This window comes from Henckelia pumila, chromosome 2 (genome assembly GCF_033568475.1).
Source record: "Henckelia pumila isolate YLH828 chromosome 2, ASM3356847v2, whole genome shotgun sequence".
Taxonomy (NCBI): Eukaryota; Viridiplantae; Streptophyta; class Magnoliopsida; order Lamiales; family Gesneriaceae; genus Henckelia; species Henckelia pumila.
This window is the reverse complement of record NC_133121.1, coordinates 136,593,105-136,729,711: the sequence shown is the minus strand read 5'-3', so window position 1 is coordinate 136,729,711 and position 136,607 is coordinate 136,593,105. Positions and strand designations below refer to the sequence as shown.

Sequence of the window (136,607 nt, the reverse complement as noted above, 5' to 3'; positions counted from 1 at the left end):
GTTCATTAATCAGATTTAGAGCTAAAAAATAATTTGAGAATGTCGAACTTCTTAATTTATTCAGATGTTGAAGCATGATTTATTTTTCTCTTTTTGAGATTAGGCACATAACCTTCAAGATAACCAATCAAAGTAGAAATGTAGGTAGTAAGATTTATTTTTTCTGCTAATTATTTAGGTAGTAGCAAAAAGCTCACAATTGTACTCGATCCATACGTTTATCATTTCTTAAGTGATGACAATTTAATTTATGATAATTTTTTGTTCTCGTTTACTTCTCATCCATAAAGGCAAAGCATTATCACTTAATTGACAGTCTGATTCGTCTTGTTTTAATGTTTTTTGTTTCTACTGCAACAACTGAACGATCATTCTCAGCTATGAAACTATTTAAAACTTCTCTTCGGAATAAGATGAAAGAAGAATTTTTGGCATATTCTACGATCATCTACGTTGAGAGAGAATTTACTACAAAGATCGACACTGATTCAATAATTGATGAATTCTATTCTATGAAAAATTGCAGGGCACAACTACAATAATTTTATCTTGTTCGGTGTTACTATGTAATATTTTGTAGTTACCATTCAATATGTAAGTATTCATTGATTATAAATTAGTATTTTATTATATATTGATTTTTAAGTATTTAGGTCAGCCTAGTGTCACATAAATTTTCTGGCTACAGTCATCTTAGTAACCAAAAACTCATCTTAGTAACCAAAAACTGGAGGTGTCCCTACCTAGTATATATGTATATATGCAAAACAGTCATCTTATTAACCAAAAACTAAATTTTGTTTAATCATAAAAAATATTATTTTAATTTTTGTTTAAATTCAACCTATTTTTATCTATATTTTAATTAAATACAATTTTTTTTTCATTACGAAAAAACTATTTTAATTTTTTTAAAAAATATAATCGTATTTTTATCTGTATTTTAAAATATTTACATATCATTTTTTTTAAAAAAAATCAATATTATCTTTATCTATATATTTAAATTCAATCTTATTTTTATTTATTTATGTGATGTATTGAAAAGAAACTTAAGCAAGGAAATTCAATTTCGTATAATATATATGCAATAGAGAATTGTTGATGCAGATCTAAAAGCTTAGAGAAACCGCAACAGCAAGCAAGAATCAAGAATATTGTTGAGAATCTTGAGAAAATATCGCTCGGTTCTTTCGATCCTTTTCCTTCCAAAAAAAAAGGAAGAACCGCGCTATATCTCGCATCTGGCCGAATAACGTGATTACTGCAGTCGTTTGTTTTCCTGTTGAAGGCGTGCTGGGTCTCTATGTATCATATATGGAGACCCAGCACCCCTTCAACAGTAAAACCAGTCTCCATGCAGAGGATTAGGAAGATGGGGAAGCGATTAGGAAGATACGAAGAGTTTGTATGGAAAGCTGGAGCTTTGTGTGAGATTTGCGACGCCAATTTTTTGATTCACGTTTTGAAGACATTTAGGGAGTGTTTGGAAACAAATGTGAAAATCTAAAAATCAAAGTTGGACAGTGTTTGATAAATAAGTTATTAGAATGATTTTAACAATGACCTTATTAGAATCACTTTTGGTGAATCATAATCATCACATGACTAGGTTTTGGATTTCAATTAAGTTAAACATAAACTAACAGATAATCTAGATTTAAGAAACACACAAAAATGATTTTTTTAAGTCAAAAGCTAACAATCACTTTTTTTAGTGATTGCAAACACTCCCTTAGCTTAGCTTGACACTTATTTGTGTTTTTTTTGTGAATCTGTTGAAGGGATTTTGCTTCGATCTCGCAGAGCGAACGTTTTTGGATCACGAGACATGTTTGTTCTGCTAATTTTATTGTTCTTATTTTTCAACATGTTTGCATTTTGAAAATAATATTTGTGTCGTTTTGCAATATCTATGTGCATCTGGATTGCCGGCTAATCTGTTTGATGCTTTATTTGTTCATGTGATTTGGTTGTCGAAGAATAACTTTTTATATGTTTTTTAATGCTACCGATTGGGAAATAGATTTGACATTATTTTTGTCTCATTTTGAATGTGGAAAAATATTATTTTACACAGAGCTTTTTAATTTTGTTGATTGTTCAAGAGATCGATGTTTGGATCTGTCAAAACTTTGGCCATTGAATTTTTCCGCATATGGGACGAACCACCTGGCCTTTTTTCAACATAAAACTATCTAATGTCCCAATTTTTACAAGCTTGAGTTTGTGAGTTAGTGGTATTCTAATATGATCAGAACATAATTAAGGTTTATAAGTTATAACTCCTGCAAGCTCAACTGTTTTTATATCGGGTTCAATCGGTTCGTGGATCTTAGTTAATGGCAAGGGCGGAGCTATGTATACCCGGGCGGCACAAATTTTTTTCGAAATTTTTTATATTTAAATTTTGACTAATTTTGGAATAATTTGATATTAGCCCGGATAATTCAATTCGAAAAATTAAAGCATTGGAGGGCTTGAAATTCTAGCCCGGGTAGAATGATAATCCTAGCTCCGCCATTGGTTAATGGCTTGTACCAACATTATTTATACACCTTGAAACTTATGATCCCTTGAGCATTTCCAACACGACATGCTACTAATTCGTTTGATTTGGCCTAAGATTTGTGTCGAATTATGGGGTGGATATGATCTATGAAAGGAAAATATGTCTTGGAGATAAGACATAAATTTTATTCAATATTTTCCTTTTAATTAATATTTATCTACATGTTTTGCCTTTCTTGTATTCGATATTATCTTTAATTAAAAGATAATAATATTTTATTTAAGTAATATTGATATATGATTTGATCATGCTTACTTTTTAATTGAAGATTTGTTTCCACCTTTACATGACTCTATCTAAAGGAAATAAATCGTTCTACTTATTTTAAGCGTGAAAAAGGAGCAGAAGGGTAGAGAGAGAGCGTAAAAAGCAAGATTAGAGATACAGAGAATACGAGTGAAGAGCATAGAAGAAAAAAGGAGAAACTGATTCCAGAATTCGGAGACCAAGTGTTTGAAGATCTAAATCTCCGGTTGAAGAATTCCAGCCACTGTCATCGTGAATACTATCTGATGAAGAGACTTCAAACTCTTCCCTGTGGCTTTGTTTCTTCCTTTTACTACACCTCTGATTTTCCTATACTACTTTCATAGTATTTAGGGTGTAGTTTTAATATCTCGATTGGTTGAGATATTTGTTTGTTTAGTTTACACTCCATAGTTTTCGTTTTCAATTTTTGATTGAATTTAGAGTGTTGTTAAGATTTCTCAAAGTGTTGAGAATTTTATTTTGATAAGATTACCATGATTGGTTTGTGTAATCGAATATTATTTTGTCATAGTAATATTTTTGCCATGAGGCATCACACAAGTCTTTGTACTTGTGCACAATAATTTTTGTGTTATTATTTTCGCTGCATAATTATGCTTAATTGATAATAATTTTTCGTAATTTCTGATCTATCTGAATATAATTATTTAATTTGTTTTGAATGATGTTGTACCTTGATGTTTCTGACATCGTAGGACGACATTAGATTATCTGACTTTATATGTTTTTGTCAATGACCTGTGAAGATAATTCTTACAAGTGGCGTCAGAGACAACTCTTGATACACTAAGAGTTGATTCTGCTTGTTTTATCTTACAGGTACATTATGGAAGTACAAGACTCTCACAAAAATCTTGTGCAAATATCGCAAGAAGTTAATGAAATAGATATGTGTGAAGAATATACACTTCTGAGTGCAAAGAAATTTGGCAGCTACTTGAAAAAAATCAAAGATTATATAGAAAGTGAGAAAAAATCCAAATCTTTGGTTGTGCCTACACCTTTGAAGACTCAAAAAACTTCTCTCCTTCAAGGAAAGAACAATTTGAGATTGAGAAAAGGAGTGAATGAATTTTTAAGTGATAATGATATTGATGAAGATCATGAGTCTACTAAGGAAGAAAATCAGACATCACTTACTACTCTTGTAAAGAAAAAATCATTGCTACAAGTCAATCCTAATGTTGTTGCCTCTGGCATGGCAACATCAGGGCACAACATCAGACGGTATGTATCTAATTCCTTGTGTTTGAATGCTGTTTTTCCTAACAATTCTAGTGTTCAGGGCGATGACAAAGATGAGGAAGAACAAGAAGATTATGATATCAAAGAAAGCACAGCACTAACCACGGACATTCACGTGAGAACTCATCTTCAAATCAATCCTCATGAAGTGTCCACTGGAAAAGCAATTTCAGAATTCTTCTATAAGAATTCAAATCTGAAGTTTCTGTCTCTAAATGCTGTTGAAGATACACACAAGAAAGATGAAAAAACACCTATTGAGGAAAGTGTTCGCACCCTGTACAAAGAACTCTATGCAGATTGGGTGAAAAGAAATCAAGAAAACTGTGTCTTGACCAAAGAAAATGCTGAGATGAAAAGTGCCTTGGCCAAACTTGAAGTTCTTCTGACGAAAAAGGACATAGAACTTTGCACCTTGAAGGATGAACTGGCAAAAGCAAATCAAACTTTGACAAAATACAATTCCAATTCAAACAAACTCTCGGAATTATTGATGAATGGAAAAATTGATAAATCTAGACTGAGTTTTGAAGGAAGCACATTTGAAGTTGGTGAATCTTCGCACACTATTCCGAGACCTACAGTATTTGTAAAGGAAAGTAATTGTTCATCATCTTTCAAAGAGGGACCTCCTGTTAAAATCACTCCAAAGCAGGTATGTACTCAAAATCAAAAAGGTAGTAGACCTATTTTTATATGTCATTATTGTCATAAACCAGGACACATAAGACCTCATTGCTTCAAACTGAAGAAAGATTTCATGAAGTGGTCTGGTAAGTCGATGTTACCCTCTGATGTTGGAAACATCAGCCACAACAACAGCCACAATACTGCAAAGAAATAGTCCTCTGGTAATAGGTTCTGGGTACCTAAGGTGAAACTCAAATGTTTTGTCATTTATACCTTATTGAAAACTGACTCTGCAGGTGCTTGGTATTTTGATAGTGGGAGTTCTTGTCACATGATTGGATCAAAGGAGTTTCTCACTGATTATGTGGATCAAAGGAGTGGATGTGTGACCTATGGTGGAGGTGCTAAAGGAAATATTGTTGGCAAAGGAACTTTGAATGTGAAAGGATTTCCCGATCTTCACAATGTGTTTCATGTTGAAGGATTGAATTCAAATTTAATTAGCATTAGCCAACTTTGTGATGATAACCTATTTGTGAAATTTGATAAAAATTCATGTGAGGTGTTTGATGAAGCTAGTGTTATGACAGGTATTAGGTCAGCCAATAATTTATACAAAATTATTGAAGAACACGGCTGTAGAAGCTTTAAGGTAAGCGAATTGGATTTATGGTACGAGAAGCCAGGACGTGCAAACTTCAAATCCTTGAAGAATCTGGGTACGTTTGAAGCTGTACGAGAAATGGAAATCCACGGTGATATCAAAGGAAAGAGAGCAAAAGATAACTTCCAAAACTTGATGAATGAACAACTGGATAATTCCTGTGTTGACCCTGATGTTGCCAAAATCAACGACACAACATCAGATTTCCAGTTGACTCAATCTGAATAAAGTCACTCTGATGAAAAGATACAAACTGATGTGAAAGAAAATTATCAGATTCAGAAAGTTCATCCCACATTTCAGGTAATTGATAACTTATTGGAAAATGTGAGAACCCGAAACAACGAAAAAGTGGATTATCAAAAGATGATCGGGTTAGCCAAGAATGTTTTTCCAGGTACTGTATTCCAATTTTTTGTCTTTCATTGAAGCCAAGAATGTGAGTGAAGCCTTAAAAGATGAGTTTTTGGTGAATGATATGCATGAAAAACTTGAGCAATTTTTTAGAAATGGTGTATGGTATCTTGTTTCACCTTCTTCTCATGAAAATATGATTGATACTAAATGGAATTTCAAAATCAAAACTGATGAGTTGAGGAATAGTGTTGGGAATAATACTCGTTTAGTTGCTCAAGGGTACACTCAAGTTGAAGGGGTAGAGTTTGATGAAACTTTTGCTCTTGTTGCTCGTATTGAATCTGTTCGATTATTGTTTTTTATTGCTTGTTATATGGGTCTTAAACTGTATCAAATGGATGTGAAAAATGTTTTTTTTAATGGTGTTTTGCATGAACATGTTTATGTCAAACAACCTAAGGGTTTTGAAGACCCTAAGCATTTGGATCATGTCCACAAATTGAAGAAGGCTCTATATGGACTCAAGCAAGTTCTTTGTGCATGGTATGGTAGATTGACAGAATATTTGTTGAGAATTGACTTCAAAAGAGGTGAAAAGGATAAAACTCTCTATATTCAAAAGCTCAAAGGTGATATCTTGATTTGTCAAATCTATGTGGATGATTTACTATTTTGTATTTCATCTCAAAATTATGTTGATCACTTTGTTGCATAAATGGAATCTAATTTTGAAATGAGCATGGTAGGAGAGATGAGTTATTTTCTTGGACTTCAAGTCAATAAAATGTCTGATGGTATTTTGTTGTGTCAAAGTATATATGCTAAGTATCTTTTGAAGAAATTCTATGGTAATAATCTGAAGCATACGAAAACACCAATTGGATCAAGTGAAAAACTGTCCAAAGATGTTGCTGCGGACGGTGTTGACAACACCATGTAACGAAACATCATAGACAGTCTTCTATATTTGATTGTAGCCGCACTGATATCATGTTTAGCTTTTGTTTATGTGCTAAGTATCAGTCTGATCCTAGAGTCTTACATCTCATAGCGGTAAAAATAATTTTGAAATAGGTAGCAGTTGGAAGTCGTTGTTCTCAATTTTTGTGGATGAATCAAATGGTGAATGACTATGAGTTTAAGAGTGAAACTTCAACTATATATTGTGATAATTCTAGTGCGATTAATATCTTGAAAGACCCAGTACAACACCCCCGCACTAAACACATTGATACAAAACATCATTTTATCCGTGATTTGGTTGAAAAAGATTTGATTCATATGGAATTCATCGGTACTGACAATAAACTAGCTGACATATTCATGAAAGCATTGAATTTTGAGAGATTTTCCAACCTTAGGAAGTCTCTTGGCATGCATTCACTTTGATCACTCACTGATGTTGTTCCGTGATGTTGTTAACATCATGAGACAACATCAAACATGCATGTGCATCTTTAGGATTTTAGGCATCTTGCATTTCATTCATGCACTTTGTTCAGTGTCTTGTTTGCTATGTTCTGGTCATTAACTGGTTTATCAGTAGTTTTTTTATTTAAAATATTTTGTAACACACGAAGCCAAGTTGATTGCTCACTTAAGTCACCGAGTAGTTGAGGAATGTTTGTGTATTCCATGATCTTGTTCCATGTGAAACGTGACTTAGAAAAATTTTATATGTGAGCTGAAAAGAAAAGTGTTGACGCAATTGTCTAACACATCAAATTTTGGAAGAAAATGGAAAAAGCTACCTGAGAGAGTCCTATGAAGACCGTTCTCTTAGTGTGCAGGCTACCACTTCTGAATCAATAACCAAAAAATTTGGCTAATTAAGTGTGGAAATTTTTTTGATTTTGTTTTGAAAAACTAATGTGTTCCAGGATATGCTTCCAACATCAGATGCAAACATCACACTTGTAAACATATCTCATGCATTGTTACTGCATTCTTGATATTCTACACTCTGTTTTAGACATATTTAGGTCATGCATTTGCATTATTTCGTGAATAAATAAACTGGTGAAATTTTTTCGTATTTTTTGGATGAAATATGGTAAAAATCAAATTAACCATAAATTTATCCTTTGGGATTTGAATTTCAGTGGTGTTACATGCGGTGTGGAGTTCTTATTTTTGGATATATCAGATATTGATTTAACTAGATTATTGCCTTGTATATTGAGTTTTCAAGTTTCCAAAAATTTCAAAACTCATTAATCTCTTTGACCGTTACAGTGTGATGATTGAGAGAATTAAAATTTTACTGGCTAATGGATCTTTTACCGTGTCTTTGGCTCTTCAAATTGAAACATTAGAGCTTAATATTGACACTTAGTCTGATCATTTACACCGTTGTTCTCATAGTCTCTCTCCTTGTTCTATTTCTATGTTAATTATTTAATTCTTTCATAATCTCACTCACAATTGCAGGATACAAGTTTGATCAAGATTTTTTCTGGAGATGATTTTGAAGATGAGGATTTGAGATCGTTGCTCACCCAGAACCATCAGTTGGTGGTGTTTCTTTCTCTATTGCTAAGGAAAATTAATCGGAGAATGATAAATCTTCACAATCTCCCATCACTGCCACTTTTGCTGAATTGGATCCTGCTGAATTTAAGATGTCATTGGTTCATTTTTTTTGGTAAAATTGAAGAAAGAAATTTGAGAACCCTCGAAGACCACTGGTGCTGATAACAGGCCCTCCAAGTCCACAAACTCATCCAGTTCCTCCTCTGATTCCTCTTTTGTTGCTAATGGGTCAGAATATTCTTCTGAGGACACTGAGATATCTGATGTTACTACAGACGATGTTTCCAACACCGATGGTGACAACATCGACGTAACAGATGGGTATGATCTTTTGGACTTTTTCTCTGAAAATTTCGAATACGTTGAAGCAACTTCTCTCTGGGATCTTTATGAAACTCATGAGCTTTGTCCTGGAAATAATGTGGACAAAAAGTCTTTTGAGAATCACAACTTGGACGCCTTTCTAGTGGATCATGGTTTGTACTCCACTATTTCCTCCGTGACTTTACACTGTGCCCATAGTAATTGAATTCTACTAAACCTTGACCTCCGCTGTTTGTGAGAAAGACTCCGCAAATTTTGGGAGCCTATGTTCGAGGTCGTCTTCATCTAAACAATCTGCTGCATTAGATGTTGCTGCAGATGATGTTTCCAACACTGATAGTGAAAACATTGAAGCAGATGATGAATTTTGTTCGTGCAAAAGATGAACCACTTTCTGTTGAGGGGGAGACTGTCAAGATCTATCCTACTTTTCTCAAGGGTAATTTTAAGATTGATCAATCTTGGAAGGGTAGACCTCTGCGTACTGATGTTATTCTTGATGTTGCCATCATCAAGGCACCAACATCAGAATTTGTGCAACTTTCACTTGTCTACCTGGAGTTCCAAATCATGTTTGCTGAGTACCAGATCTTAATGCTCAATCTCTCATTGCTCACTACATTTATTAGGTCGCTGATTACAAGCTTCTCCTTGACATTGCCATTCATGGACAAAAAGGGGGAGATGATGTTGATGATGTTGGGGTTGCTATATTGAGGCTGCTAAACAAGAAGCTGGACCGACAATCTGGCACAACTCAGAATGATGTTGAGATGATGTTGATGATGTTGGGGTTGCTATGTTGAGGTTGCTAAACAAGAAGCTGGACCAACAATCTGGCACAACTCAAAATGATGTTGAATAATCTTAGGCTTGCTCTGATTAATTGAAAACTTATTAATGTTTGCTCTCTACACCAAATAATGGTATCAACAACACCTGAAAGACAACGGTTTTTTTGAAAAACCGTTGTCTTTTGGTATTTAACAACGGATTTTACTAAAACCGTTGTTATTGGCCCCTTTTTAATGAAAAACAACAACGTTTTTTTAAGAACCGTTGTCTTATATGTGTCAACGACAATGGTTTTTTAAAACTGTTGTCTATGAGCGGGTTTTTTTATGGCCTACGACAACGGTTTTAATTAACCGTTGTCTATGAGCGGGTTTTTTTAGGCCTACGACAACGGTTTTTATTAGCCGTTGTCTATGAGCAGGCTTTTGGAGTTCTACGACAACGGTTTTTAAAACCATTGTGTATGCGGTGTTTTTTAAGCTCTACGACAACGGTTATTTTTAACCGTTGTCTTTCTCTATTATTTTATGTAGTTTAAGACAACACTTATCTTAATCCGTTGTCTTTGCTTTGCTTTTTTTTATTTTTTTTAAACACACACACACACACATATATACACACACACACACACACACACACACATACACATATAATACACAATCCTTTTTTTAAATACACAATCATTTTTTTAAACACACACACATATATATATACACAATACACAATATATACACAATCCTTTTTTTAAACACACACACACATATATATATATACATATACATATATAATACACAAGCCCTAGCCCAACAATATTTTGTCGCCCCTTTCACCCACGATTCTCCTTCGCCTTCTCTCCGCTCCTCATCCTCACCAACTGGAACCTTCACCTTCACCTTCATTTTCATGGCTTCATTTTTTTTGGAATTTTGCAGGAGTCGGGATGAGAAGAGCTCCGCAAAGAGGCGCGAAAAAAATTCAAGGCGATCTCGATGTTAAGCTCTATTCTTATGAGAAGCTCGGCTCTCGATTGACCCAAGGAAGTTAATTGTGAAATTCACCACAATAATTTCGTTATTATTTGGAATTCAGATTTTGGATGTTTCTGCGAGCTCTTCTGAATCTCTGTATGTATTCGTCTCTCTGATTATTCCATCCCTTTTCAGATTCTTCTTAAACCCTAGATCCGCACCAATATCTGCTTATTTTTTGATTTTTTGATTTTTTGAAGCTTCGGAGGATGGTGGGCCCTTCACTTGCTGAGGAAGAAGTCGTCAAGAGGAACACAGATTGCGTTTACTTTCTGGCTTCTCCTTTAACTTGCAAGAAGGTCCATTTTTTCGTTTTTTATTAGCTTGCATCTTGCAGCTGCGGAGTCCAGATCTTTATGTGGGATTGGAAATTTGGGTTTAATTTGAGCGTTGGGGATTATTAATATTATTCCTGAAGCAAGAAGATTTAACAATTGGGGTTTGATTATTTACGTTTGCAATTAGTTTTGTTGGTAGAGAGTGGCGAAATTTGATGTGCTCATAGAGAAGTGTCGTATGCCTGCTATTCGGGACTCAAAAACTTCGTACGGGTAACAGGTTGCTTCTTCAATGTTTCTAGGTATGCTGTTCGTCAAATGAGTAACATCAATTGTATTTGAAATGTAGTTATTTCGATTAATATAACCAAGTAATTGATGTTTGTAGATCCGACTTGTATTTGAAAATTTTATGGTAACAATGGCATCAGTAGGTTTGCTCTATGGCTAGATCTATGAAGTATCACATAGTTTAGTGTTCCTTCTGGTGTGATGGATAATCGTGTTTATGTATGTTACGTGTTTTCTTATTTTGCGAAACAAGGTTTGCTTTTGGCTTCTCCATTGTCATTCGTTTCAGCATTTAATATGATTGTTTGTTACTGTTTCATGTTCACTTAGCATCTCATGGCTTCATGTGCAGGATATTGGAGGGGCACAAAGGTACCTTCAAGGCTTCACGCATATTAAGCATAAGAAGTTACAAATAATAAAGTTTGTCAGATTTTCAATCACTTAAAATCTTGTTTTGTATCTATTCTCATGTTTTTTTATTGTTAAAAGCCTGCACATTTAGATTGGTTTGGTTGGTGCACGTGGATGCTTTCTATAAAGATGTCAATCCACTGGGCATTAAAGAAGGGCGCGAGAGGTACACTGAACCTTTTAGATTTAAATATCTTATAAAAAGTATTACCTTGTTCATTTCCTTATATGTAATAGATCTTTGTGGCTTAAACAGCTTTAGTGAGGGAGGTTGTCCACCCAAATTTGAAGTTTGCTTCGTGTGTATATCTACTTTTTATGGAGCATTCTCCTTATTTATATCATGCGTATTTTGCAACTACAATATTTTTATGGATCTAAATCAGCTGTGAATATCAGTTTATGAAAGCACTGTGGAGATACGTGCATCAAAAAGAAATTGGTTACCTTGTAAAACTTATGGCTGCTTTTATCGTGTCGGCGTCCGTCCTTGAAATCCTGGTACATTATATTATTTTGTGGTAGTAGCTCAATATGATTGCATTCTGGTTTGATCAGTGTGACTGTAAAATCTTTATCGGGGATTCATTTATTTAATCTTTTTAATTTCTCTCTGGTCTAAGTAGAGATAATAGTGTTACAAGCTCGCTGATGATGAGCATGTTTGTGTTGCATATTTTATTATCATTTGTGCGTGCATTCATTTGTTTTAATTAAGTTTTTTTTGGTTTTTCTTACATCGTGTCTACATTACACGCTCCCGTGTTTTTTGTATAGGACGTAGCGTTTTGTCGAGGAAAAGATGAAAAAGCTATTGCGCAATAATGAATTACGGAGCAGCAATGATCAGAAAAATCATATTTAATTTTATAGAATTTCAAATCCGATCTCCACCGTCCAGAATAAAGTTCAAGATGTTTTGAAGAATCTATCCAAATTTCAGCTCAATCCAACGGCTATATTTCCGGATATCAATTTTACAAAATCGCTGCTCGCTGGAAAAAAAGCTGCGCGCTCGATCCGCATGTACTCGGTGCGCCCTAGTGCGCCTATTGAAAATTCGGGACAGTAAGTTGGGTGTTTTGTGCGCGCTCGATCACACATACTTGGTGTGCTCGAGCGCACCGACTTTTCCGAGAAATCTGTTTTAATTAGGAAACTTTCTTGGGAAGGACTCTAGTCTTTAAATACATCATATAACTCGAAAATAAGGGGGATGGGACGGCTTGAAATGCGAAGAACGCTCTGGCGGCTAGGTTTTATCTTTCTTGTTCTTAGATTTTAATTTTTCTTGTTTTTATTCTTGGTTGAGGAAGACGAACCTTTGAATTTATTTATCTTGTGAGATTCAGATTTTCATTGTTTGATTTTTATCGAGTATCAAGAGTTGTTTTGGTTTATTTCATGCTTGTATGTTTGATTATTAGATTGATCACCTGATAATTCTTTCGTACAATCTACCGCTAAATTAGAATTCAAATCCATAATTGTTTGAATCATCTGATTTGTGACGCAACTATGATTAATATTTTCTGCTGTTGAATTTGTTAAATCGTAGGAACAACAATTGACTAGGCTAAATACAACCGCTGGTGTTTGTGTTGTCTAGCTTCATTAGTTTTACTCATTTGAATGCTACCGTGAGTTTAAATCTAGATTGCTGCTATCGGGTTAATTTATTGGTAAGAGTTGATTTAGAATGCTATTTTTTGATTAGCTAAAATTAAGGTGAAACAGGAATTAAATTTCCAATGATGAATATTCGATGTGAATTAATTATTTTTAGGGAATCGATGATCGAGTTAATGATTTCAAGGGTGTAGTCGACCGATACCAAGTCTCGTTATTTATTTGATCTTTTTTATTTTAATTCTTGCTTAGTAGTATTTTAAATTCCCAAATCTCCTTTTATTTATTTCCAGTATTTTTAATAACACAAATAAATTTTACTTTCCTCGTGGGAACGATCCCTACTCTCGCTACTACATGTTTATTTAGTTAATCTGATTTGGGTTAATTTGGGCGTGACACGACTAAGCGCTACCAAATTTTGGCGCCGTTGCCGGGGAAAGGCGTTTAATTTATTTGTGTTTTTGTTTTTGTTTCTTTGTTTTTTTTTATTATTCCTCCTAGTGCTACTCTGGTTTGAAAAATTTTACTCTTGATTGGACATGAGAAACCATAGGTTGATTGTTGAATATTTTCAAGCACGCTTGTTTAACCGGTGAAGTGTAGTGATGTATTAGACTTTGTGGATGTCTGTTGGACCATTGCATGACAATAGGTGTTTGTGGAACTTGATGGTTCTTAAGTCTTGATGATCTTGTTGATTTAGCATTTACTCTCTTGGGTACTTTTTGAAAAAAAAAACTTTTATTGCATGTTTATGAGCAATCGACTCCATCCGGGTTGCGAGCGAGATGTTTGAAATCTTATTCATCTTGTTTGTGGCTAAGTTTGCGGATAAAATGGGGTTAAGCCTTGAAAAAAATTAGTAAGGCATCAGTTTCATCCGGGCTTGGAAGGTGAATGAAATCCTATTCACTATTTCATAGCTAAGTATGCGGGTAATTATTGGGACTGTCAAAGAAAGAAAATTTGGTGCGTAATTTGCTTAAGAGAGTTTGTGTTTTGTTGATGGATTGTTGGGAGGAGAGTTCTTGATTGTGAGACTTGCACTGAATTGTTTTTAGGTCGGCGAACAGTCTTGAAACTTTGTTCTTTTGAAGTTGCATGTAACTGGGGTAACATGATACACACACACGTTCGCATTCGACTGAAGGTGTATCATTGATGATTGAGAGTAGCTATGAACTTGTTTTTTATGAAAGTGGTTTTCTCTGAGGCTACGATATGCGTGATTCATCCTTGCTTATGTGTTTGTTCTGTTTCATTTTGTTTTTGCATAACTTGCTCGATGGTGAGCAAGGATTAAGTGTGGGGGTATTTGATGGGCATGTTTGTGTTGCATATTTTATTATCATTTTATTGTCATTTGTGCGTGCATTCATTTGTTTTAATTAAGTTTTTGTTGGTTTTTCTTACATCGTGTCTACATTACACGCTCCTGTGTTTATTGTATAGGACGTAGCATTTTGTCGAGGAAAAGATGGAAAAGCTATTGCGCAATAATGAATTACGGAGCAATAATGATCAGAAAATCATATTTAATTTTATATAAGTTCAAATCCGATCTTCACCGTGCAGAATAAATTTCAAGATATTTTGAAGCAGCTGTCCAAATTTCAGCTCAATCCGACGGCTAGATCTCCGGATATAAATTTTACAAAATCGCTGCTCGCTAGAAAAAAAGCTGCGCGCTCGATCCGCATGTACTCGGTGCGCCCTAGCGCGCCTATTGAAAATTCGGGACAGTAAGTTGGGTGTTTTGTGCGCGCTCGATTGCACTTACTTGGTGTGCTCGAGCGCACCGACTTTTCCGAGAAATCTGTTTTAATTAGGAAACTTTCTTGGGAAGGACTCTAGTCTTTAAATACATCATATAACTCAAAAATAGGGGGGATGGGACGGCTTGAAACGCGAAGAACGCTCTAGCGGCTAGGTTTTATCTTTCTTGTTCTTAGATTTTAATTTAGTCTGTGATTAATAATTTTTCTAAAATGGAACTCATTTAGATGGTTTTTAATCTCCTGCCGGATGTACGTAGCATTCTTGATTATTTTTTCCTATGAATAAAAATTTACCATTCTTGATTTTACATGAACCTGGTTTGATTCAAATACAAAATCAAGCAGGGGAAACCTCATGTCATGGATTCGTCTTCATCCCATGTTATCATAAATCCAAACCAACATTTTATATATCCTCAAGCCCCGAGGAATAAAATATAACAGTGAAACGAGTCATTTCACAGAATGGTTTCTAGCTACCGGCGTTTTCTTATATTCGTTTCTTTCCCCCATTGGCTATATATAGGACTAGAAATCAAGCAGGGGACGAACATATAACTTTAGCGCGCCGAAAGTATAATACACGAGAGCTAATATATTGTAACATGTGACCGTAGTTTTGAGAGTGAGTCTAACAAGGATCTTGTTCTTAGCGTTAGACACAAAAATTTAGTTGTATCAACGATGCATGACAGCAGCCAACAACACACATTATCGAAAACTAGCGATTGATCGATCTCTGTGCTCGGCTCGCCAAATATAAATAAAAGTTGGCGAGTCAATCCTTTACATCGCCAAATAGACGGATTGACTTGCTAATTTATCTCGCTCGAATGGTGGGCCAACCCGTCCCATCAAATGACGGGATTTGATGGGTTGTGGGTTGCGAGTTGTCCCGGTACTATCGATCCGTAAATATCCCGATTCATTCTTGCCCATGGCTGAAGCCCTAATACAGCCCAATAATTTCCACCTAAGTACTACCCGACCCAATATACTCATGCTCTAGTTTATAATAAAAATATATATTTACTTTTATACTCTAACTAGAATTTAATTTTACTTTTATGTCTCTATATATTTTATATGGTCTTACATAAAATGTAGAATAAAATGGCAAAATTGTTATTTCACAATTGTAAAATTTTGTCTTTTATTCACACATTATGAATACATTTAGATATGTATGTATAAATATAAATATAAATATATAAATATAAATATAAATATAAATGTATAAATAATATAATATAATATAAAATAGATGTATAGATATAAGATGTATAGATATAGACTAGGTAAGGGCACCTCAATACTTGAGGTGTTTACCCAGGTTTTAGTGAGGTAGGGAGATTATATTGTGTGTGTGGTGACTCACATATTATTCTTAATTAATTCTTTTTGAATCGCAATATATTTAAATAATTTGTATGTTTAAGATGGATATAAAAAATTTATATTCGCAACTGAGATTGGATGTAATAAAAGAAATTATAGACGTGTTGTAACAATAATAAAAGTTATAAATTCTATACATGACATGTAAGCTAGGATGTAGGATGAGTAAGTATATACATACATATATATCAATATATCAATACAACATAGGATTGCTTATAAGTTACAACATAGGAATGCCTTCATATTATCATATTCTAACATGGTAGCATATGGCAGCAAGCTTTGGTTCTATCTCTAGGATGAGTAGATATATACATACATACATGTACATATATATTATTACAACATAAAATTGCTTACAACATAGAATTGCTATTATCATATTCTTAAGATATTATCATACTCTAAAAAGCTGAGTAGGCGCACACGTACATACATACATACATTGAATTGCTTACATATTATCATACTCCAGCAGAACTGTAAGCTTTGGTTCTATCTGCAACACTCTTCGGAATATAATGGTCCACACTCGATTGGAATGAAATCTTTTAAACAGTTTGTTAACTTCTTTTTGAAATATGTGATTATAATAACATTGTGTACAATCAATACAACAAGTGCAATAAGTATTGTTCTCCATTTGACTCTGCTTTGTAAACTTAGTTTATCTAAACTGGAATTGTATCTGATATGCTTATATAGTAATGAAAATGGGCTGAGTCATTGAGTGTTTATGACAAGTGTTTGAAAATGGGTTGAGTCATTGAGTGTTTATGACAAGTAACTTATTTTGTCTTCTTTCATATTAATAGATTAGTCATTATGACAAGTGTTAGTTCGTTATTTTATTTGAAATTTTTTTAAAAAAATTGTGTTTATTAGATTATTTTTATTTGTATAGTGTCAAAGTATCTTGACTAAAGTAATGGAAACATATTAATTTTGAGTTTATAATATGTTTATAATAAATTAATTAACTATTTAAAGTTTTGTAAAAATTTAAATTGACTTTTATGGTTGTCGATATCATTTATTGTATAAAGCAGCCTCTCGAATTCCAGTTTGCGAGAAGAGTTTATGTCATCCTAAATCATTGTAATTCAAGCAGTTAGAAAATAAGAATTGTCGAAAAATTACAGCATAAGTTTAAACAAATTAGAATTTGAGTATACTATATTACCTGGTGCTTTCTTTGGTGAAGGTTTCGCAAAAGATCAAGTTGGTGAGCTGGGTTTTTCTGTAATATATAGTTAGTTAGAAGAACAAAGTCGAAATAGGAATGTGTAAAATATTTGTACAGAAATCAGGTTCATAATGACTGTAGTTATCTCAATGGAATTTCACTCAATAATTCTAATATAGTGGAAAAAATGCACACATGACAAAACTAAAAGCCAACGTGAAAGAAAGAAAGGTTGTAGAGGAGAAAAATGCTCGATCCTCAATGTTCAAAATTATTGGTAAAGAAACCACCAAAACTCAAGCAGCGGTGTATCTTCAAAAATCAAAATATCAGTGGATTAGTGCATTTCTTTCTTGAATGATGATTAAATGCACAAAAGGATCATTTATAAGGAAACAGAATAATATACTGAACTATATGGTATTTTCAGACAAAGACAACTTTTTTTTGTACATATGTCGTGATAGGTTGAAGCAAGCTATCCAACTATCGTGAAGCCTTTTCCTTCTTTTCTTTGTTTCATCGGATATTTCCCCTAAATTCACAGAGAAATCTAACAATCTTCTACCAACTCATGTAACTTTTAACACCAGCTCACACCAGATCTGGAAATTTTACATTTCAAACTGGCTATCATGATTTAGTAAGCAATTTTATGATCCGCTAGCGAGAGAACTATAAGAGAACTTCAAGGTCGAATACCTTTTCGCATATTCAGCTCAAAACATATAAATCAACTTTGAACCCACACAACAAAAACATTTGATGAAATTTCCTTAGTGAAGAACATAAACTATTCCGTAAATCAGACCATGGAAACAATAAATTCCTTCCACTACAACACCTTAAATCTCTATAAACTTAATGTTCAACAATGTCATTATATTCCCCAGATCTCACCAGACATTCTAATCAAAAACCACCAAAATATTTATGAAAACAGCAAAACAGAACATGCAAAATCATACAGTTCATCGCAACAAATGAATTCAGGCATAAGCCATCGCTCGCCAATATTCACGATAGAAGAAAAAAAGCGAAAAGCGACTTACGAATAAAACTCGAATGATCGATAGCAGCTGAATCGCAATCCTCTGATGCCTATCGCATAGATTTCATCGTACTTGTCTCACGAAGAATAAAAAATCATGCAATGCACGACCAAAAATCTCGGGGAAAATGAGTTTTCTCCAAAAATACATAATCCCCCTAAAAAAATTGCCGCAACCGAGATCCAATCCAAAGATCTTGTACAAAGTATGGAGATGTGTATATATAGCATATACTCAATAAGAAAATGTCGTTATTTTTCCCAAAAGAACCAGTAGCAGCAATGGAAAGAAAATGGACAATGGCAGGCACAATTGCTATGCATTTCCACGTCTTTCCTCCAAAGTTGCAACTAAAGTACCTGCTTACATATGATCATTTTTGTTTGTTGTTTTTTTCTTCAACTTAGTAGGTGGAGTATTTAAAGTGGAATTAGATTAGACGAATCGTATTTATTTTTCATTTTTTATTCAACCTACAAATTAGTCACCTTAGATTTTATGTTGTAATAATATGAGTAAGAATCAGAAAACAGTGGAATGAAAGATGAGATTAATTTAAATATATATCATAATCTGACGAACTATTTTTTTGGCAAAGTAGAAATTTTGTCAATAAAATAAGGTAAAATCAGCAGAGTAATGTTTTTATTACATTTTCTAAGTGAAAAAAAAATATTTTTAATAATAAATGATAGTGTATACATAGTGTGGGGCATTGATGATTTAATTCGATGAAGTGTTAAAAAATACCTCATTATGTATTTTGAAATATGTTGGGTAAAAGTGCACTATTATATTTGACAGAAGATGAAGCAAAAGAACAAGAAGGAAAACAATAGATTTATTAAAATTAAACTTTAAAATAGCAAAATGATATTTTATGAAAAATGCAAAAATAGACAAAACAGATAGATATTTACAGAAGTCAGTCATACATTGCAATGAAGATTCTTCTTTCAGTTATTCAAAATGCAACTAAGAACGATATAGCAAACAAAAGGAAAACATCAAACTGAACGAAAAAAATGAAATAAACGAAAATATCATAGGTTGAAACTAAGTTCAGAGAAATTGGTTGATCCTTGCTTTAATTTTCATAATATACTAATGGGGTTGTTTCAAACTTAGGGAGATAGCGCTTACCCTTGGGTGATATATTCGTTGATGTTGTACTTTTGAACGGACAAAAACTTGAAGCTGAGAAAATGAGGGAAGGAAAATTTTAGTTAGCATAAACTAAAGTATGTGCAAATATATACAAGTTTATTTCTATACTTATACTTTCATTTAAGAAAAATGAGAAAATGTAATTAGGTAAGTTTTTTATATTTTTGTTTATTTGAATTATGATTTTTTTCTGTATTTGAAAAGAATACTTATAAGAAATTGCTTACCAAAAAAGTAGTGGAACTGTAATATGATACGTTTCTCGGTCTTCTTTATGATGTTTGAAGTTTTTCTGTGTTGTCATTTCTTTACAGTCCAAGCCTCTTTTTCCGGTTGAACTTGTTTGACATTGAACTGGATTTGTTGCGGCTTGTTCCTCTTCTATCTTAGAAGTGCTTTCTTGAGATTCAACCATTGGCAAGTCTGTCAGCAAATTTTTATCAAGTTGTGCAGAAGAACTTGGTTCTTTAGAGGTGTGCACTGTTGGTGACGATTCATGTTGTTGAAGGCATTTTACGATGGTATTTCTTACAAAAGTTTTCCCTTTACTTTCATTCCTAGATGTTCTGATTTGAAAAAGAAATTGTAAATCTTTGAGTTTTTCGTTGATCATACAAGGGTTCAAATCTTCTTCCTGTGAGAGACGAGGGGAATAAAATGTAGAAGTCAATGGAAATTTTTTAGCTACAATTAATTAGTTTTAAGCTAATATACCTCATGTTTTGCTTCAATTATATTTTCAGCTGATGCTCCTAATAATATTTCTGCTTCTTCATTTTCTAAATAGGCAGGCAAATTTCCTGTTCCATCAAATAAATCTACTTGGAAATGTAACCTGCACACATATGTTAAGTAATGGCTTAGCTTTAAAAAAAAAATTATGAAAAATATTTGGACATTGTAACTGTTGTGGTTCAACTTTCCAAGCTATTTATATAACTTACAGTGGTTTTGGGCTCGGGAAGTTGCTACCACAATATAGACATGTGAATTCATATCCATATACAGCTCCACAAGGTCTTGAACAATCTGGGCAGGCTAAAACGTATAGACAATGTTGTGGCTCTGAGACTTTTAGTGTAGCTTTCACCCAAAAAGATTTTACCTGCAAGTGAGAATGTAGTTAAGTTAATATTTGTTTATGAGATTTAAGTAAACAAAAGCTAAATTGTTAATGAAAATTACCGTTTGAGTCACACTTAGGATTTGACTTATCTTTCGAATTTGGGAGTCTGCTGGCTGATCTATGCTTTGGTATGATTTTTCATATAATTTCCGAGAGACGACATTTTCTATATAGTCTTTGTTGTCTTTGATCCTAGATATTAGTTTAAATATTAGTTAATTCAATTCTTGTCATAATACAATGCAGATAAACTAAAACAGAAATAAATGATTAATACACGGGAATTATTGGAAAATGTTACACAATAAACCTAAGATGGTACGAAGACTATTTTTTGTAAGAAAAATAATTCGTAACAAACTTACATTTTTTAGTATTGCAAAAAAAGTTAATGTTTAATTTATTCTGTTCTAGGTTCGAAATATTTTATGTGTTTTTCTTGACACATGAGTTTGGAAAAAAATATATATATTAAAGAAAAGTTACACAAGAAAGAGAATTAAATTTAAAGTAAAACATAATCAAAATTTGAGAAAATCAGTTGATATAATTTCCTACGTAAATTTGACAATACTATGACATAATTTATTTCTTTTGGAGATAAATTTTGACGGTGGGTAATGCAACATACAAGAAATATAGTTTGTGTAGAAACATTATATTTTGGGACATAGTTTTGTAATATTGTATAATTAAACAAAAAGTGCAATTAAACAGCAAGTGTAAAAAAAATGTTAATTAAAGCAATTAATTTTAAGCTATGCATATAAGAGATTATTTGAAAGAGAAAGAAAATTTTCTCATAAAGCTTTGAAATGACATTAGTTATAGGTTTTGACTTACCATAGTTTTAGGTGTGCGACTTGTGCTATGGGAGGGTAAAAAAGAAATGTACTGTTTGGCATTGTTCCGACGGATAACCCTATTTTGATTAATTTTAATGAGTAAAAGCAGTCATAATGGGTTTAATATACTGCAATGAATATTATTTTCTTTGGCTTGTGAAACAAGGAAAAGATTGTTTTACCATAAAAGGTGTTGACCGACAGTCTGATCCCCAAAATCACTGGTATTTTGTGTATGTTTTCAGACAAGCGAGGACCTTCGTTTTGCAAAAACTCTTCCCACAATGTCAGCAGCATAGGACGGTGCCTGCATGTTTGATAAATATGGAATCGTGAATACAATAAAACTTGGTAAGAAATTTGTAACTACATCAAATGATGTTAATTTGTTTGAAGGTAAGAGTGGTTTACTCTTCATTAACAATAACAAAGTCCTGCAAATTTCTTTTGGTTCTTTGCACGAACCGTGGTGGAAACACATGTATTACAGCACAAAGTAAGTCTGGAAATAGGAAATTTAGATAAATTAAATTAGCAACATATGTCATAATATAAGTAAACAAAAACAGAAAATATGGAGAAAAACTTAGTTGATCTGTTTGCTTGCGACATCTGCAAATTCAGAGCATTGTGCAAAACGTGTAAGCTGGTAAATGTCAGTAATTGGTAGCTGCTCCTGTTGGCTACAAAGCTTGATGTAAGTGCTTCTATTAAGCACCATTTGATACTCTGAAGCAGCCAAAATTGGTGTGTTCCCAGCTATTTGTCTAATTTTTGCGTTTTCCATGAAGTATGTTCTATACAAGTCAAGTAACTTGTCTAATTGTTCAAGATCTTGGTCATAAATAATACTCTGCATTCTTCCATTCTGTTTTAACAAAAGATAGATATAAAGTCTGTTGGTGCAACAACAGATATATTTAACTCAGTAGATATTACCTCTTTATCAACAAATACAAGTTTCATATGTCTACCCCATCTTGTGTTTCGTATTGGAGTTTTCTCTGCAACTAATACTTTCATGAACCAGTTGTGAGAATTAGGACTGAGCTGTCCAAGTGTGGTGCATTTTTCTTCCATCGAGCTTATGGGGGAGAAAAGACAGAAACAGTTTGTTATTTTTGAGATATTTATGAACAAAATTTTGGGAGCAAATAATCATATATAACTATTGATTAAAATAAATGTTTGCTAATAAGAAATGTTATGTGCAGTTTTGAAATGTAAACATTGTAGTTGCCTATATTTTTTTTTGTAGAAATGTGAGGCAAAAAATTTTTAACTGTAGTTTTGAAACAACATTAAACAATTTTGCTGAAATTTGAGAACTGTAATTCAATCTTGATAGAGTTGATAGCAATTAAATGAGTATAAAAATTGAGAATTCATCGAATGAAAGATCAATCAGTAGGTTAGAAGTTATTTATCTCAAAGAGAGCTTGATGCCTGTAAAACATCATGGTACACAACGTTCTTTGTATAATTAGTACTCTGGATTAATGGTGTTGATGGTCTAATAAGCACCTTTAACTGATCCATAGTCTTTGCTCTTGACAATGCAACATAAAGTTGTCCGTGTGAGAAAACAGGTTCCTTTAAATAAACGCCAACAAAATCAAGAGTTTGACCTTGAGCTTTATTAATTGTCATTGCGAAGCATAATCGCACTGGAAATTGTTTTCTATTGAATGGAATAGAAGAAAAATTTTCGTGAGGAGTTTCTAGTGTGATACGAGGAATAAAGACCGCCTTTCCAGCATGTATACCAATTGATATTTCAGCATAGATTACATTTGTATTGAAACCTTTACAAAGAAGGCGCGTGCCATTGCAAAGTCCTTCGGTTGGATTAATATTTCTGAGAAGTATGATTGGTGCATTTAATTTCAATGTTAGTTTATGCGGAGGAAGTCCTTGAGGAGTTAAAAAATGAAATAGTTCTTCTTGGTCAGGTATAGTACAAGAACTTATGTTTTCGTCGCAACTATAATAAGTGGTTTCTTCTCCGGGAAATTTAGTAATCAATACATCATTAATGTCATTGACAAACTCATTTCTTGTGGTGAGTATTGCTCGTTTAACAAATAACGAGAAATCTAAATTAACATTGGCAATATTTGGGAACACTGTATCTATTAATATATTTAAAGATGTAGCTTCATCTGTAAATGGGATGTTTGCTTCAGGTGGAATTAAGATTTCATCATTCTCGTTTGTTTCCTCAACACCGTCCCCAATTTTTAATAAATAAGAAGAAAATTTTGGATCAAGTAATGCTCGCATGTTTTGCTTTAGTTTTAATTTTTCAAAATGATTCCATAAAGGTGACATAACAATTGACGAATCTATTATATCATCCTTATTAGTTTTAAGAATAACTGGTAATGTTTGGCGAAAATCTCCACCAAAGACAATAATTTTACCACCGAATATTGTTTGTGTATTCATTATGTCTCTTAACATTTCATCGAATTTTTCAATAATACTGCGTTTAGCCATTGTAGCCTCATCCCAAATTATTAATTTTGATATCTTTATTAAATGAGCAACTGTGCTTTGTTTACTTATGTTACAAGGCTTGGAATTATTTTCGTCCAAAGGAATTTTAAATCGTGAGTGGGAAGTGCGTCCTCCTGGAAGCAGAGATGCTGCGACACCTGAAGATGCTGTAGCAAGAGCAATGTGACCAGCAGAACGAATTGTGGCAAGAATAGCTTTATATAAGAATGTTTTTCCAGTACCACCAGGACCGTCCACAAAGAATACTCGTGACAAATTATTATTAACACAATATAAAATCTGGTTGTAAGCATATTTTTGTTCTTTATTTAATTTCTCAACAGCAATTAGATCTTCATAAGGTATAGTTATATCTTTTTTAGTTTGTAATTCTTATGTCAAATTATCATCAAAACTTAGAAGTACATTATCGGTTACTGAGAAGAAATCTTCTAATCTTTTGCCCATTGAGTATAGATAATACGCAATGTTATTTAGTACTTTATGTTTAATTGCGTAAGGATTGAGAGATTTATTTTGTTCGAAATCTTGCGATAAGAACTTTTCATACTTCAACCATAATTGTTTGGGATTTTTTGGGTCACAATAAACGAGGGCAGTAGCAAATAATTATCGTAAAGCAATAGGCATTAGATAGGAAGTTGCCTCTTCCATACAGTTGTCAATAGTATTATCATCCTCCATTAATCCTAATATTTGCGCTGCTTCTCTAAATGTAGCATAGGTTTTTCCATTGACTGTTCGTAAATCTTTGAATGAAGTAGGCTTTCGAATGTGCATAAGTAACAACTTTATATAAAACTTTTCGCCGTCTGTTGGATGACAGCTAAAAATTCTAGATATAACTTCATTTCTTTTACGTGGCTCCCATTCCTTTATATCCTTGTGCCAAGTAAAGTATTCTGGAAACTCAACATATAAACAAGCAAGCTTTTTAGCATAGTCATTATATTTATTCATGTGGAAAAATTGTGTTAACATAGTTATTTTAAGCATAGGATTATTCGCAATAGTAGATAATGATTGGGTGGCAGTAAAAGTTACCAATTGTTGGCCTTCTAAATGAATTGGTAAACATATTACAGATGGATGAACATGATGAAGATCAAAACCAAAAATTCTTCAAATTGCTTCAGGAGGTGAAATCCATCTTGCACTTTGGAAATTTTTTATTTCGTCAACCAATAAGTGTTTTTCATCATTAGCTAATGTGTAGAAAATCCTATCGTGTCCTTTGTAAATATATTTGTATATATATTTTATGGCTTGAATAGTTGAACATATTTCAACGTTGATGTGACAATTAAACTTAGCAAAAAGATATGGATTATATGGAACAACCCAGCGATTATCAAGTTGTGAGCCTCTAATAGTGAGTATATGGTTATCATTTCGACGTCGATATATTGGATATGAATTTATACAAAACTTGGTATTTTCTGAGAAATCTTTAGGATAATTAAACTTACACGAGCCTTTTTTCATACAAGGACATGATGGATTAAGAGAACTACAAGGTCCATGTATCATGTGCTTAACCACCAATGAAAATAAATATGGATGTGTTATTTGATCAGGTAATTCTGCACAAACAATTCTATCAAATGCTTCGGGGCAAAACATTTTCGATGCTTGGCTTAAAATTAGTAAAAAGTGAGCGTGTGGTAACCCTCTTTTTCGAAATTCTATAACATAAGTGTAAGCAATCACATGACCAAAAATGGAATTTTAAAATAAATCATTTTTTAGAACTTGAAGTTTTGCACGGAATATTCTAGCAATCAAATCAGGTCTATTTTGTATTTCATCAGAAGATAGACATAAAGCTTTTATTTCTGGCCAATTTGGGTTTGAAGTTATTGTTAGAAAAATATCAGGTTTTCTGTAACGTTGTACTAAAGTGATAGCATCCATATATGTCTTACGCATATCTCTAGGTCCTCCAATGAATGAGGCAGGTAATATCATACGTTTACCAATGTCAGAACCCATTTCAAACCCTTGAGCCATACTATCTAATAATCCACAGTATATTTCATTACGTAAACGATGTTGCATGTCTTTAGTTCTGAAAAATTCTAGTCTTGATGTTTCAATTTTAATGTACATATCTATTACATATTGTTGTAAAAGTCTACGAGTATGTAGCAAGAAAGATTTATCGTTTTTACGTATCTGTAATTTATAGCAATAATATTCACGACAAGACACGGTTGACCTTTGGTTTTCAGTCTTTTTGGAAGAGTTTGTAGTTGTGGAATCTTGAATATCGTAAATGTTTTCACCACTACATGTTGGCCTTGGAGTAGCTTTTTTTTTTGTCTTTCATTCAATCTTTTAATATTTCGATGCCACCCGAATTCTCCATTTGAAAAAATAAGAGGATATTGCATAGGATCATAACAAGCAAAGTAATGTTTAATTTTTTGAGGTTGGCTGTTTTTTGGATATATTTGTATGTGTTGACTTGAGTATTGGTAGCTTTCATCGTCTTCCAACCAAATTCCAGCAACTTGGGATACGGTAGGTTTGTTAAAAACACGTTGATCAACAATAAGGTCAGCTTGTAAAGCAATGTTATATTCGTTTAAGTTCTGAATTGTACTAAGACTTCGGAAGAAATTGGCGTATGGATTCATTTCTAAAATGTGAGTAATTTTTTGTACGAGAGTTTCTTGAAATTTAGAACTAATATACATTCTATTCAAGATCTCGTGTTCAGTGTCGAAAAAATACAACTGCAGATTTTTAGGGTTATGATTGTCTGATGGTATTAATTGATCCAAAAAATGATAAACTTGGCCTTGTACACGGAATGTGTAAATCCCAACATTTATTATAGCTAAAGATTTGTCACAATGTACATCCATTGATGTGAATGAAAACATATTATTGTAACTACGGACGTAGTTAATAAATTCTTTAGCATCCTGATCATTACCAAGATACAATTAAACTAAATCTGTAGGCATTTCAGTGTTTAGAAGGTTTACACCACCTAATGAGCAACAAAATGTAGGTGGTTCCAAATAAACACGATATGCACCGCAATATTGACAGTTTGGAACAGCAGGCAATAAATCTGGACGGCTGACTTTGCATGCTAATGGGTCCACATGAACATTTTGTTTGTCAACTGTATTTGAAATTAAAAGTTGTTTTTCTTTTTGTCGTCGATTGTTTTTAGCCGCTCTACGATCTTCTAAGCTATTATATTTTCGTTTTTGAGTTTTTGTTGACATGATGACAAACGCTCAGAAGTAAAAAAATGTCACAAGATAAGCTAGTTATTTTGCAACTTGTATATTATGCGAGTAAAAATTCAAGTATTGTGATTTTCTAAGACTAAAATATATTTTTTTACAGCTAAGTAAAATACACAAAAAACAAAAAGTTAACAGAATGGTACAAGATAGAGTTCAATGAATCTAAGTGACCCTCTACATATAATCATAATTGAAGCTATTGAGACTAAAGCTGTAAAGAAACGATTTTTTTAATTTTTTTTTTCAATTACAGTCCATTAAATATCTGTGAGAACATATATTATCAAACTACAGAAACCTAAATACCTAAGTAGCAGGAAATATATAGTACAATAAAATGTGCTAAATATGTTTGGTGGTATAGTTTTTTTTTTTTTTTTTTTTTTAAATTTGGTAGGCAATTATAGATCAAAACATGTATCAGTCTACTTTAGTTAAATACGAAGCTGATAAAAGATGAAAAAATATATACAAAGCATTTAATCGTATTTAAATTCAAGTAAAAGACTGAACCTGTACACCGGTCGAGTAGAAGAACTTGCCATTTCTTGCGTTATCCGATTTTTGATAAATGTTTTGCGTACAATTTTCAAGAACAAGTGTTCCTAATACCAAAAAAAAAAAAAATCAAAAATATCATTATAAGAAATGATAAAGGTAATCTATAATTGGAAACTGGAGGTTAATAGTATTCGTAGTCAGATTTAAGCAATTTAATGAAACATAGGATACAAAATCAGTCCGCATGTCTTTATTTCGTAATCCTTTTAATTTCAGACTTCAGAAGTTACTAATCAAAGAGACAACTATGAAGTATCTATATTTTATCGTAATCTTAAATAACAAACCAGTTAATGGTTCGGTCTGTAACATTCCTTTGATTTTAGATTGAGAAAATGAAAAGTGAAGACACCGTAAAATGGTTGCTGAATATTCCATATACATTTGTGGTTATATTGTATTTAAAAGCAACGTAAGTCACAGACAGAACAAGTAATCGAGAGTACGTTAATTAAGTTATAGGAAAATAATAGAAATGACAAACCAAAGTATTTGAAGTTAGAAAAACAGAGAGAAAAAAAGATACAAGAGAAATGACATAAACGAAGCTGTTCGAAGTCAGAAAACCCACCACTGAGCAGATCAGTATCGTAACATGGAGAAAAAAAAAATTAGCCCTATGCGCAGTAAAAAAAAATACAAGTAAATATAAACCAAGCGAATCAAAATCGGAAGACTTACAAGTGAGCAGATCCGTGTCGTAAACACAGTCGAAAAGCACAACAAAGAAAATTGATGTCGTAACCTAAACAAGAAAATTTCGATGTAAGCGTAAAGAAGAGAACACAACTAAATAGAACACAACTAAATTCGTAAAACCAGTAGAAACCTAGCATTTTCGAGGATGAGAACCCGGCAGTGAGCAGATCGTGAAGAGCACAAGGAAAGACGAAAAAGACAGTAAAGAACGAGAGATAAACGATGGAAGAATCGGAAGAAATCTGATGCGTACACCCGGTTGTTGCCTCACATCCCAACCAATAATATTGAACCATCTTTTTGTGTGCAGCGGTGGAGAAGACACGTGTATTTGTGCAAAGAGGAAAACTAAACGCGTGTATTTGGGGCAAATGGGAGATCGGGAGTAAACTGGCCCTCTTAACAATTAGCAACCTTTCATATATGTAGATATAGATACCCTAACTAAAATTTGAATTTTACTTTTACATCCCTATATATTTTATATGGTCTTACATAAATGGTAGAATAAAAGGGTAAAATTATTATTTCAAAATTGTAAAATTTTATCCTCTTATTAGATAAGTATAAATATGTATAGATTAAATAATAGTCAAATATGCTAGGTTTTTTTTCACGTCCAAAAAAAAATTTGCTAGTTTTCTACCTGTTATATATATATATATATATATATATATATAGTTTCGATCACATGGGCAACTACAATGGGCAACTATGTGAGCAACAGCTGACGTGACAATCACTCATTGGATGTACAAGGTGTCACGTCAGTTGTTGCTCACGTAGTTGTCCACGGTGGTTGCCCATGTGATCGAAACTCTATATATATATATGTATATATATATATATATTTTAAAACAATTTAAAATTTGTTTTAAGAATAAATATATGTTTGCACGGTAATTTTATAAAAAAGTTTTTATAGTTGAAACTTATTTTGATAAAAATTTTACAAACGATTTTATAATTAAAAATAATTAAGAAGGTGTTTAAATAATCATGATATAAAAACATTTTAATTCTCATTTAATCACATGAACGTTTTTTTAAAAATAAAAAACATTGTACGAATCTTCTACAATTACTTAATTAAGTTTTACACTTATAAACATAAAAAATATTTTATTAAGAGCTAGAGGCGAAGAGTGGCAAATGAACGCATACTACATGTTCATCGAATTCTATTGATTTTTTCTAGCGGTGTAAGCAATCGCCCTCTATATGAAGATCTCAATTACAATGGATCCATTACAACAGAATTTAAAAACATGTTGGCCTCAAACAGAATGTGTTTGGACAATTTGGTCATCACAACAATTTTTAAAAAGTGCTTATTTGAGTGTTTTTTTTTAAGTAAAAAATTTTGGTTTTTGTCTTTTACTTCTATTTCTAATTAAATTTTAAAAAAAACAATTTTAATAATTTATCCAAACGCTTTTATTTTTTTAATGAAAACACTTTAAAATTGAGTTATACTTATTTGTATTCAATCCAGAGTTTTAATGATTTTCAGTGACTTTTTAAAATGATAGACTTTTGTGGAGTTGATATATTTTTATTGACTTTTATAGGATTTACAAACAGATTTCCGTGGATTCTTTGTAGATTTTTGCAGGACTTTTATAGAGATATGTAAACTTTTCATACAATTACATGAATTTGTATCTTTAATATATCTTATTATTTTTAATTTTTTCCTTTGAAATAATAATTATTTGACATAAATAATAAATTTATTTGAAATATTTTTTTAATTTATTGATGAAATGGATTTCATTTATTTTAAATGTATATATATATATATATATATTAATGTAACAAGATTATAAACTAAAAAATTTGTGATTGTGTAAAGTTAAATTATTTTATCAATTATATCATAAAAATTTGTTTGTCAATTTTTATTTTTTATCATGTCTGTTATCCGCTATTCAAATATTTGAATTAAATCATATTATAATTTTTTGAATCATATATTATTATCATTAAATATTAAAATTATTGGTATAAATCATAAATTAAAAAGCACAAAATATTTCGAAAATTTCAAATTTTTAAATAATTTATTTTATTTTGATTTTAGGAAAAGAACTAAATATATATATATATATATATATATATATATATATATATATATATATATATATATATTAATTCATTTTGAATATGAGAGAAAGTGAGATAGAGGATTGAGATAGTGAATAGTGAGGAAATATGAGAAAAAAGATGGAAATTATAATTTAGAAATCCATCCAAATCTTTGGGTTAGAACAAAAACTTTTTTTTACAAAATATAGTTGTACCTTAAGCATTAATGTTTGTATGTCCATGATTTTAATGGAGTTATTAAAAGTTCATTGACATTTTGAATAATACTAGACTTTTGTAGAGTTTTTAAAAGACAAGGTTGAATACCACTTGACTTTTAAAACTCTAAAAAATTTTATTTTGAATACCACTAGACTTTTATAGAGTATATAACAGTCATGATTGAATACCACTATACTTCTAAAATCCATAAAAGTCATTAATTTTTCAGATTGAATACACCCCTAAGTCTTTTTATAAGCTACAAGTTTTTGCATCCAAACTTAGGGCTGACAAAAAATATCGAAATGTCGTCATACCGTCTTTACCGTACCGAAAAAAACCGAATATATCAAAAATTTCGGTATACCGTAAATTTCGGTACGGTAATTTTTGGTATCGATATCGGTATCGGTATCGGTATAAGATTTTTGAATTTTTGGTATTTCGGTATATCGGGAAAAAAATCGGTATACACGATATCGATGTATACCGAAATTTTTTTTAAAAAAATCGGTACGGTATCGGTATGGATTTATGTCATACCAAAATTTCGGTATACCGACTTTCGGTACGGTATCAGTATTGAAAATTTCGATATCGAAAGTTTCGGTACGGTATGCGGTATACCGTACCGAACCACCCCTATCCAAATTCACACTTAATAAAATTATTATGACTATTGCGTTGTATTTGTATAGTTTAAATACTTATCTGAATGTGATAATCTTGTTATTCTTGAATTAATGATTTTTCATGTTCTTTCCGTTGGTAATGAAAAACCTTTAAATAAATATTTTGATCGTTTTTTTTATGAATATAATTCAAAAGAATTTGTTAAGCCGATGAGATGTGTGTGTGTGGTTTTTTTTTTTTTTTTTTGAATTGAGTGTCAAATGAGCTACACGTTATCAGCTCGATAAGATGTGTTCGATACATATAAGCAAAACATGTATTAAAAAAAGTTTTTAATCATTTAAGAAACATTGAGTTTTTTTTTTTAGGTGAATTTTTTTTTTATAAATAACCAAATCCATGAAGGAAAGACATTTTCAATCAAAGACATCGGAGAAGGATTAGAAAGAGAATAGTACAACGTGCAAGTTTATTAGCTGCTCGATTATAGTGACCCTTATCCAGAATTAACGATTAAATGATAATTAATCAAGTAATCATGTTTAAGAGAGACAAAACATGATTAAGGGACTTTCAAATGGGTTGAATGAATTGATAAATTGATCCATAACGATCAAAATTGGTTCGATAAGAGCTTTGATCTTCAAGTAGATCGGAAGCTTCGAACAGATCGGAGCCATAGTTCCAGTTCGGAAGCTTCGATCTGCGATCGAAAGCTCCGATCGTCACCAAATGTCAGTTGTCCGAAATATTATGTAAGCACCGAAGTGGATCAAAAGCTCTGATTGGACTGCCGGCAGAAGAAGTACACATGGTTGGCTGAGAGAGATCCGAAGCAGGGATCGGAAGCTCTGATTGTGAGAATTGGAACTGTCTATATATAGGGGTGCCAAGCTCATATTCCAAGCGCACCAATTCCCATTCCTCTCCTTTATGGCTAGTCTGTTAGGATTTTAAGAATTTATAGGCATCCTATTGGAGGGCCGGAGTGGCGGAGCGCTACAGAAATAGTAGCAAAGATGTGCCTAAGTTTTGGGGACTGTCGCTGATAGGTTACACCTAAAAGTTCAACTGGGTCTGAGCCCAATCATGAAGGTCCACTCCAATATTTTTGAGGCCCAAGCTTATTTAAATATTATATATATTTAATTCAAGCAGGCCCTGAATTCTACAAAAGCCCATAAGAGGCTCAAGCCCGTGAATGTAGTACCCCGTAACCTAAATTGGTAATTAAGAGATTAATTATGTTAATTAAACCAATTTGGTATCTGAAGGATCGGAAGCTCCGAAGGTGAGATCGGAAGCTCCGATCAGGATCGGAATCTCCGATCGATATTACGTCATGCATGACGTGTGGCAGGATCGGAAACTCCGATCGGGATCGGAAGCTCCGATCGCCCTATCCGAAGTCAACCAGTGAGATTTTGACATGTGGCAGATAAGGATGTTCGGAAGCTCCGATGGCAGGATCGGACGTTCCGATCAAGGATCGGAAGTTCCGATCGAGGATCGGAGGTTCCGATCGATGCCTATAAATATAAGGTCCGAGGCATTCATTTCTTTCCAATTCCGAATTCTCTCCTTCGCCCTCTTGATCCTATTTTAAGGCTTTGGGTACTCTTATTCTAGAGTTGGAGTAGGATATTTGTTTTAGTATAGTCAGACAGTGTCTGACATAGTAGCGGAGCAGTGCTCGTGTTGTAGAGCCGTGTTCGAGGCTGTGGATTCGCAGCAGGGGAGTGCCCTAGTTGCGGGATAGTCGCCATCAGTGGGCTGACGACGGACGCAGGTATAGCTATGGTCTCCTTAAATTATTTAGGAGTATGCAATAGCTTAGTTAAGGCTTTTAGCGCTTATTGAATGATGCATGGGTATTTGCATTGTAGACTTGATGATAGGCTTGGAACCTAGAGTGGAACTACTAGGACTGCCTTAGAAAGGTACGTAAGTACTGACTGAGATTGCCAGCGGATATGCATGCTTATATGTTGCATTTATGTGTTTGCATGTTATTATTGTTATGCGGCATGTGCATATCATCTTGTGCCTGTACATCTGTATATCTTTCGAGATGAGCCAGTTAGGGTTGCTCAGCCCTGTTAGGACGTTTGATATCGAGTACCCTTAGGTACTGATACCTCGAGGACTCCGTGGTCCGCGTCCGGGATTCGGGAATGAGTAGTCGCACACAGTGGTTAGCTACCCCGATGTGACGAGCTTATATCCCAGGCGCCAGTTTGAGCAGTTTGTATACAATTATCCCAGATATGGATACCCGGTCATTTGCATGCATCATATTTGTATGTTTATCCGTGCTTTCGTATTGAGCTTAGATCTCACGTCTAGTATTTTCTGTGCATCTAGATACCCTATTCGATGGGGCAGGTATAGGTGCAGGATTGAGCACCAGGAGCCTGGAGTAGCCAGTGACCTTGAAGACAGCAGGATTAGCTGTAGGTTTTATTTAAAGTAATTCGATTGGGTTGTATAAATTGAGTTTGATTAGCCGGTTGTATTCTGCCGGTCTACTTGTATTTAGTCTTCCGCAGCAATTTGATTTAATGCATGCTTAATTATGCTCTTAACTCTGATTAGGTAGTGGATCCGGATCGGGTCGCTACATTTATGGTATCAGAGCACTGCATGCAAGGGACTTAGGAAATTGATAATAAGACTTCTTGATTATCCTTGTAGGATTGATTGAGGCTAGCGAAAGAAGATTTGGTTCTTCATGGACAAGGTTTGCGGCAGAAGTTTTTACTATAAGGAATGCAACAGTAATGAGAACACCAGTAGTAGCATATCGATAGATAGACTGACTGCTATGGACGGTTCATCATTCGATGCATTGGGATGTTGATCGAAGAACATATGGATTCCAGCCAGGAAAGACTGGAAGAGAAGATCGGTTATATCGCGTCAGATACCTCTGAGGGCTTTTTGGAACGAATGGTGTTTAGAAATCCATGTGGTTCCAGTCCTTGAAGATTCTCCACTCGTAGTTGGAGAGATTGTCAGATAGAACTTCACCAGAGAATGCCTTGAGTGCCTAAAACATGACAGGTTTCGAGAGTGAGGTCTTTAACCTCGTGCAGAACATGGTTTTGCCGGTATGCTTGTATCGATGCTTTTGGTAGGCATACGGAAAACTTCATGTTCAAAAGCATGATTTAGATACAAGAAGAACGCTGATGGTAGATCGTGAGCAGAAGAAGTCGACTGACATGCACTGACGCAGAGCATAGCTGGTTAGCTATCACGTGTCATTTCTCCGGAGTTCTTCGCTGGAGGACATGTAGAGAGACTTGGATGGAAGTATGCTTGTATCGATGCGTGTGTCGATTGGAAGCTTCATGCTCAAGGAGTGAAGACAAGTCGACGATTTTAAATACTGTATTGATGTATTTGTAAACAGTATTTCAGTTGTAATGAATCATCAGAATTTGGTTGTATCAGTTCAAGTTATTGGATGTACATTTTGTTGTATTTTGAATACTGTATGTATTACATGGGATTGTAATAAAGGAAATTGTACATAAATTGAAGTAATGATACATGTTTTACTTATTCAAAGATTCGTGTTTGATTACAAGTAATTTTTACTAAGTTTGGCTTGGAATTAGTTGACTAATCAACTAGGATAGCTCATGGATTTTGAGTAAGTCAACGGTAACGGATTGACATGAGGTTAGTCTAGGTGTCTTCCTAGGGTTGACCTAATTAGTCGTTTGACTGAGTTAGTGCCATTGATGAGGTAATTCATCTGGGAGCATGGAAATATCGATCTTGTTTGGAATTTTGAGTTTTTGTTCTAAGTTGTTTTCTTAGGACAGTAGTCTGATTGACCTGCATAGGTTGAGACTTCGTGATGATGGGATTTCATCGGGATACCAAGTCGGGTATATGCCGAGAGTTGTGGACTATGACCATGACTAGACATGATGGAGCGCGACCCTATGCCAGTGTTACTCTGGGAGTCTTTCGTACTTCGGAGAATGCCTGGAAGCCTTCGTGCTTCAGGATTTGGCGGTGGGAAGGCTACTTAGTCTAGAGTTTTGGTAACAGTCACGACGGGGTATGACAATGGATTGGATGCCTGGTTAGGTGTCAGCGGTTTAGATATCGTCTGACTGTCGTCAGAGATATTGGTTTGCAGTTTTGTCACAAAGACCAATCTTGGAGGGATTTTCCTTGACGAGTACGTACTCTGAACAGATAGTTTTAGTCTATTGGATACTGCTAGACTAGTGGATCTAGTCGGGTTTGGATGCTCTTGTGATAGGGGCTATCCAGGAGTTTTGGTTTGTGAAATTCCTGAAACATTTGACTCGGAGATGAGTAGTTTTCAGCATTAATGGTTTTCTTCAGTGATAGATTATATCCGATGCTAAGGATTGTACATGACTATTTGAGGCGTGAGGATAGCGTGATTTATGCCAGTGTACACTTGGTGGTGATTTCAGGTGGGACACCGCGGCAAGTAACCTCAGTCTCGATTTGTTGCAGTCTTAGCAAAAGATATAGTTATCAGGAGCAAGTTTAGCGACAGTTGGTAGTGAGTCAGTATCGATGCAAGATTGGTACTGGTGACTACTAATAGCTATTGTCTGACTTTGTCAGAGATAGGTGAGTTGAATCAGCTGTGATTCTTTTGATTCCAAGTATTTGGGATATGCGGACGTATGGCCGTGAGATCATGATTATTGATCGAGCCATGTGAGATTTCAAATGACCAAGACCTGACGGATGGTTGCCATAATTTGGTTGGTACTGACAAGTTGTGTGATAGTCACAACTTATCGACGAGGTCGATTGGTTGAGCAGATCAGTAATTAAGATATCATGAACCGAGAGATACTTGAGACAATACTATAAGCCGTCGTGCTTATGAGTTTGGATCCTTTAAGTAAATGTCTCGGAACAGTAAGAGAATTAATTGCATTCAGGATTCTCGGGTGGTTGAGATTTTCGGAGTGCAGTCGTTTGGACTTCCAAGTTCGATAGATCACGGGAGGTGATTGCATGTTTTGACTTTGGTAAGTCATGGCTAGTTCAATAACTCGGATAAAGTTATCAGTGGTAAGAGAAGGCATAATTGATCTGAACATTGCTTGGTATTAGCAATGGTTGACCCAGTTTTGGAAATAGAATTGTTCCATGCTATTGGATTACAGTTATGGGAACTGTTAGCCGAATACTTGTTTAGGCATTTCCAGCAGTTTTCTCGGAGGATTTTCGTTAAATTGTGATTCGACGAGTGTTGCGGAATTCAATGAGCATTAGCAGGCCGATATCAGTTGTTTGTTCGTGGGATGATACGACAGCTGAGACTGTGTTCAGAGTCTAGTGAGATTGTTGTCGGTGATTTCCCAGTACGTTCTGATGTGCTATGCCATTGAGGTGTTGGGATCGACCGAGATCTATCGGGTAAATTCGTTGGTTTACCGCATGTGTCATGGATTGTGCGAAAGGGTTGAGGTGAACTAGTTTTGTTCATCTTGGTTGCAAGTCAAGTGTGACTTGGGATTGTTATCTATGGTTGGATAACCAGTTTTGCGAATTCAATTGATATCTCGAGTGACGAGATAGTGGTGATCTTTAATCTAGACTACTAATGTTGTAGATGTTGCGGTCCCATCTATGTGTTCAACATTTAGCGGTGACATTCTTTGAGAATATTAGTCAGCATCGAAGAAAATAAGTACGGAATGTAAGTCTGTCGATGCTAGGAACTTTCGGGATTGGTTGTTATCTGTGGCAGGACGTCAAGTGGGAATCGATTGGTTAACACTTGCGGTTACCTCTGGGATTTGATGTCAGTGTTAGACCAGTGGAGATACAGGTTGGTTGTATCTGGTCTTCTCGTTAGTACGAACTGATTCTAGCAAGAGGGATAGTCGGTATCAAGTGGTATACTTGACGAGGAACTATCACTGCTAAGGTTCGTAGGAACAGTGGGTATTCGAAGAGCAGTCGAGAGCACTCTATTGATCGTAAGGCTCGATTATACATCCAAAAGATCGTTCTACTTCATGGATGCCGGTGGGCATTGTCAGCGATCGAGACCCAGGTACTTCCATATTCTGGGGGAGTGTCCAGCGTGCTACGAGCAATGCTTTCAGTTTAAATACTGAATATCATCCAGAGACAGATGGTCAGATGGAGAGCGCTATCCATACCTTGGAGGACATGTTTTGGGCGTGTACTATGGATTTTTGGTTCAGTTTAGCCACATCAGTTGTCATTGATTAAGTTCGCGTACAACAATGGGTACCATCGTAGCATTGGGAGGACACCTGTTGAGTCGTTGTACGGGCGACTTGTCATACTCCATTCTTCTAGAAAGAAGTGGGGGAGACAGTATTTCTGAGAATGTCACTTTTTCGTAAGATTCTCAGATTTGGTCTTAAAGGCAAGTTGTCTCCCAGGTTTATCGGTCCGTTTGAGATCTTGGAGAACATTGGCGATTTCGCTTATCGACTAGCTTTGCCACCGCATCTTTCCAGTATTCACGACGTGTTCCACGTATCACTGTTGCGACCGTATGTGGCGGATGAGATTCATATTCTGCAGCAGTCTGAGGTTCAAGTGAGCAAGGATTTGACCTATGCTGAGAAACCTATTCGTATCCTGGATTATAAGGATAAGGTTATTACGGAACAAAGTCATTCCTTTGGTTTTAGTTCAGTGGCAGCGCCGAGGCACTGAGAAAGCTACTTGGGAGCTTGAAGAAAGGATGCGTGAAGACCATCCTGAGTTGTTTTGATTTCAGTTTTGAGTTGTATTCGGTTGTAACGTTTGATTTGAATAAGGAATGTTTTTGTACCTTGTATTGCATTCGGTACTTAAGATCTATTTTCGAGGACGAAATATCTTAAGTGAGGGAGAATGTAGTACCCCGTAACCGAAATTTGTAATTAAGAGATTAATTATGTTAATTAAACCAATTTGGTATCTGAAGGATCGGAAGCTCCGATCAGGATCGGAATCTCCGATCGATATTACGTCATGCATGACGTGTGGCAGGATCGGAAACTCCGATCGGGATTGGAAGCTCCGATCGCCCTATCCGAAGTCAACCAGTGAGATTTTGACATGTGGCAGATAAGGATGTTCGGAAGCTCCGATGGCAGGATCGGACGTTCCGATCGAGGATCGGAGGTTCCGATCAATGCTTATAAATATAAGGTCCGAGGCATTCATTTCTTGCCAATTCCGAATTCTCTCCTTCGCCCTCGTGATCCTATTTTAAGGCTTTGGGTACTCTTATTCTAGAGTTCGAGTAGGATATTTGTTTTAGTATAGTCAGACAGTGTCTGACATAGTAGCGGAGCAGTGCTCTTGTTGTAGAGCCGTGTTCGAGGCTGTGGATTCGCAGCAGGGGAGTGCCCTAGTTGCGGGATAGTCAACATCAGTGGGCTGACTACGGACGCAGGTATAGCTATGGTCTCCTTAAATTATTTAGGAGTATGCAATAGCTTAGTTCAGGCTTTTAGCGCTTATTGAATGATGCATGGGTATTTGCATTGTAGACTTGATGATAGGCTTGGAACCTAGAGTGGGACTACTAGGACTGCCTTAGAAAGGTACGTAAGTACTGACTGAGATTGCCAGCGGATATGCATGCTTATATGTTGTATTTATGTGTTTGCATGTTATTATTGTTATGCGGCATGTGCATATCATCTTGTGCCTGTACATCTGTATATCTTTCGAGATGAGCCAGTTATGGATACCCGGTCATTTGCATGCATCATATTTGTATGTTTATCCGTGCTTTCGTATTGAGCTTAGAGCTCACGTCCAGTATTTTCTGTGCATCTGGATACCCTATTAGATGGGGCAGGTATAGGTGCAGGATTGAGCACCAGGAGCCTGGAGTAGCCAGTGACCTTGAAGACAGCAGGATTAGCTGTAGGTTTTATTTAAAGTAATTCGATTGGGTTGTATAAATCGAGTTTGATTAGCCGGTTGTATTCTGCCGGTCTACTTGTATTTAGTCTTCCGCAGCAATTTGATTTAATGCATGCTTAATTATGCTCTTAACTTTGATTAGGTAGTGGATCCGGGTCGGGTCGCTACAGTGAAACTCTCTGAATATCTATAAATAGGTCAAGTCACCTCATTATTAAGGTACACACTTTCTTAAGCACTATATCGCTCTACTCTCGATTATTATTCCTTGAGTAATCGCTGACTTGAGTGTCGGAGCGCCTTCGTCGGGAACCCTCCCGGCTCCTCTGACTTTGTTTTGTGACGTAGGAACAACCCACTGAAGATCTTCCAAGGGAATGTACAAGGACTTATTCATATTCCGGACTTTGCGAAAGCAACGTGTCGAGTACAAGTGATTTTTGGCTACATCATATTGGCGCCGTCTGTGGGAACCCATTCACTACGTCATTGAGAACACATATTACTTCAAAAATGTCTCAAGGAAATATTAACAATGGAAACACACCGCCGAGTATTACTCTCACCCGTGAAGACTTGACTGCGCTAATGGAAAACACAGCAGCACTCGCAGCAAAAGATGCAGTTGCTCAGTACCTAGAAACCCGCAAGCGCAAAAGCAGCAAGAAAAAGGCTCAGACTGAAGGCTCGTCATCTCTTGACCCTAATAACGGAGACCCAAATAAAAATAAGTCTAAAGTGAATGATAAAGATCAAGAGGGGACCAAGAAAAATACTACTCAGAAAGACGGTGAAGCAAGTGTTCACACAGTTCATGACAATTCTGGCGAAAACAAGATCACTAATCCAGCTCGGAAGGATGGATATCGCACACATGTAACTGAAGAGAATATGTCCGCAATTTTGCCGTCATGTCGAAGCCCCTTCACGGATGACATATTATCTGAAGCATTACCAAAGGAAGTCAAAATCCCCAGCTTACCTGAGTTCGATGGAACGAGTGACCCCCAAGACCATATTGACAAATTCTATGCGAAAACGGATTTGTATGATATCACAGATGCTGCATACTGTAAGATTTTCCAAACAACGTTATCAGGAAGAGCACTCACATGGTTCAATAAGTTACCCTCTGGATCTATTGCCAATTTGGAGCAACTTACTGACTGCTTCATTCAGCAATTCTCAATTAACAAAAAATACCCAAAAACAGCAGCATATTTGTTCACAGTCATTCAAAAAGAAGGAGAATGTTTGAGGGACTATGTTCGGCGATTTACTCATGCGGTGCACGAAGTCTTACACGTGAACCATGATTTGTTAGCTGGAATAATGCAACAAAACTTGCGCCATCGGAAGTTCAAAGAATCAATAGCGGGAAGGCCGCAATAAAATTAGAGGAATTATTGGAAAGAGCTGAGAAATACATACGGACTGAAGAATCTGTAGAGCCACACTACTTGAATAGAAGAAAGAGAGAAGAAGATAAATCAGATATTAGAAAGCGAGACGAGAAGCGAACAGCACAGAGCCCCCTGCCTCCAAAATACACCCCTCAATGCACGTCTGACCGATATACTGGTAAAGGCTAAAAAACAAGGGTTGTTGCGTCCCCCTCGCCCAATGCAAAATAACCCAAAGCGCCAGTGTTCGGACAAGTACTGCCATTTTCATAAAGATAAAGGTCATACTACAGAAGATTGCTTCAGTTTGCGAGCAAAAATTGAAAAACTCATAAAACGCGGGCATTTGGGAAATTTTGTGGACAAGTCCCGCGGTGAGAAGCGAGATGACAGGCGTCAGGACGAACAACCAAAATGTGACTATCAAAAGCGACATGATGAAACTGGGAAACAACATGAACAAGCTGATGAAAATTTGCCCTCGGGAGGGGTAATTGCCGTAATCACTGGGGGGCCTGCTTGTGGCGACTCGAACAATTCAAGAAAAGCTCTTCTGCGGGCAGAAAAAGGAACCAACAATTTATCTAGCCCCACATCCTTATCGATATATGAAATTGGAACCATCCAAGAGGGATTATCATTCAGTGACAAAGATCTGGAGAACCCTCGGGGCACCCATAATGATGCTTTAATTATCTCAGCCACAATCTCCAATTTTTGGGTAAAGAAAATTCTAGTGGATTCAGGAAGTTCAGCCGACATAATTTTTCATGATGCATTCGTGAATTTGGGTATTAGTAATGCACAGTTAGCTCCAGTCAACACTCCACTAGTTGGATTTTCCGGAGAAATAGTTGAAGCTTTGGGAGAAGTAACGCTTCCTCTTTCCTTGGGTTCTTGCCCCAAAAGGTCTACTAAGATGGTGAAATTTCTTGTAGTAAAGACTTCATCTGCATACAATGTGATATTGGGACGACCAAGTCTCAATATATTCCAAGCCATCGGATCGACATATCATATGAAGCTGAAGTTTCCGACTCCAGGAGGAGTAGGAGAAGCCATTGGTGACCATCGTCTAGCCAGAGAGTGTCATGCGGTGACACTACGGGGTTCATCAGAAAATCGTAAAAGACAAGTTTCTAGTGAGAAAAGAGCACCGAAACCTGGTAAAATTTTACGTGAAAACGAAATACACTTGGTGGATGAGGAAGCCGAGAGCAAAGAAAGAATAACAGCAACCAAAAATCTAAAGCATGTAGAAATCGTACCGAGTAATCCCAAGAAGACACTGAAAATCAAAACCGAATTACCTCCTGAATTGGAAGAGAAGTTGAAAAATTTTCTTGGTCGCAATTTGGACGTGTTTGCTTGGGGTGATGAGCATCTGTCAGGAATATCTCATGAATATGAACTTCATCACCTCCATGTTGATCCAAAAATAAGACCAGTAAAGCAAAAGAAAAGAGCATTTGGTCCAAAAAAAAATCGGCATATAGCCGCTGAAGTGGAGAAACTCTTAGCGGCAAAATACATAAGGCCAGTTTCATACCCAGATTGGCTTGCAAATGTGGTTTTAGTACCGAAGCCGGGAGGAAAGTGGCGTTTGTGTATAGATTTCACTGATCTCAACAAAGCATGCCCCAAAGATCCGTTTTCACTCCCTCGAATTGACGTGTTAGTCGATTCGACAGCAGGATGCGAGCTGCTCACTTTTCTTGATGCATATCAAGGATACAATTAGATCGGCCTAGCGCCAGAAGACCAGGAAAAAGCAAGTTTCGTCACTGATCGAGGAATTTATTGTTATGATGTAATGCCGTTTGGGTTGAAAAATGCTGGAGCTACCTATAAACGTCTGGTAAATACCATGTTCGAACACTTGATCGGGCGTAACATGGAAGTTTATATAGATGAAATGCTCGTCAAAAGTATTCAAGCATCTAATCACTTGGAAGATCTTGAAGAATGCTTCAGTATACTCAGAAAATACAGGATGAAACTTAATCCGGATAAATGCACTTTTAGTGTACGAGGAGGCAAATTTCTCGGTTATATGGTGTCAGAACGAGGAATAGAGGCCAACCTTGAAAAAATCAAAGCAATTTTAAACATGAATCCTCCAAAGAGTGTAAAAGGCATCCAAGAGTTGACAGGACGTTTGGCCGCCCTCAACCGATTTATCTCAAGATCTGCAGACAAGGGTTTACCATTTTTCAAAATGTTGAGGAGTGGGAAAGGTTTTCAATGGACAGAAGAGTGTCAGCAAGCATTTGACGAGTTGAAAGTGCATCTGACCTCTCCGCCGTTGTTGGTAAAACCAAACGAAGGTGACACCCTGTTGATTTATCTGGCAATATCTGCGGAGGCGGTAAGTGCAGTATTGGTCTCTGAAGTAGGACGTGAGCACAAACCAGTTTATTATATCAGTCGAACTTTACACGGAGCAGAATTAAGATATACAAAGATCGAGAAACTGGCACTAGCTTTGGTAACTGCAGCGAGAAAACTACGTCCTTATTTTCAATATCATCCAATAATTGTACTCACCAATCATCCTCTCAAACAAATTATCTCGAGTCCTGAAGCATCAGGAAGAATGGTTAAGTGGGCTGTTGAACTAAGCCAATATGGAATTGAATATCGCCCGCGTCCACGATTAAAGCACAAATTCTGGCTGATTTTCTAGTAGAGATGACAGTAACTCAAGAAGAAAGCTCCACCCAGACATGGATGGTTTATGTCGACGGATCATTAACCTCTACAGGAAGCGGTACAGGTATAGTTGTGGAGAGCCCACAGGAAGATAAATTTCAATATGCCGTCAAATTTCTATTCCATGCAACGAATAATGAGGCAGAATATGAAGCTTTCATCATGGGAATTAAATTGGCTCTGTCGGTCGGAGCAAAAAGACTGACGATACACAGTGACTCCCAACTTATCATCAGTCAGGTTAATGGAAATTATGAAGCGAAGGAAGATAAAATGCTTGAATACCTCACTCAAGTGAATGAGCTTCTCTCGCGTTTAGACAGCTATGATATAAAGCAGATACCTAGAGGGGAAAATGAGTCAGCAGACCGCCTTGCCAAGTTAGCAAGCTCCTTGGCCAACATTGATAATAGGAAAATTACATTCCTAACTTATGGCAAGGAAAAAACTGATGGAAGTGATGTTACAATCTTCTGTGCTGACAGCGAAGAACCTAGTTGGAAATATGAAATAATCGACTATTTGAAGCAGGAGAAACTACCTGCTAACCAAGTCGAAGCTCGAAAACTTAGAGTGAGAGCTGCTCGGTTCACGATCATTGACGGAGAACTGTACAAAAGAGGTTTCTCTTCACCTTACCTAAAGTGTCTAACGCCAGCTAAGGGAAACTATGTGCTCCGTGAAATTCATGAAAGAATATGTGGAAATCACTTAGCTGGCAGAGCTCTTGCGGGGAAAGCATTGCGCCAAGGGTACTTTTGGCCAACGATGAAGCAAGACGCTATTGAGTTAGCAAAACATTGTCACGCATGTCAAGAGCATGCTAATTTCCATCACCAGCCGGCTACAATCTTACAGCCCCTGGAAAGTCCTCTACCTTTTGCTCAATGGGGAATGGATTTGGTAGGTCATTTTCCTCCTGCTATCGGACAAAGAAAATTTCTAATAGTAGGTGTGGATTATTTCACCAAATGGGTCAAAGCTGAACCATTGGCCAAAATATCCGAGAGAGATGTAATCAATTTCTTATGGAAGAATATATTATGCAGATTTGGCATTCCTCAAACCTTGGTTTCAGACAATGGAACTCAATTCTCTGGAGCAAAGATAAAATACTGGTGCAAAGGACTCTTTATCAAGCAGTTCTTCACTTCTGTAGGGAATCCTCAAGCAAATGGGCAAACCGAGGTCACCAATCGGACCATTCTACAGCACCTCAAAACACGCCTAGGCAATGCCAAAGGAAAATGGGTGGATGAGTTGCCAAGTGTTCTATGGGCATATCGAACCACTCCACGCTCTTCAACAGGAGAATCTCCTTTCAACCTGGCCTACGGAGCGAAAGCTGTGGTTCCTGCCGAAATTGGAGAGCAATCATGGCGAGTGAAACAGTACACTTCATCTGGGAATGACCAAGCCCTCTGAATTTCATTGGACTTGGTGGATGAACTGAGAGATGAAGCTTCGACACGAGCCGAGAGATATCGAGCTTGTATGACTAAAGCATACAATGACAGAGTCAAACCAAGATCTTTTCAAGTAGGAGACCAGGTCTTGAGAAAATCCGACATCTTGAAGTCTGTGGGTAAATTAGACCCAAAATGGGAAGGCCCGTACAAAGTAATTGAGATTGTAAAGATGGAAACATATCGCCTCCAACATTCAGATGGAAGAATACTTCCCAGATCTTGGAACGTGGCCAACCTGAAGAAGTTTTATGCATAAAATGCAACTCTCGCCAATAATAGGCTAAATCTACCTTTTTTGTTACTAGCATATTTTTTTTATGTTTTGATACTACAATTTTGTTATGTAGTTTTCAACTAATATGATTATTTTGTTATACAAACAGATCACTTTGTCGAAAGCTTATCATATCTCCTCTCCTATACTAACGCTTACTTACGATGTAAACGTCATAGACCCTAGCAATCATAAAAAAAAATTCCCAACAATAAGAGGCTTGACCAGCCCCAGGGGACATTTGAAATTATGACGTTGTAAGAGGTCAAGACGAAATAATAATATTACAAGTTTCGGGATACCTCACCACGTACTAAGTGGGTTTAGGACTTCCCCATGAGACAAAATCTTGGGAGACTGATCCCCTCTCAAGTACTCCAATATTAAAGCGATATTATTTTATTCATCAAACAAATATGCAATAGCAAATTCAAAATGCAAAAGAGATATGATAATCGACAAAATTGAATATATATATATATAAAGAAATCATTCTTTTTCCTTTGCTCCTCCACCAACTACTTACTTACTCAAAAAGAACAGACAAAGTCTATGACTTTGACTTTGTTACAAAAAAATTTTTTGCCCAAAAGTGGCAAGAAATAATAAAGCTAAACTGCTCCACGGCTCCAAAGAGTAGACTCCATGTAGCTTCGACACACACACCGTCATTATTGATTGTATAAGCTAAAAATTCAAACGCAAAGCTTCAATCATCTCCTCATCACCCAGTCCTCCCAATAAATTCCCTAAGGGAGGATCCGTGTCATCCTCAACTCTTGCAGTTCTAGGCTCCGGAATTTTAGGGTGAATCATCATAATAATTTCCTCCGAAACTAGTTTAGTATCCCATAGTTCTTGGCGACAATCCACGACAACTTCATCATGAATAACAATCGCCCGCTGAATTACTTCATCTCTAAAAGCTGTAGATTCTCGATAGCCTTCAATTGATTTTTCTCCGGTGCTTCGCAAGAGATTCTTGCCTATTGAAGAATTGAGAAAAATCTCACCGGTCTCTGATTCATGAGAATATTTCCCTCTAAGTTCCTCCATCTCCCGGCACAAGACATCATACCTTTTGGTTTTTTCTTCAAGCTCCTTTTGTGACTTGAGAAAATCATCTCTAGCCTTAGTGTTTTCCTCACTAAGTCTTTTGCACTCACCCCTTAAGGACGTAAGCTCGTCATCAAATTTTTTCCCGGAATTTCGAGACCTCTCTTCTCGAAATTGAAAAGTGTGAGAAAGCGATAAAATCTATAAAAACCCATAGATAAAGAAAATTATTTGTTACGTAAAAATCGTAATAAATAACAACAAGCAAGTAATGATATACCTGGAAGGCGGACGAAGCAAGAGACCGAGTCAACACTTCGGTAGGTTGTGGCAGTAAATGCAGCCTATCATGATCTCCAATCAGGTCCGCTCCCATTCTCCAACCAATTTCTGGATCTTTCAAATCCCAAAAAGATCCAGCATTATTTTTATGGTTCACTCCTTCCACGAACAAGTGGCGACCCTCGAGAGCTCCCAGATCAACTACTCGTTTGTCGTCACGTTTTTTCTTCGGATCTCTCGGACCTTCAACCTTTTTACTACGTGCATCGATGTCGGGTCCAGCTGCAACATCTTTCCTTTTGCCGCCAGTCTTTCTGTCATGCACATCAGATCGTTTGGATGGTGGGCCAGAACGCTCAACATGATTTGAAGGCCCGGGAGACTTCCTCCTCCGGGAAAGCTCTTGAGAACCAACGATAGCTCGCTCCTTTGTGGAGTCTTTTCTTAGCATTTTTACGCATCCTTCTCATTTTTCTCTATGCACGCCCGGACCTCCGCCAAACTTATTTTTTCCCTATAAAAAAAAAACAATGAGAATAAAACATAAATAAATACAATAAATTCTCAAATTACATCGAGCAAGGTACATTTATTTTTTTTAAAAAAAAAATACAATAGCATGCAAGAGAATGAAAACGCAAATACCGGCAGGAAGCAAAGTTTGTGGATCAACCAACTTTTTGAAAAGACCTAAGGAGCGACATTCAAGTTGTAACTCACGATGAGTTTTGCTAAAAATAATTTTCCGGTGGCCCGGACTCCATACTATGGAAACCCCCCAACCATAATCCCAGACATAAACAAACTTTTTTCTCCAATCGCTTTTCGGAGATGGAAAACGAGATAAAAACTTACAATCTCCCCGAATTAGAAAATAAATATAGGAACTCGGCATGGAACGACGCACCGAGAAGAGCGCTTAAAATAAGTCTATAGTCGAGGACATTTTAATTTCGCTCACTCTACATAAGAAACACGTAAAGAGGAGAATCGCGCTTGGTGTTAATTGACTTAAACTCACCCCGAGACTATCTAAAATTTCTATCAAAAGGGCATGAGGAGGAACCAAAAAACCAAAATTAAAGTACTCCAGATATACAGTGAAATAACCCGGAGGCGGTTCATGACATGAATCTCCATTTTTGGGAATTTTAAAAATATGTTTAGAGGATAAGTCAAATTTTTGGTATGAAGGTAGAATATCAAGCTCGTTCAAAACACGCTCTCTCACTCCTCCTGAAGACTCTTGGGAACCCCTATTATCGCAAGAATTCAAATCATTCAAATATGATAAACACTCTTCAATTTCACTATTGTCACCAGACTCCGCTGACGATGCGGGATGAGTATATCGATTAGCAACCAGCACCGAGAGTACCTTACCTCGTGAGGAGCAACCTGCAAATTTTTTTTAAACATATAGAAACAATAACTTTTAGGAAAACTTTCAAAGTTTTTCCGCATAAATTAGCTCAATAAATTAAAATAATAAAATCCTTTAAGAAAATTTAATAATATATATTTATGTGAATATACATATATGTACGTATAGAACAATTTAAATCCGCCATATTTCCATGTTCATCACTCGCCACCATCTTTCCCCTCGCCGCCATCCCACCACTGTCAGCCGCCATCTCCGACGACGCCACATTGGTTGTAGCTTTCCCTGGCGAGTATCATGGTCGAAACAACCCTGGCCCCGTCGAGTCCAGATCTGGACGGCATGGACGCTCATCCATGGCCAGAACTCACCGGGACCCCCTCGCTGGAACATCACCTGCTACCACGCCTTCGCAGACCTTCTCCTTTTCAAGTTCAGATTTGGATACTTTCAAGCTTGTGAAAGCAACTCCATGGCTGAAACTTGAAGCCAATTTCGCCGGACAGAATAAACCAGTGCCGCCGTACCTCGTCGCTACCTTTTCCAGCTTTGCCCGAGCCCAGATTTGGACGCATCCACCAGTTGCGGATGAAGGCCCATGGCTGGTACTCAAGGCGCTGGAAACGATACCCCACAGCCACCGTTTCCGCCCTTTGTCAACCACAGAGACTCGTGCGTCTCCTCTGCACCCACCACCATCCGTACGCCATTGATAATGGCGAAGATGATGAACATGGAGAGGAGGGAGATGTAGATATGCACATATACGAGTATATTTGGTATATACATACACACAAGGTCTCACACCTAAGGTAAGAGAAGAAACACAAGAACCAGGAAATATGGGAACAGACGAACAGTACGTTTCACATAAGAAAGAGGAGGAGAGAGGAGACAGCCATTAAAAAATAATCACATGTGTTGTCAATTTTAAAGAACACGTGAGGGCACATTAATTGATACCTGACATATTGATCTCTCGCCTTTGTTTATTTTCAATCGAACGAGATGGATCGTATACTGCAATCAAAAATAAGAAAAACCAAATTGAGTTAGTAAGTTGTGATGGAAACATACTGGGATGTTGAATTTATAATAGATGTAGCTGATAGAGTTCTTCTAGGATTCTACAATTAATATTCTGGCAGGACTCCCCGTAATTTTCGCAGTGGCAAACAATATTCATTCTCGGCAACTAAATTTCTAACAATACTTCGATAAAAATTCTACTCTCGGTCCTCTCAACACACGCGACACGCCCGAGAGTGGGGGGCCTATGATAGGTTACACCTAAAAGTTCAACTGGGTCTGAGCCCAATCATGAAGGTCCACTCCAAATATTTTTGAGGCCCAAGATTATTTAAATATTATATATATTTAATTCAAGCAGGCCCTGAATTCTACAAAAGCCTATAAAAGGCTCAAGCCCGTGAAACTCTCCGAATATCTATAAATAGCTCAAGTCACCTCATTATTAAGGTACACACTTTCTTAAGCACTATATCGCTCTACTCTCGATTATTATTCCTTGAGTAATCGCTGACTTGAGCGTCGGAGCGCCTTCGCCGGGAACCCTCCCAGCTCCTCTGACTTTGTTTTGTGACGTAGGAACAACACACTGAAGATCTCCCAAGGGAACGTACAAGGACTTATTCATATTCCGGACTTTGCAGAAGCAACTTGTCGAGTACAAGTGATTTTTGGCTACATCAGTCGCCATCAGCGGCTGACGACGGATGCAGGTATTACTTTAGATTCTAAAAATATTAGGGAGCATGTAATAACATATTTAAGGCTTTTAGAGCATAATAGATGATGCATGTGTATTTTGCATTTTATTTTTGGATGGTAGGCTTGAAATCCAAATGGATGCTTATTAAGGTACGTAAGTACTGACTGAGATTGCGAGCGGGTATGCATGATTATGTGTTGCATTTATGTGTCATGATTTGCATGTTACTGCATGGATATCTTATGCGACATTTGCATATTATATTGTGCATGTACATCTTTTGCGATGAGCCACTTGAGTAGGTCGTTTAGCCCTTTCGGACGGTTGGGGCACTGAGAGTCACTCCAACCGATGGGTCATGCAGGCTCTAGTGTTTTTTTCGATGACATCCTAGATCCACGTCCAGTTAGAAATGAGTGGTTGGGTCCAGCGGTTTGATTCCCATAGGCTGTAGCTCGTGTTCTAGGCGTTAGTCTCTGAAGTTTAGATTTTTATATCCCAGATACTGATACCCGAACATATTCATATTGCACGCATCATGTTTGTATGTTACCTGTAATAGCGTATTGAGCTTTAGCGCTCACGTTTGATGTTTTTTGTATTTTCTGGACACTCTATTTGACAGGGCAGTTACAGGTGTTGCACCAGGACTTGAGGTTAAGTTGGTGACCAAGCAAGAACTGCATGAGTAGTAGTTAGACTATTGAATTATTTCAATTGGTTTGTGTTATTGGAATTTATTTTACCGGTTGTATTTTGTCGGTCTAGTATTTATTAAGTTTTCGCAATTTTTCTCTGATTATTATTTATTGCATGTTTATTTAAACTTTAACCTCTGATTAGTAGTGGATCCGGGTTGGGTCACTATATCGATTAACATGCAAAATAGAGATAAAATTAGCAGAAGCAAGGAAGGGGTGAATACCGGCTAATAAGATGCCATCAAGGTCACGATTATTTAGTTAACAATTAATTGATAATTGATAATCTATAAATAGGCCGTCCAAACTTAATAATATTAATTAATAACAAAAAATTCCTAACGACAGTTAATTTTATGAGACTAATCTCTAACCGACTTGACTAATAAAAATATGATACTTACATTGCAAATATGGATCGTATGTATCCGCAAGATCATTTTACAAGAATGAAGAAACTGCTCTATTAATAATATTTAGCGATATTTTACAAGAAATAGCTCTATTAACAATATGTATATATATTGTCTTGGCCTAGTGGTCAAGACTGAGGCCCTGAGACCACGAGGTCTCAGGTTCAATTTTCGCTGACTGCGGATAGATTTTCTAATTTATTTAGGTAGATTTAGGTACTTTCTTAGCTCGAGACAAGTACGTCTCGAGTCCATACTCAAGTTTCGTCGGTTGTGTGGGTAAATTTTACTTTTTAGTGTTGCAATATGATATAATTTCGATATTCGATGCAATTTGTACTAAAAAAAACAATATGTATATATATTTTACTAAATTTATAATCCACTCGTAAGATGGTGTACGTCATAGTTGGATCGGGTTTGAGTGCTTTGGGCTCGGAGAAAGCCATACACATTATATTGGACTTGGGCCAAACTTATTTCCTTGGGCAATAATTAAGCTAGGCCCAAATACAATAATGGATATGGGAGAGTCCGGTAGTAGCTAGAAGAGAGCTGTTGTGAGCTCAACCAATTAATCAACCGATGAGTTTTGAGCTAAAAAAAAAAGGGGTTGCGACATTTGAAATTAGAGGTAATTTTCACTTTTTCATTTCTGGATCATCACCAAGAAGAAGAAGTGAGAAAGAGAGGAGAGCATCAAATTGGAGAAGAACGAGGCATCGACAGAGGAGGATTGAAGCTCTGAAACTTGTTCTTGATTTCACATCACTATGAATCTGAGCTTGCTTTTTGAATACAGTCAAAGCAGGGGGGGTATTTTAGATATTTTATATTGATTTTCACCAAATTAATTTTAATTGGTTACTAAGTGGTGTTTTTTTTAATAAGATAATAATAATAATAATAATAATAATAATAAGATAGTAAGATATAAACATAATTTTATTTCAAATTTCACTAATTAATTAAAAATTATTTAATTAAAATGTCTCTATATAATAACATAATAAGATTAGTATTGTACATATGAATTAATTTTAAAAACAGGTTTCAATAACTTTTATATTTGTGTGTGATATGATAATTTAATTTAAAAATTCAAAAGTACGATCAAAGATAAAAATATTTAACTAAGATTTGTTAGTTACAAATTATACACAAATTTATCAAATAGTTTATATATATATATATATATATATATATACTTATACTATATTATATTACTATTATATAAAGGCTGAGTGCTTTAGCTATACTATCTATACTATATTATAATAGTTCAACTCCCTAGAGTAATCGATTTTGTTGTGTCAAATCACACCAAAAATTATTCTCATTTTACCCCTAATTTAACATACAACTCTTTTATGTTAGATATTAAATTACTAAATTATCATATTTTTTTCTCTAACAATCTTAGCTCCTTTTATCTTTATCTCTTTTTTCACATTTCATCATTTATCAATTCATATTAAATTATTTACAAAATTTTTTACAACTTCTCTTTAATTTATGTACAAATTATGAAGCACTTAAAAGATCATGTGACACAGTCACTAAAATATTTTATATTGCACACAATGCATGTGTTGCGGTCACGTAAACATCTTCCTTTTTTTTTCAACTAATTTATTATTTTGCTTTTATGATTATATAATTTCAAACGTATATATCTTAAATATCAATTTGATAACATTAACATATTAAATTTTTATTATCTTCCCAATAATTAATTTTTAATTAATAATAATAAATTATTTCATGAATAAAACTCATAATATTCATGTATTAGTTGCGTGTCTTCTGTCGCTAGTATATATAAATTATCTATTATCTATATGCATTGTTTGATTTGATGTATTATTAATCTATGTATAACTTATTTCATCCACTCTCGCGTTATTCTTGTCATATTAAATACGCAACGTGTGCACAAAAATACTAGTATATATGAAATAATTTGTAATCTATCTATAATTCCAATATCTTATCCCGTTTACTTTTGGTTTTTTTGAAATTGCTAGATATTCTTTTATCTATACGAAAAATTCCAACATCTTCTTATCTACTATTTAATTTTTTTGAAATTATTTGATATTCTTGTATAAATATGTGGATTTTTGAATATTTTTTTCATTATACCATCTTAAAAATAACATGAACATTCAGTAATGTAAATTTTTTTTTATATATATTTACACATTACGTAAAAGGGAAATAGCTTATAAACCAGCTTATTTTGGTAGATGCATATAAAAACTGTTTTTTTGGGTGCCTGAGTTATTTCTCTTTTGGCTAATTAATCTTGTAATGTCTGATATTCATTAATAAATTACAAGGTTCTTGTAAAAAAAAAAGTAATGTCAATCTCAATATATTATATTGATTTTTTTTTAAAGTTTGAACAATTTATTTATTATATATGCTTATGTTATTGATAGATAAAAATAACACTGTTTATAAATTTAAAAAAGAATTTTAAAAAATTAAAATATGTTATTTTATTATAAATTATTCTTAATACTACTCTGCGGGAAAAAAGTGTAATATATAGTATAATATAATATAATAGTAAACAAATCTTGCATATACAATTATACATAATAACTTCGGAAATAAAAAAAAAACAAATATCTGAAGCTTAGGGTACTTGAGAAATAAAAGGGATTAAAATGAAGCAATATTGAAATTATAGGGAGAAATTGAAGTCAGTTCGGAAATATAGGGACCTTTGTGAAATTTACCTCTAAGGTTAACGTCCTTCCATCAGATAAAATCTTCATTCGGTCACTAATATTTATCTGATTATTTTCTTAATCAATCCAGATAATCTCGTAGATTTCACGTTTCTCGCTCGTACCAGAGTCATCATCTCCGTCAAATCTGATTTGCAACTTCCCCAGCCGAACGAAATCGTGTCGAATTCCGATTTCTTAGCTGATTGTTCATGGCTGCTAGTGCTACCCCTTCAGGGGGTCAGAGTGACAATAACAATGGGAATACCAACGGCGGGAATCGCAGTGGTGGAGGGAAGGAGAATGCAAATGGTGATGCCGTCAAGAGTAACGGCGGTGGTCTCTCGGTAACGGAGAACTCTGCGGTGGGACCGGCCCAGACCACCCTCCGCCACAATCCTGGCATATCGCTCGATTGGACTCCCGAAGAACAGTCCACGCTCGAAGATTTACTTGCGAAGTTAGCTTCTCCCTGATTATTTCTTTCTCCGTGGCAATTATGTCTATGGACCTCTGTATGTTTTGATTGCTGTTTGTTTGTTAACATTTTTACCATGTGTTTGGATGCGTATTTTTTTTATACTACGGTGTAAATTTCCTTCAGTATATGTTGGTATATGTGTTCCGGGTTCGGAATTTTTTGTAATGAAATTTGGACCATTCATTGGGTACTTTATTAGATTTTTGTGTGTGTTTGTGCGGGCGAGAGATATATCATTCACTTTCATCTAGTTTTTTATTTCACTGCTCAGATGTTGATCTTGCACTGGCTCGGGTTTCAACCATTAGTAATCTCTATGTATTCAGGACTGTCCTCTGAGCACAGTTTTGTTATACTATCCGTTTAGTCCAAGTGACCAAGTCAATATCTGCACTAACCGGAAACAGTCAAATCCGTTGTTTGATTGGTCTGCCAAAATGATAAAATTTAGATTAGAGATGGATGCAAGTGCAAATTTGACCTTGTTTGTAGGAAAAGCCACTATATGAAAATTGAAATGGCAGAAATGTACTTGCCTAGCTGCGACCAGCAGTGTTTTTTTGGCTACAATATCTTTTGTTGCATTAGTTTATGTTAATACCATCTATATCATTGCTTTCTGCCAGATATGCCTCAGAATCCAGTCAATCCACAATAGTTCTATATGCTAAAATTGCCCAGGCATTACAAGAGAAGACAGTTCGGGATGTTGCGTTAAGATGCAGATGGATGAATGTGAGATCTTTTTTTCAATTTTTTTAGTTCTGTTTAATTTGCTTCTTTAAATCTTTTATTGTAAGCGTTAAGCTGCAGATGGATGAATGTGAGCTCTTTTTTCCCATTTTTTTAGTTCTGTTTAATTTGCTTCTTTAAATCTTTTATTGTAATATTCAACAATCAGATGATACTAAAAGTTCGGCACAGTAAGATTCTTTTTTCCTTCTGAATTGGGTTTTAAGACATCAAATGTAAATCTAATTTATTACTAAGCTTGAGCCATACTGGCTACCTAAATCTTGTCTCTTCATATTTGTCCTGAGAGAGAAAAGACAAAATAAAGTAAGCCACCATAGGATATGGTGTCACAGACAAGTTTCTTGACTGTGAGGGAATGTATTTGAAAGTCTGGATTGGTGCATTATCCTGGAACGCATAACATGCATGAATGGACCAAAAAAAAGTTAACTCACAATATGTTTTTTACTGGTGTTTTCTGTTCAATTATGAGTTTGCACTTGCACACGGTGATTAATTTTGACGCAGTATATTCTGAAGCGGTGCAGAATTGAAGTTGTCTAAAAAATTACCCCGTCGGACATGCAGTTTTTTTCTTAATATATACTTCGTCTGTTAATACGGTAACAATTCATTCCCTTGAACTTTTGAGGGGTTTTGAAAATCCTGAAGCTCAAGTAGAGGTTTCAAAGATCAATTTAACCCCCAGGAGAACAAAACTAATTGGTACTCTAACGCTGAAGAGCTTGCCTGCTTAATTCTCCACTTATTTCCTTGTATAGGTGGGTGAATCATAACTCCAAATCCAGATTGTGTTTAATGAGATATATTTTCTCTGTTGTCGAAGTTAAAAAGTCTATTTGAATTTGCCTCAATTATGGCTAAAGGTGGACTATGGGAAGAAGAGCGTGAGTGAAAAGGATAGTCATTATAAACTGATATTTGTTTTCAGCTAATTCCGAAAATCCTGATTTAAATGTTTCAATGTTTGGCAGAAAAAGGAAAATGGAAAGAGAAGGAAAGATGATCAAAATTCTTCAAAGAAAAATAAAGACAAAAAGGTACTTGTTTCATGCTGTCTTTTTCCTCACCTGTCTATTCAACTACACAATAAATGAGTGCCTGTCTGTTCAACATCTTCATATTACATTTTTTTTCATCCTAAGAATGGGATTGAAAATTAGTATAGCTTTACAGACAGTCATCTATTGAATTTAAATAAGTAGTCTTATCATAATTCTTGCATTAAAAGATCGAGCAGCACAAATAATAATCCCACGCAGGAATCACTTAACGATTAGATAACAATAATTTTCCAGTCTCGAACCATATTTAAACAATGTATGCAGATTTCTTTGTGGTAAAGAAATGAAATACTTGATCTAATATATTTTGTGGTTGTATAGCCATGTGCAGCTCATGGCCAGCGATGATAAGAAATAGTGATGATGATGCCTAAAATTCTGTGATCTTTCTGGTTCCTTAGAAATTTGCAACTGCCATATGATTTCTACTGCTAAGAGTTGTTTCTCTAATGAAAAGATTCATAATAATTTCATTTCGAATTGTGATTATTTTCCCAAATATCTGTTTGTTTTGACACTAAACGATTCGAAACAGAAAAAAGAACGAGGGAAGAAATTTCTCATGGACATGCTTATCTCCTACTTATTAAACCATAAGAGTTTTCTGACTGTGCATCCAAATAATTACAAAATCTGGTGATTACTTTCGTTGGACCCTGCCATCTATCATAATGACTAACATTATTTGCACTGGTCTTAGAATTAAGAGGGTGTTTGCCATCTATCATATGCTCTAAATTTTTGTTTGACAAATTTTTTTTAAAAACAGCTTATAAGCTGTCGAATAAGCTGTTTGACAGCTTATAAGCTGCTTTTAAAAAAGTAAGGGGAGATATACTTTTTTCAAAAAGATCTTATTTTAACATTTTATCTTTCTAAAATATCCTTAAATATTTTAATATATCTCCATCATATCCTCCACCATTAAATATTAAATATTATTTTAAAAAAATTCCAAATCACATAAATTGTTCTAAAATAAAATATTATAAAAATTTTATTTTTTAATATATGTTTATTCTAAAACTATTTTCATATATGTATAACTCGAAACATTATTTTCATATAATTATACACTTTTTAGTAATTTCGACGATAAAAAGATCTTATAATGACAAACACATCAACATCTTTAAATTATTTAAAATAAGTTTATCCAAACATTTTAACATCTTATTTTTAAAATAAGTTTTAATAGCTTATAAGCTCGTAAAACAGCTTTTAAGCTCTTTTTAACAAGCTTAGCCAAACACCCTCTAAGTTTATGGTATCCTATTTAGAAGTTTTCCTTGTTTATAAAAGTTCGAAAACAAGTTATAAGTGGTTTCATTATGTCTGTGTTCTACCAGTCAGGTTTAAATAATGAACAAGAGAGAGATGTGAATACTTAGTTTTGAAAAGGACAGCGTTACCGTGTTTTGTGTGAATACTTAGTTTTGAAAAGTACAGCTTCACAGTGTTCTTCATCTTCATTTTCACTGTTTTATGCAGAATAAATATATTATATTTTGGACATTTATAGTGCTTTTAGAAATTGATATACTGACACTGAAGTGAATTATATTTATCTCACTTTATACCATATCCATATCATTTTTTTCTCAGGAAAAGATTACAGATTCACTGCCAAAATCTTCTCAAGTTCCAAATCGCTCCAATGATCCTCCGTATGTTTCTTCAATGATGTCAATGGACAGTGATGATGGCATCTCATACAAAAGTCAGTCTATTATCTTGAATTTCGCTCTAGAAGGAAACATAATTTTTTTTGTGCCACTTGTTCATGGTTTTTTTCTCTGTGTAGCCTTATGTTAATGCCTCCTCTGCCAATATCTATTTTGCCTGGTTATCTTCCTGAAATCATGTGTCTCAGTGCACACTTTCCCTCAGTTTATAAATTATAATTGTTTGCAGCTATACCGCACACGGAAGATGATGCATATAAATTAATCAGAAGTTTTTATGGATTGTGAGAATGACGTGCTGGATAATTACCTTTCTTGTATTACGACTTGAGATGGGAAAGGGTAACTAAAGATCTTCTAAGTTTTTAGGTGCATGTGGATATTGCTTGTGAGATCTCAACTTTCAGAATCCAATTGGGCATCAAGTATACAATCTCATGTCTAGAGAAAGAAAATCGTATTCTCTTCTCATTGTGGTTTATATCCTTAATTTCAGATCAATTCCAACTCAGCATCTTGATGCTACAAGTTCTTGGTAGTTCATCAGATAATTTTTAGATGATTATAAAAAGGACAATCACTTAGATACCATTATGTTGAAGTAGACTGTTGAAACTACTAAGTTTGCTCTGTTTGTATGGAACTGATCGGATCAAATGACAAACTTTACTTATATCTTCTGGATGGTTTATTGTTTGTTCATTTATTTATTGTTTCTAGAAATTTAAATTTGTTGTTTCAGTGATTGGTGGTTCCTCTGGACATCTTCTCGAGCAAAGTGCTCAGGCCTTGGATCAAATTTCTTCAAACTTTGCTAGTTTCAAGGTACTTACATCTTCATTAACATATTTTTTTAATTTGCAAGGGTCTAAGAGTTGGTAATTATTTGATAGTTTCACGTGTATTTGGATGATTGACATCCACAATGAGAACCAGCATTTTTGTCACTAATTGAGATTTTTGCTGTAAACAACTGTGCACTTAATGGAAGGTTAAACTCACCATTGCAATGTACTTGGTTGATGTATTTGGTTATGGTATATTTTGATCCTGGATGCTTGGATGTAGCAGTTGCCGCATGTTATGTTGTTTGCAATAATGAATGCTATCACATGGTGGACTCCAAACGGCCGAGAAATCTTTTTACTTTTAGCTTCTGTATTTAGAACTGATGAGTAAATCAAACAGTTGAAGTGGTTGTTATTCCAAGTAGAGTGCGCTTAAAAACTACTGAAACATGGACATGAGTTGGAAAAACATGAAGGAGACAGCTTGTGTCACCGAACTAGTGTTTTGAAATACTATAAAGTAAGAGCTACCCTATGAGCTGTTGCAAACAAAAAGCAAAATTTTTTCTTGTGAGTGAGAAAGCCCTTCTTTCAGTGTTTGCGAATAGGTTCATTAATTAATAATAAATGTTTCCTGCTTTGCATGGCTGTTGTGTCTTGGAGGCTTAATGTCGGTATTTTTTGTCAAAACATATCCCATAACAGGAAATGAGTAATTTTGTTTTAAATTCCTGGCTATACAATGCAGAGATTGTGATGTAATAATAATCATACATTTGTCCTTTAGTGATTTATGGTTTCAATCCAGATTTAGCTGTAGGCATTCCTCAGCCATTGTCTTAGGTTCCATTGGACAGCATGGGACTGTGCTTCATCTCTAGATATAATTAGTGGTGCTTACAATATATTTTTTTTCTTTTCTGTTTGCAGATTCATGAGAACATCAATCTCTTCTGTCAAGCTCGAAAAAATATCATGTCTATCTTGGAAGAGTACGTCCTGGACTTCCTACCTATATTTTGATTTGGCTTCTCATTCATTTCTATTTGTGCCGGATCATTTGAAAATAATTGCCGCATTTATCGACTTTTCTGATGTTTACTATATTTCCTCACTACTCAACAGTATTTTTTGCGGTTTTCTTTTTTTACTTGATTATTTAATGAATCTTGAATGCATTTCCTTCGATAGATAATCATCATTTGATTTCTCATATATTTTTGTCTTTGGTGGTGATTTGTTCTTTGATTCCAATATATCTGCTGTATTTTTTAAATCTGGCCAGAATTATCAGAAGAATGATTTCTGTTATACATGCTTTTGACATACGCATTCAATTCACCTCTGAAGAATTTTTTTTTTTGGGTATTAAATCCATAGTATTCTAAAAATTCTTGTATGAATTGTGTATTGCAGCCGTAGTGACATGCCAGAAGTAATGAAGCAGATGCCGCCACTTCCTGTAAAGCTGAATGACGATCTCGCTAAATCGATTCTTCCTCCCCTGCCAAAGTAGCCTGTTGCGACTTATGTTCATTCTGCCTTTATCGAGTTTGGCCTCTGAAATACATCTACTGCAAATAAGTTGGCTACCCCCCCGCTCAAGTCCAGTTCAAATATTTATTAAAGTCGTTTCGTTTCTTCATTATCTTAGTTCACTTGTTTCTTTGTTCTTTTCTCCCTTTTCTTGCTTCCAGTTGCTTCATTTCTCCGAGGAACTAGCTTTTGTAGCGTGCAATTGCATTCAGTAGCATAGAACTGATTTTTAGTTTTTGTCAACTTCTTTAGGGAAAGTCCTTGAATAGTTTTGGAAGTGCTGTCGAGCAAATAATATCTGTACTTCTAAATCTAGTGTTAATAATTATTAGGTCAACGCACATTTTGTAGCTGCTGCTGCTGCTGCTATTGTTACTATACAAAAAGAAGAATTTACAAGGTTATGATTGTGGAGGCAATAATGATAACATGTATTGGCGTGGAATGACATGATACTGGAGCCCATGTAATGGTTGTGTAAAGTCACTTTATGCTATTCAACTTTATTGACTTTACGAAGACAAAATTAATTGTTGATAAATAAGAATATAGCCATAAACTTGCTGTACTTGGCCTTTTAATATCATAATAATTGTATTAGCCATAAACTTTCACAAGTTTCTTGATTAGGAGTAATTTTGAATCTGTAATAATTCGTAAATAAGTCATTTTCGAAAACAGGCCGTATGAAAAATATCTCAGGGATAAAGTCACCTAAATCGCATTGGTTTTGAATCCCCAAGTTGACCATTCACATCGACCATTCCTAACAGACCATAAATATAAAAAAAATTTCAGATAAAGTGTGAGTCGTCTTATTTGTTGATACAAAATGATAAGATGATAACTTTTTAGTTAGGATTTTACACTCTTCAGGGTTTAAATTGGATGAATCTAACTCTGAATTCTTCAGAGATTCAATGACCAAAAGAGCATCGGATTGAATAATTATGTACTAACAGTCTTAAGTTTTTAAGCTATCTACGAGCTTATCTACTTCAATACCTTGTTAGATTTATTTGATATATATATAAAAAGAAATAACAAATATAAGGTTCGAAGTATACCACGGGCATTCCTAGAAGGGTTCCGAGCCGGCCGTCACAACAGGCCACGGTTCATGGGCAAGCCGGCCATTGATTGGGACAAGACAAGAAGTCCTTGTACTTGGAGTGCCGCATTCTATTTGTGCATCTACTAGACACTAATCAAATCAAACAAAATAAAGGTTTCAAAAACAAGAAATGCTCGTTTTAAATTAGAATAAACAATTTTTAACATAAGAAATAAACTATCATTAGAAAACTAGATGCGCACTTCGAATCTAAAATGAAATCACGCCCAAAATTTTAAAATATACAATCTTATGGTCAAGGCCCAAGGGTCGATTTGTTTCAGTTTCTTTCGTGTATAAATTTTTATCACTTTAATATTCAAGAAACATCATTCGTACTCATACAAATCATCTTTTTGTACATTATTATTATTATTTTTTTTATAAAAAAAAAATCCCATGAACGATCTTTACAATCGAAATCACTCATATATATATTTTTTTTAAAAAAAAGCAAATCCATCATCAATCCAACCAAGGAAAGCTAAATAAATAGATGGTCAACTCGGCCAGCGCAAATGATGTGCGTAGCTTGTTCCCACACTCCTTATCCACCATGTTAGTTCACATCACCTACCCATATTATATATATATATATGATATGATAAAGACTTTTTCAACTACCTTCTTATGAGCTAATTAATGATATGATGTTATTCCCCATTTCCCTATTTGCAATTTACACAAAAGGGAGAGGGAGAGAGATCATGGCAAGTCTCAAGTACAATCCCAGCTTGTTATTAATCCTCATTCTATGTCCCTTTGCACTACATGTGCACTCACAATCATCAAATTCTTGTGATTCTCCACTCAACCTCACAAACCCATTCCTTTTCGACACTTCTTCCCTCCATTGCGTTGTCGTGTGGAGCGATCAAAACTTCGTCCTCAGGGTAAGTCAAACTCGATGATCAAAGCATTTTTTTTTTTTGTGTTGGCAGATAATTAATCTTCGTTCATTTGTGATATTTATTTATTTATTTCAGTATGTGCAAGCGTCAGCAAACGTATGGAGCTTCGTGCTTTCGGCACCGAACCCGAATTCATACGTGGCGATGGCATTCTCACCGGACGGGAAAATGGTGCGCTCGAGTGCCGTAGTTGGCTGGGTGGCAGCCGATTCTACGCTCAACATGAGGAGGTACTATCTGGGAGGGCAATCGCCTGATGCCGTGACGCTGGTGGACTCATCCGACAATAGGCTGCAAGTCTCGAATTCGTCCATCCAATTGGGGGGGAATCAGATGATTTACATGGCTTTTCAAGTGACCTCCGACAAGCCCACCTCGCATCTGCTGTACTCGTTCGGCCCGCCGGGACGATTGCCCGCCGCACCCAGCTACGCGCTCGTCGAGCATCAACAGAGGATCGCCACTTCCTTGAACTACGCCACAGGTGAGCACCGCCAAAATATTGAGTTTTTATACGATAAATTTGAAAATTTGTCAGATGAATCGAGCTATACATGATCAGGTGATCCAAATGTGAAAATATTGTCACGGTGGCTAAAATTTAAGAGTATAGATTAAAAATATGGTAAGCATAGTATTAGATTAAAAGCCCGTTTGGATTTTGCGGTTATTTTTTAAAATAAGTGCTTTTTTAAATTATAATTTTTTGCTTTTGAAAAAACTCTTTTTTTTGACTTTTTAAAGCACTTATTTGGTCATTCAAATGAAAAATTCTATGTTAGCAAACGGGCAGTAAATCAATGGTCCCAGATGATGATTTGATCTGCAGATCAATCAGGGCCATTGACCCTTGGGATAGCCAAAACCCATTCAAACACCTTATTATCCAAAAAGCACTTTTTTTTTAAGAAAAAAGTGTTTTTTAGACCAACTTTTGATATCAAACAAGGCATAAGTTAGTACACCTTGTAGAAAGAACTTTTTCCTAAACAAAATTTCATAAAAGTTCAAAATTTTATTAAAAAAAAAACTTAAAATTTTATTAAGAAAAAACTGAGAATTACTTTCTAAGTTCAAAATTTTATTAAAAAAAAACTTAAAATTTTATTAAGAAAAAGCGAGAATTACTTTCTAAAACCCTTTTCAAACACTACCTTCAACAAGTTAGATTTTGGGACTCTCAATTCTTTATGGGAATAATGTTTAGTAGGAGTAGGTATGGTATGGCTACATCGTGGGAGTTGGTGGATGGTCACATACGCGTGAATCCATTGTCGATTACTTGAATATGCTATTATGATATATGGATACTTGACATCATTTCACAAATAATATGAACTAGATCGGATAAAAGATATAGGGTAATTTTAAAGAAAAATTATAAATATGGTTTATTTATGATTTTAATTTTAGTTCGTTATTTTTGTGTGTTTTTTAAATTAAAAAAATAGTGTTTTTTACTGAAGATTAATGCGGATATATCACCTAAAGCACTTTCCACGGGGATATCTTCAATTGACGTAGCCATATATTAAAATAACGTGTGGCCAACCTGTCATGGGAAGAATGGTTCATTGAATATGTACATGGGAGGCTAAGCAATCTAAAGTTAAAATTAGTTTGACTTTAAAGGCAATGTAATTGTTAGTTAATAATTAGATAATAAAGGAAGAACTAATCATTCGATAGTTAATGAATTTGGTCTTCCAAGCTTTACTCTCAAGTTACATCTTAACATACTAATAAATTATGAAAATAAAACAAAAAGCATCTACCAAATTCTTTGTTTATTTATGTTATATGATAAAGCAGGTATAAATAAGTATTCCTTCTCTTCTCTTCTTCTATGTTTTTTAATGCGTAATTATTGTTTGGGAGTTGGGATTTGGATGGAAAAAGAACGTAAAGGAAATGGTAAAAAAAAAAGAAGGGATCTCTTGTGAGATGAAATAATACTTTCTCATGGATGTAGATAAACGGTTTTTGTGGAATAAGGTTCTTTGGGATATTTTAAAGGAGGGAAAAAAGGGAAAATTTGTTATAGATTTATAAGAAAATTTTCCTTCCAAATGTGGGAAGATATGAAATAAAACTAAAAAGTTTATTTTTTGTTCTCCTTCTTATTTTCTTTTATCTCCCAACTTCCAAATCAATTAACCCACCTAGCTAAAATTTGATTAGTTTTAAGATATTTAATTTTATTTTATTTCTTCATTTTTTTAATATAATTTGGGTTTGAGATATTAATTGGTTTGTAGTTCTAGTTTGACGGAGCAAAATATAGCATTAAATTAGGTGCGTGGTTAGGTGGTATCGTGTAATGTATTCAATATTAAACAAAACTTTGCTCCAAAAAATGTCATATTCTTCATCACAGATTTGTGGACTTAAGTAGTATTATGTAGAGCTTTTAGAAAGCACTTTTTCAGCTTTTCTTTTATGAAAAAGTTGAGAAGTGGTTCGAAGCTCTCCAAAACACTACCTTAGTACTAGTTAGTAGAAATCAATCCCATATAATTAACATAAACCCGTGATTTTAGATATAAAAGTATCAAATTTAGCACAAGTTGTAGCTTAGTCAACGTACTCTAATTAATTAATATAGTTTTTTAACAACGAAATTTACCCTTGGAAAAGAGATTGATATATAATGCCTTAAACTTTATATCAATTTTCAACTAGAGATGATGGATATTTTTGGACGTCATATTTATTGGGTTGAAACGAGGCGTGGATTTAAAAAGTCAACTTAGGATCATTTGCACGAGTCTTAATTCATTATCTTGAACATATATATATACATTCTTAAATGTCAATATTTGTGACCTTTTTTCGACGTCTCCATGCCTTGATCGAGTCACTATTGTCCATTTTCAGGTCAATTTGCGACCGAAACAACCCCGGAAGCTAGTCTCCGGAGAAGCCATGGAATCTTGAACATGTTGGGTTGGGGTATTCTGATGCCAATAGGCGTTATGGTTGCAAGATACATGAGACAATGGGATCCCATTTGGTTCTATTCCCATGTCGCCATTCAATCCACCGGATTCGTCTTGGGAGTCATCGGGATCATCTGTGGTTTCGTCCTCCAAAATCGCCTTAAAACGCCGGTTAAAAAGCACAAGGGCATCGGCGTCTTCATCCTCGTACTTGGCTGTCTACAGGTACATTTAACTATGTATAGATGATCCTTTCGTGTTAGTCGATCGGTGATGATATTAATGAAAAATGGCACGAACTTGTGAATTTTGCAGGTGATTGCTTTCTTGGCAAGGCCAGACAAGACATCAAAAGTGAGGAAATATTGGAATTGGTATCACTTTATTGTGGGAAGGGTGTTGATATTTGCCGCGGCTGTGAATGTATTCTATGGCATACATTTGGCGAAGGCTGGGGCAGGATGGAATGCTGGTTTTGCTAGTGTTCTCGTCATATTTTTCATCATCACTCTCATTCTAGAGTTGAGGGCTTGCATGAGGAAATGATTCTTTCTTTCTTGTTTATTTATTTTTTTGTCATATAATTTGTGGTTTACACGATGAGACCTACATATAATTGGTGACATAATTTTGGTAGTTTACTTTATTAAATTTTATTTTGTTTGTGTGATTGTTAAATAGAGGATTTTTCGATCGAGTCGGTCCATGTATGCAGTAAAAAAAAAATAGTAGTGTTGACATAAAAATTACTTAAATCAATATATGTTACACATTATATCTTTTTTTATAGCATATTTTACAAAAAAAAAAATGATATTTTTGTAATTAAAAATAATATATTAATTTGAGATTAAAAATAATATTTTTATGCGTCTATTTTTTTTTTTACTCGAATTGGCATATGTTACATGACATATATATTTCCATAAAATAACTAAAAATTATAATATTTTTTGTAGTGAAAATAATTCTACACATAAAAAGTAATATTTTCATAAATTGTTTAAGTCGGAGATAAATCTCAAAAAATTGATTCTTGGGATAGTCGCACATAAGCTTTTGGAAATTAAATATGATAATACTAATTATCATCGACACTTCCAACATGCGTACATAAAATTTTGGTAATGTTATGGTTAGCGTTGAAGTTTGGGACTTGAATCCCCTAATTTCATTTGTACCTCGTTACAACAAGATTTACTTTGATTAATGTTTGATAAAGATAAATCAGGCAGAAGTGTTAAATAACGTGTCTAGTTATATCCATTTAGATCGTCATAAACTCAATGACTAAGTTATTCAAATATGGAATTAAATAATTTACAGTATAGTTACAATATCACAATTAATTAGCTCTTAAAAGTAAACTAAAATTGTGTATGACCGTCGTAACATATATATCACAAACATATGAGACAAATCATATTATAGGAAAAATAATAAAGATCGAGGGAATTTCAAAGATCAAAATTGAAATTTTATATAAATTCCATGACTCCATAAGAAAAAAGAATCTGACTCAAACAACTAAAGAATGATATTTACACGACGACTAAGTTAGTTGTATAATATTATCATAATAATTATATTATAACTATCACACATATGGAAGGGTCGATGCTATTTTTGGGATAGCTATCCCAAGGATAACACGAACTAGTACCACAAATACCGTTATATGTAACGATGAACACAAAATAATTCCATAATCGATTTCAAACACTTGTTGATAACATGACAAATTTGATAACAACAAGAACGAGGATTCTTGTTAAATCACGTACAATAAAACTATTGATTTTAGTAGAAAAGTCGGCTTTTGAGTTTTGGGGAACGTGTGGACTTTAAAATTTAAACATATAAATAAATATAAAGGGCAAAAAAAGTACTTAGGTTGATTGACAAATCTATAAAGACTGATTAGAAATATATAGAAATTTGAGGGTTTCTCTGCGAATATGAGACAAGTGGCCAATCAAATGTGGTATTAATTTTTTTTGAAAAAAAAGTTAGAATCCATCAAGGAGAAGAATTCGGATTTCGGGGAACGGATGTAGTTAGCAAACCCTAATCGAATTTCTGTCTCCTCTCTTTCCAAATTTCATGTAATAACAGTCCCCGAATTCAGTATCTCGCCTTTTTACACTCTGTTTGGACGCGTATCATTTCGGATTCATTTTCTTATAGCACAATCCATATCCCAGGTTGTACAAATTTCGGTGATTTCTGTGATCGGGCGGTTGAAATCGAGCTCGAATAGATTTAGCTGAACTGAATTTATTTTGCTCCGATTCCTTCGAAATTTCGGATCCGGCTGTTCTCTGCGGTTGCTCTGCTTGCTGGGGCAATATTTGTCTTAGATCTACGGTTGGTGGTGTAGTGTTGATTTGATTTGACGAATGGATGACCTGGATATGCTGGCACGAGATTTCGGGTTAGGGCCTCGAGGAAAGTCGAACCCGATGAGGTCCGACCCGGCCGATCGTTCCCGTCCTGCCGCCCAATCATCATTTGACGAACCATTGTTCAACGACGTCTTTGGGGGCCCCTCCAAGTACCCCTCCAGCTTAAAGTCCAATGCTAACAGCAACATGCAATCGGCAATGAATGATTTCGATTATGATTCAATTTTCAAATCGTCGGAGCAAAAGAGCAACAATAGCAATAGTAAGAAATCGCCGTTGCCTGTGTATGATAAGCCGGTATACGATGATGACATATTTGATGGGTTGCCAGGGTTGAAGAGCAAACCTGCAACTACAACGCCCTTGTTTGATACTGACTCTTTGGGTACAAATAAGAGTAAAAATCATCATACTGATTTTGATGATCTATTAGGGAACTTGACGAGAAATGAAAAGGTTGGGCAGACCAAAAAAAGCAGTAGTGCTAAGAAAACCTCTGCTTCACAAAATTTTGATGAATTGTTAGACGGGTTTGGAAGCAGCAGTTCTGCTACTGGAGACAGGTAATATTTTATTTTTTTGTGCTGGTTAATGATGAACTTTTTGGTTGTTTGTTTTCAATCACTAATATGCTGATCTTGAATGTGTTAGTTTGGGAAATGTAGTTAAATGCTTGTCATTTTATGAATAGAAAATTGCGATGAAGTTATCCAACTTTATCCTCTGGTGTGATAGGAGGCTATAACCAATAAAATTAGTTATGACTTGGCTATTGGCATTTGTATAAATATATTATCACTACTAGCTTATGTAGAGTGATGACAAATCTTTGGTCATGGGATTAATGATCTTCATACTTAGTTTAATACCCTTCTTCCATGAAGCGTGCGCTTTTTGCGCTTCTTGCTTTTTTGCGCTTTAAGCGCGCTTCATAGAAAAACAATTATTTTTGTTTAAATAAATTCTGACAATGGAGAAATTGCACATTAAAAGTGTGATTTCTCATCTGTTTATTAAAAAATAGAGCATAGGAAACTCCAATATAATGTCACCTCTATCTTGCATTGCCTCTGCCCTTTGCCTTCACAATTTAATATTTGATACTTGAAATATAAAAATGATGATGATTTTGATATTTGATATCTCATGTTTCATATTTTCAAAAATAAATTGATTTTATTTTTATTTTTTTTAGTTTTTTTTTTGTTGCGTTATATTTCTGTGAAGCGTGCGCTTCGCTTTGCGCTTTAAGCAACAGGACACCTGAGCGCTTTAATGCGCCTTGCGCTTTTGACAACTATGCTTGAGTATTAGGTCTGCTGTCTGCCGACTTGTGCTAATCTTTGGTTCATATTTCAGCCATGGTACTATGTGTCCCTATCCTAGAGCAAGTTGGTGATAATAGAGGAAATTAAAACAGGTCTTACTGCCCTAAGGGTCTTGGATCTAGATTCTGGTGGAGGTGATGTGAGCTGGAAGGAAGGAAATTAAAGGAGCTGAGTTTAAGATGTGATTCAGGGATAAAATGGTTGTCTATTGAGAAGATCAATTCTGCTTTGGCAATCAACTAATTTGATGGCATGTTAATTTTTTAGATGTTTGTTTAGTATGTCTGAGGTTGATATGTTTGTATTATACCGAGTGTAGTGGAATGTCCATATTCATTTTGTTGCAGTTGTCCCAATTGCAACTATTTTTAATCTAAGAGTGAATGCCTCTAAGTTCTCTAATTTCGTTTGGGTGTTGATATTTTGTTGTCACTGTAATTTACATTTGAAATTGTAGTGGGGAGACAACTAATCTGTATTGGCGTTTTTTAAGAGTTGAAGTTATACTTTCATCTGATGAAGGCATAAATTGATTAATCAAAAGATAAATTTCACGCTTCAAGTATTTTACATTAGTAAAAGAATTGTCAACTTTTCTTTTTCCATTCTGTGAACAGACCAATACCAGAGTCAACTTGGGGCTCTGTACCAGCTGCTGGTTCAAAGCAAAGGCCTGGTGTGGTGGATGATCCTTTTGTCGTTTTGGAATCAACTTCAGCAAAAGGTTCTTCATCGTCCAGGTTATTTACCGATTCGCTGGAGGAAACCAGCAAGTCTGAAAAATTTAGGAGTACAAGCGCTGAAGCCTCATCCGGTAGCGGTAAAGCATTTGATGACTTAGATCCCCTAAACAATTTTGGAAACTCTGTGCACACTTATTCCACCGAAAGGGAAATTGGAGGGAAGGATGTTAGTCCTTCAAGATCAACAAAATCACAATCTGTTACAACCAGAGAACAGAAGGGAAACTCTTCTTTTGCGAATTTAGAGAGCAATATCGAAAAGAAAGTTCCTCTTGACCACTTCCAGGAACCTCCCTTGTTTGATGTGCCAAATGCTTCAGCTGATTTCCAGAAATCTTCTGGTCAAACTGCTTCATCTTATATGTATCATGAAACAGGCACAGAGGTTGACATGGCTTATTCATCATCAGGGCAGGGACAACAATATGATGAAATGTGGTTAACTGTATCAGAGATCCCCCTTTTCACGCAACCAACAAATGCTCCGCCTCCATCACGACCACCTCCACCAATACCTCGACATGGTACCAAATCGGAAACAAGTTACTTTTCTTCAAGTTCAAACAAGAAGAATGGTGATTTCTTTTCACCTCCAACTTACACTCAGTCTTCTCAAAGTCCGAAGCTCACTCCATCTGCTGCCCAGGGTAAAACAGTTTCACAATTAGATGAACTTGAGGATTTTGCCAAGGGTTTTTCCAGATACAGTGTTGACGAAAGCGCCAATCATTTCAATGAAGAAGCAAATACTTTCTCTGCTGCTGCTGCATCTGCAGCTGCTATGAAGGATGCTATGGATAAAGCTGAGGCTAAATTTCGATATGCGAAGGAAGTACGGGAAAGAGAATATGCAAAGGTTGCAAAAAGTAAGGAACCAGTGCAGATGGAAGAAGAGGAACACGATTGGCAGGATGGAGAACTCGGGGAAACCCAGGAGAGGGTGGACAACACAAAGAAACAAAAGGAAGAGGAAGAGAGAGAAAAGAGGAGACTTGAGAGGGAGAGGGAGATTGAGAGGGAGAAGGCTAGACAAGCTGTCGATAGGGCTACTAGGGAGGCACGTGAAAGAGCAGCAGCTGAGGCACGTGAAAGAGCAGCAGCTGAGGCACGGCTAAAAAATGAAAGAGCAGCAGTCCAAAGAGCACAAGCTGAGGCTCGGGAAAGAGCTGCTGCCGAAGCTAAAGAGAGAGCAGAAAAGGCCGCTGCAGAAGCCCGGGAAAGGGCATCTGCTGCTGAAGCTAAAGAAAGAGCAGAAAGAGCTGCTGCTGAAGCGAGGGAAAGAGCCGCTGCCACTGAAGCTAGGGAGAGAGCTGCTGCTGCTGAAGCTAGGGAAAAAGAAGCAGCAAATAAAGCTGCCGCGGCAAAGGTTGAAGCTGAAGCTAGGCGTAGAGCTGAAAGGGCTGCTTATGAAAGGGCTGCAGCTGAGGCTCGGGAGAGAGCTGCTGCAGATGCGCGAGAAAGGGCAGCTGCAGCTGCAGCTGCAAAAGCAAATCAACGGAAGAATGATAATGATCTCGATTCCTTTTTTGGCATGGGTCGAGCAAGCAGTGCACCAAGGGCGCGAGAAAATACCACTGTAAGTGTTAGTACTGATGTCATGTGATACTTCTTTTAATTCATGTAATTTTATTGAACGAGATCAAGATTTCTGTTATTTATTCTATTGTTTTTGTTCAGGATTCTATGTTCAATCAGCAATATCCGAACATGGGAGCATCTGAAGCTACAAAGAATACGTCCAGTGGTGTGTCATCCAATATTAAGAGAGCTTCATCCACTACTAATATCATCGATGATTTATCTTCTATTTTTGGAGGTATGTTGACTTTGGCATAATGTTTAGCATCAAAATGTTGCGGAACATCTGTAGTTGTTGATTTCCTGTGCTGGTCTTCAAAGCTGCCCCATCATCTGGAGAATTCCAAGAGATCGAAGGGGAAACTGCTGAAAGACAAAGAGCTAGATTGGAGCGCCATCAACGCACTCAGGAGCGAGCGGTATGTTTGTCATCTCATAAATGATAATTTTATGTTTTCCGCTGGTATATTTAGCAGTTCCTGTTGTTGCATCTTCTATATGTGTTTTTTCGCTGCAATTATATGATCCGGATCCACACTTGCCCAGGCTAAAGCACTGGCTGAGAAGAATAAGCGGGACATTCAAGCTCAAAGGGATCAGGAAGAAAGACATGTAAGTTTCTGCAAGATGGTCAATGCGATTTGTGGTTATGACTTTGGTTAGCAATGATATTTTGTATTTTCTTCGAAATTCTATTGTTTTGTACTTTGTATAGTGTATACGTAAGAAGGATGTGAGCTCTTATTGACCAACTATTACTTTATATCTTGATACCTTCATCCTGCACATATAATGATTAGTGCCTCTTTGTCCTTGGACTTTTACATTCTGACAGCACAGTGCTTCTGTTGTTGCTGTCTTTTATGGTTTCCCTTTCTTTTTGTTGCCTTGTTTGTTTGTTTGTGTATGCTTGTGGATTTTGGTTTGGATACTTTTTTTTGAGTCTCTAGGTTTGACTTCATCTTAAAAATTATTTTTGATTCGAACTCTAGTATCATGCTAGATGGTTGGAGTTTTAGATGTAATATGTTCTATAATTAAATTCTGATTTGCCATCTGTTTTGTTTTTTTTTATTTGTTTTTGCTTCATATTCTTATGTTGTGACGTAGTTTCTATGTCTATTGATCGAAATAAATTTGTTGGAAACCAGATCCATATTACTCTTAGTTCAGGTAATATGAAAAACCATGTCCTGTTTATTCTTCTTGTCATGGAATTATTGAACTTCAGCTTTTGGTTTAACTCAGATTGTTGATTATGTTGCGCCGTAAAAAAAACTTACAAATCTTCATTCATGTCAAGTTAAAAATCAATATTGGGTGGAATAACAAACAGCGATATAAACTTTGTTTAACGTAGGATTTAAATTAGTTTTGGGTCTAAGCCAAGCTTGAATTTCATTTCAAGTTGAAGATGCCTCGGTTGATTTATCTCAATGTACTTCATATGGCGACCATATTGCTATCTGTCTAACCTGAAACTTTCTTATCTACAGAGGATTTCTGAAACTCTAGATATCGAAATCAAACGTTGGGCAGCTGGCAAAGAAGGAAATTTACGTGCTCTTCTGTCAACTTTGCAATATGTGCGTCAAATTTTTTTCTTTATGTACAGATTCTGATACTATCTAGGTGCATGAGTTCAAATTAGGCTTTTGTTCTTACAGATATCCGCTTTTGATTTTTTGGCCGTGATATAGAATTTGGGTTTAAACTGCACTATTTCCTTTTTATTTTTTGGGTTAATCATCCTGCCTCTTATAAAGTCGTGAAACTGTTCCTGGATGGACAGGTGCTCTGGCCTGAATGTGGCTGGCAGCCAGTTTCATTGACGGATTTGATCATGGGTGCCTCTGTCAAAAAAGTATACAGGAAAGCTACTCTTTGCATTCATCCAGACAAGGTGCAGCAAAAGGGCGCCACTCTCCAACAGAAGTACATTGCCGAAAAGGTTTTTGACCTGCTCAAGGTATTATTTCAAATTCTTATTTTAAAAAATTTTCTTTTTATGTCTTCATCATGCGTGTATGTGTCTGTCTGAGTGTTGAGCCAAGCATGGTAAAATGAGAAATAGCATTGTTCCAGCAACGTTTTATTAACAGGAATATGCCAATCAGTACTTTTTAACTTTTTGTGTCAATTACCAGTTTTAGTTGTGCAAACATTATCCCAAAATCAATGTAATCGCTCCAAATAAGTAATTGATCCTTGAAAAATCATGTCAACTCAAAACCGAAAATCTTTTATGAATTTGTAATAAACTTTACATATGCTCTTTAAAATGCTAGCGTAAGTTTGCATATGAAATGCACGCTGAATATCAATTTTAGTTTATTTACACTTCTGTGGTAATCAAATTGAATTCTTTTGTCTAAATATCCTAAATTGGATACTCTGGAGAGAAATTTGAAATATTTCGGTGAGAAGGGCAGAGGGCGAAAGGTGATTGTTCGAGAACTGATATGTGATTAAAATCGTAATCACATTATCACTTACAAGAAGGGGCTGGAAAAATTATATAGCTCATGAAACAAAGACACAATGAAACTTATTGTTTTCTGATTTTTCTATGCCAATATATTAGTGACCTTTGTGGGAATGGTTCATTAATTTGAATTTAATATGAGCCAAAATAGGAGGCCTGGAATAAGTTCAACTCAGAGGAGCTCTACTAAACGGCGTCACAAATTTCGAATCTGTCTTTGAACTGCTGCTTCCTCCCAACCGTCTGATGGAAATAACACCGCCCTCGTCTCAAAACATATACGTGCTTTCAATGTGGCCGGATGTTGTGCGTTTTTTGTCTTTCGAAAGTGCTGATTGTGAATCGAGACCTTTGCGCCGCCGATATATTCAATTGGTTTGTACATGTGTTCGGACTGTATATTGTTGTCTATGCCATGCCATTGATACGAATGAAGCATCTTAAGCCAAATAGCATTTATTCAAATATCTTGTGATACGATGTAATGATTTATTTAATTACCCTTATCATACCTGAGGGTTTTTTTTTTCTTTTCTTTTCTTTTCTTTTTGAGCACTTGAAATATCGAAATCCAAATTGTATTATGGTATCATGTTGTGGCTCCTCCTTTTTTCCATATGATTAAGAGTTGTTTTTTTGTGGGTGTCCCGTTATATATATATATTTATTCCATGCGTTATATGCTAAGGTTTTCTCAACTTCCAAATCACATGAAAATTTCAAGAAATAGAAACCCACACACAATTAACTCGAAAGAGATGTATCTGTCACAATCTTCATGAAACCAAAACATTTCTCTATCTCTACTGGAAGAGAGCGAAAATTTGAGCATATTTCGCCATGACAAATTAACGAAGAAGCCAAGCATGGGTAGGCAAAAGATCAAGATTCCAAGAATAGAGATCGATCAGCAATATAACTTACAAGTCACGTTCTGCAGATAATCCATTTATGTGATCTACATAAAATAATAATAACCAGTTACCAAAGCCAAGTCATACTAAATGAATGTTCTGAAATAAATGTTCCAAAAGTTAAAGTTTGTGTGATTGGATGAAAATTGATTCGAAATTTAATTTTAATAAAATAACAACAATATTCTTAATATACAGTGTACTCTTTCAATTATCTAATATACAGTGTACTCTTTCAATTAGCAAATCATTTTATTAAGTTATAAAGGATATTTTTTTTTAAAAAAATAAAATTTCATAATAGGTTTCATTGTGGTGTTGATCAAAACCAAATTGAATAAATATATTGATGGGGATTCGTTACTTGTTACGGTCCTAAAGAACGACAGGTTGGAACCAAATTAATAGATCGAAAACCCACCCCCGCGCTTGCTCTCCTATTTCTCCTCTTCTCCACGACTTTCAACTCCCGGTGGCCGTGCTGTTGGCGGTGGCGGTAAGTTTGAAGAATTGGGCGGAGAATGCTGGAAAACCCGAGCGTTGATTCTTCGGCAGCCGCCGCCAATATTGCCACCGTCAAGCGTTACGCCCCACCTAATCAACGGTACGAAGAACTAGTTGGGATATTCTTGTACCTCTCCTATTTGCATTTATGTTCGCTCTTTTGTTTTTGCGGTCTTTGATAAGTTGGGAATCATTTTGTGGATTGATTTTCATGCAGGAATCGGTTGCTCGGCAGACGCAAGTCCGGAGGAGGTAGTTCGCTAAATGTGTAGATTACGTTTAATTTTTTGGTCTAATTACGGATTCCCTATCTTCTTTCGTGTTTCAAGCAATCACGTGCTTCTTATTCAGCTTTAAAGTAGTTTTACGCATATTTTGAATTTCTGTTTCCATGATCATATAGTATCGTTCAAGTACAACTGTATCCCAATCCGATGCGGGTAACTTTCATATGTTCAATACTTGGAAAGTTGCTTCTTTTGGTCATTTTTTTTTAATATATCATCCTTCCTCTTTTTTATTCAAGTTCTGGAAGCCGGAGTTATGGAATCCATCAATGCAAAAAAGCAAGTGGCGTAGTTTTCGAGTTCTCCCAAGTCGAGCTTGATCTTTTGAGTCTGAACAAATATTTTGTAAACCAGCTTATAACGGCAATTCATTTTTTAAGTCAACTGAATTATGGAAGAATAGACACTATTTACTTCCACCAATGGAACCAACTTTGCTGATGGGTTGAATAAGATTGATGTTGTAGCTTTAGTTTTTCATGTCCATTAGAGCTAGGGTTCTATTAAATTCATAACTCTGAACCAAGATACTGATTGGATTACAGGGTACTAGGATACGTTAGATAAGGTAACTGGACACCAAAAGAATTGATGCAATGTAGTTTATCTAACTTTAAGGATAGTTCATCTGATTCAAGGTATCCTACTAGAATGGCATAGATAAATTCTTGTACAGTTGTCTTCGTTCACGAAACTTTTGATGATATGATTCTGCAGATCGACTAGAACGGGCAAGTACATATGCTAATGATGGAGAGAGAAACCACATTAGTTCTACGAAAACTAATTCTATGGTTGATCATGGAGATGCTGGTGTCAACAAACGTTCCGGTGAAAGTCATCGCCCGAGGCTAATTCCTTTGCATGGATGCTCGAACAGTGAAGCTTTTCAGCTTTTGAACAATCGTATGTTTCATTCAGTTATTGTTTTCTGGAATTACGTGTGTTTTGAATATTTCCTGCCATCATTCGAATAATTCGACTGATAACCTGACTTGAGCTCTGTCTTTCCTTGACCTAGTAAGGCAAGGCTGATGGCGCTTTAATGCGTGATTCGGGTTCTATCCTTTTTATCATTTTAAGCCTTTGTTATAGAAGCCAAATTACAGAGATGGAATAACTACAATGTCATCATCTATTCATGGAAATAAGCCTTGGTTTGCCTTATTGTTGAAGACTTTCCCACATTGAAAACCCTTCCCCATATACTCTGTCACATGAATCTCATATCATATGCATAACAATGTGCACCACTGCTTATTCTAGGTCGATTGACCTGATCCAGTGATTTTGAACACCAGAAAATAGAGTTCTGGCCAGCGTTATTTTGGAAACCGCATTAAATTGAAGTGTTATTGTACGCACAATTAAATGTTGTACTTCAAAGCAAAGTGTTCGGAAGTTTTCCATGTTCTTGCACGCGTAGATTTACCTGTTGTTGATTGGAAATAAAATCAGGCATAGGCAACTCGTGAGTTATTACTACTGCCTTTGTTTTTAGTTGCTTGTGCAGCTAATTTTGGCCCTGCATTCTTCAGTGCCTGAAAGGGAATGAGGTTTGATCATTTCACTATTTCAACTTTAACTTCTTGGTGCAGGTTGGACAGCTGCTATGAGTGCATACAACAATTTGCCTGAAGATTCAGTCGGTGAGTTCACGAACTGCGGAATATTTGTAATGACCTAATTGTTTATGCATGTGTCTTCAACCAAAGTGAAATTCAAGCAATTTCCTTTTCCGTTGGATTTGTTGATTTGATGTATTTGTTCAGGAGATACAGTGTGGGAATAATATGTTTCTGATTCAGGAAATACGGTAATCGGTATGGTAACAATTTGCTGTGCAGAGTCAGAAATTTAGTGAATTAGTATGTTTTGGAAGCCTCCTAGTCATTTCAGATTCTTTCAAGAATTTTTAGTGTTTGAGAGTCTTGGAAATTTCAGTAAATGTCCAATAATTAGGCACCACTTCGTGAATTGGAATTTGCATTTTTACCTCATGCTTAAGTTGAAGTTTTTATGAAAATGGTAGTGTGTGTTACTTGTAATAACTAGGAATAGTTTTTCCTCGTGGTTTCTTCCATCCAGTAACCACCGAAGCTGTGGGAAAAAATTAGAGTTTGGGTGTGAAAGGTTGAGTGTGAGTTTGCTTATGCATAAAAATGAGCCTTTTTTTTTAATCTTGGGAAATTGTGGGTTAATTTTATATTTTCTCTAGAATTCAGTCGAAGTGTAGTTTGGAGAGCTAAAATTAGGTAGAAGGGATATTTTTACCTTTTCTTTTGGCAATAGTTGTACTTCAATTTAAGTGCAATTATTCTTTTATACTACTATACTAATACAAAGCTAGAACTCCCTAGAGTAACTACTCGGTTTCTTATCATCTCATGACGTTCTAATTTTTTCTCCCAATATATCCCTTCTCTGCGGGACCATTATTTTTAAAATAAAGCAAAATACAATAGAATCAAGATTCAAATATTAATTTTAAATAAAAGTATATAATCTCAATATATTTCGCATAAGAAATAATTTTGTAGTCCTCTGTCTCAAATATATAGACTTTTTTTTTTTTTTACGAAGATTAAGAAAGTCATTAGAAAAGTAAATTTACAGAAAAATTCCTATTTTATCCTTATGTAATATTTAATTCATTCAAAAAATGGTGGACAATTTTTTAAGGCGTAGTTAAAAAGGTTATATTAATAATACCAAGAAAAAAATGCAACTAAATGTAGAAACTGGATTTTATATTTAGAACAACTGAAAAAGGAAATGAAGCCTTTAAAATTGGAGCGTCGGTAGTGTAAGATTAATATTTATGTTAAAATTTAGTTATGTGTATGCATTGCATGCAAGGGTTTACTAGTGGAATCATTGATCAGCGTGATTCTATCCATTTGAAGATTATCTATGGTACTTCCTATTTTTCCCGGTGGTTACTGCATTCAGAGTTTCGAAATAAACATCATTAGGAATTGGCGAACTGTGTGGTTATTAGTGGGGCTTCATCTAATTACCTAAGGCCCAGATACCGTATTCGAGCCATTTAGTTTGTACTATCCTCTGAGGCTGTGAGAGATCTTTACTGTTTCACCGTATAAATATCAGCTCAACATCCTCGTACTATCACTTTCAGTCTGCTTCAACCATTTAATAGATTGTGATTACCAAGGTCGGAGACGTGCTTGTCGTGAAGAGACTTAGTTCTCATTATTTGGTAACTTGTCTTCTGAAATCTTCCATTTTTGTTCTATTGCCTTGTTAATGTGGTTAAATTTTTTTCTTGCGTGTACTAGAAAGGCCAGTTTTGTACACAAAGAAGAGTGCTTCAGCTTGGGGCCAAGCATTTCTTCCTCATCTGGTATGACAGGAATATGTTCTTGCAATTGCTCATTATCAATACCGTTTCATAGTTCTACTCCGGCCCGAAGATAAACAAACTGCATCCGCCTTTCTCATGTAGTATTGATTATTGTTTTAATTGTTTCAGATAATGCAGCAAACGGTTTCTAGTAGTCCGCAGAGGGATTTCTTGAGCGAACTCCGACAGGCGATGAACAATGCAAATTCTGGTCCATGACAAACACTAGAACCCGTGAAGATTTGCAATGGTGATAAACTTGAATTTGGTGGATTCAGGACCCTTCGAGCCATATAATTTGTCTCTCTGCTTGTTAACCTTCTTTGCATGTTTTGATGTAATGTATCTGCACGAATCTCGAATATATCTATCCATATCATGTGTTTATGTATTATTATTAATGGAGGGTTTTATTCTGAAGAATCAGTTAAGTAACCTAAAAAAAAATATTTGATTTGATGTTTCTCTATTGAACATTTTATCCGTTATTATTTCTTTTGTCCTCTCAGCACTTCAATTTAGTAGTTTAAAACTTTCTTGTTCAAGGATCCAAAAGTGAAGGTTTGCCACATTCCGGTGAGAATTTGGATCCTCTGCCGTCCACGTTGCATAACCGTTGGATCATGTGAAATCAAAATTAATTTTCTTTTCTTTTTGTTGTAAACAAAAGATATATGTTGTTCCAAATCAACTAAGTTGTATATCCTTTTATCTAGGATTTGTATCTTATTTAAAATCCATCCATGTGCAAGATTTTTATAAATTGTGCTCAAAATTTTCGGCCAAACTCCTCGAGACAGAAGTTTCATATGGACAAGAACAATTTTTTTTCAAAATAACAACCATTATGTTTCATGAAGATGTGAACTTTTATTATATATTCTTTTCTATCTACTATTTATGTTAAGCAGATCTCTGAAAGATCACGAATTACTTGATTAAATTGTTTGATGTTTTTACTATATTAAATTATCGACAATCTATTTTAATTCAATTTATGTTTCTTGAGCCATAATGTACTAAGCACAAAAATACTAAATTAACATTATTTTGTACAGCTAATTTTCTTTTTCGTTTAGTTGCAGTAATATTAAATATAAATATAAATAAAAGAAAAGAAAGATGAGCATAATAAAAAGAAAAATATTACAGATTTTTTTTTATTTTTTAAAATTGAAAAAAAAAATATATTAAAAAACATATGTAAAGTGGACCAAACCCTGATGGGTTTAGGGTTTTAATTGAGGAGAGCTTTTCTCTCGGCAGCAGAAGAAGAGAAGCAATCAGCTATTCATAAATCTTCTCCTCGTAAATTATTCGGAAAATATTTTAGATCATGGCGACTCTAATTCCTCCGTCGACTGCCGCAGTTCCCCCGCCGCCGTCGAATCCAACCTCCACCGAGCAGAAGAAAGTAGATTACTTAGATTTGCCTTGCCCCATTCCGTATGAGGAAATCCATCGCGAAGCTTTTAGTCAGTTTTTTACTGTCATACTCATCCTTATTTTTCGTGTTTTTGTTGTTGTTTTGGATGGCGGATCTAATAGTGAAAAAAGGTTCCTTTTTTTAAAAAAAAATGCTGAGCTTGTTTGTTGTTATTGGCAGTGTCCTTGAAGCCAGAGCTTTTTGAGGGAATGCGTTTTGATTTTACGAAAGGACTAAACCAGAAATTTTCTCTCAGTCATAGGTGGCTTAGTTGTTTATTCTCTACAGAATTAGTGTTTTATTTGGTGATGTGAAATACTAATTGGTTTGTAATTGCCATCAGTGTGATGATGGGACCTACAGAAATTCCGTCTCAGTCATCGGAAACTATTAAAATCCCTACCGCTCATTATGAATTTGGTGCCAACTTTATAGACCCAAAGGTGCATTACTGATTTACACTTCATTTCCAATTTGTAGCTAGATTATCTGATATGACCATTGGAAGGTTACTTGGTTTTTTTCAGTTGATGCTCTTTGGGAGGGTGATGACTGATGGTAGACTAAATGCGAGATTAAAGTGCGATTTGTCTGAGAACCTTACGCTTAAGGGAAATGCTCAAGTATGTAGACTTGCTGTTTTCTCCTTCATCTGTCCTTATCTTGAAGTCAAGTAATACTCGATCTTTCTCTGTGTAGCTTACGAATGAACCACATATGTCGCACGGCATGTTCAATTTCGATTATAAGGTAAATAGAAATTTCAATCACTTGAGTACCTTTGCTTGGACGGCAGTGCTTGTGTGTTGCTATGATTTAAATTTTGGTTTTTCCAGCTTCATACTCATTACTGGACAAGAGTACAATAAATGCCAGTGTTTTGTTGAATTAAAGAGTTGATGCTAATAGTATGGCAAATAATTTGCAGGGATCGGACTATAGGACTCAGTTTCAAGTAGGAAATGGTGCCTTATTTGGTGCAAGCTACATCCAGGTGAATGATTTGATTCTATAAATGAGTGGTGTTCGCGGTCAGCAAATGTGGGTTTTTTCCTATTATGTGCTTTCTAATAATGGTTAAATAAATTAAAATTTTTATCTACCCAAAAATTAAGTATAATAAAATGAAATTCAAATTAATATTTTAAAAAATATAAAAATTTAACACACTTAAAAATTAAAATTATGTTCTATATAAAAGTTAATATATATGTTCGGATTGTGGGGTGAAGGATATGAGTATATATCATTATTGATGCAACTTAGAAAACTCATTTGTTGCTGGAGAATATAACAGTGTGAAATATACCTGGGGGAGCAAGGAAATAGTGATATTAGCACTTTAAAAAGGAACTATGGAAAGAAAGAAATAAATGGATATTTAAAGAAATGTAAGGCTTGATATCTCATATGGGAGAACATCAAATAACGAGTTGTACTTTTGGCTCAACTGGACAATGATCTCAAAGAAATTCCGTCTAGTTCTTCATTAATCGGATGACGACCTATATAGCTTAAATTAACGACCGTGCAATCTTTTCATGCCGAGATTTATTTCCGTAAGATGGATCAGAAGGATCTCTTATCGTCCATTTTTATATTATAAATTTTTTAATGGATTCTGTTTCTTATAAAAAAAAGGATGGAAGTTCATGTCCTCTCAAATGTATCGCTCGACCTTTTATGTGGTTACAATAATTAATTCAAGCATAAAAATATCAAAGATGATGTGCATTTATAAAGGATTGAATTTTAGTCAATGATTATGTTTGCAGAGTGTGACTCCTCATTTATCGTTGGGTGGCGAAGTATTCTGGGCTGGTCAGCATCGAAAATCTGGCATTGGCTACGCTGCACGTTACAACACCGACAAGATGGTACGGTTACTGGGTCTTTCACTCTTTCTTCAGAGTCATGCTTTGGTTTGTGACTTCTCATTTCAGTTTCATTAACAACTTTTTTTTCATGTAGTTTCACAATTAGTTTCATTGAAGCTTGGTTTATATTTATTGCCTGGAATTGTATTCCTGGCATAAGTTCCATTCAGTAGATTTAAAGGCTTTCAACAGAGTTGAAGGGATACTAAACTTGAATCTTAGAACATTTATACTTGCATACAGATAAGTAAACTTGTGTCTATGCGAAGAGAGGTGGCCTTGCACGTGAAACTATATTCTCGTATCTTGTCTATAATATAATTGAGCAGTGCTTCTCTATACCCTGTGTGTAACAGCTGAGTAATGTTTATGGATGAAGTAGGCATTATTTGTTGTTTTTAAATCAAAATCGAATGAATTTTAAATCATAATTTATTTTATAGGAAACAAAATATATTCATTAAGATATAGAAGATAATAATTACAAAATGTGGACCAGACTTGGGAAAGTTTTACTTGCTGTTTTTCTCTGTTGGTGAATGGTGATGCTTGGTTAGAGCGTGTTATTAACTTATATCTCATGCAGGTTGCAACTGGACAAGTTGCTAGCACTGGAATTGTTGCTCTTGGCTATGTACAGAAAGTATCTGAGAAGGTAACAATACTGTTTAGTCCATAGCGTAAGCTTTTACATCTAACTATTTTTTGCTTGTCTGTTGCTACTGGCAGATCATAAGTTGGTCTTTTGCTTTTAGGTTTCTCTAGCATCGGATTTCATGTACAACTATATGTCTAGGGATGCCACAGCTAGCTTTGGCTATGATTATATCCTTCGGCAGGTTATTCTCGTTCTTCTAATTTAAGTTTCTCGACTCAATACTCTGCAGTCTGGTTCTAGTTTCCTGAGCTGAGTTCCTTTTTTTTTTCGGGTGTGGATATGATAATCTTAACTTATATAAGGTGATGACATCTGTGCTTGTAAGAGAGGCTCTGTCATGTCCACATTGTATAGGCATACCTTATCTGATTGATATTTTTATCAAGAACATATGAAAGACAGCTGGAAATTTTCTGTGTTTCAATTATTTGGTTGATGATTAGTATTGTGAGATCACTCACAATCTCACATATTCATAATGGTAGATTAATTTTCTATGGTTAATATGATTTCTTTTGTGATGATTAATGTAAAACCATGCATCCTTTTTCTAAATAAATTATTTTATAGATGAGTGCGTTTGATTACTTTCATAATTTTGTATTAATTTCAAGGAGCAATTTGTTATGCGTATGGGCAATATCACCGTCTTCTATCTCTTTATATTGTCAAAATACCGTCTTAACAAACATTTTGTTGGACTTGTGTAGAAACTATGGTGGCTGCATATAACATAAATCAGAAGCAGGTTTCTTAAACAAAGACGGCAAAATATTGCATTTTCTTCAATCTTAGTTGATTCTGACATTGCGTTACTTGCAACTCTTGACCTTATGATGACACTCTTATTTTGATGTTAAGTGTTTAGATAATAATTTTGATGGCTAACCGAAGGAATTAGATTAGTGCAAGTGCAGATCAAAAGTTAATCAGAGCTGTTTGGATATGCTGGAAAACGATGCTTCTACCTTTATGTCAATTATCGACCCTTTGACTTCAATATTTAAATTTGTTTTTTGCTTCCTTGAATCTGCCTCCTTGCTATAATTGGAGTTATTCACAAATTGGCTAACCATTTCTTTTGGAAAAAATGTCAGCATCCTGGCCGTATTTTGTTAATGCCATGAATCTGATAACGTTAAGATGTCGTTTTTAGTGACTATCTCTTGTTAAATGTTGGATATCGAAATGCATTCTGAATCATTCAATAATGCTTATGTCAAGCATGATCATGTACTGGAAAACCTCATATAGATTCGATAGAGACGAATAGTTGCTACTTCAATGACTTGTTATATGTACTCCGTCATTTTTTCATTAATTTTTTAAATAGTGTTTGAGCATATTGCTTTTCATATTGGTGTATGGTTTCAGATTATCTTACACTTGGCTTAAGCCAAGGTCGTCTGCAACCATCACCTTGTCTGAGAATTATATTTTTCATACAATCAGCCGAGAATATGGGCATCATATATGTCGCATCAATTTGTAGTTGAATTGAATAGAAACACTCGGAACTGCTTGTATTGCGGAACATCTTGTCATGTGCATAGGGTTGGTGTCCCCAATGGATCCAATTCAATCCTTTATTTCAGTTTAATGTAAAATTATTTTGAAATTTCTTCAACGTGTTTTGCATCTTTAATGATTGGTCAGAGCAGAGTAGGGATGGGTTGAAATCAAGACTGGACTCATGCAATCTAGGCTTTTAAATTCAATAGCATAGCCTGTTTCAATTTAAATTAGCTAGATGAAGAAAACACAATTCCATCGGTATCCTACTAACACATCTCGTATCTTTGGCAGTGTCGTTTAAGAGGGAAGATTGATTCCAACGGTGTTGTGGCTGCTTTGCTGGAAGAACGATTTAATATGGGTCTTAATTTTCTTCTTTCAGCTGAGGTGCGGATTGACACTACAACTTCTTCCTCCTACTTTCTTCAATCTATCTCCATTTCCCCCATGTCACTTCATCAATTTCAACATGTTCTGCAATTGTATCTTGCAGATAGATCACCGTAAGAAAGATTACAAGTTCGGATTCGGATTAACTGTTGGAGAATAGAATAGGTGCCATATTGATTCCGAGTTTCAATTGTTGTCGCGGGCATCATTTTGATCAGATTATTCTATTCTTTCTTTGAGGATCAAGGAATCGGTTTCATGCTTTTTTTTTTGCCAGAGTAAACGTTATTCGTTAGCAGCACCGTTGCTGATATATTGACTCGAATCAATTTGTAGTTTTGATTTTTACAGGTTGAACTTTGGTGTTATTCGTTTCCTGGGGCACCTTAGATTTCATCACCTGCTAAAATGCATAAAGATATACTTTTTAAAAAAAAAAAAATTATTCAGTTGATTTTGTGGTAGCATCAATAAAAGGTGAGAAGCTTTTTGGCGTTTCGGTTATTATGTTATATATACATTTTTTTGATTCAGTTACTTGAATCTTTCTTTTCCAAGATGAATCTTATTTTACTCCCTTGTCAGAAGAAAACCTCAAGCGGTTTACTTTGTTCTTCATTGTATTTGTTGAGGCCTTTTACGGGCAAAGTTTATATACCACACGATGTGTTATTATCTTAAAATCATTGAATTACATGTGTCTCGTATTTTCATGAGAAATGAGAGACCGTCTTAATAATTGATATCTAATGGTTTTGCCACGCCATATGAGATGAAATAATAGATTTTTTTTTTTAATTTTTATCTTTAGTTATAATTATGTTGATACTTATGTCACACATGAAAGTTAAAATTTATTGTTTTTAAAAAATTACGTACTATTTTATTTTTTATTTGGTTGTATTTATTTATCCCTCACCAAGTCCATTCGTACACGTAGCATAAAGTTACCATCTTTAGTGGAAGAAGCATGATACTGACGTGACGATTGATTGATTTTACATTTTTGTTAATATTATCATTCGTTTATAGACTTTGTTTTTTGAACATTAGTTTATAGAATTTTCATATTAAACAAATATTACATTCAATTTCATAATAAAATCTCAAATTAAATATTTTTAGGTGTAGTAATAATTATAAACCACAAAATTTAATTATAACAAGTTATACAATGTGCCTATATTTAAAAAATTAGGATATTAATTGTAAAAGAATAAATAAATGAAAGAATAAATTGACAGAATTCAAATACTTTTTCCGTAGCTTATTTTAAATCAAAGCAGACCTATAAAATTATTTCTGATAATATTATACATATCAAAATATGTGCATATAAAGTTGGTGAAATATGTAAAATTGTAAACACTTGGCAAAATGTTAAGAGTTCGAATCTTCCTATCAACAAATTTTTACACTAGCCCGTCGCTCAGTGCATACTGCATCATCAAAATATAGCAGCTGCTGAAGAATCTTGAATTGAATGAATTAATACAGTGCACATATTTTAATCCATATAGGAATTTGTATCCTCAAATCTCCGTAATACACGTGAATAACTTGCACAATTTTTTTTTTTTAAAATTATAAACATAACTTTAATTTAAGAAGGGCTATCTAAAAAAAACTTTAATTTAATTCAATGTGTTGGACTTGTGACTAGATTAATACCGATTGCGCCCGGACCCGCCGACACTTCACCTAAAATATAGCTCCATGCCTCCACCTTATCCAAATTTGCCTCCTTCCATGGACAATTATTTAAAAAAAAACAACAACAACAACAATAATAATAATAATAATAATATTTAAAAAAAAACAACAACAACAACAATAATAATAATAATAATAATAATAATAATAATAATAATAATAATTCTAAAAAAAATAATAATAATACTAATAATAAAAAACTGAACCCCCTGTTGTCTTTCAGCTTCCAATGTCTGGGAGCAAGTCAACACTCATCAATAGTTATAAATTCGATTTTTACTGTTAGATAAATCAAATCGGACAAATTCGATGTGACAGGTTCATTCAAAAACATACATGTGCGTGTCTGTTATTTTTTGAGTTTACAAAAACTTTTATAAAATGTTTTAATTTTGTGAGACAGATATACTATTCGACATGTTCCCTAAAAAAATATAACTTTGTATGTCAAAAACATTAATTTTTATTTTAGATGTGAACATATCGATGTGTCTTGCGGATATAATTATCATCTTAGAGAAGACCTACTATTTCGAATTTATCTTGTTAATTTTTTAAAATTTTAAATAATTTCTGTTAAAAAGTTTTATATCATGTTTAGTAAGATTTATATTATGTTTTTTTTTATTATATCTTAGTCATAGATCTATAAATCAAATATTGGAAACAAAATCACATCATATTATTTATCATCCGGAAATATTTTCTTTTATCTGCAAATGAAAAATGCATTTCAATGTTATTATAGATTCTCAATTTGTTTAAAAAAGAAACAAAAAAAATTCACGTAACTTTGAAATTACATACTGAAAAAATATTTTAAAATTTGAATTTGTACAACTCCATAAACTTAAGGTAATTGGTCTATGTTACAACAGGAGAGATATACTTCATTTTTCTCTAGATGTTCGCGCGATCATCATGTTAAAAAACCAAAAAAGTTATTGTTGAGTCCACATGTTTTTTTCTCAGTGAGATGTTCACGCGAACACCTAGTGTTTTTTAGCGTGATGTTCGCGCGAACATCTGAAAAAAACACTAAATGAGTGTATCTCTCCGTTGTAACATAGAATATATCATTAACTCGCTATTATATTTGACGTATTTGTACTACTCCATATTTTATAGTTTTAAAGCATCTCAATACCATCGAAAATCTAAAAGAACGCAATAAAAAGAAGTAGAAAATTAAACATAATTCAGTAGATATCTTTGAAATATATTTTCTCGAGAATAGTTGGTGGTAATAAATAAACTGATCATTCGTGTTTCTAAGGCCTAGATTATTATATATATAATGAGAACCACAGAGGAATCCAAGAATAAAAGAATCTTATCATGTTTGATTGATGCACACAAAATAAAAAAGGAAACAAATGGGCTGCTCAAGGGTCGTGATCAAATCATGGGAAAAGGAAATGCCTTTACTAACTGTATTCTGATACTGACTTTAAGGTTGCCACTTCTCACTACATATTTATCCTAAATAAATATTACTATATATATATTCTATAAGGAGGGTTACATTTCTTGGGACTTTTACTGCAACTTAATTTACTCAGCTAGTAAATTATTAAGGTGACTCCACTTTCAACGAGTGAGGTACTGATCATCCCTTGCGCAAATCTTTTCTATATTCTTCGTCTATGTGTTTAATTGTGTGTGTGTGATATATATATCTGTGAAGGGATTGCTTGTTTTGGCGATTCTTGAAAATCTGGTTGTTCTTTTTAATGAAAAAGCAGTGTTTCTTTTGTAGGATTCTTCAATCTTGAGAGAATATATGCATTGATAATCTTATGCTGAGATATGACATAGGTTGAGAAATTTGATGTTGAAATGGCTTGATCATAAATGTGGTCATTGTTTCAGATCATTCTTCTAGTTTATATGGATAGAAATTAGTCACGTTGTTTTTAAATATGTCCCCAAAAACATACACTGATCAAGATTCAAGATACAGATGAAGAATGATGACGGCCACTCGGCCAGTTTCATCGGCTAGCTGTTGCGATAATGGTCGCCGAAAAAGTTTCTTTTTCTATGAACAATTTGTGGGAAGCTCGTGAACAAACTTAATTAAAGAATGGAGTTTGGATAGTTTTCTGTCTTCTATAATTTCATACCACCAACAGAGCATTACCTTCGTCAGATTGCTTTAGAACTGGTCTTGGATACAAAAGCCTAGACTCACTGAAACTATTTGTTGCTGATATATATGTATGTGCATATTATAGTCAAATATTTAGCTGAACCTCTTTTATGTCATCGAAGTTATGTACTGTTGTTGTTAACGAATTGTAGGATTTAAGGACAGCATCACTTAGAGGGGAAGACCAAAGGCGTCTATAATGCGAATTCGTTTCTGTCGTAATATGAAACTTTTAATTTTAAGATTGCTTGGCTTCTCTTAGAACGTTTCTAGTTAGGACTTGGTCATGGCTTTATATCACTATGATACGCAGAACTAACCAGACCAGAAATCTTAGAATATGTTTTGTCTGATAACTGATATGCCAGATTATAGCAACATGGAGCTGTACTAATAATCTATTCTTTGTTTATTATAGCTAGGAACAATGCAAGGAGGAATTCAAGCTATCTTTTCTCATGGGAATGTGCTCAAGAATGCTGTTCTGAGGCATGTGCGTTTAGTGCCTCCTGCCATGCGGCCTCTTATGTTAACACGCCACGAATCAGCCTCGGCTGCTCGAATGGAAGAGCATGGGTTCGAAAGCACCACGATCTCCGATATTCTGAAGGGTAAAGGAAAAAGCGCGGATGGGTCCTGGCTTTGGTGCACGACTGATGACACCGTGTATGATGCTGTTAAATCGGTGAGAGTGTCGTGATTTGCCATTCTTGTATCAGTTAACTTTGCTTATTAATTTCTGCGGCTCCTCCTCGTATATTTTTTGTCATGTTATCGGTCGAATTTATTGTGAAAATGACTGAATATCGCTAAGCTAGTCCACTACAGATGACACAGCACAATGTTGGAGCTTTGGTGGTTGTTCAACCAGGAGAAGAGAAGTCAATTGCCGGAATCATCACAGAAAGAGGTATACACATACATTTCTGTAGTATTGGTACAAAATACCAAGGTTTCCTCGATCGGTGGATGAGGCATTTCTCAAGATTCAAGCAGAGACTCGATCACCTCCCCAAAAATAATTTAAAGAAATATTTTTATATCTAATTCTTTTTTTTTATCCCAAAAATGTAAGTTTGACCCCTAAAAGTACTCTGATTTCTGAGACCATTATTGGGTTTGAGGGACCTCTAAGTTTCTTGTAGTTGTCTAATTTCATATGCTTTTGTATTCTCTGTTCTAGTCTTTGTTATTTGCATGCCATTTATTGCTAAAGTAGATGGAAAAAGGAAATGAAAGCATGGTACGTATGGCAGATTCCTCTGGTTTGGAATTCTACATTGACAATATCATCTAGCTAGATTTCTTCAAAGAACATGAATCTAGCATGGTCATTTTTTTTTATCATATACTTTTTTCTACTTTGGATTCAGATTATCTGAGGAAAATCATCGTACAAGGACGTTCATCCAAGTCGACAAAGGTTGGGGACATTATGACCGAAGAGGTATAGTATACTCCAACGTCGATCGAAAACGAGCCTCATCCAAAGATTAGAAACACATTCCTCAAGTCTCATGATATATATATGTCGATTGCATGCAGAACAATCTCATAACGGTAACGCCAGACACCAAAGTGCTGAAAGCAATGCAACTCATGACAGGTAATTAACTTGTTCACCTACATGCTATCGTGTTACAAAATCAAGAAAATGCAGATTCAGATCACATGAATGGTTCTTGAAGTAAATTAAGCTTCTGATTTACAAATGAAATTCATTCTTGATTGGCAGATAACCGTATCAGGCACATTCCTGTGATCAATGACTCGGGAATGATAGGCATGGTGTCCATCGGAGACGTGGTGCGCGCTGTAGTGAGCGAGCATCGGGAAGAACTGAATCGCTTGAATGAGTTTATACAGGGAGGATACTAGCTAGCTAGGGAGCTAGGAACCAAGATGAAGATGATAAAATAAAATAACTTCTTAGTATTGTAAATGTGTCTGATGCTGCTGGCTTTGTCTCGAGAATGTTTGGAATTTTAAATTTGGATAAAGATGGGATCTAAAAAACTGTTTCAGTAATAAGATGCATGCTTATATGTTGGGAATGATCACTGTGGCTCAAAATCAGCAACAAACAACCAAATATGAACTTGTAGTTCTAGATGAAAAGAAAAGAAAAATATTATATGTATACTAAGGTTACACACGGTTATGTATTTTCTTTGAAATCATAAAACTATATTAATCAAAAAATGATTTTCCAGTAGTGTATTTGAGATAATTTTATAATTTCAAAAATAACGTATATTTTTTATTGTATGTGTTGCATAACTCTCTTCAAAACATTTTTTTTTCTCATTTTATATGGAGTTTGTGTAGACATTTGGTCATACATTACCGTTGAAATTACAAAATTATCTCGCGTGCACTAATGGAAAAATCTCTTCATTAAGATAGTTTAATTTGTAACTTCAAAAACATCGTCTAATCAAGTGTATAATCGAATGTGTATATATATAACATGTTTTATGTATATATTTAACCCTATTTGTATTTTCTCGAAGTTTATTAGAATGTATGTATCTCACTTCTAAAATATTTTCGTAAGTTAAACTCTAGAAAACTAGTTTTAAAAATATTGATTTCGAAAATGATAGAGGATAGGAAGATGGGATGCCTCATTGAAAGGGAAAGAGAAAAATAATGAAGAGTGGCAAGTATTTCAAATAAAGTACTGCGATTCTAAACACTAGTGAGCACACGTTGAACTTGTGTAGTTTTTTTACAATAGAGTCATACCAAAGTTATAAAAAGTAATAAAGAAATAAACTGCAATATGAAATAATGGAATTAAAAAAATGAAAAGACAAAGGGACTAAATTATAATTTAAAATTATGTTTAAACAAAAAAAGAAAAAACGAGAGGATGACACCAAGTTTTGTCTCTATTATCCTTAAACTTAATACATAAATATAATATATAAATAGTAAGAGATATAAACAATCCGATTGAAAATCACCATTTTGATATTTGAAAACAACATCTACTAATTACCAAAATAACTTGAGTTTTATTCTTTAATATTTGTACTTGGAATCAACTAAAATTCGTGTTTACATTTTTTTAAAAGAAAAAAATCAATCTCTTGATCACTTTTATAAACATTCAAACCTCAAATAATACAACTATAATGATCTTTTCATCCTTACCATTTTATTATTATTATATTATTATTATAAAATAATATAATAATTATAATATGTGAACCTTATTTATTTTGTAATAGGGAGAAGCAAGCCTTTTCACAAATAATAATAATAATAATAATAATAGATAATAATAATAATAATAATTAAAATCCTAATGAGGCTATTGACTAACATTTGGAGATCGTTGCACCTGACATTCAACACCTGCTCCGCTCCGCATTATTGATATTTTTTTCCCTGTTTACAATTTGAAATTTTTCATTGGTTTCCTTCTTTTGGATTCGCCATTTGGGCCCGTAATCTTTCTTTGATTACGGCACGTTAATGCATCCTCACAGCATCATAGTTTGAGCATGCATTGAACTTCAATGCATGTCTTGAAAATCACCCCATTCTTGGAGTTTTGGTTTAATGATTTATGATTGCTGCTCCATCTTCTTCATTAAATTACCGTAATTGAGACGATTTCCTCCAGTTTCACGGATTGAAGTTGGGGGGAATAGCGTGATTCGTACCGGTTTGGTCTAAAATCCGAATTTCGTTGAGTTGCGTGAGGAAAAAAACAAGAGGAAAAGTGATGGATCCCGTTTGGTGTTTTTGCTAATTGTCCCCTTTGTTGTTGATTATTTTCTTGGTATATATTGAGTCAGCAGGAAAAGGTGCGTGCTTGGGAAGGAATTTTGGGGAAAGCGACGGAAGCCCCAACATTGCTGTAGTACCTTTTTTTCTTTTCTTGATGGTGAAAACTATGATAAATTTGATTATTTTGAGGTGAAATAATGCAACTTAATATGGGGCCTGGTGCTGGGGAGGTTGATGAGACCTCGCCGGACATGTTAAAGAACACGCCATCTAATATAAGGAGATTGGCTAATGAGATTGATCAATGTGAAGGCAGGCAGAAATACCTTGCTCGCACTAACAGTCCCTCAGATGGTGGTGATGTTCGGTGGTACTTCTGCAAGATCCCTTTGGCAGTAAATGGTCAGACCCTATTCATTGAAGGAATTTCTTCTTGGTTTATCGGGAAATATACCTCAGAACTGTATTGTGTTTGAATCGTTTTAATCTTCATTATTGATAGTTTTATTCCTTTCATTTACTTGCTATCCACAAAGGTTGCTTGTGAGATTTTAATATTGAGTTGAAGCATGCTAATTTGTGGCCATAGACTTGGGGATTGTGTACTGTATAGTCAGATGTTATTTTCCCACGGTTAGCTGATCAAATGACAGATATCAAACTTATAATTACTCTTATGTGAACTTCTTGTGATCCTGTGGAGATGAAAAGAATTGAAGGAGATGTGAGGGACTTAAAGCAGATGGTATCTGTTTCTGATTGATTATGTCATGATTGCCACAGAGATCTTCATTTATGGAGATCCTATGATGTAAAGAGAATTTCTTCTTGTAACAAACAATCAATTTAAATAGTGGTAGGTTGGCTAAACTAATAATTAAGTTGGGAATGGCAGACATTAGCATCTGACGTGTAGGAACTACATTGAATCAACTTTTTAGGCTGATTTCATACACAATAAATTATTATCTTCTTAAAAGCAAAGAAGAAAGAATGAAGCATGTAGACTATATAAATCAAGAGCTTTGATCAATTAATCTAGAGTCAGCCCATGAGTTAGGAAGGCAAAAATTCATGAGTTGGAGGCTATTTTTGCCTGAAATATTGGAGGGAGCAAAAGGAGTAGATTCTGAAAGTGTGATTTTATCAGTGAGCGTTAGGAGCAAGGTCTACTTTAATCAATTGAAAAAGGACCTTCCATGGTTATTGTTTCATGCTTGTAGCACACATTTGAATGAGTGAGCAGTTAAGAAATTTTAAGCTTGTCGCTTGCTGTTTATGCTTTACATGGGACAAGGATACTATGAAGTGCTCTCTGAACTTGCCAGATTCTTTAGAAAGAGGTAGCTTTGGTATTTTAAATAAATTGCGTGTTATGCTACGAATTGTGGGTCCTGAGGCAACTCCTGCTTTGATGGTTTTACTCAGGAGGAACTTTTTATTAGATCAACAGCCTCGAGCTTCCAATCTAAACTACTTATGACCATTATCCATATACTTAATTTTATTGATATAATGAGAATCATATGATAAAATTAACGCATGCTTTGGATGTGTGGTATAACATTAGGTGTAATATGTATTGCTTTCCGTGGCAGAGCTTGCTGCATCAATTCCTCGAACAGAAATTGTGGGAAAAGGTGATTATTTTCGATTTGGTATGAGGGATTCTCTTGCAGTAGAGGCATCTTTTTTGCAGGTCATGCGATTTACCTTATTTTAATTTGGTTTTGCATGGAAAAATATTGTGTATTCAAAGAATATACAAAATAAATCATTATTTATAACACACTTGTTAAATTACTGAGGTGCTCCTTTGCATTTTAACAGCGAGAGGAAGAGTTGCTTTCAAGTTGGTGGAAAGAATTTGCTGAGTGTAGTGAAGGTCCAAGGGGGCAGTCTAGTATTGTTTCCCGGTCAAATACACAGATGAAACATTTGTCATCAGAGAGTTCAAAATGGAAGCGGTATGCAACTGAAGAAGATAGAGTTGGTGTTCCTGTAAAGGGAGGTTTGTATGAGGTACTGTTTTCAGTAGTCCTCTTACAGTATTGCTGTTTAATGGTGGCTGGTAAAGTGAGAAATATGTGATGGTATATCCACCTTATTCTCGTCAATGTGACCAGTAGATTTTTAAAATTTCTGTTTTCATACTTGTGGATTAGGATGGGAATGTCGACTGGTGTTCTAAAACAAAGAGTAAATTCTGAAACAGCTTTTCACATTTAAATATGGAACTAGGCATATTATCCGTTTTTCTTCAATGTTCTTAGAATGGACGGGTTATTTCAAGGTTAAAAGATTTGATCAGTTTTATAAGCGTGCCTCTTTGAGGGAGATCTCAAATCTTAACTCTTGACTGACGAATAAGAATAACTGCAATCCTTCCTTTTTAGAAAATTAAGTATAACACTATTCTTTAAAGTTCTCCTATCAGGCATTTTAATGCAAACTATGGTTTGTTTTACTACCAACCGAACTTAAAACTGTGGAGAATAAAGTGAACGTGGCTGGAGAGCTAGGCTAGCATTAGACTACATTTAGTTTGGAAAATACTAAATAGTATTATAGTGCTCATTTTGATTCTTGCATTTGAACTTGCTACCGTTTTTCACATCTGCACATTAGGTTTCTATCCTCGTTACTTTTTCCATTCATCGAATTCTCCAAGAAAAGGATGTGACTTTCATCTTGTATATTATGTTGCTATACATTGAAGGTTGTTATTAAAACATCAATCATGCACTTGTATCTACGATAAATTATTTAAGATAAGCGATCCTCAAGTGTTGTTTGCATATGCATATCCTATAGAATTTTTATATGAACAACGACTAAATCCTACATCATTGGAGGAATCTTGTAAATTAGTATTTTTGGTGAAAACTATGCAGACATTTCAGATGATTAAGGGATTCTGTATCCAGATTAAATCCATGGTCTTCGACTAGTTTTGTTTCTGAAAGTGATACCATCATGCCTTTGTCAAGGCACACAAGAAAATTGATAAAAATAGATCCCGCCAAAATATTTTTTTGCCTACACATATTTTGATTAGATGTGGATATGTTGGTTGTCGAGTGAAAAATAATATAACATTTGCTGACATCACTAGCGTGGTATATCAAATTAACTTGTGTTTGATTTTGCTGCAAATAATTTGGTATGAAGCCAATGTTATGTTCCCGAATTATGAATCGCACTATGGGGTGACTAATGGGTTGATTGTAAAGATTCGTAACATTTTAAAATTGAGGCATGTTAGAGAAAGTGGATGTAAACGAACCGAGCCAGCCTAACAGTATGAGGCTCGAGCTCGATTCAAGCTTTTATCATGAGGTTCGAGCTCGGCTCATTTTGAAGTTACTAAGCTCGTGAATAGCTTGAGTTCAGTTCGTTAATAGCTCGTTTATCAATGTTTAATAAGCTTGGCTAGAGCACGGCTCGTTGAGCAGACATGTTCTTGGGCTCGTTAAGCATATAATAGAACTCAAGTTTGAACTTGATTCAATCTCGTTAAAGACAGAATCGAGTTCGAGCATATAATGGAATATATCTCTATAAACTAATGCTAAACTAACATGTTCGCAAACAGTAAACGACCCGAGCTCGAGATTGCGAGACACATAAATGAACCAAGCTCGAGTTCGAGCATATAATGGAATATATCTCTATAAACTAACGCTAAACTAACATGTTCGCAAACAGTAAACGACCCGAGCTCGAGTTCGAGCTTGCGAGACACATACCAAGCTCAAGCTCTAGCTCTAGCTTGCGAGTCTATAAATGAGCATGTTCGCGAGCTCATGAGCCGAATATGGTTAGGCTCGAGCTTGATTTGATAAATTTGTCGAGCTCGAAATTAAGCCTGAGCTCGGCTCGGTAAGGTTAATTAATGATCTCAAACGAACGTCAAGCGGCTTGGTTTGTTTACATATTTAAGAAAACCTCTTGATCTCTTGGTTTTAATGCTCTTTAGGAGATAGCCTTAGATCTCATAAGACAAGATTGTGAATAATTTATTTGATATCCTTTATTGATTCAATCCTCCAATATATAGGAGGCTCCAATGTTTTAAAAGATATATGGATTCAAGCCTCCAAAATAAATATCACCATGACCATATCCTAAAAGATAACTATATCCTATCTCACAATCCTATTAGAACCATCGCATTCACTAAACTAAACTAGAATAAAATATAATAATTAAATAAAAGATATCAATCAGCTTATAATCATATTTTATTTGAATTTTCCATAGTCAAGTTTTCTTGGTTTTGGCCGAGGACCACATGACAGCCGCTCTTTTGATGAATTTTTAAGGTGCTTCTATTTGCCATCTATTCCTAACTGCCTACATTCAGTTCACTTTCCAGAAGAAATTTGCTTGCACTTCTTTCCTGTGCTTCAGAAATGTATTTCTCAACCGTTTTTCAAAAATTGATCGTGTCTGTTTTATTAAAACTCCCACCCAGTGATGTACTTTTCATCAATTATATTGAAATCTTTAGGAACTCCCACATCATGGATGCATTAGCTCTCTGTCAAAAACACATGATACCTCCTTGTTTTGCAGGTAGATTTGGCCAAGAGACATTGTTTTCCTGTTTACTGGAATGGTGAGAATCGGCGTGTGTTACGAGGTCACTGGTTTGCTCGTAAAGGTGGTCTTGACTGGCTTCCAATACGTGAAGATGTTTCTGAGCAACTGGAATATGCATATCGCAGCCAGGTTCCAAAATTCTATCTTTTGATTCTATCACTCGATTCTCCTCTTTGTTGTGCTTGCAACTACCTATTTCTTTCTTGTTCTCATGTTTCTTAACTCCAGGTGCATGATTATTGTCATTTAGAGTGTGTTTTGTTGCTGTGATGAGAGGAGGATAGATAAACACTGATCCATCATCACACATATGCTTCACATTTTCATTTCCTTAAATAAATCCATCAGCTGGTGTTCATAAATTGTATATTTTGTCGACAAAATATCTCACCAGATTGGTGAGTTGTTTTATGTTGGAGCTAGAATAGACTGAATTAATTGGTAAAAATTACTTGGATTCCGCTCATTTTATTCCTCATGCAATCGTTTGCAGATTTTGGAGGAATGAAATAACTGCTTGAGATGTTATTTTGAAAAATAGAAGAAATAAGAAATTATAATTGTGTAAATGCGATCTTACATTTACTCACACAAACCAAACAGTGGACTACTGTCTCATACAACTACTTAACTTGTTGCCAAACCTTTTATCTTTTGACTATATATCACTCTCTTATCTTACGAACCTAATAAAACACACCCTTAAACTAAGAGTCTTCATCTGTTTTTGTCCTTCTTTCGGGGATGATTTGCTAAGCCCTCAATCAACATATAATGAGGTTTTTCATTATTATTTTGTCATATTTTGGGTTTGGGCTTGAAGTCTTTGAATTAGGGTGTATTAATTGTCAAAAGACTAATACATGAAACTGGGTGCCATGTTTTCAGGTTTGGCATAGAAGGACCTTTCAACCATCAGGTCTCTTTGCCGCTCGTGTTGATTTACAAGGCTCAACCCCAGTAGGATCTTCTTCATTTATTGAAGGTTATTTTTCATGGTTATTAAATTGAAATGGTCTTTTACACACTCTTTGGTTGCAGGGGTTGCACGCCCTTTTCACCGGGGAAGATGGCACATGGGAATCTTGGCTAAATGTTGATGCTTCCGGGATTTCAAGTGTTGTAGGTTTTGGAGGGAACGGCATTAAACTAAGACGAGGATATGCTTCCCCTCAATCAAAAAAACCAACTCAAGTATTGATTTGCAGTTATATCTACTGTTTTATGTATAAATGTCATTTCTATGCGAACTAGAGAACTTAGTGTAAGTGTACATTATTGAAGCATTTTATTCCCACGACCATCTATACTATTTGTGATTACTTAATGTTATATGATGATCTAAACTACATCTTATTAGTTGACATGTGCCAGTGCTGTAATACAAAATTGTCAAAGTTGAGATATATTTGATATCGATATTTTATGTTTATTCATTTATATATTCTTTCTGAACTACAAGTTTGCAATATTTGCATTGGATATTTATAAAATGAAAACTAAAAAAAAATGTGAAAGGGCCTGAGTGTTTTCTCCTATCAAAATAGAGGCATTGGAAAGAGGTGTTGGACTTTTTGTGGGTTTCTTTGACTACGCCGGCTTCTTGTCAAATATGAGATATTTGATATTGATATTTTATGTGTATAAATTTATATATTATTTATGAACTACAAGTTTGCAACATTTGCATTGGATCTTTTATAAAATGGAAACTAAAATTAATGCGAAAGTGCCTGAGTTTTTTCTCCGGTTGGAAAGAGGTGTTGGAATTTTCGTGGATATATTTGACTGTGTCTGCTTTTTTTCTCACTTTCAAAACAATCAAATGTTTCTTTCTAAAAATCCACAATAGAATTTTTCATCTCTTCATGCAATTTTCTTCCATGTTTCAGGATGAATTACGTCAACAAAAAGAGGAGGAAATGGACGATTACTGTTCGCAGGTATCCCAAACAATGTTGAGTAGTTATAAAGTTTCTATTGAATTGAGTCAGATCCTTCTTTGGTATGATCTGACATGTTTGGATAGTTCTGATGTATATTCAATTAGGTAAATGATTTTCGTGGACTAGGTAACTAAAGTCTAGTGACATGAGTTATTGGTTCCCATCCTACACTGAATTCTTAATTAATGTTAGATGTCTCACATCGGCGGAATTAAGTACTTGAGAGTCGTACGTATGAACTTAGACAATCCTCCCTCTTGAGTTAGCTTTTGGGGTGAAGTTAGGCCTAAGTCCATGATCTTAACACTCCATGTTATATGTCCCACATCGGCAGTAGCTTTTGTGATGTAATTAGGCCCAAGTCCATGGTCTTAACACGGTATCAGAGTTCAAACCGTTATTTGTTGGACTGCTCTTATGGGCCATCCGCTAATGTCTTGTAAACTTCACGCTAAGATGTTCATTCCTGGGCGTGAGGTGAATGTGCTAGGGTCTCACGTTGGCTGGATTAAGTTCTTGGGAGTTGTATATATGAACTTGGACAATTCTCACCCCTTGAGCTAGCTCTTGGGGTGGAATTAAGTCCAAATCCATGATTATTAGAGCTCAGATCCACCATTATTTGTTGAACTGCCTTTATGGACTACCGGCTAATGTCTTGTAAACTTTACGCTAAAATTGTTCATTCATAGGCGTGACGTCTCATGGACTGGATTAAGTTATTGGGAAATGTATATTTGGATTTGGACAATTCTTCTCTTTTAAGCTAGCTTTTGGGGTGGAGTTAGACACAAGTTCATGATCTTAACGGTTATCATGGTGAATAAGGGAATTGATTTACGTGGCACTTCTTATATGATGCATTTTGTGTTCTAGAAACTCTTGTTGTCACTGTGAAATAGCAGTCGATAAATTATCTTTGAATTTGACTCGTTGATCTTTTACCTTGATGTGTCGTCTTAGATCGAAAGACGTTAAGAGAGTAATTTGGTAGGTTTCTCATCATATATATATCCTAAAGTTTTAGTTTTTTTTTGTTTTTCATGACATGGCTCTCTCATTCTCAGGATTCTTTTACAACGATAGTCAGATGGCAAGGATTTCTGATAATATTTGCTTCAGTTAAAAAACTTGGTCATAAATGAGAAATAATGTGTATTGTGTATCTTGTTTGTCCTTGTGAATATCTTGTTTTTTTTACATGGTGGATCTGTTTTCAAAATGTTCAAAGATGAAGATGCTGATAAAAATAGTTAAATGTCTATCAAGTATCAAATCATTGGGTCATATTATTTTTTTTGGTATGTGGTGCTACTTGTGACTTGTCAGTCTGCTCATGAGAGTTTCTGAAATGAAGTTTTTTTTTACTTTATGGTTCTTTAAGAGGAGATTTGAATCTAAATTTATTGGAGCTTTTGACTTTGATGTCTATTGCTCTATTTTCTGAAGCTTGATAAAAATACTTGTATGTTCTGATTTCAACTGGCAGCTATCTGGCCTTCCTGTTTTCTGTTCTCTAAGTGATGATGATAAAATTTCAGAGGTAGAACCAGCCAAATTACGAGTAGTTAATTTCCTTCTTTTGCTGTAGGTCCCTGTTCAACATTTAGTATTTGTGATTCATGGTATTGGCCAAAGGTTGGAGAAGTCTAATTTGGTGGATGATGTTGCAACTCATCGACAAGTAACGGAAAAGCTCGCCGAAAGACACCTAACTTCTCACCAACGTGGCACCCAAAGAGTCATTTTTATACCATGCCAGGTCTTGTTCACTCAATAGCATTGTGAAGTTATTTTGGCCTTTTTCTGTTTTGGGGATTGGTGTGTGTCCTATGGTTCTTTCATTTGTCCTCCTTTAATGTAAGACAAGTTTTTTGTATGGATTCCCAGAACCAATCACAGAAGAATGACAGCCGAGGTTTCATGATGCCAATAGCTCAAAAACTACAGAAACTTTATTATGAAATTCTCAGAGTATGGTAAATGATGGGTAATGGGCACCTACGTGAGCACCGGCTGATGTGACACATCAGCTGGTGCTCACATAGGTGGCCACGGTGGGTGCCCAGGAGAAAGCAACAGTCTTTATAAACTTCAATGTCAGAGCTTCCTGAATCCATAATTAAGAAACCTAGTTGTTTATAACTAAAAATAAGTATTTCGGGGAGACAAATGGTTGTATTTACCCGAGTTATGAATATTTTTTATTCCATTAATATTTCCTGATTTCTCGGCTTGGACCACATATCTTATTTACTCTTTGATCGTATCATTTTATGAAATCATTGGAACAGTTATTGGATATCAATAAAAAAATAATAGTGGCCACTTGAATAAGGTATTGTCTGGCATGAGGTAAACCTAATAACTTTGTGGTGAAAATTCTTGCTTGGCAGTCTATTGGTGTTGATCCCAAGTAGCAAAAAAAATTTTAGTTAAAAATGTAATCTCTTTTGGTAAAATTCTCTACCATTAGTTGTATTGGTTTTTGAGAAGTTTTGTCATTTATAAGGTTTTCTCGTACATGACTTTTCTGGCTATATATTGCGGATGGATTTTCTAATCGAAGAACCTTTTAAAGGTAGGTTTGGGTTTGTTATGAACCCAAATACAATGATGGAAAATAGAGAGACAGCAGGCCCAGAGATTTCAGGCCCAGAAAGACCAAGTGGAAAGGACAATTGGAAGCCCAAGATTGTTAATGTATATGTTAGGAGATCCAAGGGAAATACACGTGAAGGGGGTGGGGTTATATAACAGAAATGAAGTGTATGGGGGGAAGTCAGTTAGAGATTTTACACGTGAAGAGTGACTAGCACTTAGCTAGGGAGATAGTATTGTAACAGAGATTTTACTCTGGGTTTTATTCATTGTAATACACTTGTGTTCTTCGTGTTAATCTTTCATTTTCTGAAGAACACAACATTGGTCCGACCTGCCGGATAAAAGATGACGAGTACTCGCGCTGAAGCTAAATTCGAAGCTATGGAGAAGTCGGTGAGTGGGTTGCAGGAGAATATGTTGCAGGTACAGGGTAGATTGGAGAAGATTGATCGAACTCTCGAAGGTTTTGGGGACTTGAGAGTTTTGATAGAGCAGATGATTAAAGCGCAGGGTGGGGAGCATATCAACACCATACGAGTTGAGGATATGCAGGAGAAAGGGGAGAGTGCCACAGGAGTTGGTGGTAATAGCAAGGATGATATGGTGGAAGAGATGAAGGCGGCGCTGAAGAAGATTGAATTACCGATGTTTGAGGGCGAAGATCCCATGGGCTGGTTGGGGAAGATGGAGCAATACTTTGAGGTTCATGATACGCCTCGGGAGTGTAAGCTCAAGTTGGCTTATATATGTATGCAAGGACCCACGGTGCACTGGTACCGCTGGATGAAAGCAAAGATTCCAACTATGACCTGGGATAGGCTGGCGGAAGAGCTCCTCAAACGATATGGAGGAATTGAGGCGAATCCATATGAGTTGATCGCTTCCTTGCAACAAGGGGAATTGCCGATCGGGACTTACATCGAGAAATTCGAAAGGCTGGTGGCACAGGTGGGATATATCCACGAAGATCAGTGTCTTGGTTACTTCATGAGTGGATTGAGGGAGGAGATACGGCGGCGCATGATTGTCCATAATCCTCGGACGGTGGATCGCGCCATGATGTTAGCAAGAGGATTGGAGATGGAACTGTATGGGGCGGTGTTGGATCGGGGAAAACACGGAAGTGGGTTCGGAGTGGGCCCGGAGCGTAGGTCTTTTCAAGATTGGGTTGGGCTTCTCAGGCCCAATCCCATGACTGAGAACGCAGTAAGCTCTATAGTTCATTTTCTGGGAGTGCTAAAGCCCCGAGTCCAGGAGACGTAGCCACGCGTAAACCCTTCGTCCAAACACCGATGGGAGGAGGGTCGCGAGCTACATATGGCGGAAGTGGGGGCACTGATCGGAGCGGTAACGTGGCTAGGGGCCCGCCACTTAAAGCTCGTGATGGCAGGATCGTTTCTCACCAGGAGTTTCTTCATCGGCGTGAAAAGGGCCTTTGTTTTAAATGTGGCGAGCCTTATCACCCGATGCATATCTGCGCCAACAAGAGTTTGAGAGTCACTATTCTGGCCGAGGAGGAAGAAGAAGGTACTGATGGTGAGTCGGGCGTTGGAACGGGAGAGGAGGAGTCACCGCCGTTGGGGGAAGATGGGCTGTGGGCTGGAACGCCGAAAGTGGAATATAACACATTGGAATTGCCTTTGTATTCCGTCACTGGCATTGACCAACCTCAGACACTGAAGATGAGAGCGAGAATATCGGGGCGTGAAGTGGTCGCGATGGTGGATAGTGGAGCGAGCCATAATTTTGTCTCACGGGAGCTGATTGCGGAGTTGGGATTAGAGGTGGATACGGGGGTGCGTTTCGCTGTTTGCCTAGGAGATGGGGGTCGCATCACTTGCCAGGGCGTGTGCAAGAAACTGTGTGTGGAGTTGGACCAGTGCAATGTAACGATTGAGGGTTATTTGTTTGATTTGGGTGGAATTGACTTGATTTTAGGGGTTGATTGGTTACGCACTTTGGGAGATATCATGTTGAATTGGAAAAAAATGCAGATGCAATTTAGTTGGGAAGGACGTACGGTGGTGCTACACGGCGACCCAACACTCAACCGATCAGTGGTATCTCTCAAATCTATTGTCAAGTCCGTCGCACTAGAATTTTGTGGGGCAGTAGTACTGAAATGGCAAGGGGATACGGATGGAACACACTCGAACATCACACCAACGGCTAACAAAGATCTTCAACGCATTCTTGCGGCACATGCAGGGGTCTTTCATGAACCCCAGGACTTACCTCCCAAGCGTAGCCATGACCATGCAATTGTAATCAAGGAAGGTTGTGGACCGGTGTCGGTTCGACCTTATAGATATGCTCACCAGCAGAAAGATGAAATTGAGCGTATGGTAGGAGATATGTTGACGTCCGGGGTGATTCAGCCAAGTAATAGTCCGTATTCGAGCCCTGTTATCCTAGTCAAGAAGAAGGATGGTAGCTGGCGTTTCTGTGTCGATTACAGAGCATTGAATGAAATTTCTGTTGCCGATAAATACCCGATTCCTGTGATTGAAAAGCTATTTGATGAGTTACATGGGGCGCGGCATTTTTCCAAGCTGGACCTTAAATCGGGCTATCATCAAATCAGGGTTCAAGCGAAAGATGTACCAAAAACAGCGTTTCGAACACATGAGGGCCACTACGAGTTTTTGGTCATGCCTTTTGGGCTAAAAAATGCCCCTGCCACATTCCAAGCGACGATGAATGAGGTATTCCGACCCTATTTGCGAAAGTTTGTTCTGGTATTTTTTGATGATATTTTAATATATAGTAGAGATTGGAATGAGCATTTGGTGCATGTGGAAGTGGTACTGGGAGTGTTGAAGGTACATGCACTGGTTTTGAATAAAAAAAAATGTCACTTCGGACTGGATCAGGTGGGATATTTAGGGCACATCATCTCGGGTCAGGGGGTTCAGGTGGATCCGGAGAAAATAGTGAGTGTACGTAACTGGCCAACGCCTCTGAATTTAAAGGCCTTGCGCGGGTTCCTTGGATTGACAGGGTATTACCGAAAATTTATTCGGGATTATGGGAAGATAGCACGACCACTCACTGATTTATTAAAGAAGAATAGTTTTGTTTGGAATACTCAAGCAGAGAGGGCGTTTGAGGAATTGAAGTTAGCCCTTAGCACAGCTCCAGTTCTACGCATGCCAGATTTTTGCCAAGAGTTTGTGGTGGAATGCGATGCGTCGGGTCGGGGAGTTGAGGCTGTTCTGATTCAGGAAGGCAAGCCTATTGCTTATTACAGCAAAGCGTTGGCAGATAAGGCTTTAACTAAATCTGCGTATGAGAGGGAACTCATGGCTTTGGTATTGGCGATTCAGCACTGGCGTCACTATCTGTTGGGCCGCAAATTTGTGGTGGTTACTGATCATAAGCCATTACGGAGCCTATTACAGCAAAGGATTACAACTCCGGATCAACAATATTGGTTGGCCAAACTACTTGGGTATGAGTTTGAGATTAAACACAAGGCTGGAACTGAGAATGGGGCAGCAGATGCGCTGTCTCGGCGAGACGAATTTGGCATACTTGCTGCACTCACAAAAGTGGAATGGGTGGAAATAGAAGAGCTTAAAAAAGCAGTCAGGATGGATCAAGAATTGAGGGACATTATCGACAAAGTACAGTTGGGCGACAATGGCAGCAGACATTATTCCATGATCAATGATTGTCTCCTGCATCGAGGCCAATTAGTGTTTCCTCGGAGCTCACTGTGGGTTCCCAAACTGTTGCAAGAATTCCATGCCACTCCAGTAGGTGGTCATTCGGGGGCTCTCCGAACTTACAAGCGTGTGGCAAACAATTTTTTCTGGAAGGGCATGAGGCATGATGTGAACAAGTTCGTCGCAGCATGTGACGTTTGCCAGAAAAATAAATACGACGCTACCTCACCTGCTGGGTTGTTGCAACCTCTGGGTATCCCAGAAGTGATTTGGGAGGATTTGGCCATGGATTTTATTACGGGTCTTCCCAAGTCAAGAGGGTACGATGTCATTTTCGTAGTGGTCGACAGATTGTCTAAATACGGACATTTTTTGTTGCTAAAACATCCCTACACAGCTAGTACGGTGGCTGACATCTTCACTAAAAATGTGGTGAAGCTCCACGGAGTGCCAAAAATGATTGTAAGTGACAGAGATCCAGTATTCATGAGTTTCTTTTGGTCAGAACTTTTTCGCTTACAAGGAACTCAACTGAAAATGAGTTCAGCATACCACCCTGAAACAGATGGTCAAAGTGAAGCGTTGAATAAGTCTGTTGAGACCTATCTGCGCTGTTTTTGTTCGGAGCAACCAAAGAACTGGGCACAGTGGCTGCATTGGGCAGAATTCTGGTATAATACATCCTACCAGACTTCTGCGGGGTTGAGTCCTTTCGAAGTGGTTTACGGGCGCAAACCACCTGCTGTAATTCGCTACCTCCCTGGGGAGACGGTGGTAGCTGCTGTATCACAGGCATTATGGGACAGAGATGAACTCCTAAGGCAACTTCAATTTAATCTTGAGAGAGCTCAACAACACATGTCAAAATATGCAAATCGGCATCGAAAGGAGGTTCATTTTCAGGTGGGTGATATGGTTTATTTGAAATTGCGGCCGCATCGTCAATCATCAGTTTGCACCAGAGTCTTTCAGAAGCTGGCTGCAAGGTTTTATGGTCCGTTTCGGATTCTCAAGAAGGTGGGCATGGTCGCATATCGCTTGCAGTTACCTGCAGGGTCTAAGGTTCACCCTGTCTTTCATGTTTCTAGCTTGAAGAAGGCAGTGGGAACAGACTTTCGGGAGGCCAGCTTGCCGCATGACTTAGATTCTGACTTGTCTATGACGTTTGAACCCGATTATGTGGTAGCACGGAGAATTAAGCTGATCAAAGGCGATCCCACCAAGCAATTACTGGTGAAGTGGAAAGGAAGATCGGAGGAGGACGCTACATGGGAAAGCTTCAATGATTTTGCCATCCAATTTCCAGATTTTCACCTTGAGGACAAGGCGAATTTTGAGGAGGCCAGAGATGTTATGAACCCAAATACAATGATGGAAAATAGAGAGACAGCAGGCCCAGAGATTTCAGGCCCAGAAAGACCAAGTGGAAAGGACAATTGGAAGCCCAAGATTGTTAATGTATATGTTAGGAGATCCAAGGGAAATACACGTGAAGGGGGTGGGGTTATATAACAGAAATGAAGTGTATGGGGGGAAGTCAGTTAGAGATTTTACACGTGAAGAGTGACTAGCACTTAGCTAGGGAGATAGTATTGTAACAGAGATTTTACTCTGGGTTTTATTCATTGTAATACACTTGTGTTCTTCGTGTTAATCTTTCATTTTCTGAAGAACACAACAGGGTTTTATTGAAACGTATTGGTTTCTTGAAATTACTGTTAGTCCGTTAGTGGTAGTTCTGCCATTTATGAGGTTTTCTCGTACATGACATTTCTGGCTATATACTGCGGATGGATTTTCTAATCAAAGAAGCTTTTAAATGTAGGTTTAGGTTTTACTGAAGCGCATTGGTTTCTGGAAATTATTGTTAGTCCCATACTGGTTATTTACTTCAGTTAAATTTTATTTGTTAACCGGCTACCTGATGAGTAACTAGTGGCGGGCTGCTGGCAGTGTATTTGCTGATGTTCTGTATTTTAAGTACTTGTGTTGCTTGTGATTTATCTTATGGTGTCTTTTCAACTCCATGATCATCGTGTGCTATTTTTTCTTTCTTCTCTTTTTCCAGTGGCGGAAGTGTTTAACGCTTGGTGGTGAAGCTTCAGTTGAAAAAATTACTTTAGATGGCGTCCGAGGGCTGCGAACGATGTTGAGTGCAACTGTTCATGATATATTATACTACATGAGCCCTGTTCATTGTCAGGACATTATTGACTCGGTACCCCCTCATTTAATCTCTTTTGTTTGTGTCACCTTGCAAGTCGTGAATGTCGCATATTTCTTTTCCTGTCTTGATTATATTCGTGTCTTAATTTGAAAGTCTTGTTCATCCTCTGAAGCCGTATCAGGATCTCATACTTGCAATCATATCGTATAAGGAGTTGTTATCTCTTATCTTTTTACGATTGTTTAATTATCATTGATCACTCATCAAGGTACTGTTTGATGATCATATGCCAACTTGAGCAAAAACCTAAAAAATGAGAGGTTTGCTATTTTAATTTTATATATATTTATTTTCTTTTAGCGTGTGAAGATTACTTTTTGAATACATGCTTGGAGAAATCATGGGAAGGTTACCTCATTTTGGCTCTTTTTCTGCATAAAACAAGGATTTGTCTTGATTTGATTCAGACATTAAGGGGGTGAGAGGAAACCAAAAGGTGGTAGATGATGAATTTGCATCCTCTTGTAAACAAGGAGATGAGTTTTGGCCAGGACTGTTCTACCGTAGGAGAGGGAGTGCCATAAACTAAAAAACCCGGTGCTCTGTGCTTTCCTAAATATCCCTGACCCACGCCCACGTCACCTTCATTCCCCTTATTCCCCTCCTTGGTACTTGACGATTTTAATCGTAAATAATTGATTTTCATGTTCTCTTTGAACTTGCAAGATAATGTTACATACCAAAAAGTCAAATTTTTTATTCCTTTTCATCTTTCAAATACCGTCTTATTCTTTTTATTTAATCGATGATATCTGTTAACAAATTTATCTAGGGCAATTGTTAATTTGTAAAGTATCTGCATCTTGTTCAGGTATCCAATCAACTTAATAGATTGTATATGAAGTTCTTAAAGAGGAATCCTGGTTATGATGGAAAGGTACCGAGGCAAGAAACAAACAAAGTTTCCAATTTAATATGAGCATGATAAGTTAACGTTAAATTTTTTGTTTAAACTGAATTGTCCAATGTTAAATCAACTTTGTAGGTTTCCCTGTATGGTCACTCTTTGGGAAGTGTTCTAGCTTATGATATCCTTTGTCATCAAGAAAAGTTGTATTCAAATTTCCCGATGGAGTGGATGTACAAAGAACGAAAAAATGAGGCAAATTGTTCTATCAGGAATAATATATCATCTGACTGTAATTTCACGTCAAATATGGGGGATGAGAGATCTGAGAATGTTGAAATTGAGAGCATTGTTTGCCATGTGGATAACCAAGATATTGTGGAAGAATCCATGCAGGGATCATGTATTCCGTCGGGACCTCCTGCGTTATCGGTTTCTGATGAATCAAATACCACCGATATTGACTACCAGAAAGCAAATGATCCCTTGCCGTCAGATGAAAATGCTGATGAATCTTTTGGCAATTCGAATCTCATGGGTTGCTATAAAAGTTATATGGTAGATGACCCTAATATCATGAGCAGTGAGGTTGTACTGTGTGACGGTGATAAAGATGATGAGGGTATCTTTGAAGATGATAAAGACGAGGCAGTTAAATCAATGAAGGAAGAGGTGGTTCCTTTAACTATTCTTTGAGCTTCTTGTTCTGGTATCCTGTTTGACATTCTACTCACTTGAGTTTCAGATTCGTTTGCTAAAGGAAAAAATCAAAAAAATTGAAGCTGAATGTGCTAATGATGGTACGGGCTGTGTGATTGAAGATGATGTAACACATTCTTTTTGGACTATAGTTGTGGAAGTTCTGATTGTTTAAATGTCTGTGTCTGATGTGAAGAGTTACCAGAGAATGCAAAAAAGACTATCGCGGCTGTAAGTCAGTCTGATTACAAGAGTGTTCAGCCAGAGCATGAAGATTCCTGGAAGAGTTACACCCCTCTAATAAGATACACAAAGTTAGAATTTGAGGTAAATTTCTTGTTTGCTATCTGGTGCTTGTTGAGCAGCTTGTATAAGCCGTCATACACTTATTATGATGGTTGATTTTATGAGTCACAGATTTGATATCCATGCCCATTAGCCAGTCGGAGGCACAAATTTGCATAGTAACCTACATAATGCACTTGATATGGAGCACTTAATTCATCATGCACGTGGGATTTTAGTCAGAAGTTATAATTGGTAAAAATGTAATTTAGAATCCAATGTGTCTTCAGGCATTAGGCCTCATCACTATTTGACAGTCTCCAGTAAATGGGATTTAGACATGGATCTCTTCGGTTGTTAGCACTTTACTTCACATAGTTATTTGTTTACCACAAGTCATCGGCTGCTAGCTCTGACATCTGTTATGGCCCCCCATTGGTCTCTAATCCTATTGGAGGCAAGAAAATTGAGCTGCTGAAACTTGAAAATGGGCTCTTATGCCACTTGCTCAAATGGGATATTCCATGGTCTCACAAAATTTCTTAGCCAAAACATTAATAAGTTGGTTCTTTCCATTTAAATTTCATTTGAAGTAGAGTATATCGCTCTAGTTTCTTGCGGATAAGCCACAACTTCTTGTCTTATATCTCTGTGACTAAACGATTTTGTTGTACACCCACATTGCATGTGTCTTTCTTAATTTCATATCACCATCATCTTTTGTTTTTGCAACTTATGCACAGCAGGCTTATACACGAGGATTTTTGTTTCAGGTTGACACATTTTTTGCTGTTGGGTCTCCTCTTGGAGTGTTTCTTTCCCTCCGCAATGTTCGCATTGGAATTGGTAATAGCTGAGACCTAATACTTGCATACCCCTATTTTAGTTTGTCATTTTTCTCATGTTTGAAGAGCTAGGAATTCTTGAAACTCTGGGAAGGAATCATTTCTTGCTTCAAAAATCAAAATAATTTCTTAGACTCCATTTGGTGTCAGAGAAAAGTAGTATGTAAGGGTGACATATGAGTTCTCTGGATTTTGTTCTGTAGATAGGCCTGTCTATTTATTAAAATTCTAGTAGAGAACTCCTTTTGAAGATGTTGTCTTAATTGCTCCTTAGTTTTTGTTCATTCTATTTATCAACTGAACACATAATTGTTGTCTAAGATACTTTCTGCTGTTTGGATTCTAGGCGAAGGGAAAGAATATTGGGGAGAGGAAAACATAAACGAGGAGATGCCAGCATGTCGGCGAATGTTTAACATCTTTCATCCTTATGATCCTGTGGCATATAGGTCCGTCTTGTACAGTTAAGAACAGATTATTCATGAATTAAATTCTTGATAGCATCAGATAAGTTAATTTCTTTTTTCCTTTCAGAATAGAACCACTGATCTGTAAAGAATTTATACACAAACGGGCAGTTATTATCCCTTACCACCGAGGTGGGAAGCGGCTGTATGTTGGGCTTCAGGTTGGTGCATTGGAAAATCCGAAATGGTTTATGCTCTGCATTCTCTCATTAGACCAAAAAAAGGTTGTGATAACTAATAATACCACTTTATGTACTGATACAATGTCACTCAGGAATTTAAGGAAGGATTGGCTTCACATTCCAAGGCTATGATGTATCACATGAGCGCTATTCAGGTAGGTAGATATGTCTATCGATGCTCCATTGTTGATTATGTCAGTTCTTTTCCTTTTGTCTTTTAGCCCCTCTTGAATGATGTGATCTTGGTAGAAACAAATCAAAATTCATTTTTTTCTTACTGATGTGTCACACACACACTGACACACGCATATATGTAGGTTACCATGTCAGTATCAGTATTATTCATATGGAGTAAAGGTTATAAATGTCTACCTGCTATCGATACTCGGGACTCCGAATATTTATACTCAGTTTACACTTGTAATTTCACTTTCGGATCTTACCCCAATGATGTTTAATTTACCTTGTTCAAATGGTTAACCATTTAGGATACATTAACCGGTTTTGTTTGTGTATATTCCTTTAAAACATTAAACATTGATATAAATTTTGAACATGTGAGAAACAGTTGGTGTTCAAATAATTGTGCGGTCTTCTGTTTTTGTGATAAATTAGAAATGGCATGGATGAGTAGAGCACGTACAAATTGTTGCTTTTTCGGACATAATTACTGTGATGAACATTCTCAAAGCTTATTTTGGATGGCATAACCTAATGGGTTCATTCTTTGACTTTATGAAATTATTGCTTGTAAAATTATCAACGTGCATGTGTGAGTATATAGGTAAGTGCAATTATACAAGCGGATTTGATTATTTTCTGTCTTTCTGTAGATTGTATTATGCTTAGCATAACTCCGGTTTTGTTTGTAAATAGTGAATAATTAATACATAAAGTAGACTTCACTGTTATATTACCTATTAGTCTTATCCTAAGATTTTTTGCTTAGGTTAAAGTGCTTACACTCTGTCAATCAAAAAATGAAAATGCCCATGATGGTAAGCATTGTTTCTTTTAACTATGGTTTCCATTCCTACATATTGTTTGATGTTATTCATGTAATATAGCCTGGAAGACTTTCATACACTGAAGAATTTAGAATATCTCATGCAGAGGAATATGAACATATCCAAGAAAAGGAAGAGAGGTCATATGGCTTGATTATGATGGAGAAGCTAACAGGGAGCGAAGATGGACAAATTGATCATGTTTTACAAGTATGTGCTCTTCCTTGCTTATAATATATTTAAAAGCAATTGTTGCATCTTTAGTAATGTTTTGTAATTTGCTGATTGTATCAGTCCAAGCTGTAGGTATGTTTTGTTATTTGCTGATGTTTTTATTTTCTCTTTGGCTTTTACTAATGCAGGATAAAACCTTTCGCCACCCATATGTATCGGCTATTGGGGCTCATACGTAAGCGCCACCTTCTCAATTCTAACATATCAAATATCATTTAGATTTTTGTTGGGTTCCGTGCTTTGGCAGCTTGTTGTACTGAGTGCTGAACTTTTACTTCAAATGATTATTTCTTCACAGAAACTATTGGAGAGATAACGATACCGTTCTTTTCATGTTAAAGCACTTATATCGTGATATACCAGATGAACCTTTCTTATCAAATGAGCAACACCCAAAAGACGAGAGTAACATGAAGGGCTGGTCTGATCCTAGGGAGTTGGCTGATGAAGAACTCCCGTTGACCTTTGGTGATGACATGCTGGTAAAAAATTTCTCCCGAAGAGCAAAGAAAATTATGAGAGACTGAACGGTATCACTTATTGAAGATACTTGCTGAAGTAACTAGTTTCTCGTCAGTAAATTCAGCTTTTGCCTAAGTTTGTAGCCAGTGTAAAAGGAAATTTATAGAACAGACAAGGAACAGTTGATGCGTGCCATACAAATGTCCGCTTGATCAGTCGAAATCAGCTGGATGAAGTATATATTTTGTTCTTTTGAAGTTTGACAGCAGAAAATGAAAAGTGGGATTCAGCATCAAAAACTTATAGTTGTTTGCCCAAAAAACACATTTAAGTGTTGTGAGGCAAAAAAAGAAAGAAAGTAAAGGGCAACATGCGGTTACACACACTGTTAATGATACTGCACCTTTCACTTTCTTCTCCTGAAGTGTATAATTGATTTTTATCAATGCCACTTTCATATCATGGTTATATGGCAGATTCTTATTATTACGTAGCTTTTATCTTTAAAGAGTACACAAGTAGACTACAATTCCTGGACAGGCTCAAATCTATTATTAAATCATCCAAACTCGAGACTGAGAATGGTTCGATTTCATCACATGAACGGAGTTGCCCAAGCTCAATTCACATTATTTACCTTATATTATTAAATTAATGTTATTATAACCCGAGTCTTTTCATCAGTAACTAGAGCTTGAACTATATGCACTCGAAACAATTATGAACAAATTTTAAATCTTTAAGTTACAGTAAATGCTTCATTCTCAATCATGTTATCGATAGCTTAGCTTATTAAACATCTCATACATCGACTGCCTTCGTCCAGTAGGCACAACTAAACAAAGAAAGAGAGGAGAGAAAGAGAAGCATTCCTAAATACTAATCCATAAGTAAAAGTATATGCATTCCATATGATACATATCCAGATAAATACTCAGTTACTGAATCATCAACAGTTGTCATCAAGCAAAAAGGTCAATGACTGCAGCTCACTCTTCTAGGATTTGGTTGCTTTTTGTTTGGCCTTCTCTATGAGGGGTCTCAGCTGCTTCTTCTCAGCTAGTATCTTTAAGAAGTTGAACAAGAAAGGTATGTAGTTGTGCTTACGGCGTATGTTTTCAGTTCTCCATTTCTTGAATTTTTCCTCCTCCATCAGTATCTTCTCAGTAGCAGCTTCGATCCCAGCATTTGTTTCTGAAAGTGTTATATTTAGCGATTCCATGTTACTGCCGTCCATCATTCTTTCTGACTGTAAGGCAGCAAGCTGCTGGAGAATTCGCTCCCTCTTCCTTTGGAGTTCCTTGAGCTCCGCCGTGTACATCTCTTTCCTGTTCCTTATTATCGCAAGCAGATTAAACCTTATCTCGTTCTTTGAGTATCTCTCTATACGTTCTTGAATCACTGGTTGCACCATTTGTAGCCATTCCACGTCATCTTGTCCATTGGGGCACTGTCCCAGGCTTATAGGTCCCTCCTTCAGTCCATCGAGCTCGTACAGTATGCCATCAACAGGTATGTAACTTATGAAGTGATAGACATCATCGTCTTTACCAGCAGACTTCTGCTCTTCAGGTACAAAGGGCTCAGGCCTCGCGAAACTATTGTGTGCCACACGAATAGCTTCACTATTATTGATAGCCAAACCTTTAAGCTCAGGTGGAAAGTTTTTCGTGAATTCTTTCAGTGCGGTCAGCTCTGGGCCAATATCAATGTCAGGGCTGTTAATCAGAATAGACAGGATAGCTTGTGTGGCACAAGCGTTGTTGATCACCTATAATCATTAAAGAAAAGATATATTGCATTATCCTAGAATTCTACTAAACATATCTCATATCTGCCAAAATAAATGTTGTGGACATGAACCTGGCTGGCAAAAAATAAGTTTGGGCTTGGATCCTTAATAACCACGCGATCATCCTTTTCACCAGGGCGCCATTTGAAGAGGAATATGAGCCCATATATTGGCCTGAAAAACAGAGATCCAAAAAGTTTTGGCTAATGAGAGAGAATATGACGAAAGATTTTTTAACAGTGACTTGTATTAATCAATTTACCGTAGACTATTTAGAGAATCGAGGTCAAGTGAATACAACTCCTCGACCTGCTTGAGAATAGCAAAGTAAGGAAGCTAAACCATTATAAGTAAACAAATATTCAAGAGAACTAGGTCAGCCAGCTAACAGAATTCCATTTTTCCTTCAGTCTTAAACCAAACTAGTTATTCAAACAATAACTTTTTCATTCATGTCCAGCTCGCAAAATTCTCGTAACGGATATGGGAAAGAAACGAATGCTTGTCACAAGATAACTCCAATATACTTTCCAGACTTCCATTTTTGAATTAGGTGCTACTCCGAAGTTAACACCAAAATTGAAAATACTAGTACTTTCCATAGGATAATTCCAACACGGGATCAAAATTAAATAATAACTACCAAAATCTTCAGTATTATGACTCTTGAAGCTGAGGCTGAGGCTCTAAGCATCAGAGTATAGAGACCTCCTAGAGGGTAAAAATAATGTCTTTCTTTTGGATACATGAACAAACAATTGGATTTGGTTTTTAATAAATAGTTAAATGCCATGAAGTAAAATAAAACTGATCACCAGAAAGTAGGATGTGAACATATTAACCTTTTTCCGAGTCCAAAGAGGGTTCTCCCCAGGAACCCAACAACTCAAAAGCATCTTTGAGCTTATCTAGCTTATAGTCTGGATTTGGAAGCACTTATATTCATCTAGTCCTATCTGTTCATCAGGCAGAACAGCTTAACCCATCTAATATTTCTGCAGTAAGTGTGAAATTGTTGCGGCAAAACACAGGGCAATTTCAGATGTTCCTTGAGATGCCTTACTGAAGCAATAATCTTTTCTTTCTTCAAATCTGACCACATTCCAATCATTTAAAACCCAATGCTTACCCCCAACCCCCAAAAAATAAAAAGGAAACAGAACCTTATATATATTCCAATCTTCCCATTTCCAACTGTTTACTTAAACTAGAGTTTTCAAGTTCAGATCATCCAAAATTCAACGAAAAAGATTTTCCAAAACAAAAGGAAATCCTATTATGAGTAATGCTGAATAGCATATCTAAGCAATACAATCTCAATTTCAGAGCACCTAGCAAGATGAATATGCATCAAGAACAATACCTGAACACCTTTAACTTGCATCTGCTGAATGAGTTCGGTGAAAACTCCTGCAGCAAGAAAGAAAACTCAATACAACGGAATGCAAAATTTGGGTTTCATGTTCCAAGCGCAGAATAGCATCTCAAAAGAGTGTTCCAACAGAGTCAATTTAAGGAAAAAGCCAAAACAAATGCAGGAGAAAGAACTTTAGCATAATTCATAGTCTTGAACAAGGAATATAAAAGCTGTTTTCTCAAGTTTACTGGGGACATTTAGAAAGGTGTCGAAAATTTAAGAACAAACGGAAGATTGCTGAGCTATGTTTCAAAAACAGAAAAGAAGCCAAATTTTCACAGAAAATAAGATTCAAAATTAGGGTGAATACATCGTTCACAATTGGTTTACTAAAACTCGAGATTCAGAAATCAGAAGTCAAAATTACTTGCCTCTGTAGCTTTCTAAGGAAGTATACCTTTTGGATGACACTTCTGCAATCATGTGGAGCTAGGATTTTGGTTGAGTGTAGACAACAATATATTATAATTATAACGCAAAAAAAACCACATTTTAATCGACAACCATAAATAATGTGTCTTAAGTTCGAACACAAACTACACATGGTCAGAAGCACATTTACTTGATGGAAAAACGCCAAAAAAAATGACGAAGAACATTACGTACATAAATCAGTAATCAAAAGTAAATTTGATAGAAAATGTAAACTCTACATTCGAAAAATAAGCATGAATTATATTCACTCCTGATAGCAAAAAAGAGACAATCTAAAAACAGTTTAATAATTGACAAACATTGAATGAAAAAAGTAGACCTAAAATTTGGTGAAATTGTGGGTTTTGTAAAGAATTTGAAATATGAAACAAGTAATATGAATTGTAATGGTTGTTAATCAAAATTCAAAACGCATGACACTCGTGACTCGTGAGGAAAATACATTGTATAAACTGTGTAGATGAGGTAAAAATTTGAATCTAAAATTTGGGTCTAAAAATTTATAAAAAGAAAAATAGTCAGTATTTTTTTGGGTTTAGCGTGAACAACTAAGCATATAAATAATAGCATATAAATTAAAACTTAAAAATTTGAATCTAAAATTATACAAAATATATACACACACTATATATATTAAGTAAGATCATGTTAGTGAGATACCAAAACATAAAATTATATTAAATTCAAAGATACTTCAACCTCAATAAATTTCACGCAAAAAATTAATTTTGTGCACAAATTGCATTAAATTGCTAGTGTATATATATATATATATATATATAATGTTCTGGGCCTATATATATATACAACATTTTTTTTTGGGCCCAGTGTGGGCTCCTTAGCTGGCTCCGCCCATGTGTCTATACACCAAGGCTACTAAACTTCGCCCTAAATATCGAGACCGTTTCTTTGGCTACATTTATGGTTTTAGTACTTAAGATCAAATGAGTTCAAGCAAAACATTAGAATCCATGCATTATCCTTTACAGGAGTAGAGATATGTAATCGAGGATATGAAGAGATGCGTCCTTGTCACTGAGTGAAAAAATTTATGGGAAAACCAATATAAAACAACAACTATGCATGACTGCATAATGAAGATAAACAACTTTACGAGTACAAATTTCATTCCAACCATCCCTTAAACACTCCAACAAAACAAGTATTAGAATACTAAATTATAGATGAGAGCGCAAAAAAAAAACACCATTGGGTTCTACATTAGTGTTCTTTCTCATGTTGTACGTGAATGAAATAAGGATATGTCAGGAATCAAAATTTTCCAATCAAAGATGCAAAAAATAATTGAATTTTTGCTATAAAATACCGACCCTTGAACGCCAAAAAAATAGTGAAATTCAGACGCCTCCCACTTAGCAAAAAACAAATTAGCCAAGACATTCCATTTCAACAAACAGGAACATAATATGAAACACCAAAGAAAAACATACCAGGATCCGACTCAATAGTGCACCAAGACATGATGTTTAATCCAACAACTGCAAAATTCCAAAATTTACAGTTTAGGTTTATAAAAGCACGAGTTTTATGCATTATACATTCAGATTCTCCACAAAACTCACAATTTAGACACGGAAAGCGTTGAACACACAACACTGCACGCAATAGCAAAACTAAACCTAATTATTTCCACAAAAATAAGCTAAGACGCACTGTCAATCCATACGAAACAAAACTCACGAAGCCCCTCGGTAAATTAAAGATTACTACCGACCACTTCAAGCTGGGAGACCGCGAACGGCGGCGGAGAGGCGGCGACTTACTGCGTGTTTTTGGCCTTTTTTTCTCGGTAGACGAAGCTCCGCTACGCTGTTTGGAGTTCTATGGAGACTGGACGAAAAAATACTGATTTTATTTATAATTTGGGGTAAAATATTTTGAATTAAAAAAATTTTATTTTCTGACAAGTTTCTTAATATTGAATGTTTTAGTGGATTTGATTTGGTGATAATTTTATTTTTTTTTAATCTAACTGTCTAAACAGTTTTTTTAATTTATACATATTTCTTCGTATGACATCATAACCATAACGTTAATCTTAATTTCTATCTATTTTCAAATTTCAAATTATAGTAAATAAAAAAATAAGTGAGAAATAACTGATATAATATATAACAGTTTTAACTGTTTCTCACGGTTATCTTGTTTTTTACCTTTTTTTACTCGTTTCCTATGTTCATTATTCTTTACCCAAAAAAACAATTTTTCTTATTATAATATATAAATTTATTAAATTTTTTTATTAAAAATTAAATTTAATAAAAAAAATCAAATTTTCGTCACACGCCCCGCAAACACACCCCGCAAACACACAGCGAATATTTACGAATAGCTATAATATATTTGATTTAGATGATAATGCAGTGATGTTTTAGAATTAGTCCAAATTGTGAAGCCCATGGATGTTGCGACTGGCTGCCAGCCCACGAGTGGGTACGTTTTGATAAAATAAAATAATCAAAAAAGGGTTGACTAAATAAATGAATCGTTCACTATTTTCGATTATTTTAATTTTTTTTAATGGTTCAAGATGAATTATCTAAAAACAATTCAATTACAATTTGATTCTCAATTGTCATCGCCAGTCGATTCTTCGTACCTGAATGAATCAAATAATTATTCTAATTTTGAATAAAATAAATATAATTGATTTGAGAAGTTGAATTCTAATCAAATCCATCCAAATATTTTGGATGCAAATTTGATTTTAAAGTGTTATACAAATTTTTGTCTAACAATTCAAGTTTGTTTTTATGTTCGTGATTTTTTATGTGACTCACAGTCAACAGATAGAATAAATAAATATCATTAAATTTGTTCGCATGATAATATCATAACGTGATATGATGGTGACGCCAATGATAGTTTGTTTACATCAGGCCAGGTGCTAAATGTTCAGTTACTCGCGTGACTAATTTTTTAGCACAATTTGTTATTTCATTTTCTACACATTTTTATGGGGTGAACACTAAATCTTCATCTTGGTTGGATAATATAATATCATTGACTTATTTTTACTAATAATGATACGAGCTAATCAATAAAAAAAAAATATTTTCGAATGATTGAATAAATGATTATGAATTGTATTTACAAATTTTGTAAAAAAACAATCCACGGTCATTTTTTCTAAATCATTTACATACACCACCAAACATTGATACTAACTCGAGAAGCAAACGGCCGTTCAATTTTCCGTTGATTTATAGCTTTTAGGTGTACGAGATTGAATTTATAATAAATAAATAAAGGGGGATTTGGTGATAAATCCCTATACCCAAACACACATTTACAATCAGTCTCCATGTCCCTAAATTCATTACTGTAGTCCCTGATACTCATAAATTATTTGTTTGAGATCCCTAGTCAACAAATCACGTTAATTTATATTTATCTTTCTTCCTTACCTTCTCGTTTTTTACCCTTCTTTCTCATCCCCTCTTTCACGCACAGTAAATCCGTAGCTATGGAAGACGAAGGCGCCTGTAGAGGAAGCGAAATTTTTTTCTAAAAATTCTACGGTAAATCATCTTCTCCCCTCATTCTTTATTTCGTTTTTTTCCTTCTCGTGGATACGATCTTCACTTCACGATTTCTCCTCTCCTCTATTTCACGAATTCTACAGTAAATCACTAGCCCCTTGGACGACGAAGGACTGGAAGAGCACGAGGGGCAGTCTAACCTGTACCTGTGCAAGTGAAAGAAGAGGACATCAGAAATCCTTGAATCGATATCTGTAATCCCTGTCGTTTTTTCTGTCGTTCTCCTGGATTTGCTTTTTCACTGTTATGCCCGTGATTTTGATTCAATTTTCTTGGTGCGCATGTAATGGATTTTGTTGTTTTGAACGTTGTTGAATGACCGAATCAAAGAAGCAGTAGCAGTAGAAGTAGAGTATTTTGCTCAAACATTTTATAAGAGGCAGTAGTGACTCTATTCAAAACGCTCTCAATCTATTTTTGTTTTTTTTAAAAAAATTGAAGCCTCGCTGATTCCATTTTGCAAGTCATGATTATAGAGTAGATGATTATTTGAATTTGTAAAACGATGAAGATGACAAAGTATTGATTTATATTCATTTTATCCAAGTTTTTAAGCTACATTTTGCCGTCATTAAAGGGCGAAGGAATAAGGTGACTGATTTATTTTTTGCATTCGAACTCCTTGCGTGGTGCGTTGATTAATTTGCTTTCAATCTACTTTGTGTCAATGGTAATGATATATATATATATATATATATATATATATATATATATATATATATATATTTCTGATTGTTTGTTGTGTTGGAAATTATGAGACTGACATCAATTGTTAAATAAATGATGATATTTATGTGGAGTCAACATGTGCTGATATTTTATGATTATAGTTGAACTGGTGTGGTGTTTTAAGTTCAATTTGTTTTTAATGTCAGTTTACTGTTATTATTTTGTGAATTTAATGTTATGATTCAATGATGACTAATATATGTTATTATATTTATGAAGTGATTCCTAAATATTTGTTTTGGATCATTATTTTTTACTTATCAAGATTTTATCATAACGAAAAATCTAGAAAGTGAAAAAAGATAAATCTCTAACAGTAGGACATGTTTGGATTTTCTTTAGTTTGAGTTGGTTTAAGTGTAAGACTTATGTTTGTGTGATTCATCTACATGTTATTGGTCTGCTGGTAATTGTACTTCGAATTATTTATTTTTTTCAAATTGTCCTTGATTGTTGTGTATTTTGTTCAAATTTATGTGTTTTTTTTAGTGGTTATTATTGTAATATATTTGTCGTAAGGTCACTCTTTTTTTAGTTGTATGTATTATAATTTTGTTGTTATAATGTTTTTATAATTTATAAATACTTTTATTATATTTGGTAAATGTTTTATGAATTTATAAATGAAGATCTTTTTTATTCTGCTTTTTTGTGAATAATTATTTAAAATTATTTATTTAGTAATTTTCATTAAAAAATTTAACCACTCAGTTGGCGCAGATACTTGTTTGATTTATTGGCACAATGGAATCTGGATCTGGATCATCAAATTTTTCATTCCTGGGTAGCTGCGAATATAAAAATGAGCTCTATATGATTTCCATTTTTAATGGCTTTGGTTTAATGGAGTTGTTCCTTAATATTGAGAGAAAATGTAAGGATATTTCTCAGCAAACCGTGACTCTACAATATCTAGCCCCTCATCAAAAGAAGTATGTGACGTTGAATGAAGATGATGATGTTCGTATCATGACTCATCTTCACACATCTATGAAACTGACAATAATTAATATGAGGGCAGTGAGAAAGGACGAAATGGAAGGCTGCAATCTACAGAGGTAAAAAGTTATTTATTAATATGTACTTCTCACATGGATTTGGTAAGTCATCTACATGGTACAACTTATGATATATTTTTCTCTTCTTGTTTTATATCGTATGTTTTGTGGAGATATGTTGTGAGTGTGCTTGTTATGAATCTTGATGATGTATCGGTTATAGTTTGTCAAATAACTGATCCATTTCTTTGTTATCTTGATCTCTAGTATTATTTCATTTGTCTTACATTAATAATTTTGTAGAAGGTACAAAATGGAAGGTTAACATATATTTCCATTACTTAAAATAGGGTTGAATGTGAAGATGAGATGGTGAGTAGTAATGATAATCATCTTGAAGTTGGTTTTTTAAGAAACTCCATAGACGTTTGGAGTTACTGCATCCGTGGAGAGGGTCAGGTTTTTAAAGACGCGGCTGAATTTAGAGTTTATGCTAAAAATTATGCAATTAGTACGAGACGTTCTTTTTTGTACAAAAAGAATGATAATGAGAAGATCATTCTTGTGTGTGCGCTGCTAACAATTGTTCTTGGAGAATTTATGCCTCGCGACATAAAGCTGACAATCTCTTTGGCATTAGAAAATGTAATCTGATACATACATGTGGAGATGACAATCTTCGTTCTAGAGGACATCCTAGAGCTGATTCTGCTTGGGTTTCTAATATTGTGGTGGAAAGACTGAGGGGAGAGCCGTCATATCGACCATGTATGATTTTGAAAGATATACAAAGAGATTTTGGAGTCGAGCTCAGTTACCACAAGGCTTGGAAAGGGAAAGAATTGGCTATGCATGACATTCACGGTATGGATGATGAGTCTTATGATAAATTAAGATGGTATTGTAGTGCCATCAAAGAAACTAATCCTGAAAGTATTGTTGAGTGTGAAATTGAACAATGCAGTAATAAATTTAAACGGCTATTCATATGCTTCAATGCATGTGCAACTGGTTTTGTCCATGGATATAGGCCATTGGTTGTGAAAGATGATAATGATGATTTTTTTACATTAGCGTACGCAGTTGTGGATGCTAAAAATGATGATAATTGGAGATGGTTTTGTTTCCAACTTAAAGATGCTCTGTGTTTACATAATTCTACGAGGTTCGATGAGTACACTTTTTTCTCTGATCGGCATCCCGGAATAATCAAGGGTCTTGAGTTAATATTCCCAAGCAGTCAACATGTTTATTGTCTACGTCATTTGGTAGATAATTTTGTGAAACAGGTTGGTAAATAATTTAATGTTTTTGTCGTGACACATTTTTTAAAAATATTATAGTATTATATATTTTTTTGTTTACAATCTTTTATACGTTTTTTGTACGTAGGTGATGCGAAGATACCCGCTTCACAACAAGAAACATTGGTCATCTGTGTTCAAAAAAGCTGCATATGCTCCATCGAAATCGGAGTTTGAACAACATATTAACAATATTCTTACGTCAATGCCACTTTCCAGAGACTTCATTGTCAATTCATGTCCAGAAAGGTGGGCATATGCATTGTTTCGTGAAAATCGATGGGTTGTAATAAACAATAATATGGCTGAGTGTTGGAATAGTTGGGTTAAAGCGGCACGGTTTCTCCCTATTGTGGGCATGGTGGACCACATACGCATTCAAATTATGGACATGATGCACAGACGACGTGAAGCGACAATGAAGATGAACAAAAGGTTGAGTCCATAAAAATAGAATGTTCTTGCAAGAACATATGCTGAATCTTGCAACTTGCAAGTACGCAAGGCAAGTGGTTGGAGTTTTGAGGTTGTGGACGTGGACAAATCGTTAGTTGTTGATTTGTTTTCTACAAGTTGTTCTTGCAAAGCCTGGCAGCTTAATAGACTTCCATGCAAGCATGCATGTGCCGCGATAGAGTCCAAGTCATTGTCTATATATGACTTTTGTGACAAATACTTTACGATGGAGTTATATCGTGAAAGTTACGCAGGAATCCTAAATCCAATTCCTACATTTGAAATGCATGAATCCAATGTCAGTCACATGCTTGTAATCAATCCTCCCGATGTTTGAAGCCAACCTGGTCGAAGAAGAACTCAAAGGATACCATCGCAAGTAGTACTTCAGGCGTCAAAGTGTGGTCGGTGTCGTAAACAAGGCCACAATCAACGAAGTTGCAAAGAACCCATTTCCTAGCCTTTGGATTATGTTTTGTTAACATGTTTTGGTAGTTTTGCGTACAAGTAATATTTTCATCCTATATTTGTGTCTTGAAATATTATGATTTATTTGAAAAAAGAAACTAATATGTTTTCTAATTCATAGGAAAAGGAGGATGGTAGATCACAGACTTTGTGAAACCACGTATACAAAACGGTTTACTCGATCCGGTGGAAGTATTGGTGATGCATCATACCCTTGATCCTTTTGCGAGACTCTATTTTATTTTTTTCTATTATGTTAGTCGTAAGCCATGTACCTATATGGTGGTGATGAATTTCGACTTGTTTTCAGTGACTTATTTCTTCTTGTTCTGGGTAGGTATACTTTCTGTTGCAAACATGAATTTGCATATTTTGTAGACAATTTAAATTTGTATCATTTTTGCCCAATTTTACTTTCTTGTCATATCTTTGTTTGCTAGTGAGTATAAACTTCTGCTTGCATTGTGATTATTTTCACTAAATTAATATTTGTCACTAATAGAATTCCATATATATGTCACGGATCATTCTTCTCCCTTCTAAACCCACTCCTCCTCACGCAAGAAACATCCATCAAAACCCATGGCCGAAGGAATTAATCTATCTACAGGGCGACGACAAGGGACATGGGTTTTGACAAAATAGGATATAATATTACTGAAATATAACAATCTGTCAATGACTAAGTTCTAGTTTCTCGACTTATTATAATTTAACAAACTATCAATGGCTATTTTATCGCGTTATTTTGTGATATATTATGATAATTCAAATATTTTTAACATTCAGCATTTTTTCCTACGAGAACGGTAGAAATTGTGTTATCACGAATTCATGCGGATTTTAAATCACCTTTACTTACATAATACCAAGGTGTTATCAAATAACAATAATTAGTACATGTATTAAATAAGAATTTCATGTAAAAATAATTTCTTTGACATTAGATGCAAATGACATCAAGATTTTTATTTCCATCACTAAACTACTTCAAGGAGATGAGATACTTTGAAAGTGGAGCACAACTTTCTACCAAATATATGTGCTCGAATACCCTCATTATGTGCTAAAATAGGCCAAGATTATGTCGGCATTTATCCGATATATGCTAACTTTAAGCTATTTCTATACCGAATATTATGTAAAAATAATTTCTTTAACATTAGATGCAAATGACATCAAGATTTTTATTTCCACCACTAAACTACTTCAAGGAGATGAGATACTTTGAAAGTAGAGCACAACTTTCTTCCAAATATATGTGCTCGAATACCCTCTTTATGTGCTAAAATAGGCAAAGATTATGCCGGAATTTATCCGATATATGCTAACTTTAAGCTATTTCTATACCGAATATTATTTAAAAATAATTTTTTTAACATCAGATGCAAATGACATCAAGATTTTTATTTCCACCACTAAACTACTTCAAGGAGATGAGACACTTTGAAAGTGGAGCACAACTTTCTACAAAATATATGTGCTCGAATACCCTCGTTATGTGCTAAAATAGGCCGAGATTATGCCGAAATTTATCCGATATATGCTAACTTTAAGCTATTTCTATACCGAATATTATGCAAAAATAATTTCTTTAACATTAGATGCAAATGACATCAAGATTTTTATTTCCACCACTAAACTACTTCAAGGAGATGAGATACTTTGAAAGTGGAGCACAACTTTCTTTCAAATATATGTGCTCGAATACCCTCGTTATATGCTAAAATAGGCCAAGATTATGCCGGAATTTATCCGATATATGCTAACTTTAAGCTATTTCTATACCGAATATTATGTAAAAATAATTTCTTTAACATTAGATGCAAATGACATCAAGATTTTTATTTCCACCACTAAACTACTTCAAGGAGATGAGATACTTTGAAAGTGGAGCACAACTTTCTTCCAAATATATATGCTCGAATACCCTCGTTATGTGCTAAAATGGGCCAAGATTATGCCGGAATTTATTCGATATATTAAGCTATTTCTATACATAATATTATTAAAAATTATTTATTTAACATTAGATGCAAATGACATCAAGATTTTTATTTCCACCACTAAACTACTTCAAGGAGATGAGATACTCTGAAAGTGGAGCACAACTTTCTTTCAAATATATGTGCTCGAATACCCTCGTTATGTGCTAAAATAGGCCAAGATTATGTCGGAATTTATCCGATATATGCTAACTTTAAGCTATTTCTATACCGAATATTATGTAAAAATAATTTCTTTAACATTAGATGCAAATGACATCAAGATTTTTATTTTCACCACTAAACTACTTCAAGGAGATGAGATACTTTGAAAGTGTAGCACAACTTTCTTCCAAATATATGTGCTCGAATACCCTCGTTATGTGCTAAAATAGGCCAAGATTATGCCGAAATTTATCCGATATATGTTATATACTAAATATTATGTAAAAATAATTTCTTTAACATTAGATGCAAATGACATCAAGATTTTTATTTCCACCACTAAACTACTTCAAGGAGATGAGATACTTTGAAAGTGGAGCACAACTTTCTTCCAAATATATGTGCTCGAATACCCTCGTTATGTGCTAAAATAGGCCAAGATTATGCCGGAATTTATCCGATATATGCTAACTTTAAACTATTTCTATATCGAATATTATGTAAACATAATTTCTTTAACATTAGATGCAAATGACATCAAGATTTTTATTTCCACCACTAAACTACTTCAAAGAGATGAGATACTTTGAAAGTGTAGCACAACTTTCTTTCAAATATATGTGCTTGAATACCCTCGTTATGTGCTAAAATAGGCCAAGATTATGCCGGAATTTATCCGATATATGCTAAATTTAAGCTATTTATATACTAAATATTATGTAAAAATAATTTCTTTAACATTAGATGCAAATGACATCAAGATTTTTATTTCCACCACTAAACTACTTCAAGGAGATGAGACACTTTGAAAGTGGAGCACAACTTTCTACAAAATATATGTGCTCGAATACCCTCGTTATGTGCTAAAATAGGCCAAGATTATGCCGGAATTTATCCGATATATGCTAACTTTAAGTTATTTCTATACCGAATATTATGTAAAAATAATTTCTTTAACATTAGATGCAAATGACATCAAGATTTTTATTTTCACCACTAAACTACTTCAAGGAGATGAGATACTTTGAAAGTGGAGTTCAACTTTTTTCCAAATATATGTGCTCGAATACCCTCGTTATGTGCTAAAATAGGCCAAGATTATGCCAGAATTTATCCGATATATGCTAACTTTAAACTATTTTTATACCGAATATTACGTAAAAATAATTTCTTTAACATTAGATGCAAATGACATCAATATTTTTATTTTCACCACTAAACTACTTCAAGGAGATGAGATACTTTGAAAGTGGAGCACAACTTTCTTCCAAATATATGTGCTCGAATACACTCGTTATGTGCTAAAATAGGCCAATATTATGCCGGAATTTATCCGATATATGCTAACTTTAAGCTATTTCTATACATAATATTATTAAAAATTATTTCTTTAATATTAGATGCAAATGACATCAAGATTTTTATTTCCACCACTAAACTACTTCAAGAAGATGCGATACTTTGAAAGTGTAGCACAACTTTCTTCCAAATATATGTGCTCGAATACCCTCGTTATGTGCTAAAATAGGCCAAGATTATGCCGGAATTTATCCGATACATGCTAACTTTAAACTATTTCTATACCGAATATTATGTAAAAATATTTTCTTTAACATTAGATGCAATGACATCAATATTTTTATTTCCACCACTAAACTACTTCAAGGAGATGAGATACTTTGAAAGTGGAGCACAACTTTCTTCCAAATATATGTGCTCGAATACCCTCGTTATGTGCTAAAATAGGCCAAGATTATGTCGGAATTTATCCGATATATGCTAACTTTAAGTTATTTCTATACCGAATATTATGTAAAAATAATTTCTTTAACATTAGATGCAAATGACATCAAGATTTTTATTTCCACCACTAAACTACTTCAAGGAAATGATATACTTTGAAAGTGTAGCACAACTTTCTTCTAAATATATGTGCTCGAATACCCTCGTTATGTGCTAACATAGGCCAAGATTATGCCGAAATTTATCCGATATATGCTAACTTTAAGCTATTTCTATACCGAATATTATGTAAAAATAATTTCTTTAACATTAGATGCAAATGACATCAAGATTTTTATTTCCACCACTAAACTACTTCAAGGAGATGAGATACTTTGAAAGTGTAGCACAACTTTCTTCCAAATATATGTGCTCGAATACCCTCGTTATGTGCTAAAATAGACCAAGATTATGCCGGAATTTATCCGATATATGCTAACTTTAAGCTATTTCTATACCGAATATTATGTAAAAATAATATTATTTACACGAAGATTCTTTACGATATCTCTATTCTTTTTATATTTATTGGTCTACTTATTTTAGCATAATATTCGGTATAAAATAACTTAACATTGAAACAAAATAAACTATTAACGATTGATTTAAAAAGAAGTATTTTTGGCCTACAAAATTTTTGGCATGACCTCTTTATAAATAGGACATCTCGAAAACTCATTCAGCAATTTATATGAAATTAATTCAAACTATGACCTCAAAAATCTAAAATACTATACCAACAAGTGCCGGTCGGGCATGAAAACTAAATAAAATCAAAGTGAGCACATGGATTAGCTCCACACAAGTAATATGGCTTACGACTCAACACATTACAATAAAATCAAAAAGTGAGTCTCGCAAAAAGATCAAGGGAATGATGCATCTGCTAACTTAACATGTGTCCCTTTGCAAACATATCCAACATAATAAATTATATATTTCATGAAACTTTTCCGAACAATCCATTTTTGTCGGACAATATGGTTGCGGCAATCCGTGCTCTGACACTATTCATTGTGCAATCTTTTTCATAGATACATGTTTCATCGTCGTCTCGAGCGTAGCACTCCAACCACAAACATGTTTAAATTCCACAATCCAAATCTGCACCTTGTTGCTGACAATTAACTCGTTTAATATGTTTATCCATGTCGTAACCGAACATAACCCTCATATAACCCATCAAAATATTTACCTGTGAAAACGTATTGACCATTAAATAACAAAAACAACATTTGAAAGTAGTAGAAATGTAGTTAAATATAAAACTTACGTAAGATCTTGCGGTTCCAAGTGCCTGAGGAGTGTGTATTGAGTTCCTTAATTCAAACTCTCTTGTCTCTGTTTTGTATATCAACAAGAACCAATGGTCATTTCTATTCATTGGAAACAATAAAAATCTGCACCGATCCATTGAGTTTTTATTTACTTCCTCCAGTTGTTTCCTCAAATCTTTTGTCAATTGTGACAAAAAATGAAGATAATCATCATCTTTCAACATTCGCTTTTTGTTTGACCTTTCTAACGCACTCAACACCTCATCCTGAATATCATAAGTTACTAATTATTAACCATACATGAAAAAAAAATCATTCAAAGTCTACAAAAACGTATACCTGTACTGTTGTATCCATGCAAAGTATGTCAAAACCATTTTTCCGACTATATCCACTTACAATTTGCATATAACAATTGATGATATCACCTCTGACTTTTTTCCCAAATAGCAAATGACACAATTGATCTCCAAAAATTGGGAATCTTTCTCCTTCCCACACAGTGCCACTAGATAAACAAGAACATGATTATATAAAAAAAAATTAAATCAATTAAAGATATCATACGAGCCGTACCATATTTTTTTCTTGCGTTAGATAATCCATAATAATTTTGGGATCATCACTCGAGACATCTATGCTACCACAGAAATATTCTCGGCCTTTGTATATATCGAGGGCCGACTCATCTTCATAACCAGATTCATTTGTGCCTTTGCTTTCCTTCGAGAAAAAAAAATCAAAAAATGAAATACTAGAATCTTTTTTAAAAAAATTATGGTACCTCGTCACTGATTATGGTAAAGTCTCTGTCTCGCATTACAGACTTTGTTTTATGTCTTGGAGTGGAACTCGGAGGAGTCACAAACATATCTGTTTTTCTCTTTTTCACACGACCAGTTCTTGTCATTACATTCTTGACAATCGAAGATATAAGATTACTGACGTTTTCTTCTTCGGAGTCTGTGATAGCACTTTCACTGTTGCGTTCATCCACAACCTCTCTCAAAGAAGCATCCTCAATAATCTTATTTTCAAAATTCAACTTAGAGAAAGAAGCACCATCGCCTTTGAAATCAGCAACAACATTAATATTCCAGCTTTCATCATATCCACCTTCGTATTTGTCAAATCTTTGAATTCATCTACAATAGGAACATTCTTGCCATCATTTTTCTTCTCAACCGCCTCACCATCAGCCAAACTAGCCCCGATTTCTTTCTTAATGATTCTATTTGTTTGGCATGATTCTTTAAGCCTTTAAATCTCATGGAGTTGATCCTCCACAGTTTTCTCCAACCTCTGTATTCTACACGTCGTTTCTTCCTCTTTTATTTTAGATGAAACCTAAAAAATTAACTCATTTAAATCAATATAAATTCTTAATTGTAATCATATAATACATTTTCTGACATTAAATAATTTACCCGTTCATTTCTATGGCTCTCACCAAAAATCTATATTTCCTCACCAAATGGAGTTATTCTCAACACCTATTCACAAATAAAAGTGAAATGTCGCATCTGAAAAACTACAAATTAAGCTTAAAATAAAATACCTTAGTACGCGTAATCTTTTTCAGTAGAGCATCCGCAGCTTCAACATTCAATGGTATCTTGCTCTCACACCACTTAAACAATCGGGGAAATGTACGTAAAGAACCAAATAATACTCCTAGGGAAGGGAATTTTTCGTAAAACCAAGCCTAGATGAACAAAAATATAAATCATATGATACAAAAAATGATAAAATCTTATTTAGAAAACATAATACAAACTGACCATCATCCCAACAACGCAACCATCCAAATAGTTCCTGCAACCGTTCCATCAGGCTCAACAATATGTGTTGCTATTTTATCACACAGAAATCTATATGCAGCGTCTCCCCATGAGTACTCGAAAAAGTTCGAGAAATCATCAATATAAGAGAACACAAACCGAGGTGTCATATAGGTACTCAATGGAAATACTATGCAATTGAATGCAAACAAGATAAACATTCTGATAAAATCATCTAGCTGCAAGTCATCATTTCATTCAGCTAATAACAAGAGATTCTCAGAAATTTTCTTCCTCGTGGCATTGCAAAGTTTCCCTGAAAAATATCGTGATAAAAAGTTTGATTGTGTTCTGAGATCTAGGTCAACCTGCGGGCCTGCATGTGGCAGACCAAGTACGAGGGAGAACTCAAATGATATGAAAGGGACGATAATATCCTTCCCAATAAAGAAAGATGAGGAGTAACTGTCAAATCTCTTCAATACAACGTCTACTCTAGTGCGATATATTGAGAGTTTGGGCATATTCAACCATTTGCAGAAAGGCGTACTTTTTATCCTGTCCAATTGCTTCTCACTAAGTTTCGGTTCTAGCTTGTTCATTACTTTTCTAAAATAGGTTGAAGAACAGCGTGACATTACATCCTTTCCAATCGACCCATTTCGCTCGTTTTCGTCAATACAATTTTCATCTTCAACCATATCTGCATAAAAAAATTAAAACAATATCACTAAAACAACTAATTCCAGTAGAAATCATAAAATTCTTAACTTCGTCCAAACAACACATAATATCGAACGCAATGTTTGAAACCGCAACATAATTTGAAGAAAAACTAACACAAACTTCAAATTACAGTGAAGTGGAATCCTTTTCGAAAAAATATTTCATATTACCAAATATATTGCTATCCAACTAGTTCAAATACTCTATTTCATTCATTTTATCAAAATATAATGCTTCAAAACCAGTATAATTTGAATCAAAATCAGTTAGTCACATCAAAATCAGAAACAAAAAATTTCAAGAAAACAAACACAATTAAAAAAGGATGACAACGAAACAAATAGCGTTAAACAAATTAAATTGACACAAACAAAAATATCATCACAAAATTTGCACAAAAATATGACGAATATAACACAATAAGTACAAACCTAATTTTTCCTTGGTCGGAGGCATTTGTTGGTTGGGGGTCTTCCTCGATCGGTCAGCTTCAAGGGACAGTAGGTTTCGAGATTGTTTTCTTCCCCGTGGAGCCATTATCGTAGTTCTCGTGTTATACGACAATCATGATAAATAAGATGGATGTAGAGTACAAGATGAGTAAATCTTCTAGTTGCTAACATTTTATTGACAATTGTAGAAAAAATACTTGCAATTTCTACTAGCTAAAATAGGAAATTATCCAAGAAATAAATCAATACTTTGTCATCTCCATCGCTTTGCAAATTCAAATAATCATCTACTCTATAATCATGACTTACAAAATGGAACCAAAGAGGCTTCAATTTTTTTTAAAAAAAAAAATAGATTGAGAGCATTTTGAATAGAGTCGCTACTGCCTCTTATAAAATGTTTGAGCAAAATACTCTACTGCTACTGCTTCTTTGATTCGATCATTCAACACCGTTCAAAACAACAAAATCCATTACATGCGCACCAAGAAAATTGAATCAAAATCACGGGCATAACAGTGAAAAAGCAAATCCAGGAGAACGACAGAAAAAACGGCAGAGATTACAGATATCGATTCAAGGATTTCTAATGTCATCTTCTTTCACTCGCACAGGTACAGGTTAGACTGCCCCTCGTGCTCTTCCAGTCCTTCGTCGTCCAAGGGGCTAGTGATTTACTGTAGAATTCGTGAAATAGAGGAGAGGAGAAATCGTGAAGTGAAGATCGTATCCACGAGAAGGAAAAAAACGAAATAAAGAATGAGGGGAGAAGATGATTTATCGTTGAATTTTTAGAAAAAAGATTATGCTTCGTCTACAGGCGCCTTAGTCTTCCATAGCTAGGGATTTACTGTGCGTGAAAGAGGGGATGAGAAAGAAGGGTAAAAAACGAGAAGGGAAAGAAGAAAGATAAATATAAATTAATGTGATTTGTTGACTAGGGATCTCAAACAAATAATTTATGAGTATCAGAGAGTGCAGTAATGTATTTAGGGACATGGGGACTGATTGTAAATGTGTTTTTGGGTATAGGGATTTATCACCAAATCTCCGATAAATAAACTACTTTGCTTTTGAGAGATGTCCAAATTAATGGATTATTTATTACTTGGTCAACGGTCAGATTTTTCATTCCCTCTACCGGTTTTGTACATGTTGCTCATGGGGTAGTATCTCATAGGCATTGTGGCCCTCCATGATTGGCCCAAATCAATGGGCCTCACACACTTTTATGTGGGGCCCACTGAGAGCCCTCCACGCTACCCATGGTAGCATCGAACGTTCTCCCTCGACCCAATACTTTATTTACCATTCATTTGTTGGATGTAAGCACCTCATTGGCATAATTTCACGTGGACCCCACATGTAATGTATGTGTGGTCACTTAAAGGCGGCACAACTACATTGGGGGTATTACCCCACTATAGTATTGACAAACTCTTTGTTCATCGAGGTTTATTTGGTTAACGTGACTTGCAAATTATTACGTTAGTTCGAAAGTTTATCCAGTGTATATTGAAGATAGAGATTGCGCGTTCCCACGTCATAAATATAAAAAAACTATTTTATGCGTTTCAAATATCAAAATTTGTGGCATTTTTTTCTTGTGTAAAATAAGCTTTAATTGTTTTTAGTTCATGCAAAATGTTCATAAACATCTTGTATTAAAAAAACGATGTTGTATCTATCAATACTTTTATTTTCATATTAGATGCTCATATAAATATTATGTGTAAACTATTCAACACTCTCACTGAGATATAGATATTAGACAACACTCAAACAATGTTATAAGTATATATATATATATATATATATATATATATATATATATATATATATATATATATAAAACATACGTTTTCAACGTAGACAGCTTTCACGCTACGTGGAGAGTGGGAGAATTCCAATTTCCACACAAAGATGCTCTCAATTTCAAACCCTACCTCCCAAAAAACAAGTGTCACTTTATTGAGTGTCATGTGACAACAGTTATTTATATTATTATTATATTATATATTAAAATATACAAACATAAATACTGATTTTTATATATATTATTTATTTTGAAATAAACCATAAATTTAAATTTGAGCAAACTCTAAAAAGTTTTACCCACACTTGATCATGGTCAACCTCAATCGGTTAGAAGGTTGCATCAAATGAGTGTAGCGGTACTTCCCAAGTTCCCAACCACATCATCCATTTAATTTAACAAGTAGATAGATTCAAATATCATATAATTTTTTTTGAACGAAAACAAAACTAAACCGCGTTAATTTAACATCAAAGTAATTATTCAATTTATAGCATTTGACATCAAATTTTCAAATTTAGGTCGATACACAAGTTCGATCCCCGGATTCCAAAATAAATAAATAGAAGTTGCTTAATAAGCTGTCCAAAAAAAGTTAATAAGCCGAATTTCATATAAATATTAACGGCATAGTTACCCGTACCATTTGTCATAAAATGGTGAATTTATAAAACAATAAAATTATTTAAATTGAAGTAATTAATATAAACTAAATCACCAGAACTTGCAATTAATTTTTTTCCTTTTTACTATGTATGTCTATTCAAATCCAGAATTTGGTCTCACAATGATTCCGATTAATCAAAATTTATTCTAATATTTTGGAAAATAAATAGAAATTGTTCGAGACACTCTTACTCTCAATATTTTTGTCTATTAACAAATCACCATTTACAATTTACGGATGTACCATCAAACTCTATCTCTCACAAACATTTCGGTCAGTTTGAATACAAAAGTATTTTGTTTAAAAAAAGTGTTTTTTTAAGTTGATTTTTAAAAGTGTTTTTTAAGTAAAAACTGTTATAATTTTGTGTTGGGATAAATAGATTTAAAACATTTTTTTATTGAGTTTTTAAAAACATTTGAAAAACTGAATGCAAGTTATTTTTTTTAAAAAAAAACACTTTTTTTTTCTTAAAGTGCTTTTAAAATCACTTTAAATCAATCCAAACATATTTGAAACAATAAAATCACTTATTTTTTTATAAAAAAAAAACATTTTTTCTCTTTTGAATGTTTAATCCAAACTTCAATTTGTGATTAGACGTAAGAATATCAAATGTGTTTTGTTGTACAAATAAGCAATACCATTAATTTAAAATCAATCACTTCAAAATGGAATTTCAATTCCATGGATTTTAAAATCCAAATCCAATTCCAAATCCAAATCCAATTCCAAATTTCATTTTTTAGACATCCAAACACACCGTTATGATTTGAAAATGGATTTAGATTTGGATTTCAAATACATGAAATTGAAATTCCATTTTGGTGTTTGATAAAAATTTAAAATATAATAGTGTGAAGACTAAAATAAAATTTCAATAAAATCACACGAAATATCATATAAAAACTTCGAACTTTGTATGATTTCAAAATTTCTATGAAATTCCACGAAATCAGACAAATTTCATAAGAATTTTATTCAGTTAAATGAAATCTCATGAAATCCATCAAATATCAATCTCGTTTCAAACTTTCATTTACCAAACACTAAAATGATATTTGGAATTTCAAATCCCACGGAATTCCATACAAACCATTGGTTCTAATGTTCTTATGTTTAGAACAAATAATATCGTATAAAAGCCTAATTTCAAATTTATCCAATAATAATATCATTTAAAATTTTAAATCTATTACAATAAAATTATAAGCAAACTTTAATTTTGCAAACATTTAATATAAAAACAGTTAATAAATTGGCAGGCCCGGACCTGTAATATGAATTTTGAGGCAAATGTCTCGGGTCCCAAAATTTTGGGGGCAACAAAATTTTAAAAAATTACTAGTATAGTATATAATTAATTCATGACCTCATCCCATGAATAATATTTAATATGTAGTAGCCTATAATGAAAACTTGAAGTCTCATTGTCCATTTATCTTTTGATCTCTCGTAAACATTCAGCAAGAATCGATAATCAATATGAAATATCTATCTAGTAAGTTCCAGCTAAAAACCAAATACCCACTATTATATGATAATCAAGCTCGCAATCACACGATCTCTATTTATCGATTCGTTTCAGGATATTTTCCAACACTTGACTGCATAAGTTTTGTGATCCATAAGAAGTTGTATTTACCGAAAGAGAGTTTTTCAAGTTGAATTTGTGCGAAAATCATCTTCAATCAACTATGTTATATGAAAGATAAATGACTTGACTATGAATCAATCAAGAAAAAAAGTGTTTGAGAACACTTATTATGCAAAATTAATCAATATTTTCGCTTCCAAAACTGAGAGACGATCTATATTCAAGTGAATATGTACTGGTTCAAAACATAAATTTCACATTTTGTTTGGATGATCTTAACTTTATTAGTATTTGTTTATGACATTGATACCCCGGGAGGAGATTCTCTCAGCCCATCGATGACCCTAAGCTCCAAGAGTTATTATTTGGCAAGCTATGATAGAGATAGGGAACTCGGCCTCGGCAGGTCGGGAGCTCGGCCAAGCTCCCCCACCATAATTCCCAGCTCAGGTCGGGAGCTTAGCTCGGGAGCTCGGCCAAGCTTCCCCACCATAATTCCCAGCTCAGGTCGGGAGCTTAGCTCGGGAGCTCGGCCAAGCTTCCCCACCATAATTCCCAGCTCAGGTCGGGAGCTTAGCTCGGGAGCTCGGCCAAGCTCCCCCACCATAATTCCCAGCTCAGCTCGGGAGCTCGGCCATGCTCTCCCGCCCTACTTCCCAGCTAAGCTCGGAAATTTGGGAGCTCAGCTCAGCCCTGAGGTCATTAGGGAGTTAGCTTCGTAGATTTGTTCGGCAACCTTGGTGAGCCAGCTAGGATGTTAGGATCAGTGTTTAAGATAAGATTCGGGCGAGATCTCAGCCTAGATATTCGGGATTGTGATCCCGGGATTCTCGGGTTCTTGATAAGGAAGGTAGACGTTAAATACGAAGCTCTTTCCTATAAATACCATGTTCACTTTCATTATTTGTATCTTAATTTTCACTCGTGTACACACACCACTCTCTATATTTCGCTATCCTAGCGTCTGACTTGAGCGTCGGAGGGGATATGCCGGCCCCCTTTAACACTCTTGTTCGTGGTTTCAGGTCAGCAACAACTCATCTTCTGTTAGAGGAATTTCTTCATTTCATCTGTTGGAGGAATTTCATCAGTTCATCTAAGGAGATCACTT

At 35.1% G+C, this 136,607-nt stretch overlaps 11 protein-coding genes and 1 long non-coding RNA gene across 24 annotated transcripts; 9 read left to right on the top strand and 3 right to left on the bottom strand.

Moving 5' to 3' along the window:
- Window positions 1-23,015: 23,015 nt before the first annotated feature.
- Window positions 23,016-24,086, bottom strand: LOC140878496 (uncharacterized). Its single transcript, XM_073282096.1, has one exon. The coding sequence runs from the start codon at window positions 24,084-24,086 to the stop codon at window positions 23,016-23,018; it is 1,071 nt and encodes a 356-aa protein (XP_073138197.1).
- A 21,949-nt stretch (window positions 24,087-46,035) lies between these two features.
- On the bottom strand, window positions 46,036-47,280 carry LOC140878494 (uncharacterized). Its single transcript, XM_073282095.1, has 2 exons — window positions 46,685-47,280; window positions 46,036-46,605 (listed from the first exon to the last, which is right to left on the bottom strand). Exons 1-2 carry the CDS (start codon window positions 47,135-47,137, stop codon window positions 46,036-46,038), a joined length of 1,023 nt encoding a protein of 340 aa, XP_073138196.1. The 5' UTR covers window positions 47,138-47,280.
- Window positions 47,281-53,726: 6,446 nt separating this feature from the next.
- On the top strand, window positions 53,727-60,517 carry LOC140882842 (uncharacterized). Its single transcript, XM_073289059.1, has 7 exons — window positions 53,727-54,114; window positions 54,762-54,870; window positions 55,866-55,931; window positions 57,561-57,675; window positions 58,383-58,465; window positions 59,359-59,420; window positions 59,845-60,517. The coding sequence occupies exons 1-7, from the start codon at window positions 53,867-53,869 to the stop codon at window positions 59,942-59,944; spliced, it is 783 nt and encodes a 260-aa protein (XP_073145160.1). The 5' UTR covers window positions 53,727-53,866; the 3' UTR covers window positions 59,945-60,517.
- A 1,181-nt stretch (window positions 60,518-61,698) lies between these two features.
- LOC140882248 (cytochrome b561 and DOMON domain-containing protein At3g07570-like) lies at window positions 61,699-65,790 on the top strand. Its single transcript, XM_073288118.1, has 4 exons — window positions 61,699-61,971; window positions 62,065-62,473; window positions 64,867-65,153; window positions 65,244-65,790. The coding sequence occupies exons 1-4, from the start codon at window positions 61,726-61,728 to the stop codon at window positions 65,472-65,474; spliced, it is 1,173 nt and encodes a 390-aa protein (XP_073144219.1). The 5' UTR covers window positions 61,699-61,725; the 3' UTR covers window positions 65,475-65,790.
- Window positions 65,791-66,891: 1,101 nt separating this feature from the next.
- LOC140879712 (auxilin-related protein 1-like) lies at window positions 66,892-73,978 on the top strand. The gene is made up of 8 exons (XM_073283566.1): window positions 66,892-67,896; window positions 69,279-70,980; window positions 71,082-71,220; window positions 71,304-71,401; window positions 71,529-71,594; window positions 72,479-72,568; window positions 72,775-72,951; window positions 73,619-73,978. The coding sequence occupies exons 1-8, from the start codon at window positions 67,328-67,330 to the stop codon at window positions 73,655-73,657; spliced, it is 2,880 nt and encodes a 959-aa protein (XP_073139667.1). The 5' UTR covers window positions 66,892-67,327; the 3' UTR covers window positions 73,658-73,978.
- A 749-nt stretch (window positions 73,979-74,727) lies between these two features.
- LOC140883087 (uncharacterized) lies at window positions 74,728-79,027 on the top strand. The gene is made up of 6 exons (XM_073289397.1): window positions 74,728-74,985; window positions 75,103-75,137; window positions 75,890-76,078; window positions 76,771-76,821; window positions 78,472-78,536; window positions 78,666-79,027. Exons 1-6 carry the CDS (start codon window positions 74,903-74,905, stop codon window positions 78,753-78,755), a joined length of 513 nt encoding a protein of 170 aa, XP_073145498.1. The 5' UTR covers window positions 74,728-74,902; the 3' UTR covers window positions 78,756-79,027.
- A 739-nt stretch (window positions 79,028-79,766) lies between these two features.
- LOC140881871 (mitochondrial import receptor subunit TOM40-1-like) lies at window positions 79,767-84,906 on the top strand. Its single transcript, XM_073287506.1, has 11 exons — window positions 79,767-80,011; window positions 80,143-80,224; window positions 80,306-80,405; window positions 80,490-80,585; window positions 80,662-80,712; window positions 80,891-80,956; window positions 81,738-81,839; window positions 82,426-82,494; window positions 82,595-82,678; window positions 84,304-84,399; window positions 84,506-84,906. Exons 1-11 carry the CDS (start codon window positions 79,873-79,875, stop codon window positions 84,560-84,562), a joined length of 942 nt encoding a protein of 313 aa, XP_073143607.1. The 5' UTR covers window positions 79,767-79,872; the 3' UTR covers window positions 84,563-84,906.
- A 2,675-nt stretch (window positions 84,907-87,581) lies between these two features.
- Window positions 87,582-90,312, top strand: LOC140883427 (CBS domain-containing protein CBSX3, mitochondrial-like). 4 transcript variants are annotated; one of them, XM_073289879.1, is made up of 6 exons: window positions 87,582-87,717; window positions 88,686-88,952; window positions 89,096-89,177; window positions 89,641-89,714; window positions 89,813-89,873; window positions 90,003-90,312. In XM_073289879.1, exons 2-6 carry the CDS (start codon window positions 88,695-88,697, stop codon window positions 90,143-90,145), a joined length of 618 nt encoding a protein of 205 aa, XP_073145980.1. In that variant the 5' UTR covers window positions 87,582-87,717; window positions 88,686-88,694; the 3' UTR covers window positions 90,146-90,312. The 4 variants fall into 4 exon arrangements, with proteins under 4 accessions (XP_073145980.1, XP_073145983.1, XP_073145981.1 ...); XM_073289882.1 differs by having other exon boundaries at window positions 87,628-87,717; window positions 88,690-88,952; XM_073289880.1 differs by lacking the exon at window positions 87,582-87,717 and adding an exon at window positions 87,741-87,835.
- Window positions 90,313-91,616: 1,304 nt separating this feature from the next.
- LOC140880043 (phospholipase SGR2-like) lies at window positions 91,617-112,532 on the top strand. 2 transcript variants are annotated; one of them, XR_012149577.1, is made up of 21 exons: window positions 91,617-92,410; window positions 93,607-93,707; window positions 93,839-94,030; window positions 96,587-96,742; window positions 97,502-97,573; window positions 97,655-97,807; window positions 98,506-98,556; window positions 100,151-100,321; window positions 106,900-107,049; window positions 107,870-107,935; window positions 108,044-108,577; window positions 108,651-108,705; window positions 108,801-108,931; window positions 109,663-109,735; window positions 110,081-110,183; window positions 110,269-110,362; window positions 110,476-110,538; window positions 111,333-111,381; window positions 111,483-111,600; window positions 111,753-111,799; window positions 111,923-112,015. XR_012149577.1 is itself a non-coding variant. In XM_073284097.1 (21 exons), exons 1-21 carry the CDS (start codon window positions 92,206-92,208, stop codon window positions 112,149-112,151), a joined length of 2,799 nt encoding a protein of 932 aa, XP_073140198.1. In that variant the 5' UTR covers window positions 91,617-92,205; the 3' UTR covers window positions 112,152-112,532. The 2 variants fall into 2 exon arrangements, 1 of the variants encoding a protein (XP_073140198.1); XM_073284097.1 differs by having other exon boundaries at window positions 111,497-111,600; window positions 111,923-112,532.
- Window positions 100,345-102,426, top strand: LOC140882495 (uncharacterized). Its single transcript, XM_073288541.1, has one exon. It carries the CDS (start codon window positions 101,509-101,511, stop codon window positions 102,424-102,426), a length of 918 nt encoding a protein of 305 aa, XP_073144642.1. The 5' UTR covers window positions 100,345-101,508.
- Window positions 112,533-112,843: 311 nt separating the features above from the next.
- On the bottom strand, window positions 112,844-117,575 carry LOC140880770 (ubiquitin carboxyl-terminal hydrolase 2). 8 transcript variants are annotated; one of them, XM_073285511.1, is made up of 7 exons: window positions 117,462-117,575; window positions 117,314-117,346; window positions 117,182-117,229; window positions 115,242-115,288; window positions 114,141-114,187; window positions 113,950-114,052; window positions 112,844-113,857 (listed from the first exon to the last, which is right to left on the bottom strand). In XM_073285511.1, the coding sequence occupies exons 3-7, from the start codon at window positions 117,210-117,212 to the stop codon at window positions 113,084-113,086; spliced, it is 1,002 nt and encodes a 333-aa protein (XP_073141612.1). In that variant the 5' UTR covers window positions 117,213-117,229; window positions 117,314-117,346; window positions 117,462-117,575; the 3' UTR covers window positions 112,844-113,083. The 8 variants fall into 8 exon arrangements, with proteins under 8 accessions (XP_073141612.1, XP_073141616.1, XP_073141615.1 ...); XM_073285515.1 differs by having other exon boundaries at window positions 117,466-117,567; XM_073285514.1 differs by having other exon boundaries at window positions 117,314-117,370; window positions 117,462-117,551.
- Window positions 117,576-119,056: 1,481 nt separating this feature from the next.
- Window positions 119,057-123,674, top strand: LOC140882260 (uncharacterized). Of its 2 annotated transcripts, XR_012150181.1 has the most exons (6): window positions 119,057-119,272; window positions 119,377-119,487; window positions 120,743-121,080; window positions 122,095-122,309; window positions 122,413-123,287; window positions 123,370-123,674. It is a non-coding gene; the product is annotated as an uncharacterized lncRNA (long non-coding RNA). The 2 variants fall into 2 exon arrangements; XR_012150180.1 differs by lacking the exons at window positions 122,095-122,309; window positions 122,413-123,287 and having other exon boundaries at window positions 119,061-119,272.
- Window positions 123,675-136,607: the final 12,933 nt, after the last annotated feature.

Excerpts from the sequence above, each read along its gene's own strand:
- LOC140879712 (XM_073283566.1), top strand. The coding sequence starts at position 67,328 with ATGGATGACCTGGATATGCTGGCACGAGATTTCGGGTTAGGGCCTCGA. Across the intron at positions 67,897-69,278 it reads AGTTCTGCTACTGGAGACAG|ACCAATACCAGAGTCAACTT; the intron begins GTAATATTTTAT and ends TTCTGTGAACAG. Across the intron at positions 72,952-73,618 it reads AGGTTTTTGACCTGCTCAAG|GAGGCCTGGAATAAGTTCAA; the intron begins GTATTATTTCAA and ends GAGCCAAAATAG.
- LOC140880043 (XM_073284097.1), top strand. The coding sequence starts at position 92,206 with ATGCAACTTAATATGGGGCCTGGTGCTGGGGAGGTTGATGAGACCTCG. Across the intron at positions 94,031-96,586 it reads TAAAGGGAGGTTTGTATGAG|GTAGATTTGGCCAAGAGACA; the intron begins GTACTGTTTTCA and ends CTTGTTTTGCAG. Across the intron at positions 96,743-97,501 it reads AATATGCATATCGCAGCCAG|GTTTGGCATAGAAGGACCTT; the intron begins GTTCCAAAATTC and ends CCATGTTTTCAG.
- LOC140878494 (XM_073282095.1), bottom strand. The coding sequence starts at position 47,137 with ATGCTAAGAAAAGACTCCACAAAGGAGCGAGCTATCGTTGGTTCTCAA. Across the intron at positions 46,606-46,684 it reads TTGCTTCGTCCGCCTTCCAG|ATTTTATCGCTTTCTCACAC; the intron begins GTATATCATTAC and ends GGGTTTTTATAG.
- LOC140883427 (XM_073289879.1), top strand. The coding sequence starts at position 88,695 with ATGCAAGGAGGAATTCAAGCTATCTTTTCTCATGGGAATGTGCTCAAG. Across the intron at positions 89,178-89,640 it reads CGGAATCATCACAGAAAGAG|ATTATCTGAGGAAAATCATC; the intron begins GTATACACATAC and ends CTTTGGATTCAG. Across the intron at positions 89,874-90,002 it reads AGCAATGCAACTCATGACAG|ATAACCGTATCAGGCACATT; the intron begins GTAATTAACTTG and ends CTTGATTGGCAG.
- LOC140878496 (XM_073282096.1), bottom strand. The coding sequence starts at position 24,086 with ATGGCTAAACGCAGTATTATTGAAAAATTCGATGAAATGTTAAGAGAC.
- LOC140882842 (XM_073289059.1), top strand. The coding sequence starts at position 53,867 with ATGGCTGCTAGTGCTACCCCTTCAGGGGGTCAGAGTGACAATAACAAT. Across the intron at positions 55,932-57,560 it reads AGAAAAATAAAGACAAAAAG|GAAAAGATTACAGATTCACT; the intron begins GTACTTGTTTCA and ends TTTTTTTCTCAG. Across the intron at positions 59,421-59,844 it reads ATCATGTCTATCTTGGAAGA|CCGTAGTGACATGCCAGAAG; the intron begins GTACGTCCTGGA and ends TGTGTATTGCAG.
- LOC140882248 (XM_073288118.1), top strand. The coding sequence starts at position 61,726 with ATGATGTTATTCCCCATTTCCCTATTTGCAATTTACACAAAAGGGAGA. Across the intron at positions 61,972-62,064 it reads ATCAAAACTTCGTCCTCAGG|TATGTGCAAGCGTCAGCAAA; the intron begins GTAAGTCAAACT and ends TATTTATTTCAG. Across the intron at positions 62,474-64,866 it reads TTCCTTGAACTACGCCACAG|GTCAATTTGCGACCGAAACA; the intron begins GTGAGCACCGCC and ends GTCCATTTTCAG.
- LOC140880770 (XM_073285511.1), bottom strand. The coding sequence starts at position 117,212 with ATGTCTTGGTGCACTATTGAGTCGGATCCTG. Across the intron at positions 115,289-117,181 it reads CACTATTGAGTCGGATCCTG|GAGTTTTCACCGAACTCATT; the intron begins GTATGTTTTTCT and ends TTCTTGCTGCAG. Across the intron at positions 113,858-113,949 it reads ACTTATTTTTTGCCAGCCAG|GTGATCAACAACGCTTGTGC; the intron begins GTTCATGTCCAC and ends TAATGATTATAG.
- LOC140883087 (XM_073289397.1), top strand. The coding sequence starts at position 74,903 with ATGCTGGAAAACCCGAGCGTTGATTCTTCGGCAGCCGCCGCCAATATT. Across the intron at positions 75,138-75,889 it reads CAGACGCAAGTCCGGAGGAG|ATCGACTAGAACGGGCAAGT; the intron begins GTAGTTCGCTAA and ends ATGATTCTGCAG. Across the intron at positions 76,822-78,471 it reads TTTGCCTGAAGATTCAGTCG|AAAGGCCAGTTTTGTACACA; the intron begins GTGAGTTCACGA and ends TGCGTGTACTAG.
- LOC140882495 (XM_073288541.1), top strand. The coding sequence starts at position 101,509 with ATGACGAGTACTCGCGCTGAAGCTAAATTCGAAGCTATGGAGAAGTCG.
- LOC140881871 (XM_073287506.1), top strand. The coding sequence starts at position 79,873 with ATGGCGACTCTAATTCCTCCGTCGACTGCCGCAGTTCCCCCGCCGCCG. Across the intron at positions 80,012-80,142 it reads AATCCATCGCGAAGCTTTTA|TGTCCTTGAAGCCAGAGCTT; the intron begins GTCAGTTTTTTA and ends TGTTATTGGCAG. Across the intron at positions 81,840-82,425 it reads GTTACAACACCGACAAGATG|GTTGCAACTGGACAAGTTGC; the intron begins GTACGGTTACTG and ends TATCTCATGCAG.